The 121896-nt window shown below is 53.7% G+C and overlaps 1 protein-coding gene across 4 annotated transcripts; it reads right to left on the minus strand.

Annotated features, from left to right (window-relative positions):
• Window positions 1-31006: 31006 nt before the first annotated feature.
• Window positions 31007-118811, minus strand: RGS3 (regulator of G protein signaling 3). 4 transcript variants are annotated; one of them, XM_086475849.1, is made up of 24 exons: window positions 118773-118811; window positions 113819-113972; window positions 103433-103483; window positions 101157-101215; window positions 100349-100443; window positions 99385-99453; window positions 98557-98617; window positions 96499-96589; window positions 95732-95799; window positions 91445-91526; window positions 90651-90756; window positions 90012-90351; window positions 89535-89574; window positions 85073-85263; window positions 83329-83412; window positions 75447-75558; window positions 69110-69150; window positions 55957-56079; window positions 40185-40838; window positions 36744-36817; window positions 32979-33080; window positions 32157-32218; window positions 31362-31528; window positions 31007-31271 (listed from the first exon to the last, which is right to left on the minus strand). In XM_086475849.1, the coding sequence occupies exons 1-24, from the start codon at window positions 118809-118811 to the stop codon at window positions 31086-31088; spliced, it is 3051 nt and encodes a 1016-aa protein (XP_086331975.1). In that variant the 3' UTR covers window positions 31007-31085. The 4 variants fall into 4 exon arrangements, with proteins under 4 accessions (XP_086331975.1, XP_086331976.1, XP_086331977.1 ...); XM_086475850.1 differs by lacking the exons at window positions 96499-96589; window positions 98557-98617; window positions 99385-99453; ... (3 more) ...; window positions 113819-113972; window positions 118773-118811 and having other exon boundaries at window positions 91445-91550; window positions 95732-95794; XM_086475851.1 differs by lacking the exons at window positions 95732-95799; window positions 96499-96589; window positions 98557-98617; ... (4 more) ...; window positions 113819-113972; window positions 118773-118811 and adding an exon at window positions 93942-93995.
• Between the last annotated feature and the right edge of the window lie 3085 nt (window positions 118812-121896).

A 121896-nucleotide genomic window follows, 5' to 3' on the forward strand; every position in this document is an offset into this window, starting at 1 on the left:
GATGAAAAACAGAGCAAGGAAGCTCACACTAATCCATGGGGAGAAGAGATGAGCATGATTCAGAAGAAAGGTCCTTCCTCTAGTCCATCTCATTCCTTTACTTAGGAAAAGGGCACACTGCAGATGGCCTTCCATTAAGCCCCTATGAAAAGAGCTGAATGTGGGTTTGGAAGAGTATTTTGATGTTTTTCTTCTACATGGAAGGAAGTTAGGAAAGAAGGTTGCCTGCCCAGCATGTCTTGGTAAGGGCAGTAACAGGCAAGCCTGTCCAGCAACTCATTTCCAGAGAGCAATCTGTGGGACAATGAAAAATGGAAATGATCAGAGCGGGCAGAAGCAGCACAAGCAGTGACCAGAGCAACCTTCCTTTGTCACCAGTCCTTGCACAGCAGAGTCAAGAGCGCTGCTGACAGCCACTGTGAGATCTAAGAGCACCATGGGAAGAGGTAAGGAATTAGGGTCCACCTAATTAGATAGAAATTAATTAGGTAGAAAAGATCTTGAGGCAGAGAGAGCAACAGAAGATGACCTTTGGTCAATGCTCGCTGCCTGGCATGAGTCTCTGAAAGTCATGTCTTTGGGATGCTTCTTGGGGCTGAAGCAGAAGCCAGGCTTCCAGCCTCAGTTCTCAGTTTCCCTGGTCATGTGGATTCTGATGGACTCCAAATATCCCTCAGCAGCAGTGTTTTGTGGCCAGATAACGTCTGGCTCCTCTCGTTTGTATGTTGTTAGAGATTATAAGTGACCTGACTATACAGAGCAGTTCTTGATCAATGGGTCCTTCATGAGGTATTTTTGCAATGGACAGGAGCCAGTGAGATCATGTGCTTGGAAGTCAATTACCATCTTTTGCCATCACAGGCTTGGACACGACACTCAGGCTCCAGAAGTTATTTACAGCAACCCAGCCAAGCCCTTTGGCAAAGCAGCTGGTGAACACCACCTCCAAAAGCAAGTGCTGAGTCCGGGATCTTTCTCCTCATGATCAGAACTGCTACAAAACCAGCTTGTTCAAGCCCTGTCTTGCCTGGGACTTCACCTTAATCTACCCTTGCAGAGCAGAGAAGAGGCAGGTCTGCAGTCTCCACACTTGCTTGGTCAGCTTCATGGTGAACATAGTAGGAATGGCTCCCGCTGCAAGCCCACACTGCTGAATTGCCACATCTTGGCCCCAAACTCGTGGGATGGATGGTGAAAGCACGGGGAGATAGTCCTGACCTCTGCAGCCAGAAGAAAAGGCTGCTCCTTACAATAAGAACAGAAATAAAACACTCCTCCAAGCTTGGTACCTGATGAACACGGCTGTCATCCAGGAGCAGCAGGCAACTGCTTTGTATCTTTACTGAAAAGATTGTTCCTCCACATGGAGGAACAAGTTCCTCCATCATGATCACATGGAAAAACTTAATTTTTCAGGTTGTGCCCTAGAAAAACAGTGGAGAGTAAAAGGTGACCACAATATTGATTAAACCCTGCCAAGCTCTGCAGGAGGTACGTGGTGTTTAGCCAAGTGGTAAGATGCACAAAATCTCTCAAGCGCAGCTAAGCCAATCTGGGTTGAGGAGTCTGACCACTAGCAGAAATAGCTGCAGGACTAGAGAGTGAACCAAGCCCCTCCTGAGACCCGCCCAGAGGTGTAGGTGGAGCCACAAAGTGAGAAAAAAAGAGCATGTGGGAAAATGGGTTTCAGGATAAAACCTCACCACAGAGCAATTAAGTCGTTTTGGGAGAAACTTTCCCACCTAAGAGTGTGGTCACATGGGTACTAAAACTTTTCTTAAGAGCAGGCCAAAATGAAATGACTGATTCCTAATTTCTCATTTGTGGCAGGGCAGTTTCATTTTGAGTTTATGGGCCATGCATTTCAGTGTTTTAAATTGAAGATTTAATAATAATGTCCTAATTCCACAGTAATACAGCAAATTAAATTTGATGATCCGGGTATCTGCTAAATAGACTTGTATAACAGTTACATTAATTGGTTATCTTTTGACATTAACAGAAAGAAACGACTCAGTGTTACTGAGTGGAAATCTGTTAACATATCTGTTCTGGGGTACATGTAACATTTTGGGGTTTCCTTCAGATTTAGAACTTCACTCAGCCATAGAACAGTCTAGCTGGAAATGACCTACAATACTCATCTAGTCCAACTGCCTGACCATCTCAGGGCTGACCAAAAGTTAAAGCATGCTATTAAGGGCACTGTCCAAATGCCTCTGAAACACTGATTCGCTTGGGGCATCGACCACCTCTCTGGGGAGCCTATTCCAGTGTTTGACCACCCTGTCAGCAAAGAAATGTTTCCTCATGTCAAGTCTGAACATCCTTTGATGCAGCTTTTCTGCAAACTAGACGAACTCAGTGTCCTCACCACTCCTCACAGGACGTGCCTTCTTGCCCTTTCACCGGGTTTGTCGCCCACCTCTGGATATGTTCAAGGACATCAACATCCTTTTTAAATGGTGGAGCCCAGCCCTGCACACAGTAGCCAAAGTGAGGCTGCACCAACACTAAATATAGACGGATAATCACCTCTTCCAAACTGAAATCATTATGGGTTAAAATCATATCTTGCCCTGAAAAACATGGAGACTGGGCACACGAGCATCTACTTCCCAGCTTGGAGCACAGCAGCTTTTCTGAACTGCATGACTTGTGCAAGGTACAGGAAACCAAACCATAAACCGGTCTCTGGAGAAAACTGCAAAAAGGCTGAAGAGTAAGAGTCATTTGGAGGAAGGGCAGAGATGGGCTGCCAATGCACAGAAGAGGAGGGAGTTACCACAAATGGACCCAGAAATGCCCGTGGGACCCCATGGCTCCCAGGCTTCCTACAGAGGATTACACACTTAGGTGGGAGATGACCTGTGGTGCTGAGACGCAGCCTCAGAGCTGAAGCTGCTGGGCAGAGCGGAGGGACCATCCCCACACTGGGAAGCCAGGACAAGGCTGATCTCAAAGGCCATTCAAGGGCATTGTGTAGAGATTTGGAGTGAACACTGGCACAGTCCACAATGGATGCAATCACAGCTGTGAGGCCAGAGCGCTTATAGCTAGGGTTGACAGGATTTGACTGAAATAATAATAATAATAACAATAATAATAACAACAACAATAATAATAATAACAACAACAACAACCATCACCTTTATTTTTGGCCCCTGTTGTTTATAAACAGTTATTATTTCTGGTCAGGTTCAGCTACTTCCTTCTTCTCCCAACTCCCAGACCTCAGAGCTACCCTTGTGCCTCTGCTCTAGAGACATAAGTTATAATTTCACCCATTTGCCATCTTTTTTCCCTCCCCAACTCCCCCTTTCTCCTTCATCTCAGCCTCCAGCTGATCTCAGCAGAGGAAAGAAGCTGAAACTAAAGCTGTGGAAAAAAGACAGAAATTAAACTCAGGAAGTCCAAGATAAGAGACGTGCCGGGGAGCAAAGCAGCATAAAAATCTGTATTTATTGATTGGAAGTAAATGCTACCAGCAGCCTGGGACATCCTCTTTCTAAACACTGTACAGAGTACTGACTAAATTCCCATGCAGTGCCCTACCTAAGCTCTTGAATCGAGCTGTGAGCATAGAGAGCACTAAGCAGAAAGCATCCAGCTCCCACCCTGCATTTTCAGTGCATTAACAGGAACACCCCTGCCAGCCCAGCATCCTGCACTCCAGCATGGGCGATGCTCATCTCTGAGACACTTGTCTTTTCTTCTACAACTTGCTGCCCACTATTTTTGAGCAAATCACACCCCCAGAAGCCAGGGATTGAATTCAGAGTCCTGGTGTGTTACTACTGCTCTTATGTAACGTTCCTTGGCACTATAATGTAATAACTAGTTTAGGTGTTTGTTAGTTCAGCTTTATCTGTAGCTGCTAGACATGTTCTGGACCAAGGAAGAAAGAAAACAGAAGTGTCCATCTCTGTGTAGAGTCAGGGGCTGCATGTGAGGGGAATCATGATTTGCAATGATGTAATGTTTAGGAAAAAAAAAAAGTGCTGCTGTTGAAATACATAAACATTTAGAATCTGTGTATAAAACCAACCATAGAATTATACTTATTCATTTTCAAAAGAAATAGAAAAGATTCCCACATCAAAAGCAATAATAAGTCAGAGTCACGGTAGGAAATACGCTGTGGATCATTAGTTAGCATCATGAAAAGCAGTGTAATTATACAAAAATTACAAGTACTTTCACTGAGAGAGATTGATTACTTACTTACATCAAGAGGAAATGATTTCATAATTCCTCTTCTGGATGTTTCCCAGATTTTATGGCATTATGGTTTTAATTTAGTTTTAATTGGCGGAGCAGCAGTAAGCAAAGGGGGACATACGAAAGGGGCTTTCTCCACACATTACAAGTTATATGCTTGGAAACTCAGCTCTGAGCATGGTCAAGAGAGCTACATGCTCAGGGCTGACCCAACCTGGATCCAAAACACCCTGACAAGGCAGGCAGGTTTATATGACAGCCTTCAAGCCTGGGACTGCCGTACAAGCTAACAAACTACCTGACAAATGGATGAGAAGAAGCATCCCTGAGTGTACCCGTTGCTGTATGGTAAGCGATACCCAGCTTTTAACTGCAAACCCTTTACTAAACCTCTAGCCCAGCACAGGGACTCAGTGAAATCCCTTCCTTCGGACTCAGCTCTTGCAGTAGCTGGGTCTGTAACCGTGCTGCTGGGGTGTTTTTATCTGCCATAATGCATCCAGAAAGCCAAAGGAAAAAGCACTGGCTGTCATTTTGATGCTCACAGTTGGTATCTTATGATATACAGCATTCATGCTCTTTTCTGGGGATAATAGTGTTAATGTTTTATAGATATTAAATAATCTGGGGGAATACTTGGCATTCGTGCCTTTACTTGCATTATATCTCCTTTTTCAAGTGGAGATGGCAGCACCAGTGTGAGGACAAGTTGTTGCATGGCAGCCTCAGCTTGATCTCTCATCAGAGGGGCTGTTTTTTGGTTTGTGACGCAGAGAAAGGCTTGCCACATGGGATCCACAAAGAAAACATGAATGGGCAGAAGCGTACCACTGCTAAAATTGTCTCCTTGCTCACAGAAGAAAGGTGGTGGATTGGTGCAAAGTATTGGGAAGTCTGCAGTTTATCTCCTTCCCTATGTCAGTGCTGGAGTGGCACAAAAATCTTAAAACCAGGATCCTGCCAAGGCCTGACTTCCTTTGCATTACGTGTATCCCATCCTCTTGGGACTCCTCTCCAGGCTCACTGCTTCCAGTCCCACTGGGACAACATTTTAGGGCTGTGGGAATCTGGCTGGATGTTTGCCCCATCCTCCTCTCTGATGCTATTCCCACCCAGCCCTGTGGCCGTGGTGCTGAGACATCCCCAGGCTATCCAGAGCTGAGAAGGCCATCCAGCACCACATGCCTCTGCATCGCATAAATGCTCAGCTGGCACCAGCAACAGGGGAGCAAGAGGCCCAGACTGTGCCACAGACGCTGCCCCTCTCCATCCGCACCCCCCTTTGCACATCCAGCCCCACAGCGCTGCACCCCAGCAGCCATTCATGGCTCAGCGCTGGTGTGACCACCTTCCCCACAGCTGCCAAGACCCCCGTCTCCTCTGGAAAGTGCTGGGCTTTACCTCTTCTCATCTCTCCACCTCTGGGCAGCCCCTGGAACCGTTCTGGGTGCCAGCAGGGTGGGCAGAGGCAGCAATGTGCCCTGTGCACGGCAGCGATGACTCACGGGGACAGCCGTGGCAGTCTCAGCCCAGCTTGCCTTGTCCCCGCACCCACCGGCTCACACCTCAGCCAAAATGCTTCCAAAAGGCTTTCACAGAGCAAATCCCAGTTCCTGAGCAAGACTGAAACACGCTGCTACCCTGCCCCTGCACGGCGGCTCAGCTGCTGCACGTCGAGGAGCTCTCTCATCCCAGCACCCTTTCTGCACAGCACCGGCGTTTGGGCTCCCAAAGCAGAGGACGGGCACAGTTTGTGCCTCTCCACAATAGACAGTGTTGGTCTGCTGGGGCTGCAGGAGAGGCCCAGTCCCTGGTTTTAGGGATTGCTGTGCCCGGAGGGATGGAATGACTCACAGTCTGGCAGCCAGCTGGGAAGTAACCATTAAATCCAGTTTATGGTGCAAGCAAATATCTATTCTCAAGAGTCAAACAGAAGCAACACATTCACAAATGGTATAAAGAGAGATAGCAATGAACGGAACCCAGGCTTGGCTCTACGAAGGTGAGCCAAAGGCTTCTCTCGTTCTCTGCTATCCGCTGGCCACGCAGTGCCTAAGCACGTGGCCAAGGCTTTCTGCTCTCAAGCTCAGAGTCAGAGCAGGACCCAGGATTAAGATTGCTCCCTTGCCTTTATATAAATTCCCTTCTCTGAGATGAGTCTGAATGAAAACCCAGGAACCACCTACCCACTTCCCCAAGGGACACCTTGTTTCCTCGATTAATTAGGAGATGTTTCTACCACTGCTCCCTACATCCACACATCTGGCTATTGACTGCCCTCACGCTTCACTAGACATACCAACAAGCCAATTGGAAATGTCCCTCTCCACCTAAGTGACCACGTTCATGCTCCACTTCAGACCCTTCCCCACTTTGCCCCCTCACCTTTCATAAAAAAACCACAACTCAGCAACCGCGGTGTGTGCCTTCTTGCAAATGGGTCTAATCCAGATGGCTCCTACGATGCTGTCCTGAGACCAGCCGTGACAGTGATCACCCACTCTCTGGAGACACTGGGCTGAGAGCCGGTTAACCCGACGTTGGAGGGATGCTGTGACACCAGCTGACGCATCGCTCTGCAGAGAAATGTTGCTTCGCTCCCTATGAGGTCACTGCGTGCCGTGGGGCTCCCAGAGACACCTTCTTCCCCAGCCATGGCCAGGAGATGAATTGGTGCTCTGGGAGTCCATGGGATCAGAAATACAGTGTTAAAGGCTCCGAACTCCTTTCCAACCCAAAGACAGCATCCATCACTGGACCACCGCTCTGCAATAAATTCTGCAGGCTGTGCTCACGCTGAGTGAAGAAGTATTTCCCCTCCTTTAAGTTTATCACCCATTCATTTCGGGAGAGCCCTTCTTCTCCTCTCCGGGGCAGGATGAACTGAAGGGACCAAGCAACCTCAGACTCTGACCTACTTTGATTACAATCTCTACAGCTTTCCCTGTTGTCAAACCATGGACTCTCTACATGGAGAGCATCCAGTCCAGCAACCTGGGGTGGGAGTCAGGTGCTTGAACATGGGCACCGAGTGCTGTTTCAGACACATTAGGGTAGCTAAAGCAACCATGACCCAGCCCAGGGCTCCTGCAGATCTGATCTGAAGAGGGAAGTCAGGTAGGATAACCCAGGTTGTCTCTGAAGGCACTAGATGCCAACGTTTATGTGCACAAAGCCTGTGCTAATCCCCAGCATCAGGGCCACGAGCTAACGTACCCAAGGACAGTACCTAAAGTGACCATACCAGATGTAGGTGGCCATCTGGAGCTGTAGCACCGAGGTCTTTGTAACAGGCATGCCCTAGCTGCTGCAAGGGAGAAGTTACTGGAGCCTCACTATGCAAGAGCCCAGCCTGTGCAACCACTGGTCCCTCCTGGCCTACAAATCCTCAAGCCTGGGAGCAGCAGGAGGAGCAGATGCTGGGTCATTTGGATCCCAGGCAAGACCCTTACAGGGTGTTTACCTCACACTCGGGGAGCAATGCCCAAGATATTAGCCCCAACTGTAAGATGTTTGATCTCCAGTAACTGTATCATCATCCCAGGTCTCACCCTGGACATGGGTGTACAGTACATTTTCCTTTCTGCAAAGGTGGTCTCTTGCAGGGTCATAGAGGAAGGAGTGTGTTACTCTGCTCCCCCAAGGACAGAGCAGTGGTATTTGTCCTATCCTGGTCTTATTTCCCACCTGGTATTTTGCATTACACTGCACTGCTTCCTCCTCAGCCAGGGGTGAAGGTCAGCCAGCATGATGGGAGCTGAGAGAAGGAGCAGAAACATCCACAGGGTGAAACAGTCTCGTACAAGGGCATGTTCAAATACAAATATCCCCATTCAAAGGCAAAACACAGGAAATATTGGTTGTCCTTATCCTCGTGGCCATGGGTCACCTTACAAAAGCCAGGACAGCCTGGCCATCAGGACTGGCCCAGGAACTGTTAGGCAGGGGCTCAGCCAGTCAAAATCAGAGCCCCAGAGTGGGGGACAAGTCAGGCTTCCCCCAGCTCCCACCCAGGATCCTGAAAGGCTTCAAACAGGGGACACCAGAGCCAGGACCAGGAGAAAAGACTATCCTGGAGAAGCACAGGAGCACCCAAGCCACCATCCCAATTCTCTGATGGAAAACATCTGCTTTTCCAGGGATGAGTGGCCATGAGACTTGTGCCATGGGGCTGTGGTCTCACAGCCCCTTGGGCTCAGCCACCTCAAATGACCAGCCACATTTCTGAAAGCCATTGCCCCATTCATTACCCTTTTGAGAGAAAAACCAAGAAAAACCTCCCTTCTCTCTGGAGCTAACCTAGCAGCTTCAAGTCTGACCAGGTTATTTTTGTGGATTGTACTGGGAAGGTCAGATTTGGGTTGAGCTGGAACTTGAACAACCATGCGATGGTGCTGGGACTGGCTGAGCCGGTACAGCACAATGACAGGATCTCTTTGTCTGATGGAGCATTGCTTGAATCAAAGGATGTTTACCCAGCTTGTGGGGGATCACTTGATTGCAAATTGCATCCCCAGAGCTCCAGTCATGGTTGTCTGCCTGCCAGCTCTCCCCACCTCCTCCAGAGCCCTAACCACATCTAAGAGTCCCAGAATAGCGCAGGACTAAGCAGATGCAAACAGATAACAATTCGGGCTCTACTTGAATTTTCTGTTGCTCTTCCTCCAGCCACTGTGGCAGACCCCAGCTTTCACTGGAGATGTCACACAGACGTCACGTGGAAGGAGGTCACCACTGGAAGAGCTGTCACTCACCCAAACAGCTTATGGCAGGAGCAGCTCTACCAGCTCATGGAAAATGCCTGGAGAATTTGGATGACACAGCTGGGGACTCTCCTGAGAGGTGGTCCTGCACTGCCATGGGTCCTGTCTGTGAGTCCGGGGTCTCCGTGTTCCTCCAGAAAAAACGCCAAGCTTGTGTCAAGTCAGACAACTTGACCATAAACCCCTGCAGCCCAAAAACCCTAGAGTCCCAGTTTTGACGTGTAAATACAAGTAGAACCTGGTTTTATCATCCTGTCTGGCTGCCTTTCTTATTCTAAAGTGCACCCTTTCCCAGGAAACGCAGCCATCTCTGGACACCACCACTGAACTGAGATCGCAAGAAAGCAGCTGGTTGCTGCAGTGTATCTTTGCTGCTGCAGAAGATCATGCGTCCTTCTAACTGCAATGATCACCTGTCAGAGCAATAAAAATGACTTTGAAAGCTCCATGAGCAGGGTAAATTGAGCTGTATATCAGAAAAACAGTTAATGCATCTACAGGAAGACTGTGCTTTGCACTCTAACAGCCCATTTCATCTGCAGAGCTTAGAGCACTTGAGAGTGTTTATAAATAAGCCTGCCACATCTCTCCAGAGGAGACTTTATTCCTCTTTTAACACTGGCCAACTGCACAGGAAAGAGTCGAGCAACTCAGCAGAGATCTGAGGTTGATGCTGGGAGCAGAGACCCCATCTCCTGCTGTTCTGGCTCCTGGGGCAAAGAAACAATGCCCCGTGACATCTTGATGCCAGACTCAGGACTGACAAAAAGGGCATCTCCTGAGGACTTTAACAAGCACCACGCAGCCTGGTCCCAGAACTGGTGTTCATCACCATTAAACACATTCATCACATCTCCTCATCTTGTGTTTCCTTTGTAAGCCATTCCCAGTGAGCCAACTTTCCTTGTGGAGCAAGAAAAGAAAACCACAGGGTATCCTAAAATCTCCAGATAACCAAGGCAAGCAAGTGCAGCGATACAGTGATTTTGCCTGCCCTGAGAATGGCTGCACTCTTGCTTTCCAGAATCCAGTCTGCTTTGACAGGTGACCCAGTGTTTAAGGGCATGAAAACCGTGGGAGCTGAACATCCCCCATGGGAGGCAGTGGCATAGGAAGTCCTGTCCTCAGCCAACCCTTTCCTGGCCAATGTCCCTGTGCCACCCACAGCAGCCACCCAGCCTCCTTTGGCTCCTCTTACTGCAGAGCCTAAATCTCCCCAGATCACATCCCTGGGGCACTTCTGCAATGCTGAAGAAGAGGCAGGTTTGTGCTGTCCCATGGGAAGTCTACAGCAGCCAGCATGAGCCAGTGCAGTCCCGCCTGGCAGAAGGGCTCAGGGAAGCAATGGGTCTGTCCTCTAAGCCCTTTGGGAGACATAGGAACTGCTTCTTTCCCCTCTGTGCCAGCCTACAGGGTTCAAACCAGTGCGTGCATATTGGTCTGAAACCACAGATCAAGTCCCAGGCAGCAGCAAGCTGCAGAAACACAACCTGCCACTCCTCCAGTCGCATTGTCACCGCTGGCGGGCTTTGCAGCCACAGCTCCCACGCCTCACTCCAGATGAAGGTCCCCGACATGGTGTGTTGTCACCAGAGGGCACCCCCAGCTCTCTGTGCCAGCGCCAGTGCCACCATGCCCTGTGCACCGCGCTGCAGAGCTCTGCTCAGGCAATCATGGGCAAGAAAGAGCTGCAAATTCCAGCCCTCCAGCACAGATACAGTGGGACTTTTGTTTTGGAGGGACCAAGAAAGCCCTTGGCAATCAGGTCCAGGGTGCCTGCACCTCCTGCAGCACTTGTGGGGCAGCAGAGGGGCTGTTTGTGCTCAGCAGTCTCCAAAAAAGCACAGTCCCTTCACTTCTGGCTCAGCATCAGGCTTGGGAGTTGGGCCCTTCCTGCATTTTTGGGTCCTTTTGCCTCTCACCACAGGTTGCTCCCAGATATCCCAAGGGGCAAGTGTCTAGAGACGAGGGAAGGGAGCAAGGTCTGGCCAAGTCAGGGCAGAGCTGCAGAGGTCAGAGGCAAGCTCTGGTTGACCCCATGGGCAGGTCAGTCATTCCCAGTCTGTGGGGTGTACCCCCACCCCCCGTCCCAGTACTGGGGGAACTGGGTCTGTAAGCACATGCAGGAGGCTCCAAAGGGCTCTCCATGGCAACAGCCAGACCTGAATGAAGCATGGGATGGCTGAGACCCTCCAGGGCAAGGAGATCTCTGCAGAGCAGCATGGCCAGCAGCAGCAGTGCTGGTGGCCCCAGCCTCCAGCCCACACTGCACCAGGGTAAGGAAGAGACCCAGAGGGGCTGTACATCCCCCAAACCGCTTAAAGCAACAAATCAGGTCGTGTAGGGTAGGTGGGCTCCAACCCACAGGCATCCATGGCTCAGCCCTCTCCCAGCTGGCCAGGGAGGCAGCACCAGTGGAGAGGAATGGACCCTGGGACAGAGAGGAAACTCAGCCTCCCATCCCGGCAGCCTTTCCTGCCATTCCCAGAATAGCTTTGTTGTTCTGCAGCCCCTTGTCTGCTTCATCAGCTGAGCTCCCATTAGCTCCTTTTCTGCAGCCTCGTTAGTGCAAGGGGTAAATGGACCAATTGTTTCCCCTTTGCCTTGAATGAAGGGGTATTTTGTTTATTAAAAAGTCATGCTGTTAATAAGGATCTTCTCATAGCCAAAAATAACTAAGGCCACAATTGTTTCCTCCCTGCTTCCTTATCTGGGCTGGAGGACTCACAAGGAGAGCCGCAGCCGGACCAGATGCAGCTCCATGCTAAAAATATGCCTTGGAGCAAGAAGCAACGAGACAAGAGCAGCAAAGGGCATTAGCAAAGCACTCAGACACGCAGAAGCAATGGACCACACTTCAAGAGCATCTCCAGATGTTTGCTAAAGATATCAGGCCTGGGGTGGTGTGTCTATGGAGAAAAGACCCCTTTGCTTGGGGGGGACAGACACCCCCACTCAGCAGCACATTTCAGCTCCCCCGAGGGCAGTCACCAAACGTTTCCCTTGCGAACGCTGCAGATGGCACGGAGCAGAGGGCAGGCATGGACAGGCACTGCAGGGCTCTCTACCAGCGAGGGTCCAAAAGGGGCCGGGGTCAGCACAGGCTCTCCTCGGAGCCCTGTGTTTAGCAGCCTCTGGGGCAGGGTCTCAAGTTTTGGGGGTTGTTCAGAGCTCCCTGCAGATGGCGAGGACAGCCCAAGAAACAAAGCCACATGGTAGGAACAGCCTCCAGCCCTGCAGGCTGCATCAGACGCTCTGGTTTGGTTGGCTGCCCCAGAGCACTCAGACAAAATGTTTATGCCTTCCAAATAACCCAGATGCTTTTTCTGTTGCTCAGATGCAGGATGGGCCCTTGGAGGACACACACAGCCACCCTCCTTGTAACCACCTCCTCCATCCATTGTAGCACCCCAAACTTGAGGACCTCTCCGTCCCCCAGAGAGCCTCCCAGCATGAGGTCCAGCATGTCCTCACCACCAGTCCAACCTCACCACCAGCCCTCAGCCCTCCCAGCACCAAGGTAGGGGTGGGGGATGGGGGGTTGTGCCAATCCCTGCTCCACAGCTATCCTCCATAACAGCAAGAGGGAGAGCAAGGAACCAGGTCAGCATCAGCCGTGCCCAGGCAGGTCCCAGACGTGCCCTTCAACCCTTCTCCAAGTCCAGGGAGCATGCTGCAAATAATACCTATGACAATTGTGGCCTCCCATCAGCTAAAGCCCTGTGAACCACTCCCTGGCCCCCTGCTTTTCCCAGCTGTTCCTTTACACTATCTAGGTGTCTGTAATTTAAGGCCATCACTTCACCTGGCCAAAAGCCTCTGAGCTGCTCTGGACCCCGGCATTGGAGGGCAGAGATCGCCCAGAACATGGTGCTGGTGGTGCTCTGCCTGGGTCCATCCCCCAGAAGGGCAAGACACGAAGTCTTCTTAGCAATCTGGGAAGCCAAGTGTGACTCTCCTTCCAAGGACAGCCTCCAGTGAGGTCTCCTGACCCCTCCTCTGCAGGGCAAGGTTGTCCCCAGGAAAGCGGCACATCAGAGCCAGCCTCGGCCCCTCCAGACTCCAGACCTGCAGGTCCTGCCCACCCTTTCCCCAGCTGTGCAGCTGGGACTTTGCAGGAGCATTCATGGGTCGGGGTGGGGGAAACTCTTTGTTAAAGTACACAGCAGCTTTGGAAACACTTCATGTTGCTATTCCAAGAGCCTGATTTTTGCTTTCTGGCCCAAACACACCACTAATTTTTCTGCAGCAGTGAAGATAAACTCCAATAAATCTTCCACAGTCATTTCATGGGGCCAAGAGTGATCTCAACCCTGAAGCATTTCAGTATCCCGCAGTCTATGTTACACCCTAAGCCCCCAATCCAGCAAACCTACATGGGTCCGTAGCCTCAAACACACAAGTACCTCCTTTAAGGAGGTGCACAGTCCCTCTAAACTCAATGATACCTCTGTGCTCAAGTGTTTTACTGGATCAGCTCCTAAATAAGCAGCCTGTGTGCAGCAGAAAGTACTGCCAGTGCCAAAGCCCCTTTTGCAACCCTCACAGGACCACTCCTGGGGACCCAGGTGTTCTGCTGCATTTTGCTCCTTGCAGCTGTCATCAGCCAGCACACACAGGATGGGACTCAGTCTCTGTATCCTCTCATGTGAGTGCCTGTTTGTTTAGCAGGTCAAGGCACATACGTTCTCCTCTTGCCCCTTTAAGAAACACACCGTGGTCTCTGGAAGGGGGGCGGGGGGGGGGACACACACTCCCCTTCCTCTTCTGCACAAGTTCCCACCAAATGGCCAGTCCTCTGGAGGTACAAAGACCTTTTTCAGCTCGATGGGCAGGTACAAATGGGTGGTAAACACACTTTTCAGGATGCAACAGGCCTGGCTGCTGGATGTTTATCAGCCAGTGGCATTTTTCCAACAGCACAGGGGGCAATGTATGACCCTGACGTGCTCTGCTGTTCCTGCCTGCTCTGGCTTCTCCCTTCTGCATCTTGCAGCAGGAAGGATTTCTTCCCCTTACATCCAGCCCAGGCACCTCTTGCCACTCAGCACACGCCTGGAGCACACGACTTGTCCCAACATCGGGGTCATTGCACCGCTCTACATGAGCCGCCTGCCCCAAGAAACACAACGGAGAGAGCACAGCGCGGCCAGCTCGGCTCTGCAACAGAGCTGTGTGCAGAAAGGGCATCTTTGAAGATGCTGTTTTAAGAAATAAGTAGTTGAGTCAGTTTGCTGGTCTGAGCTGGATCACACTATCACTGATGCAGCACGCATGGGAGGCTGGAGCTGGAAATTGGGTTATCGATCTGCAGCAGATGGCACGCAGTCAGTTCCGCTTGGCCAGATAACTCCCCGTTCCTCACCCTGCTCGGGGGAGCAGACTCGTTCCCCTTGTGAAGATGCAAATGTTGGATTTGCTCACAAAATTTCAGCAGAAGGGACTTACTCTGCAGTTTGCAGGTTGTAATCAAGCCTAAAACCAGCAAATAGTGCTCTCTGCTCCAGACACATGGGAGCCGATGTCTGCTGGCCAGGATGGGTGACACCAACCCACAGGGTAGCAGTTGCTTCTCCTTGCAGAAGGACAATGTACATGTTTCATCCAACAGTTCCACATCTCCAAAGGCCCTTCCTTCCCTCTGCTTCTCCTGGGTGAGCAGGACATGCCTATTGCTTAAACTGCAAGGAGGGAACAGGGTCCCTCATCCTGCCGTGAGCTGCAGGGTCTGCAATGCCACAGTCTTGTTTCCCATCGTTATTTCAGGCTGTTCAGCATAAATGTGGGGTGATCCTTGCTAAACAACTGGACATTGCATAGTACCCATGAAAACACTGTTTCAAACCATCCTGGGGAAGGCTTTGTCAGAGCTCTTATCAGAAAATGAGGTTAGAAATTCCTCGGCTCCCAGAGCTGGTGCCAGGTCATGGCTCTTATCTTCTGCAGTCTCTGCGGAAGAAGGGAACATCCAGTGTGTTCAGGAGAAATGCAGAATTAATTGTTCTGGCTGGTTCCAGTGAATCCTCATGAGCTGGGATGGAGCCCAAAGAAATTGAGGTACTTTTTTTTTCCATCCCCTGAGTTTCTAGTGTTATAAATTTATAATTTTTCTTTTGCAACAGTTCTCCAGCTCCAGTTCAAACACAGGCTAACATCATATATAAGCATCTCTTTGAATGCAGCGATTAGAAAATTTCCACCTTTGTGAAGTATCAGAGGAATCCTCCTCTGAAAGCGACTGTGAATAACATGTTCATTCCTCCCCAGGAGCCATCATTAGAAGTCCTTTCTTCTGCACCCCTCACAGTAAATCCGATTTGCAGTCCAGGGCTTGTTGACATAGCTGAAGCCCTGTTTGCCACCAGAAACGTTGCTTTTGCAAAGCCAGCATGAAATGTGACCAACTCCCAGGGAACCAACCTGACCAAGCAGTACATTTCTCTGGAGCAGCCCCATCAAGGTGGGATAGGGCAGGACAGGCAGCTCAGCCCTCCTCCTCCTGCCTGCAGCCCTGCTGGGTTATGAAGCACAGAGAGATCCAGCCCAGAGCGATTTTCTCACCTGCCCAACAGGGATTACACATCCCTATTCGCTCTGGCAAGCCAGAGCCAGCTCCATCTCCCAGGGCAGATGTGTATCTCACTGTACAACCAGCCTGGCCACTGCAGTCCTGAGAAGACAGCCCAGAGGGCAAAGAGGGTCACCTTGCCCCACACGCTGAGACTCTGCCTGCCAGCTTGCACAGGCGCCCATCAAGAGACAGGCAGGAGCCTGGATGCAGGAGCAAAGCAAGCCCCAGCTCCCACAGCAGTCAGCCTCGGCAGCTGGTGGCATGTGCTTTAAATCACTTCCATACTGTTGGGAGCTGAAACAGCGAGAGGAATGGGGCTGTTTCCTCCCCTGCAGACACAGGACCAGGCTTTATTTGGTCCCGGCATGTGCACAATGGCATATGCTGCTTGCAAGCTCTTTTGGAAAACTGCTTTGAGTCAAGCAACTACAGGAAACTTTCCCACAAGGTCCCAGCCACAAACAGACCCAAACTCCCAGGGCTATTTCCCAGTCATCTCCTCTGCATGCTCTGGGTTAGCATCAGAGGATGCTCTGGTGCCTTGTGCTGGCCTCTTGCCCAAGCGTGACTTTCATTTTGTGCCTAGCTGGATCTCGGCTGGAAAACTCAAGGTTATTTCTTTTGGGAAGTGCTGCAAAGGGAGCTTCAAGTTCCCAAGAAAGGCCTGACAAAGAAACGCAGCAGCCTGGTAAAAGTCACCGAGCTGGCTGCATGCGGTTTCTGGGCAACAGCAGCTCTGCTGTGGGCAGTGTTTCAACCTGGCCATGCGAGGCCAGCATGGTCCCACTCCCTTTGCCTGTACCTGTTAGGTGGAGTTTAGCCTTTTTCTGCAAATTCACTTTCCAAAGCCTGGTCCGATCCTTGGGCCAGATGGGAAATCAAATTCAAGGGCCATTTGTTGGATTCCCACCCAGGCACCACCCCTCTGAAGGAGATCCTGCAGAGCAGAGCCCCGCGCTTGGGCAGACACCCAGCCCGCAGGTACAGACCGCCTGGAAACAGTTGTCAGACAGACATGGCTGCAGACGGGCAAGGCTCCTCAGCCCACCAGGGGTTGCCTTGGTGACATTCAAACACAAACCTCACCTCCAAAGGCTTTGAGACTTGCCCTCAGCAGAATATGAGAAAATGGTGTCATGAAGGCTCCACCCCACAGAAACCCCCTGGAAGCCACCAACCTGGCTCCCATTTCCAGAAAAAGCCAAGAAACTGAGCAGGTTAGGGGCAGGCTGCAGGAACAGCCCCGGGACAAGAAGTCCATGGACTGCAGTAGAGTTATTGGAGAGGACAGAGGCAGCAGCACCCCCAGCAGCAAGTGGAAAGCGGAAGAGGGAGCAGATGGAGGGATGGTGGTCGCCACCAGAGATGGGCTCACGTCTCATTTGGGCTAACAGGTCTAATTGCTCTGGAGCCATGTCCGCACCACGGCCCAGCTTACAGCATTGCCCTGTCCTGCTGCTTCAGTGGTGTTTGGAAAGGGACTTCTGGGATCACACCCCATGCGGGTCTCAGCGCAGCTGCAATTCTCAGCAGACTTAACAGATCCATCCAGCGCATGTCCAGCATGAGGGGGCATCACTCAAGACCACCGACCTTGGCCTCAGCCCCTGCACTACCTTGCTGCCAGGCATCACCTCAATTTATATCCTGTCATTTTAAGGAGAAACAGTGTTTTCCATTGAAAGGTGGTTAGGAGATGACCTCCAGCAGGATTCACTTGGGAGTTAGCAGCATCCTCACTGGGACCCTGGTGCAAGTCCTTGCCCTCATCCCTGGCTGGTGCCCATCCTGCAGGTGTCACCATGTTCGTGGTGTCACTGAAGGTCTTCTGCAGGTCAAGGGACACTTCCGTGTCCTGTCCCAGCACCTGGCCACGTGGCAGAAGGCAGTGCAATAGGGGCTCCTGGAGCTGAATCACCAAATCTGTGTGAACCTGGGCATGCCATGCTGCTTGTGACTCATCCCACAGTGTCACCACATAGAACCTGATAGGACTGCCGCTCCCTTCCTTGCCTAGCCCTGGATGATAGCAGCTACACCTCACGTCAATATGACTGTGCTTTTTTCCACTCTTGGAGGAATCCTGCTGCAGGCCAGCCACCCCAAGGGCACGATCAGAGGATGGGAAGGGTTCGGGCATTTAGAGTGGCGTCACCCTCAATCGTGTCCAGGAGGAGCCTCATCACCTGGGCACAGGAGCACGGGAGGTGACCCGGTGGGTTCAGCTCTTTACCCTCACACATTCCCCATCGCTGCTGTTCTCCCGCACCCACACACCAGCCCATGGCTGTTGCAGGATCAGAAGCGATCGCGGACCACAGAAAGGAGAGTGTGCGAAATGAACGCAGCCCCGGCGGCAGGAGACGAGCTGGAAGGCAGGAGCGACGAGCTGGAAGGCAGGAGCTGGGGAAATGACTAAAACAGAAGCTAAGGCAATTTCTAAGAAACTTGCTGCAACAGACTGGATCCAGTCCTAAACTAGAAACTGCTCCCAGGAGGACCATGACTGTTTCAGAACGGTCAGGCTATGAATGGAGGAGTAGGGGAGCCACGTCCTCGCACCAGTTGCATTTGCGTGGGCAACAGAGCCACCCAGGACTCCTCCTCCCTGCAGCCACCCTCAAAAGGGGACAGCTGTGCTTAAAACAGCCACATCTGCTTTCTCCACAGCTGGTTTTTCTACCTCTTATATTGAAAATACAACTGTCAGGGACGTGAAATCACCAGAAGCTGCTCCTACAGGTCTGCAGCGAGCCCTCCAGCCCTTGGCCCTGCGCCTTGTTCTCCCAAAGACCTTGGCTGGAGGGCAAGAAAAGACATGTGTGGCCTGCGCAAAACCTGCTCATGGAGGATGTGTGTGCAGGGCCTCGGTGCTGACCATGACAAGACCTCTGGGTTTGAGTGACACGGGCTATGGAACTTCCAAACTCATCACACCGGCCCACCAGGAAAGGGCCAGCCCCACAGACCCAGGGCAAGGTGTGAAGACCCTGCTGGTGCTCATGGAGCAGGACGGTGGCACCTGCCACAACACAGCCCATGGGCAGGTCTGTCCTCGGCTTTTGCCTCACTTGGGAGTCAAAATCCACCATCACAACACATCACATCCATGCATACCTTGGTCAGCCCGGCACAAAGCCACATCTGTCCATGCCAGCTCCCTGCACTTCTGTGAATTCCCCCAGCATTTGGAGCAGGTATGTCCATTCCTGACTATGTGATGGCTCCTCAGTCACCTGGGTTAGCAGAAAGTGGTGGAAAAAGTGACCCATAAACCCTCAAAACAAAACAAAACCAGCCCCTGCATAAAACTCCCAGAGATGTGATGCTCTGGGGAGCTGTACCCTGACTTTCAAAGGCCTGGGCGGGGACGATGCTTGTCCCCAACCCTTCCTACCCATGGACCATGCTTCTCCCAAAGCTTGCACCATGATGACCTTCCCTCCAGTCCTGCGGGGAAGGGAGGCTGTGGGACAGAGGACAGGACGAGCTGAGACAGAACAAAGAGCAAGCACTGGTAAGGCTGCAGGGCAGCAACGCATCAAAACACACCAGCACACTGTGATCGATGTCAGCCTGGGCCGGCCTCAGCTCCCAGCTGGTTGCAAAAGCCCTGGCAGAGCCCACTCCTTTCATGGGAAATCAGAGCCATGACCTGGAGCCACAGCAGCCCCAAACCAGGGCATCCTCCCCAGGGACTTCAGCAGAGGCTGGTCTTGACTCTGCATGTTTGGAGGATTTCTGTAGCTTGTCGAAAAAGGAGTCTAAAGTAGCGCCCTGTAAACATCCCTGCGCCTGTGCAAGAGCAGGCAACAAGGCCACCCCCAGAGGAGAGGGTCAGGGCTTAAGCCATCCCCTGCTCAGTGCTTGGGGGTCCCACAGAGACAGGTCAGGAGCTGGGTTGAGAGCAGAGCCCACACACGCTGACTGCCACTGTGGGACAAGGCCACTGCTCCATAGGAAAGACCCTGAAATGCCACAGGCAGCTGCAGGCAGAGCTCTCCCAGCCCTTCGTGGTGAGCCCATGCACTGAGTCGTGCTCGGAGCAGTGCTCGGATGGAGCAGCAAAGCAGAAAGAAGCTCTGCTCACCAGGCCCATCTCCAGAAAACAGGCTGCAGACCTGTGCACTGTGAAAACGGCATTTCCCAGGAGCGTCAGCGCAAGGCAGGAGGGCACTTTCATCGTCCATCAGTGTGACCACCCTCCCTTGCCTCTTCTTTTCTCTCTCGGGGAGGTATCTCGGCACAAATCCTGGTACCTTCACTGCAGAGTGGACCTCCGGAGCCACCGACTTTGCCCGCTGGAGCTGCCCCTGCTCCAACACCCGGGGGTGGGTGCATGCCCCCTTCCAGACCCCAAGCTTGCAGGTCACCTCTCTGGGAAGACAGCAGGAGGTTAGGAAAAGGTTTGTGAAAAGTGATTTTTAAAAATCAACAAAACAACTATTTGAAAGATTTCAAACAGATGAATGTGTGCTTTGACTGATTGTTTTCCTGACCTGGAACATGCAGATCTTCAGCACTCCCATGTCCAAACAAATCAGTCCGGCCATCACTGGCTTAACCAAGGGCTGTATTTCCCTGTGCTGCACGTGGCAGGATGGGTTGGAGACCAGCAAATACCCCACGTCTGAGTGCAGCCCCGGGGACGTGTAATGCCCCAGCCGAGGCTCAGGCACTGTCATGCCCTGCTGCCCACCCTGCAGAAGAAGAGGTTAAACGCTGCTGGGATACGCCGACAAACCCAGCCAGCCAGCGTTTGCCCTCCTCGTGCTGCATTTGATCTGTGCCAGCTTTTGCAGACACGAGATGGCCCCTCACAAAGCCACACTGCCATTTGAAGCACAGAGGAGCTGCCACGGCAGAGATCTGTAACTCAGCTCAGGGGTCTGCAGCATGTCAGGCGGGCTGGATGGTGAGACAGGAACGAGTGATTCTCCCAGGGTTTTATTTCCATTAACAACTGAAGTTATTTTAGGAGCTCGGCACAATGGAGAGTGCATTTGCAGGGGCCAGTCTGATCCAGGAAAAAAGTAGATATGTTTTTCTTTAAAAAAATACAACAACGTTGTAGCTTGATTGGAAAAAGACTGGGGTGTGTTTTTCTGTTTTTTTGTTTTTCCTTAGCTGGCCGTTCTTGTGACACTTGGAGCATTTTAAAGTTTTTCCAGAAAATGAGGAGCAGCAGCCCTGCCAGGAGCGGTTACTGAGCCGCCAGAGCTAAAAGTGGCCAACGTGCCAAAGGTTTCCAAAAGCCGCAGCTGGAAATAACCGAGGGCAGCGCTGCAGGAGGGAGCGCAGGGAAGCCGAGTGGGCCTCTGCGCGGTGCCGTCTCCAGCCCGGGGTTTTCCATCGCTGTCTCCTCGTGGTGGAGGAGTCTGACATTTATTAATGACTGTGCAGCCATGGTAAGGTGGGGAACAGGAGTGGATTGTCTCGGAGCAGAGCAAATTGTGTGCCTGACAGCAGAGGGCTTTGAATTTGGGGTGCTTGGGGAAAGCGCTGGGGATGGAGATTGGCCTCAGACCAGGACCCAGGCACTTTTTCCTGAGCCCCACCTGAAATTTGGCCGTGATCCTCTGCAGGCGCAAAGTTTGTGGCACATGCCCAGCAGTGTCCTCGGCCACACCAGATGGTTCTGCCCAATGCAAAGCATTGCCAGCATGAGAAGTCCCCACATCTCACACGGCAAGACCTGGATTCAGCAGCTTTTACTTTTATCATGGGCAGCTTAGAGGCTCAGAGATGGAGGAGGAGGTAGGCAGGGGAATCAGGGTGTGCTGGGCAGGGTAAGGAGGACTGGGGAGGAGGAAGAGAAGGAGAAATGCCAGGGACCATATGGCAGCCAGACCCACTGTGCAGAGCAGAGACAGACAAGGACGAGGAGACAGCAGAGACGGGTGGTGGGGAGAAGCCACCAAGATGAGGGGTGGAGAGGAGGAACTGGGAACAAATCAAAGGCAGATGGAGAAAAGAGGGCAAGGAAAGGAGAACAAGAAGAGGAGCTGGGCAAGGAGACCAAGGCTGTCCGAGAACCTCCAGGCCAAGTCTGCCTCACTGCCGTGTGTTTTGGGCCCACCTCTACATACGGATAACCCACCAGCAGAGCATCTCTTCTGCACATGCCACTAACGCAGGGGGAACAGCCCCATTCTGCCTCCCAGTGTGGGCTGGGCACCAGCACAGGTCTGGCAGCCAGTCTGGAGGCTTTAACAGGGGGCCAGCGTGATGCCACATGGACAACTGCCCTCATGCCTTTGAAACCCAACAGCAAGGATATCAGGCAGGGAGCAACTACAAAGCCACAGAATGAAGATTGCCTGTCTGGCCCCAGCCCAGCTCTCAGGTCCCAGCTGGGTGCATGATGTGGGAAAGAGTTCTTTTTCAGAGGACCCCTTTAGTTCAGCTTCCTGAAGACCGTGTCGGTTGGTGGACTCAGGGTGATCAAGGCAACTCCTGACATGGAGCACCTGCCATAGGGGTGTAAACTGGGGGACCTCCTGCTTGGTGCAGGCACAGCCAAGCCCTGGACATTGAGCAGGAAAACTTTTGACTTTCAGCTCTCTGTATCTCAGCTCCCTGCCTCTAAACCCAGGGGAGCAGCTCCTTGGTGCTCAGCCCTCTGCCCAGGTCTGGTCACAGTCCAACACTCTGACCCACAGGCTCAGCACTCACCCACATATGGGCAATAGGTTTGGAGAAGGAGTTGTGCGGGTGGACTTTGCAGAACAGCATCAGGCAAAGAGAATTCACCTCACCTCACCCAGAAGGGACCCAGCGCTTCTCCATGCAGTGGATGCTGGAGAGCCCCCACATAGGATGAGTTTGACCGATCAGGTCGGGCAGGCTGAGCCAAATTTCAGCTGAGCACGGGTGTGAGGATGCCCATCCAGAGACCCTCAACCAGAGAAACACAGCACAGAGCAGAGAAGATTTCAAGACAAGCAGTAGGACCCATGTTCAACAAGTTCAAAAATCCCACCCAAGAAATGGGGAAGACAGGACCCTGAGGGTAAAACAAACCAGCTGAATTTCCCAAGCCTGTCTTCACCCAGCAAGTGGGAGCTTCAGCCATCCCCAGAAACAGAGGAGATGAACAGAGCAAGAGGACAGACCCAGAAGACAGACCAACCATGACTGGTCTTTAAAACTAGAGCCTGGAAAATACCTGCATTGTATGACCTGCTCTGCAGCGCTCAGGCTGGCTGACAGGGAACACGATCACCTCCACAAACCCGTGTGGCAGAAACACAGGCAGAAAAGGATCTTCCCACCTTCCACAGGAGGCTTTGCCTCTCCAGATCCAGGAGAACTCGAAGCTCTTGTCCTGGACTGTGGGGACTAAACCGCATGCCAAGACACTGCTCTCGTCTTCTTATGTTGGTGCCTGCAGAGAAGCGAGTAAATAGCTCTCTCTCTGCAGATTGCAGGGTTCTCTGGTCAGCCAGCTCAGATGGAGACCTGCGTGCTCTGGACAACAGGAGTGTGTCTGAATGAGAAGCCAGTAAGGGCTGCTACATTTCCCAGTGAACGTTCAGCCCTCTAAAATCCTCTGCAGGGGGGCCAGTGCCCTTGAAGCCTTTTTGGCTCCAGCAGTTGACCAGCAGGTCCAAGCTGAGACCCCTCTGGATCTTCAAGAGGTGAGCCTAAAGCTGCTCTTCAGGGTCTTCGCTGCACAGGAGAGAAAGAGGACAGAAAGAGGGATCGCCTCCTGTGAGATCAGTCTGCAACCCTGCTCAAAGCCCCCATGCTGCATCTGCAGGGCCGTGCATCCTGAAACCACCCACACGGACCCAGAACACTGTCCAGTCTGCCATGAACAGCCTGGCTGGACCCCCAGCTGGTGGGAAGTACATGTAGAGCGGCAGTGAGTGCTCCTGCGAAATAACCTCCCCAACACGTGGACACCTGGCAGCAAATGAATGCAGGCGCAGCAAAACCCACTATGCTCATTGCCAGTGTCAATTCCTGGGCTGTAATGAAGCTGCAGTAATGAGCATGTCCATAATTCTCATCTAATTAATCCTGTGACAGTGCTGCAGGAGCTACGTTCTATGGCTTAGCCATAAAAGTTGACACTATGTTAAAACGTGGTTTGCACGAACTCACATCCTGCTTCCTTCCTCCCTGTTTATTTTAGAAAAGGAAAGATTGTCTGTATTAACTTATCAGACTTCCTACCTATAACAGCCCTTTGGTTCCCTGAAAGATCATTTAGTTAATTTAGTCAACTGTTTGCATTCAAATGGCAAATTAAATGAAATATGTAGGGCAACAGCTGCCAGAGCCATCCAGTATCCCCGTCCCACATCTCATCCCTGCACAGTTATCAGGGTGCTGCTCAGGCGCTGGGTGGTTGGCATGTTTGTGGGGCCAAAAGGAAGATTTAAAAAATCAGTTCTGGGAAACACGGTAACCTGGAGATCAAAGCTACACAGTCATATCATTTATGGAGATGGAGCTTGCCTGATCAGGGGACAGGGCGGCTGGAGATAGCAGAGACGTCACCCTGAGCTCCACGTCACCATCCCACAGCCTGAACCAGACCAATTTTTGGCACTCAGCCCTCACCTTTTACCCAGAACCAAACAGCTCCAGAGCGAGTCAGAGGGCAAAAGGAAGGAGCTCTTCCCTCAGCTCAGACATTAACACGATGGGCCCATCCCCAAGCCACGTAAATTCATTTTTTGGTTGTAGAAAAACACAGGACTGATCTCCACTGCTCCCATGGGCTTTGGCCTGCTGCACCGCTGTCCCACTGCTCCCGTGGGCTCAGTGCCTGTGTCCTGGAAGACGTTGCCCATGTCCACCAGCAAAGTGAGGGGCAGACTCCTTGGTGTGCCAGGGGTGCATCCCTGGGGGTCTCCAGTCCAGCCCTCCCTCAGACCAGGAATGTCACCAGCACCCAGTCAGGTCAGCTGTGACTTTGCCTGGCCAAGTCTTGACCACTTCCAATGATGGAGACTCCCTACTTCTCTGGGGGGCCTGTTTTTCTACTGTATCAGCCTTACAATGAAAATATTTCTCTGTTGCCCAAGCTGAAGGTCTGAAAGTTGTCACACGTTGTGCCTGTTGCCCCTTATTTTGTCACCTGGTCCTACCAAGAAGAGTTTGGCTCCATCACCTTTGTAGCTGTCCTTCCCAAAGTTGTAGGGTGCTGTTAGAACCCATCCCTCCACACGAGTCCTGTGCTTGAGGTGCATGACCAGTAGCCTCTGGAGGACCCTGTCCGATTTCTCCACATCCCTCTTGAGGAGGAAACAGGGTACAGCATCAGATGTGCTTGTCCAAAGATCTACTGTCAAGCACAGGAGCTACAGCAAAGAGCTGAGCAGTGTTTGTTCTGCTTTGTGGATCAGCTTTCGACACGTGAGCCCATTTGCTGCTGAGCTGTTGATTTGCCCTGGACCAGGAGGTTTGTCTGGCACTTTGTGACCGGTCACTGTTGTCCCCAGTCCCAGGAGCAGGAGCTTTCACCCACTTGTCTTTGCTGAGAAATGCTGTGATTGCGTTAGGGAGAACAGGGCTGCGACACTGACGAACTGACGCACGGGCTGGGTGGAACTTTCCATGAGAAACATGTGTGTCCTTCTGAAATAATTGCCCTATTAGTTCAGGAAGGGACAAGAAATTACTTGCAAATGGCAACTATGCAAACACCCCATCCCCGGTCCCCACCTGCTCCTGCTTGGCTCTTCTCCCTCTTCCTCGCCCTCTGCCAAGGGATGGAGGCAGGGAAGAGGGGGTGCCCCGGGTATTTCCAGGGTGACAATCCAGTTCATCAATGTCGTCTCTGCCTGTGCCCCGTGCACAGCTCGGCAGTGCCCAGAGTGGGATGGGGGATGCTGGCAGTGGGTCACTGGGGGGAAGGTCTTCCTCATCCCCCCACTGTGTCACTGCCCTGCAGGTCTGTTCAGCAACAAAGGAAAGTATTTTTCACCATCCTTTTCTCCATCCTCCCCTCGTCCCTCAAGGCTGGACAAGAGTTAGCATTATTTGCCTTCCTTCCCCAGCACCAGGGAATGTGTGAGCTGGATGAGCTGAGTAAAAATGACCTAATGCAGAGAAGAATCAGAAAATGAGCAATGAGAGGGTCATAACAATGTTTCCCGAATGAGTTAGCAGCACCCAGGGGACTCTTACCACCGCTGGATTTCCTGTCCTGGCTGCAGCCCAGCGGAGCTTGTTGGATTTCCTTGACAGACAGCATGTGAGTCTGACTATTTTTATTTTTACTTCAGAAATGTTTTGTTTCCTCCTTCTTTGCTCCCTTGGATAGTTTAGGAGTGACATTGCTAACACCGGCCATAGAGGTTGGCGCTTGTCCTCACTGCCTCAATTCAAGAATGCATCTGAAGGGCATCACTGTTGGCAGCTCCCCTGGGCAGGATGACACCTGGCACAGGGCAGTGCTGAGTTGGGTACCCCCCGTCATGCTGCAGAGACGCCCCTCAGCTGCCCCATACAGCCTTTCTGAGCCCAGCCCAGGGTCACCATCTGGAAGGACAAGAGCCCTCAAATACATCTCTGCCCCCACCGGCCCTTATCAAACCCGGTGGAAGCAAAAGTCCCCAAACAAACCCAGACCAACCCCGATTTCCATCCCCGCCGTGCAGACAGCCAAAGACTGGGAGTTCCTGCAGTGGGGCTCTAGCTGGCTTCTGGGCATCTCGGCTACCCAAGTAGGAGTTTGGTGTGCTCCTGATGAGCCTAAACAACTTTCTGAGTCGGGTTAAGTGACCTGTGCAGCAAGTCAGCTGTTTCACCAGGGCAGGGGAATTCTTGTGTCTGCAGTTTCGGTATCTAACTGTCGAGCTATGTTTAGTCTGTGTCTATAAAGTAGCCTCGTTTCTATTCTGAGAATATTTGTCTAATCAGGGGTCCAAGGAATTATTTTGCTCCATAGAAAGTTATGTTTACTTGGATAAGTTTATACCCCAGGATGGGCACCTTGGAAAAGCCCGATAAAGGCTGTGCACTGCTGGAGTGTCTCGGGGCACGGCGCACACCCGTATAAAGGCAAAACTTTTATTTTTGTAGAAATAAGAGAAAGGCTTTACACTCACGGCTTCTAGCCAGCTCTGAATTGAGGCCCTCTTGCAACCCAAGTGCCGCTTGCTGCGAAGAGTTACACTTCCCCGGACACTGCGGATGCTCACCTGCATGTGGGTGAGGACCGGTGCTGCCCACGGCCAGCCTCACGGGCACAGCCCCGTCGTGGGATGCCCATACTGCTCATTAGCTTGGCCCAGTAACCTTTCATCCAAAAGGTGCTCAGCAGCTCAGACTGTATTTTCATGTAGCTGCTACTTTCAGAACTTCATTTGCTTTTGTAAATGACAGATGACCCCAGAACCCATCCCTGGCTGCTGCATCAGGAAGCTGATGAAATTCTGAGCTGAGGGACACTTGAAGGGTCAAGGCCAGTCACCTGGGACAGGTAAGACTGATTTACCAGCCTCCCCAAGTCCTTTTGGTTCATCCCAACCTCCTCATCCCCTAGGCCGTGAGGAAACCGTGATGTTAAACCCAGGACCTTCGGATGTTTTTCCCAGCAGTCTTAACCTTTCTTACCTATGGGGTCACGGCATTTTTTGAACCTAACAGAGTATTGAGCACTTGCTGGTGGTTATTCCTGTTTCGCCATTTAAATCCTTTCCCTGGGGTGTTTTGCCTCACGGCTGTCTTCAGCCTGGCGAGCTTCATCCCGCAGATGAAGCGAGAACACCCGCACCTCGGCGGACTTTACCCTGTTTGCACATGACAAACACAGATGAGTTGTGACTACTTGCAACTGAGCAACCAGTAATTTTTAGCCCCGAGATAAATCCTTGTTATCTGCTGCGATAAGGTCCTCTACAGCATCCTCCCCGTTTTGGAAGGCACCGGTTTCCGCATGTGCGAAACAGCAGCAGCGCTGGCTGCCTGCACACACATCTGAGCTTCAGGGTGAGCCCGAGACCAGCAGCAACCCTTCTGTCACCACCCCGTGCCACCCACCCCCTTTGCAGCTCCGGCTGTGGTGGCTTGGGCGCAGGTAATGGCTTTTCCTCTGCCAAAGGCCACTTCTCCCTCCCCACAGCCATCCTCAATCAGGCGACCCCCCGCCATGATTTCAGCATTGCTGCTGTGGGAACATCCCTCCAGCTGTCAGCAATTCTGGTTGGTTTGAGGTTGTGCCTCAAATTTGAAATACCTAATTCCCATTTTCACTGCTCAGCCTCGTTGCATTGGCGTTGACAATGCAATAATTTCTTCTCTTGGTATCCCTTGCAGCCCGATTGAATTTTTGTCCTCGACATCTTATTTTGTGCTAAATATGGACATTTCTGGCCCCTTTCTGCTTATCTCGTAAGCTCAGTGCCCCCATAACAACCTCAGCAGCTCCCCATCCCCTATTCCCCCCTGCCAAAGGAGCTGCTCAGGGCAGTGGGGCTGTATCTCCATCCTGATCAATGTCTTCCCAGAACAAACCCCCTCCATGAGCTGATGTCCCCCCATCTAGTTCCTATGCAGATGCTCCAAGTTTCTCATACCCTTCACTCTGAGGCACAGTGTCTTGGAGAAGATGGCACAGCTCCTCTCCTGCAGCACGGAGGGGACAAAGCTATGGCTCCAGTGTCACCACAGGGTCCACGATGAGACCTGTCCGGCTGCAGAGGGCACTGGCCATCCCGGGAAAACATGGGACAAGCACTTGGCCTTTCCACCTCCCACCCCAGCCCTGCCTCTCCTAGAGATCAAGCGCCTCCCAAGCACGTGGGGATGGTGTTTGCAGAGTGACTCACGCTAACCTCTCGAGCTGGCAATAAATTCTGTTACAGCAATAACCAAATTTCTGTCGCTCACGCAGGGCTATTTCCATTTTCGCCGGGGAGGCACCCCAGGTCCCCATTCCTCCGCCTTTTGTACACATCAGTGCCTCTGTCCCCCGCAGGGACTGTCTGCAGGCAGGTCGGTGACATTTATTCAGAGTTGTGCACCAGATTCCCGCACCGCCATGTCCCACAGCAGCTCCAGCCCTTGCTGCCTGCCCGGCCCGATGGGCTCGGATAATTCACGTAAGCAAGGAGGGTTACAGGCTCGAAACCAGGCGTGGTGACGTGGCTTGGATGCTCCTGGGCATCACCAAGAGCCGCAGGGCTCGCTGGACCTGATGCTCAGGGCAGAGAGCAGGTAACGGCAGGGACCGAGCTGCCCGGTACCCAGAGAGCCCCCTGAGCCGAGTCCCCCCGCACGCTGCCCCTGGGAGCCCAGGGACGCGGGGAAGTGGGGCCCAACGACGTGACCCTGCAGTAACAGTTTCCGAACACTGATGGCCGGGGAATGAGCGAGGGGAGGTCAAGAGTATGTGGGTGATGGAGAGAGGGGGGAAAGGGCAAGAAAACCTGTGTCAAGGCCAGGTATGAAGGGAAGCCCTCCTGGCTGGGAAGGAGAGGAGATGAGGGCTCGCAGCAATGCCAGGAGAAAGAGGAGGGTCTGGCCTGGAGGAGCCAGCTGGGGTGACCGTGGCAGCGCTCACAGGGAGGCTGCACTGACCCGCCGGGTCCCAGCAGCTCCAGGGTCAGTGACTGGGTCACAGCTGGGACACCAGTCCATGGGTCTCGACCCTGGGGTGCCAAAGGCATCCCCAGGAGAGCCACACAGGCATCCCACCACAGCCAACCCCTGAGGGCTCCCCTCAGCTCTGCCTCAGTTTCCGCACCTGGCCATCACTTGCTGGTTGTTTAAAGAGGGAAAACACAGAGAGTTCCTCAAAACAGATCTGCTGGGGAGAGCTGCACCCGAGTGGGATGGCTGGAGCAGCCACCTCCACCGCTGGGCAGCAGCAGCAGCACCTCCACGCCCTGCCACCCCACGGCCCAGCATGGCCCCCAACATCGTAAGCACATCTCTGAGGCATCCAAGGCCGACCACAAGTGGGTGACAGGCCCAAGACATTTCAGCTACCGAACGTACCATGAGCAGCCTGTACAGAACGTTTTCATCACACACCAGAGCTGTGGAAGCGCTGCCTGTGCCGGGGCAGGCGCAGCCCTGCCAAGCCATCCAGCCGGGACCTGAAATAGCACCGTCGGGCTTTTTGCTGCTTCTTTTGGTGTGTCCCCAGAGGGACCCGGAGCTACACGAGGTCACTTACGTTTCTGGGTCCATCCAGAGGCTCTTGCCCTGCCGTGTTTAAACAGCGAACGCTATCCCTGGGAAACAGTCTCGTTTTGGGCAAAACTTACTGTGTTCCTGCAGGGCTACACGCAGGCCTGGCCTCAGGAGCAGCTGGCAGCTGCTCCATCATAAAAAACAGCTCAGAAATACACGGAACCAGATTTTCCAATCTTTAGCCATGCAGTAACAGGATTTTACGCTCAGTGAAGCTGGAGACGCCCGGCTCTGCCAGCACTGAGAAACATGCCTCGAAGAAAAAGCAGCTACAAGAAATTATATTCTCCTTTTATTTACCTATGACCATGACAATGTATTTTTGCTAGCTGCAGAGATGCTTCGCACTGTAAACTGGGCGCCTGGAGGCAGGCAGTCCATCCAGCTCTGCCAGGTTCAGCAACAACCCCCGCTTCTCAAAACACAATATTGTTATCCAGAGTAAGGAGAGCGTCTGATGCACAGAGCTGCTTTTCTCCATCACCAAACCCTCCGTCGTCAGGGCATGATATATACACCCAGGCTCCCCCAGCGGCCCGCTGCTAGGGAACGCGTTTTGTCAGATAAAACCTGCTAACTTAGAAAACGTTGTACGCACTCGGAAAAAAAAAAGGCATCCACTCCACCGGAGAACTCTGTCGCGACACACACAAATATTGCACTTGTAATTTCAGAACGGGAAAGGACACGAGGATTTCCTATTACACAGCAACGCGTCCAGCTATAGGTCAATAAATAAACCAGGGGTGGGAGCAGGAGGTGGTTGGCTTGCACACCTCCAGTGCAGGGGAAGGACCCGGCTTTCGCTGCTCCTGGGGGGACCTGCCACGAGCGAAGGAAGCGCCGGACTCCTGCAAGAGAGCTGCTTCGGGGAGCCGGGAGGCATCGCCGGCACAGGGAAGCACAGCAGCATCGTGGGGCTGGTCCAGTTCAGAAGTCTTTTATCCGGGGAAGACGTTCACGTTGGTGCCATTGTCCCCTTGCCAGAGCCCTGCACAAGTCCTCCTCCTCCTCCTCACCGAGTCGGGATCCCTCCTCGCCTTCCAGCAACGCTCGCAGCTCGGGCGCGTTTCACAGTAGTCTTGTGGGAGCTTCCCTCCTGGCTAAAATCCATGCCGGAGTCACCCCGAAGGCGTCGTACCAGCGATGGTGAGACGGGGCGATGGAGCAGTACCAGACTGCTTGGCTTGTTGGTCCCCTCGGCCTCATACTTGGTGCCTTCAGCTGCCCCACACCCATCCGCTGCAGGAGTATGGCTTGGGGGCACGTACGGCAGCAGGAAGGCGTGCTCCCGCCGGCCCCCAGGAAGGCCTCCGCCACCCAATTTCATGTAAACACACAGCTCCCAGCCTGCCCCGAGAGAGTCCTTGGGTCTACAGTGGGGAGCTGGCTTTCTTCTGGTTAATTATGTCTAAGTACAAGTCAGAGCGGAGGAAACGGGGGTACGAGTCCTTCTCCATGAGCCCATAAATCCTCTTCTGCGCGAGGTCGAAGCAGCTGCGGGTGATGTTCTGCAGATTCTCCTTGGTGTGCTCCCGCGTGTAGGAGTCCAGGTTGACCTGCAGGCAGAGAGACCAGCGCTGGTGAGCAGCTCCCCCGGCAGCTGCCGTGCCGTGGAGCCACGCGCCAGCGCAGGAGCCAGCCCTCACCTCCTTGCAGGACTGGATGGCGATGTACTCGGCAAAGATCTTCTTGGCCTTGGAGACCATCTTGGACTGGGATTTGATCTTCTTGAACTCCTCGCAGGCCAGCCAGAACTCCAGGTTCTCCTCGCTGAACTCAGTGCGTAGGAAGGCCCTGAAGGCAGCGAGCCCGTCTGCGGGGACAGAGACACGTCCCTACTCCCGGCTCACAGGCAGAGAATGACCCCACAAGACCCTCAGCCCAGCAACCTTGTCCCCTCAAATCCCCTCGTGAGCCCTCGTGCAAAGCAGGCAGCGATGGCGTTGCCAGGCCAAGCACGGCAACACAAGTCATCCATGTGCTGAATCTGCAGTGCTCAGCCCGGCTGCAGGCACAGAGAGCCCAGAGGGAGGCTGGGCTCGGAGCAGGGGTTGCTATGGGGGGCTGGGTGTAGGATATGACCACGATGTGGGGTGCCCCAGCTGGGAGAGGCGAGAAGGGGAACGGTCTAAAGCAGCTCCAGCTTCACAGACCCACTGCCCAGCTCCGAACGGGGCACAGACACTAATCGCTGCCTTTTCCTCCCCAAGCTGCAGGGGGGCTGCAGCCCCAAGCCACAGCACTCCCAGGGCCCTATCATAAAATCCCCCCCCGGGCCAGGCAGGAGCAGAAGGGGTGCAGGCAAGGGGCAGCCTCATTTCTCTTTGTCTACCCCCAAACGCTGGAAGGGATTAACAGAGGAAATCCCAGCTTTATCCATGCACGTGTCTGGATATTCCCCCAGCAGCAAACAGAGGCAGAAGAGCCAGGCAAACACTTACATTTGTGCAGCAGCAGCTTCTCCAGGGAGTCCCCCCACTTGAGAGCTTCCTCGGGAGTGGGCCTGAGGGAGAAGGACAGCGCGTTGGCAAAGAAGCTGCAAAAGCCGCGTTCGCCGCCTGCCGCGACACGGCACCAGCAAAACATTCCCAGCTGGTAAAGCAGCGCCGTGTGCCCCGGAGGGGCTGGCCCTGGCTCCCCCATCGGCACCAGCATTGCCGGAGCATCCGCAGGCAGAGCCAGGCTCTGCACCAGGCAACACCGCAGTGGCTCCGCTGGAAGGAAACCTCTGCCTTTAGACTGGCAGGAAGAAAACCCGACATAAGGGAGTCTGCGCGGGCAGCGGTGCCACTTGCGGCATCCGAGCTAGAATTGGAAAAGTTCTGGTAATGCCCGGGGGGCTGAGGGATGGCAGGGATTTCAGCCACCCCATTCAAGCAGCCAGAGAAACTGCAGGGTGCAAGAGCAGGGAGGGCTCGTCTCCAGCTGCTGGAGCATCTGTAGAGCAAAGTGGTTTTTTCAAACTGTCCTCTGGCCAGTTAAAGTTCCACGTACAGGCACTGGGAGAAAGCAGCCGTCAGGGAAATTTCCAGCCCAAGCTGCCACTGTTGTACCTCCCGGGCACGGACCTCCCACCAGCCTGGGGGGGAATTTTCAGCCAACACATGTTTTTAATGCTCCACCAGATACAAAAACTCTTTGTCCACAGCTTCCCCAAACAAGGTGACCCCAAGCCTCCCTGGAGGTGATTCTCAGCCCAACCACAGCTCATCCCCAAGCCCCCATGCCCCCAAGTCCCCACGCCACCAACTCGCGGCACCTACTTGAGCGATTTAAGCACTTTGTCCAGCTTGCCAGAGGGGTTGGCCCCCGGGGATTCGTTTCGCCGCCGAAAAATCCCCAGCCGGTTCTTCATGTCCTTGGCTCTAGAGGGAAGAGCAAGTTTTAGCAGGCGAGCGAGGGGTTGGGGGGACACCCAGCACCCAGGGGACCCGCCGGCAGCCTCATCCCATGCATCGCCTGCCGCCCCGCGCCCACCACCTACTCCTTCATGGTGTGCCGGCGCTGCAGGCTGCCGTTGTGTGGTCTCTGCAAGCCCAGCAGCATCTCCGCGTGAAACTCCAGGGGCTGGGGCTTGGAAAGGTCACGAAAAAAGGGCATGGCTGCTGGGAAGGCCCGTGCAGCAGCTCCCGGCGCGGGCAGACGCTCGGGCACTCTGACGCCAGCTCCGTGCCGCGCTCCCGCCTGGTGTGGCCAGCGCGGAAGTGGGAGGGCTCAGCCCGGAGAAGCTTTAAATGCGGCGTGGGGCGAACGAGGCGCATGTGAGTAAGGGCTGTGTCAGCCTTGGTGCTATTTCGGACGGCTCCGCCGTTGCTGGGGAAACTCGAGGAAAGGTGGAAAAATGAGCGCCGAGGGCGGATAGTGGGGCCTTTCAAGAGGCGGCAGGGAAAACAATCACGGCGGGGATTTACGAGGGCTATTTATAGAGCGCAGGCGCCCCGGGGAAGGCAGCGGGGCCAGCGGCGGGGCTGAGCGGGGTTAGGAGCAGAGTGGGGACAGCAGCGCTTCACCATGTCCCCCCTGCAGGGACAGCGCTGGGAGCCCACGCATGACCCGCTGGTGCTCACACTTCTCCGGTGCCAGCCTGGGGTGGGCATGGCCATGGGGACATCTCCTCAAGGGGGTGGCTGGGACTGGCAGAGCTGGGGGACAGACACCCCACGCTGCCACCCTGCACGAGTCCCCACTCTGCTGTCCCTGGACGGACAGACTGACATACACCCTGACACAGGGTTCCCGGTTCCCCCAGGAAACTGTCACCAGGACAAAGCGCGACAACGATTTTTGGCAAGTGCCATGGGAAAATGGGACCCCTAGCCCAGCCCTAGCCTGGCCCTACGAGGGCTTCCCAGGGGCCAAGGCAGGGGAGCAGGAGGTGGAAGAGGTGACGGGTGAGGACGGGCACGGACGATGCTGTCCCCTCGTGGCACAGCCCCTGCATGACACCACAGCATGAAGGGGAGCAGAGGACACGCAGGGTGGCATGAGACGCTCATCCTGCACCAGGTGCCACCAGGGTGGATGGGGCCCTCGGGTGGCATGGTCAGGCCACCCCCTGCTACCTCCCACAGGTGCCACACCAGCGGGTCCACGCCAGGATGCTCGGAGGAGCCACCTCTGCCTGGGCAAGCCATGCCTGGGGCTGGCTAGGGACACGAGGGGCACAGGAGGGATTCAAGGCAAGGGTGACACTATCTAGACCCACAGCTCTCTCCAGTCCCAAGAGAGTAAAATACAGCAACCCACTGGGAAAAAAAAAAATAGCTGCCATAACCCCAGGGCTCAGTCCTGCAAGGTGCTGAGCACCCTGAGCCATGGAAGGATTTTAGAAGGCAACCACCCCCTGTAGACCCCAGTGCTGCCCATGCCCTCGTGGGGGACACGGATGGTTTCGCTGCCTTCGCATCATCTGGGCTGTGGTCCCAGCAGGACACACGTCCTGCTGCTGCCAGCTGCCAGGCACTGGCTCAGCGCTAACGTGGGAAGAGCGGATCCAAACACGGAGCCTCACACTCCAAACACCATCTGCCTCCTGTTACCACACTGCCAGCGCTGCCGGCAGCCAAGGACCAGCCGCCACACGGGACGGGCCATCCCACACAGCCCCGAGCAACAATTTTAGCAGTGTTCCCAGTTTAGCAAGGCAGCCGCCAGAGCTCGGCGCCCGGCGGGGCTTTCAAAACACTGAAAAGCCCTTGTGTGTGTCTCCAGCACACGTGGGCTGCGTCCACCCGCCCAGCCCTCTGCAGAACGCCAGCCAGCTGCAGCGGGTAGCCCTGCTGCACACCAGGCTCTGGGGCTCGCAGGTGACCACGGCTTGTGGGCAGATTCGCCAGCTGTAATGCGCCAGCAAGCACCACCTAAGGAAGTTCCCCAGCTTAAAACCCGCTGCTCCTCTTGCACACCCTTGCAAATAAAAAGCTGTGGCAGCCACGGGCACACACAGCCCCCAGGTGTGCCCCATCTGCACTATAAAACGCCACAGCAAAAATAGTATTTCTTAAAAAATTGCTGGTTTCTCTCTGGAGTCACCCCTATCAAGTTATCTGCCCCCGGCGCCCCGGCACAGCCACGAGGCCACGTCCAACACCATCGCCTCATCCAAACCATCCCCTGCAAAGCGTGTCACCCTTCCTCGCAGGATGCTGGAGTCCTACCTTTCCAGGTATTTTTCGGAAAAGTCCACCATCGTGTGGTACATTGGGGAGTCCCAGCAGGCGAGCGGGGCCGGCAGAGTGTGCCGGTACCGGGAGGGGAGGCGAGTGCCAAACCCCAGCCACTTGCACCATAAATACTCCCTGCAGACGGCTGGCAACCAGGCTGCACAGCCAATAGCCGGCCAGTGTGATGTCAAGAGCCTCCCCAGCGCATCTGCTGCCGTCTCAAGGTGAGGAGAAAACCCTCTCTGCATCCGCCCCTGACCCTGCTAAGCTGGGGGTGGATGAGCCTCCCCCCCACCTCACCAGCCCAATTCCCCCGGCTCAGTGCCGCAGCAGGGACAGGAGGATGGGGGGATGTCCCTGCTGCAGGCTGCGAGGGATTCATTTTCATTTCAAGTGTTGGGGGGGGGTGTGTGGTAATAATAAAAAGAGCTAAAAATAGCCAGCTGCAGCTCGGAAGTGCGCGGAACAACAGTGCCGCTCGCTGGCAGGCAGCACGGCCGGCCAAGCCGTCGAGCCCACGTGCGCAGCCCCCTCGCACCCCCTGAGCCTCTCAAACCACGTGCGACTTCTCCACCTGCCCCCAGCCACGTGGAGCGGGGACAGACCCAGCCCCCGGCACCTCCACGGCCATGACACCCGGCCGGATCCTGCGTTGCAAAACCGGAGGCGGCTCATTCCAAAACATCCTCGCTCGTCCCTGCCAGTGTGCCTGCCCCCACCCAGCTGCAGCTGGGCTCGTGGGAAGCAAAGGCCATGGCTGCCTCGTCCTTGCCTGGACCCACTTTTTGGCACCCCAAAGCCTTACCGGGAGAGGTGGAGGGGCTGCGAGCGTCCCTCGGCAGCCCCCGCGCTCGGTGATCCCACCAGGCTGCCCGCGCGCTGCGTTGTGCTGCGAGGGCTGGAGCTCATGCCGCGGTGGGAAACCTCCCCATTCCTCCTCCCGGCATGGGGCCAGCGGGAAGGAGGCCCCCAGCTCATGTTTCACCACTTGCATGTCCTCTCCCTGAACCCGGCGCCACTGGAGCCGAGCTCTGCAGGCACCAGGGAAGCTGTTTTCCCAACGCCACTGGCAAGAGCAGGCTCCTTCGCCCCATCTGTCAAAGCCAGGCGAAGAGGAGGCTGCTCCCAGCTGGGCTCTGCAATGCCTCCAGTGCGCCTCCCACTCTCCTCCCTGAAAATCACAACTCCCTATCTGGAGTGAGACCTTAGTTCATGTGTATCTTTGCTGTCTTCTTCCCGGAAAAGCTTGGGACAACGAGACAAGGTGACCTTAGGGGCTGTCTGGACTAGCAGGGCTCAGCTGAGGTGTCTAACCACAGCAAGCAGCCCTGGTACACTCTGATGCCACCACGACGTGACACTTACAGGTTCCTGCTTTGTTTCTTGCGGGAGGTCTCGTCCCCTTCGTCGCAGCTGCATTCAGGGTCAGCTCCGCTCAGCTGTGGGGGGGAACAGAAAGACAGCATCTGCATCACCACGTCAGTGCACGCCCACAGCAGCACTCCAAGTGTCACCAAACAGCACTGCCAGCAACCCCTGTGGCCCCTGTGCCCACCCAGCCCAGAGCCATGGCATCCACAGGGCGCCTTGCCCACCACCACAGCTGGCTGCGGCAATGCACTGGGACAAGCTCCTCTCCGCTCTGGCACGGGAACCTGACTCCCCCCACCCATCCCATGCCACCTCCAGTTCACGGAGTTCCTGGAGCATCTAAGGAGAGACCAGGGCTGGTGGCCTAGGTACCCCTCCAGGTTCAAGACACTGACAGTGGTACCTCCTATGGGAGGTACCCACATCCCCTTTCCCGATGCTCTTATTCCTTCTGTCTTGAGTGGGCACAGGGGCCCCTCCCCAGCCCGCAGAGCACCTTGTCCCCTCAGAACCAGGCTGGGCACCCAAAATCAATCAGGGGGCCCCCAGCAGTCCCCAGGCAGGAAAAATCGGAGCAGTTCAGCCATAACTGAATCATCTCATGGCAGCTTTCAAGTCCAAGGAGCACCCAGAGGGCTCCACTCCCTGACCACTGCCCCGGGGGCTGCCTGGGCAAACCAAGGGGACCTCAGTTGCACCATGAGCTCGTGGCAGCACCAGCACAGCCCCCGAGCCACGAAGCCTGGGGCCAGGCGTGGAGACCCCTGGGACCCCCACAGCTCGGGGGCTTGAGCAATTCATCCGTTACTGAACGAGACTGGAAGATGCTCGCAGCCGGCCCAGCAGCCAGTTTGGCCCCGCACCCAGCTCAGCCCCGCACTGCCGGGGGGCTGCAGGGCGCTTTCCAGGATCGCCGCCCCGCGGCCGTGCCGTGGGAACCCGCTGCACAGCCCCGCAGCCCTGGGCTCGAGGCTTTTGACACTTCCTTCTATTCTGCACCCGGGTTTCCGGAGTTTATCAGCCCCGAACAATACAGCCCTTGCAAAGCACCTTCCCCAACCAGATAGGGCCCCGGCAGGCGGGCTGGCCAGGGCGACACACAGCCGGAGCATGTTTCCTGCCATTGTCCAGAGAGGCTCCACCGTGCTCGGGGACAAAAGGCAGCAGCAGAGCTCACCCCAGGAGTCCCAGCACTCCCGGCCACAATACGCTCTTAAAACAACCACCTCCCAGCCCCGACTGCGGGAAGGAGGGGAGCAGGGAGGCACACTGGGCATGACGGCGTTAAAACGGCCAACAAAATGAGCTCCTCTGAAATGTTCCCTGAGGGAAAAAAAAGAAAAAACACCACCTTGATGGACGCTGTGGACCTGCCGCTGAGGCCACGGGTGCAGGTATCGCCAGTGTTGGGCAGCTTGGTGCTGCTGCTGGAGGGGAATTGCACATCAGTGTCCTGCTCCAGAGGCCTCGGAGGGTTTCATCGAACTAGTTAAAAGGCACAGCACAACAAAAGTCCCTCCAAAGCACAGGCAGGGGGATGGCAGTAGCCCAAAACCCAGCACATGTGGGGACCCAGCACTGTGCCCGGCTCCCTGACCTGCTGCAGCCCCCAGGCAGCCTCGGTCCCTCTGCAGGCAGGGCAACGGGAACAGGCGGGGGGGCAGGAGGGCATATGGGCAGGGGGTTAAGGCACTGGCCATACAGAGCTACTGTAGGGCTGGAGGTGGGAGCACCAGGGGGTCCAACGGCCAAGCTGCCCTCACCGCTGGCACAGGATGCCCCAGTCCCTGCTCCAAAAACACCTGGTCTCATCTGCACCAGAGCAGCTTAGTCCAGGAGGAGCTCAGATTAACTCTGCTGAAAAACACCCACTCAGATCAGCCCAGAAAGTGCAGCTGGGGGTCTCCGGGGCGGGAGTGGGGTACGTTTTCCAGGTCTCCCCCAGCAGCAAGCACGCAGCCAGCCTGGTCTCAGCCAGCGCTGCAGAGCTGCGCACTCCCAGGCTGCACGCACAGCGGCACTGTGAAACCTCTTTCCAGGAGGCTCATCGCTGGCAGCCCTAATGGGACTCTCTCACCAGGCACTGACACTGCCACCACCTCCCTTGCGTCTGAACGGGTGTCCCTGCCACAAACGTGTCCTTTCTTGACAGGATCTGGGAGGGGGTCTGAGCCCCCCAGCCCACCTTTGCTGGCATCAGCCTCTAAGAGAGTTTGGGCGATGCTTTTGCACAGCAGCCCCATCTGACCAGTCTGTCAGACTTGTAAGGGCTCTCACCAGCTTGCCGGGGACTCTGAGCCCAAAAAAGTGCTCCAGGAAACAGCACCAGAGGTGGCTTTTCAAGCAGCATGAGCCTGGCAGGAAGAAGGTTAACGCCATCATGGGTTTAACCCCATCATGCTGCCATGTTTGGTGACATGCAGGGCTCCCTACGAGCCTCTCCTGCCAAGAAGCCAGCCACCATGGAGCATCACGCAATGTGGCCCTGCAGTCTGCAAGGTGGTCCCCAGCAGCACGACATGGTCCTGAGCCATGCAACAAGGTCCTGAGCTGTGCAACATGACCCTGAGCAACGCAATGTGGTCCTGAGCCAAGCAATACAGCCCCGAGTAGAGCAGTACCCACAGCCACTGGCAGAGACTAAGCTGGCGTGAGCTTGGTCTGGCAGAGCAGGGTGCTGGGCCAGCGCTGCAGGAAGGCAGAAGGGTGCTCTCAGCACCCAGACAGGCTTCACCCTGGGAGAACGGGGCAAGCAGCACTTCTCATGCACAGTCTTTGCCACGGCACATTGTTTCCTGCAAAAGTAGAGCCAAGGCAAGCTCTGCTCCAGGGGGCATGGGGAGCACTGCAGACCACCGGGCTTGTGAGCTGCTGCATAGCCCACGGCTGCTCCTCCTTTCTGCATGTCAGGGTCAGAAATCACTGCTGACCTCAACCTTCTTCTGAGATGGGCCCTCCACAACAGTGAAAGCCCTGCAAGAGGCTGGCTGGGGCAGAAAGTCACCCTGCTCCTGGCATCTAAGAGCACACCAGGGATCCTGTGTCACCAGAGGCTCTCTGCAGCCTGGCTTTTTCTGTCCCCACTGCTTCCAGCAGCTCTTTGCAAGTGCAGGCACCCAGATGCACGTCTCCCTCCACCGGTCTCAGCAGACAGTGGCTCCCCACGACACGGAACCCTGCAGGATCTGGATGCACTGGTGGGAGTTGCCCACGCACAGCACCAGCACACCGGCTCTGTGTGACATCTCCCAGGTGCTAAGCATCTCCCAGAGTTGACTGCCAGTAGCAGGGACCTTCCTGGCCCCTCAGATGCCAGCTTTGCCATGGCCATGGAGAGAGGGGCCACATGACAGGACACCTCTAGCCCAGGAGCTCCCCATCACCACAGCCAAGCAGGAGCCGGCTGCTCTGTGGGGCCAGCACCAGCTCACGTACCTTCCTGTGGCCCGAAAACAGCAGGGTGAGCTGGTGGATGGAGCCGCCGTTTTTGGTGAGCTCTTTCTTGATGGTCCTGGGGGAGGGCAGGGCCCAGTGGCCCTTGGTGCCCTGGCTGTCCGAGCAGTTGAGGGTGGTGTCAGAGGTGAAGCAGTGGCTTTTGGCCTCCTGCAGCAGGCTGCCCTCGCTGTGGGTCCGGCGCCGCAGGGAGCTCTGCACGCTGAGCGTGTAGACGGGCTGACAGCCCGACGTCTCGATCATGCTGCTGCGCTTCACCTCGTTCCTCTCCAAGTACTGCTCGTCACTGTCCTCTTCCTCCTCCTCCTCATCTTCCTCCTCCTCGTCCTCCTCCTCATCCTCCTCCTCATCCTCACCCTCCGTGGTGCTGCCCACCATGCCTGCCGCACTCTGGCTGAAGGTGCTGTCAAGCCGCAGCTCGGGGATGACAAAGGCTGGCAGGGAGCTGGGCTGCTCCTCTCCCTTCTCGGTGGCCCCCGGCTGCTTTTCTGCCAGGAGAGGACCCTGGGTGGCTCCCAGAGCCACCCAGGGCTCGGCCGGAGCTGATGCCTCTGCAGCTGGAGGAGCATCACCTGCCGCCGCTTTCCTGTCCTCCGAGTGCATCTGCCCTGGCTTCTCAGCGTCCGTCTCCAGCATCTGCCCAAAAGAGAAGATAAATAAGGATGAAGGTAGAACCACTCCAAATCTCTTGCTGGCCACCTTCCTGGGGAGCCTTTTCACACCTAACACCCCAACCACAAGGCTGGCACCAATTTATGTAGCCCTAATGGTGCTCTGGTGGGGTGGGACAACATTGTCCCCATGTCCCCATGTGGTGGCAGGTCACCCATCACTCCCACAGCACAAAGCACTGGTCCTGGTCCCTGGAGCACAGGGTTCCCCCACCAGCAGCAAGCTGGTTGCTACAGAGCAAGAGTGGGATGAGGCTACCCAGCTCCCACCTCCAGCGCCCAGCAGCACCAGTGGGTTTCGAGGAAACCAGCGAGGGACAGTGGCAGGTGGCTCAGCCCGACAGCACAGCCAGGCTTGACGCCAGCCGCAGAGGCAGAGCTGGTAACATCATCCTTGCCCTGATGGCTCCACCGTCCCCCTGAGAGCTGCTGAGGGGGCTCAGCCCTGCAGAGATCTTCCCGGAGGTCGGCAGGGTGGCAGAGAAAACCAGCAGCTCTTGTCCGGCAGCTCCAGCCCCTCCTGCATCGTATTATTAAATTCAGAAGGGAAGCACGGAGCTCTCCTCATCTGTGGATTGCCCAAGCTCAGCCGAGCTGCAGCCACGAGCGGCTCGACCTCCCTGACCGGGTGACCTGGCTCTGGGGCTCCCCACGCTGTGGTCTCTGCAGACATGGCCCCGCAAAACCACAACTGCTCCTACCAGCCCCTCTCAGTTTTTTAAGCCTTCTGGGCTGTTTTTCACCAGCTACCCTTTGCAGCTGGGAAAGACCTGAGCAAGCTCTGTCCTTTCAAAGGGAAAAGTCAAGAGTATTCCAAGGGAAAAAGCTTCCGAGGATTATTTGTAAGCAGGGGGAGCCTGTGATGAGCCTCCCCTGTCAGAGCTGGGTCCTCTCTTCTGTGTGATTTTTCCCTTTGCACAGAGCCCATCCAAGCCAAAGGGGCAAAACCAGCTCAGCAGGGGAGAAAGACCAAAGCAGAGAAAAAGCCTCCCTCTGGGAAGCAATCCCCGCCTACGCAGACCCTGTAGGGCTGGGGCAGGGGTTATCATACAGGACCAGCTCCAGGTAACAAGTGACCCAGAGAAAATGTCACTGTATCCCCAGTTAAGATCCAAGCATTTTCATGAGCCTGATGGCAACCAGAAAGCTCTTAAGCTAACAAAGCCACCACCCCTGTATAAATTAGGTTGGCTTCAGCTTCAAAAGCAGCAGCGGCTGATCCAGCTTTATGTCCCATTGGGAAGAGGCACCCATGGAGCCGACAGGGGCTGTACCCCCGCGGTGGTTCTGGCTCACGACAGCAGCCCCCTGCAAGCCATCCCCTGGGTTAGCCAACCTGCTGCTAAACACCTCCTAGCCCTGCAGAGCCAGCACATGTGTGTATATATGTAGATATATATATATATATAAAAATATATATATACAGCCACTGGATATCACCAGGGAGCTGTATGCAGATGTTGGGCTGCCAAAGCTTTGGTCATCCCCAGGAAATACCCTGGAGGTGATTAAGCCCCAGATTTGGCACCATCCACTCTGTACAGAGGGGACCGTGCAGAGACCACATGGCAGCATCCGTAGGCATCTGTCTGAGCTACCGGCTCCAAAAAGTGGGCTAGATTTCCAAAAAGATGCTTGAGTTCAGCGCCGCAGCCAGCTGCCTCCTGGGCAGCGCGCCGAGGAGCTCAACCACGTCCGCATGTGCCTTGTCCTTTTTTTGTCATGCCAAAAGGGCGCCCTTTACACCTGTGAGCGTGGAGAGGACCCGCTCTGTCCCCTTCCAGCCTGGCTTGCCACAGGCAGTGATTCAGCATCACCTGAACTGCCACAGTGAGTCTGAAGACTAAAATTCAGAGGCCATCATGTCCTCAGCCCCATCTGTGACATCTGCCCCATCCCCAAAACAGCTGGATTGGGTGGGAGGCACAAAACGAATGCTCAGTTTACCTTGTCCTTGGGGCTGTTTCGCTCCCCCCACAGCAATTTGTGGTTAAAAGGGAATGTTTCCAGACTTGTCGTGCAAGGATGCTATTTGCACCAGCGTGTGTTTCAATGATGCTGTTTATGCCTTATTTGTACTGCAATCACTGTCATCGTTATTTCATGAAATAATTAGAGAAAAAACCCACACAGACCTCAGTTCACTCCCTGCAAAGCCCTCCCCAACAGCTCCCTATCTGGCCAGTCCTTCTGCTTAATATTGCTGGCTGCCTGCATCAGATAAGGCCCTAGAAGGAAATGAACAGGCTCCTTTAAAATGAGAGACATTTGGAGATTAAATTAAATCCCTGCACTAATTCAATCAGAGACTCTGCTGCTCTTCAGTGGCATGGAGGTTATGAGCAGGAGCCTCACCACCGAGCGAGGTTTCCATCTCAGGTTGGAAGCATCACCGGGGCTGTGAAATCCTGTCCTTGGAGAAAGGGCCGTGGCTGAGCTCTGCTAAACATCACCTGGTGGTGGGGGAAAGGCAGGGAAGGAAAGTGGCATCACGGCAGGGAAGGAAAGTGGCATCACGGCCAGCCAACAACGCTGGTCAGGGCTGGAGGCACCAGGGACTTCATCAGCACGAAGCCGAGGGCCACCTTGCTGTGCAAGCTGATTTGGGCCAGTGAAGACAGGGATGTGACCAGGTTTCCTTCTCACCATAATCACGGCCAAGGGGCTGCTGGAGGAGGCAGCAGATGAAGGCAGCACTGATGCTGTCTGAGCAGGGAGGTTCTCAAGGACCCATCCAAAACATCCCTTGGTCTCGCTGCAGCAGGGTCCCCCTCCCTTGGCCAGCAGAAGTAACTCAGGAGCCAGCGGCCAACATCTGGATCTCTCCATCCTCAACATCTTGGTCACTGCTCTCAACATCTGCATCTCCTTGTCCACAACATTGGGGTGTCCCTATCCTCAATATGTGGGTTTCCCTGTTCTCAGCATCTGCATCTTCCCATCCTCAACATCTGGGTCTCCCTGTCCCGAGCTGGGAAGACCATGGGGCTTTACTACACCCCCCCTGGAGGACCTCACACTTCACTGTTCCAGTTTCTGTCTCAGACTAAGTGGCCAAGGCAGCATGTCCCAAGAAGGGGAACAGAAAGTAGACAAAAAAGCCACCTCCAAGCCTCAGGATGGCTAGCAGGGTAATTTTAGGGAAGGAGGATGATGGGTCTCAGATCAGAGCAACAGCAGTAGAGTCTGTAATATTGATTTCCCCATTGAACAAGCCTCACCACACCCCAAAAAAGCCAAACGTTGCCCTTCCTGCTCCAGCATCCTCCACCTCTGCAACTGTAACCCACTGCCTGGACTCCCTCTGCCTTTGGCCACCACTCACTGGCTCAAAAGTGTTCTCGAAACCAAGGCAGGGGACTGCAAACCCTCTGCTCTTCAGTCTGTAATTTGGTCAGTTTTTTTCTAGTCGCTGCTAGTGACTAGAATTGTTCCAGCTTGCCAGCAGAGCAAATTTCAATGAATAGATGTGGGTTTGTCAGTGCAGCTTCAACTTCTTCAGCATTTCTTTAAATAACATGCCCTTTCTGGTGGCCCACAGCCGGGACTTCCAGCTGGGAAATCACCAGCCACAGAGACAGCACAGCTGTGAGCTGAAGCTGCACTGGCCTTCCCCTGGCGCTGCCAGCTCTTACACTGCCAGAACTGCTGTGATATGTGGCTTTCCCTTAAATCCCCAGCGCTGGGAGGTCAGGGACTTTTTTGAGGCTCTCAGCTTCTTATTTCAAAACGTCTGCTTCTCGCAGTCACGGAGCCACTGTGGCTCAAGTAACGCCTGGATGCAAGAAAATTGAATTCAGCCTTTCCTGGCTCCTGATGTGGATGCTCAGGTTCTGCAACACACATCTTTCTCTTGCAGTAATACCGGGGAAGAGGAGGCTAAACACACCTAGAACTGCCCTGAACCCAGGCAGCTGCTCAGCCAAAAATCAGGGATTGGGAAAAGCAGGAAAGTCCCTGCAGGTAACAGACTGTCGGACATGGAGATGAGTGGGAGAGCAAAGGATGCACTGGTCTGACTGCGCTCTCACTCCAGGAAGGTTAATGGACCTACCGAGACACTGCTGGAAGAGCTGCTCTCACGGGCAGCCCCATCCTCCATGCATCCCATGGAGGAACCTCTCTAGCTCCTGCTGTCCTTAAATCCACTTTTGCTCAAAGGCACCTCACCTTTCCCCAAAAGCATTTGACTCCATGGGAATTAGACCAAGTCCCTCTCCAGTGGGATTTTAGGGAGGATGCTACTGGCAGTGCGTTCCCTGTGCGAACGTAACATCCCTCCCCAGGGCAGATGGGATGCAGGGAAACAGCACCTACATCACCCAGGGAAACATCAACATTTCCAAAGTAGGTTTTTCCTAAAGTGGAAAAAAACCCTACAATTTCAGTCCTTAGCATGGGACAAACTGTGCCCAGATCCATCAGATCAGAAACTTCTAACTGGCCCTGTGAAATGCTACCAAGACCCTTGATGACGAGCACCTTGAGACTTAAAAAGTGACCCTAAGAACCAAGTAAGCACATGGCTACAGGAAGCAGCACCTAATACGCAGCAGAGGGCTGAGAGGAAGAAAACAAAGCCAGAAACACAAAGCAGAACTACAGAAACTTGAGAAAATTTTCATGGAAGTCATTTTGAAAGTGCTCATGAGGAGCATCCCCTAAGTGGCTCCGCTCCTTGCTCTCCTTGAGCCATGGTGGCTCTGTGGGGCCAGCCGGAGCCCAGGGCTCATTGCACAGCAGGGTTTTCTACCCATTCCCTGCTTGATTACTGAATTGATGAATAATTGATACAGAGCAATTAGTGTAACAGCAAAAGCAAGCACGGGTGTATAAACCCAAACAGCAGGATCCAACAGTGCGCTGGGGCAGGGCATTGAGGGGGACGTACGCCTCTGACGAGATATCTGGAGTGGTGTGAATGGTCCTACCACCCAAAAAACCTTGAAACGTCTCAGGGCCCTGGAAGGAGAAGTCCTCCTCAGTGGGAGGAGATGATGCCCTGTCAGCAGCCTGTGCTAATCCCGTTACCCCAGTACTGTCATCCCCAATTGATTGCTCCGCAAACGGGGCCTGACCAGGGTATCGCCCAGCCCTGACACCGTGGTGGCCACACTCTGCGCCTCTCCCCAGAGACGCTCTGCTCCCTCAAACACAGCAGTAAACAGGAGCCAGCGCTCCACCGAGGGCCACGGCCTTGCCCGTGGCACAGGGCATGCAGGAGGGAGCCCGGTCTGCAGGCATAGCGTGCACCCCGTGTGTTGGTGCAACCACCTGCTGAAGGTGTCAGCACACAACTTGGGACAAAACCTCCCCACGCCGTGTCCTTCAGCTGAGCAGCTGGAGTTAACGTAGACTTGCTACCGCTGCAGCACCGAGCTGCCAGCCCTGAACCGCAGCTGCCCCGGCAGTCCCAGCTCCAGACCTCAACCTGTCCCCTGCCCGGTACCCTCCATCCCCGCCAAGGCTACAAGCATGCACACAGCTCTGATTTCAGTGGTAAAAGGGCTGAATTTGCTGGTCGGTCCCCAGTACCAGTAAATGGGGGGTATCCAAAAGGCTGTAAAAGTCCTGGAACAGAAAGCCCATGTTGTCAGCATGCTGCAACACCACTCCCGCAACGAGAGCTGGCCGATGCAGACAGCATAGCTGTATACAGTCCAAATTTGCAAGGGAATCTCAAGAAGTCCCCATCACTACAAACACCCCTTTGCTCTCCCTGGATGCTGCTCATTACCAACCCTTCAAGCCCATCCTGGCAGCAAACGAAGCCGAGCAGGAGCCACAGGTTCCCCAGGAGACAGCAGGGACCAGCCCAGCGCAGGGGCGCAGGAGAACCAGCGCAGGGCGCAGAGCAGATGCCTTTGATCTACCAGGGCATCAGCGCTCCCCACAGCGCTGTGCTGCTTCCTCCACCTGTGACCGGATCCTGCCCAGGTTGCAACCTTTGAAAGCAAAACCTACCAAATCGGGGCTCTCAGTTGCATCCCAGCTGCACGGGCCGAGCGAGCAGCATCTCTCTCCGGCGGCCCCGGCCCCGACATGTGCCCGCAGCCGCGGCTCAGCAGATGCAGCGCTTGGCTCTGCCTCTGCGGTTATTAATGTTCATGTCAAGCGGCAGCTGAAGCCGCCCCAGCCTCTCCCAGACACCGCTCCCTCGTGCCCCTTGCGCTATTTACATTTGCTTTTGCAGCTCCCCTTCTCCTGCCCTGTCCCGTCCCTGAGCGACACCAAGCCACAGACTGATTCCAGTGCTTCCTGCTAAATGAAACTCTGCTGCAGGTTTGCAGTTGGGTTTTTTCCCAAACTATTTTCTGTGGAAAAGCTCTGAAGTGGGAGATGCTCTGGAGTGGGGCACTTTGCCCTCTGCACTGCAATCCCCTACGAGCAGCTCTACCCAAACGGGCAGGGACAGGGAGAAAAAATACACGGGAGGGTGTACAGTGTCCCTCCAGGGACAGCCCACGCCTGACCATCTGCCCCTTCTCTTCTCTTGCAAGGGTCAGTGCCCTCTCGTGCCACCCCCATACACACCAGGCGGGGACCTTGCCGCCTTGGATGGACATTTCTCCTCCTGGTATTACTCTTTATTGACCGAGACAGGCAAGTTGCCCTGATAGCTACGGAGAGAGAGCACAGTGGTGCGTGTGTGCACAGCCACTGCCACAGCCATTTGCCAGCGGTTATCTGCCCCATGGCCACCACTCACTGATGGGTCCTCACTGTCACGGTGACGAGCTGTGCTCGGCTCTCCTCCAGCACAGACTTCAGGCACACACCCGTCTCCCTGCTCCCAGCCAGCTGCAGCCTTGTGGATGCTCCTGGGATGGAGCAGGGGAAATGTGCTGCCTCCTCTTCCTTGCAGGTAGCCACAGCTTTGCAGTGGTACAGGAAATGTAAAAGCCGCCTCACCCAGTGTCACTGGACACGGAGCTGAGCTCGGCTACCTGATGCTGTCACCGGCAGCAGCAACATGGCACTGCCATCCTGGCAGCGGTGGTCAGCACCTATCCTGCCTGTACTGGCGAAGGGAGCTGGGCCCAGTGGGGTTTGTGCCTGGCCCCTCCAAGAGGCCACATGGTTGGCTGCAGGTCTGTGGGACCTGGGCACACAGCCCAGGGATGTCACCACACCGGGGGTGCCCAGCTGCTCCTGAGACTGGAAGCACCCACAGCCCAGGGTCCCTGGCCCCTCTCGTTCCCCAGGAACGAACCCAGCCACCATCCAGACCTGCACACCCCCACCGCACTGTGTCCATCATTCTGGCGATACAGCTCCAGTTTGCCCAAGTTGGCCACCAGTTACTGCCTGCAGCCTCATTGACCCAGGTAACCTGTGTCCGCAGCGTAAGGACAGTGGGACCCAGTACTGGAGGCCAGCGAGATGACTTGGTGAAACACTGGCGCGCGCTGTCCAGAGAGGTGGCAGAAGCCCCATCCCTGGAAACATTCCAGGTCAGGTTGGACGGGGCTCTGAGCAACCTGATCCAGCTAAAGATGTTCCTGCTCACTGCAGGGGGTTGGACTAGATGGCCTTTAAAGTTCCCTTCCAACCCAAACTATTCTTTGATTCTGTGACTTCTGGGTCATAAATATCCCTGGCAGTAAAAAAGCAGAGGGATGGGAAAGAGGGAGGAAGGAGCAGATTCTGTCATTAGCATTCAGCCCACAACCCTCAGCATCCTTTTTCTGTCAGGGGTGACATGGTGCTGATCAGCAGAGGAATCTCTTTGCAGTGTCATTTGCAGGAGCAGAGCATTGTAACCTGTGCAGGATGAGGGAGGTGATGGCAGGAGCCTGAATTGATGCATTCAGCCACTGCAGAGCCATTGTGAAGGACTCATCCCAACAGCACTCATGACAGGACCATGAGCTTGGCACTGGGCGCTGTTGCTGCTGCTGCCGGCATAGATCACGGTAAGGAAACAACCACCGAGAGAAGAGGACCTGGCAGAGCAGCTCTGCCTGTGACTGACACCGACAGGGCTGTGGCCAGAGCCACATGCAGAATGGAGGAATCCCAAATGGTACCAAAACCAACACTGGTTGCTCCAAAAACAAGCGCAACCCCCCCTGCAATTGTGCTGTCAAGCCTCGCCCTGCCACTCCATCAGGAAGGTGCTTGTTACAGGGCAGGATGACAAACCTCATGGAGGGCCAGGGGACCCCACAGGGGCAGGATGAAGCCATGCCTCCCAATCCCACACCGCTCTGGGCATCATCACCCAGAGCCCCCCTGGCATTTCGAACACATCCTTTGGCTTTGCAAAGATAGCGAGTAACTTTTGCAAGGAGTTGGCTTGAACTTGGCTTCGGAGTCTGCCCAAGCACACACTTGCAGCCGCCCACCATGCTAGAAGGGAAGAGAATGGGCAGCTACCCAAAGCAGGTGTCATTTGGGCACAGGAGAGGAGCACTCCAGCTGAGTACACAGTGCCAGCCCTGCCTGGCACAGGCGGTGTCCCCCCTTCGCAAGCAGCACTGCACCAAAGCACTCCCAGCACAGTAGCGCTGGCTTAAACCACTTAGTCTGTGCCTTTGACCACCCTCTGCAAATGATCTCAACACCAATCACCCCCCGGAGCTGCCAGTGCAGCTCCTGCCAGCACACTTGCTCTTACCAGCCCTTCTGGGGATTCACAAGAAACAGACCTTCAAGGGTTTAAAAATGCCTCTGGATGTGATGAAAGGGTTGGCGGCTGCTCACACCCCCACTACACCACCATGCTCGGAGCGGGGGATGCAGGAAGGATCATTGGTGCTGCTGGACGTGGCCCAGAGAACATCACATGGTGCCACAGAAACAGGAGCCGGTGTTTGCCGGAGGGGAGTGGTCTGCTTTCCCAACGGCTTTGGAGTCCAGCTAAGCAAACGAACAAATAAAGCTGGAGCTGTGGCTCTCAGCTGACCCACCTGCTCCATCGTCCCTCCCCGCTCACTCCCAGCACACACGTGCCTTGGGAACCTGTGAGCCAGTGGCACTGGTGCTGAGCAAGCAGCTGTCCTGGGCTGGCAGCCCCCTGCACCTCCATGCCACCTGGACCAGCACCAAGACCCAGCAGGGCTGGAAACTGAACTTGGTGGAGCCAGGGCTCACTGCTAGGGGAGATGCTAAAAAGCCCAGTACCCCCATCCAGCCCCATATGAACATCCAGGCAAATCCGAGTCTCTCCAGGCTTTGTGCTGTGTCCCTGCACATAGGACTGGAAGCCAACTGATGTGCAAGAAGGGAATGGTGAGGTAAAAGACCAGACCCAGGACCCCTCAGCACTCATCTAGGCTCACCTGCACTGCAGGGAATTAACAGTCAGGCTACTGCATAAAGAAAGTCCTTAAATTCATAAAGGGACATTGGAGACATGCTTTGAAGCCTCACAGGGAGCTGTAAATCCCCCCACATAGCCTTTGTTGTCCTGGTTGTATCTGGGGCTCGTTCACATGAAAGAACAGGAAAACCAGCAAGAAAAAAAACAGCAAGAATATGGCTCAGGATGAATCGATCCAGGGTAGCTCAAGCTGCATCTACTTCTTTTATGTTTGCAGCCTGCTTCACACCTACTGCTATCTCTTCAACTCCTGTCCTGGCTGAACTAAAGTCAATATGTTCTCCTCCTCTTGGCCCGTTGGGTGCTGAAGGTGAGATCCAAGTGCCACCACGCATCGAGGTCACCAACGTGGATTCAACGGTCCCATTCATTCTAATGGCATAGAGACCTCTGGCAGGGACAGTTTCCTCCAGGTAATTAAGTGGATGGAGCTGCTCTGGAGCCTGACTCACAGGAGGACAGTGTCTCTGGCCCCGCAGTCTCACAATCTCACGGCGTTACTGAAGCAGCCTTTGGCTGTCCTCAGTAACGAGTTTTTCCAGCCCAGGGTGAGAGCCGAGCTGTGCTCACTTGCATGGAACAAAACACTTATTTGCTTTACCTTCGTAACCTGGCTCATAAGTCCTGCCAGCTGATGCTTTAACCCGTCAATAAGGCAGAATAAACCTCAAGGTTTTCTCCTCTGTTTGAGCACCCTGGTGGCAGGAGCGAGGTGCTGGGAGAGGGCATGGCTGGGGTCAGTCTGGCCCTCCGGGTGCTCTTGTGATGTGCTTAGCCCTGCCCAGCCTCTCACGTTGGCATCATGGAAGAAAAGCAGGCTCTGATGAAGCTCCACGTTTCCTGCACCCTTGGCCATGCCCTGCCCCATCTGCAGGTGAGCAGGACCCTCTAGAGCAGAGCTGGCATGGACAGGGCAGCAAGTACCCAGCCCAAAAGGGAAGAACTTTGGGCCAGAAACAAAGCAAGAAGGTGCAAATTCCTCTCCTCCTCCTTCATCAAACAGCCAAACACACTCTGACTAGTCTCGCTGAGCGAAGCACCCTGTGAATGCTGGATCAGAGAGACAGGGGTTCACCCCACTCATCCCCAACCCAAGTGCTTGTCGTTGTCACCCCAATGCCAGTGGCCCCTTGGCTGTGCCAGCTCAAGGGTGTACATGGTCACCATCCAAACGGGAGATGACCCAGTGTAAAGAGAGAGGGTGGCGCTGAAGGCAGCAAGGTGTTGGGGAGCAGGGACTGCAGAGGGACAGGGCTGCACAGCAGGGTGGGTGCCTGGGGCACACCAGGGTGCTCGGGGCGAGGAAGAGGAGGCAGCGCAAAGGACGGGAGAGGGGTCACCCACACTCAGCCCTCCCCATGCTGCCTGCAGCTCTGCCGTGGCAGCCCTCCGCAGAGCCCTCCCCGCACCACCGCTCCGGCCCTGGTTTCAATCATCCCTCGATTACACGCTGTTTGCTCTTGTTGACAGCATATTTACTTGCACTTGTCAAGCACGCTGTAAATAGTGAGAGAAACGGCCCTGCCCTTCCTGACCAGAGGAACGGCCAGGAAGGGGCCGGCCGGTCCCTGCCGGCCACGCAGCCACCGTCGGCTCATTCCCAGCACCGGAGCCAGCACTGCCAGGAAGGGCCAGGGAGCAGGATTGGTCCATGCCTGCTCACACCGTCTGCAGCCACGGGCGAGAGACTGGCAGCCGAGCTTTGAAAAGTGCTGAGGCTCCACCACCTCCCACGGGAAACAAGGGCAGCGCCCGTCCTGGGCTCCCACGGCCCAAAGTCCACACCACCAAGTGTCCATAATTATTTAGCTTAAGGATAATCTACATCTTTCAGATACAGCCAGCCATCATCTCCGAGGTAATCTCAGGTCACGGAGTCAGAAGGAAGAGTAATCAGCCGTTCTGAGTGTGGAAGACACAAAGAAACAAGCAGTGAGAATCAGATGGTTGTAGCAGGTTTGTTACAAGCAGGGTGCTGTGCCGCTAATCTTTTCCCTGGCAGCCAAACCAGCTGGAGCAGCTCCAGCCCCTGGCGCCTTGTCCTTGCCCCTGCTCTGCAGTTTGCCATCTCTTCAATTGTGCTAATGCAATTCGTCGCGGGGCCAGGCTGGAAACAGGTCCAGTGCAGCGATGCAATGTTAAACAAAAGCACCGTGCTCTGTGCAGATGGTCGTTATTCGGCCCAAGGAGGCAGCCTCACTAACTCGATTAATTCATAAAGCTGCTCTCGCTATAATCACATTGCCGCCGCTGTGGTTCCTCACCAACCCCATCCCACCTCCAGGCTCCACGCCTCCCCGTTTGGGAACATTTGTCACCAAGCTGGGTCACCCTGGTGATGTGTTTTACAGATCCTTGCTCAGCACAGTCAAGGGGCAGGGAGCAGCCTTCCAGGGCAGACCCAGACCCAGACCGGAAGACGAGAGTGAGAGGCAGGATCTGCAGATGGAGAAAACATCCACAGAACAACTCCTGTGACCTGCTGCAGCCAACGAGATGGGTTCATCACTCAGTGAAGTTCAGCCTAGTCTTATAGTAGCAGCAGAGAAGCCACTGGAGCCCCACTTCCACCATTCTCCTGGACACCAGGGCTAGAAAGCTGGACCACACGTGTCAACAGCCACAGTTATCCCCAGAGCTCCTCCTGCACTGACTCTGTCTCACTGGCACCATAGCTGGACCATTACAGCTGTATCCCTCATGGGGACACATCTGCAGAAGTGGATGCTACATGCACCATATGCTTGTGTCTCCCAGAAACCAGCAGCTTTGCTCTAAAAACAGCTGCTCTGAAGGTAGCAGTCATGCCAACACGGGCCCCATACAGGGTGCATCCTCCAGGCTTGACACCATCCTCCTGGAAGAAGTTGCCAGAGGCAACGACAGCTCTGCAGAGCCATGTCTCCGAGCCAGAAGGACCTTCCTGCCCTTAGTGCTGCCCTGCCCAGGGCACAGCTCAGCAGGCCTTGAAAAACAAGAGGTGCCATCCCAAAGCCCATGATTTGCCTGATTCCCCCCAGCTCTAAGAAGCTGGCACCATGCAACTGTCCTCCATCAGTACGGCCAGTCCAGCCCCTCCTCTCCAGATGTGCCCGTCCTGCTGGGGACCCTCTGCCCCAGTGCAACTCTGTTCTGGGAAGAACTGAGCGACAGCATTAACAGCAGCGTTAAGGGGCAGCCGTTCCCAGCTCGCACACTGGTGCAGCAGCCGCAGAGGCTGCTGAGGAGCTGCTCTCTGCTCAGACAGTGCCCTTTTCTCTGGCTCCAGCACACAGCTGGCACATGGCACATCTCTGCCTGGCACCGAGGCTGTGCCGGCCCTTCGCTCCCGTCGCACAGCAAAGCCCACGTACCCTTGGCCGGGCTCTGGCCACAGCGAGATGAGCTGCCTCTTGCCAACTTTTGCAAACCAGATTCCTGTTTGGAGCAGAAATCAGCCATGCCAGGGCTGATAGTTCCAGCTTAATCGGTCTGTTCGCAGAGCGCAGACACTGTTCTGTTTCCTTAAATAGCCCTAGTATCAAATGACTTGTGAGCAACAAGCAAAGCTAACGGATCGCTTCTCCCCTGCAAAAAGCGACTGATTTTCCCAGCTCCTGCCTCCCGCTGCACCAGCATCCCAGGAAACATCTGACCCAACAAACCAGCTGCGGTGTAGACTGGTCACAGCAGCCCCAACTGCAGGTCACCCACGTCGGGCTTCTGTCCACAGCCTGGCCCCGTGTGCAGCCACCCACCCTGCTCTGAGCTTGCACACCAGCATCCTTGTCTGCCCACTTGGGAGCTGCAGCCTCACACAGGGCTGCTCTTCCTTCCCCATGCTGTTCTTTCTTGCATTTCAGGATCAGGTCTGCTTTAAAATTGCATCCTAGGCAGTTTATGTCTTGCTGGGATGGAAAATGGTGCTATGAACTCAATAAAGTGCCTGGTGGTTGCTCTCATGCTCCTTTTCTCCCTCCTGGCCCCGTATCCCACCAGCTGGATTTCCACCAGCTTTGGCAAGCAGAGACAAACCCCCTTGTCACAACCTTGGAGGTCCCACCTGGCTCTCCATTGCACTCAAGGAGCACCCTTTTGGCTACTGAGGCACAGAAAAGCCTTAGAAAGGTTTGTGTTCTCTTCTATTTTTCACCTATTCAGTAGCCAGGCTCCTTCCATAACATGGGGAGCAGACACTCTCCAGGGCTTTGCTCTGAGCCAGTCTAGCAGAGGGCCAAAATCCCACAGTCTGCCAAGAAGAGAGCGTGGGGTGGGGAGGGCAAACAGCAACATCACCCCAAAACCCAAATGGTCCCAGAGCACACGTGATGGAAAGCCGCCAACATCCCCCCGCCTGGGATCTATTTGAGACGCGCAGATTTGAACATGTCCCTGCACAGCTTCGCCCTGGAGGATCCCCCAACCTGTGGCTGGATTGCATCCAGTGGAGAGCAAAGCCATGCCAAGCCCCCCACAGCTGCCCCATCACACGCATCCCCCCATGCTGAGACACCCGGGACCCTCTGCCCAGGCGCTGGGTCACATCACAGGAAAACGAGAGACGTGGCAGAGTCTCGTCACCCTATTGAATCAGCTGCCCTGGGCTATTTGCACTTCTGGAGGCTTGGTTGGTAGCTAGGTTCTCAGGCTTTGTATGTTGTTGCTATTTTAGTACGTCTGAAACGTGCAGGAGAAGGAATCCGGAGGCTCTGTCTCCTGCGGAGATGTTTGCGCTGACCCAGTTTGGGATGCTGCAGAGCAAAAGCCACGTCGTTCTGCCTCTGGATCCAGGCGGCAGCACAGCCGCCTGCTCCTGCTTTTGCCCACGGATACGGTGAGAGCGAGTCACCTGCCTTTGAGCCAGACCGGGCCACGCACCCACAAGTCGATTGTGGGGCGGGAGCTGCTCCACCACCGCACACCAGCCAAGGTGGTTTTACCCCCATGATCCCCACCTGCCTCACTTAAAGCACTCTAAACACTCAGCACAGTGTGTTTCTCTTCTCCCAGAGCAGTGGGTCACCCACCAACAGTCCAACCCAATCCCCAGGGTATGAGATGACCCCAGCAGAGATTACCACTATCCCAGACGACATGGTGGCAGCCCCAGCCCCAAAGCCAGGCAGACAGGAGGTGTTAACTACAGTGCCCAACAGTGCTTCAAACCCGCTCCACACACGCATTTCTCTTGCCAGCACTGCTGAGGCAATGCTCTCAGGCCAGGCTGAAGCTCTCTTCAGCGTGGTAAAAGTGCTGGTGCTGCCTTGCTAGGTACGAAAAACAGCACTCCTCAAACGACCTTTCTGTGCCTTGAGGCCATCTGCGGGGTCCAGATCAAACGCCCGAGCCCGTCTGAGTGTACAGAAGGGGTAAACCTCTGCACCACTACTCCCATGACCTCCGCCTTTAATCGGGACCCAGAGATCACGGCCCAAACCTCCCCCTCTGCATTCAGTCCTGCCCTAGAGCCGAGCTCTCGGGGAAGGCCATACACCAGGTTGCCCGGCCTCAGCTGTCCAAATACAGATGCTGGGAGGCGTCAGCAGCAGCAGCCTCGGCTCGGGTCAGCAGATGCAAATCCAATATCTGCTTCCCCGAGCAGGGCAGAAAGCTGCAGACGCAGCAGTGCCTGAATACAAACTCGCTCCTCACCTGGCAAAAAAAACCAGCCTCCAGAGCAGCTCGCTGGGCAGGAGCGTCACTGGAGCAAACCTCCCAGCACAGGCAGAGCCCCGCGATGCTCCCAGCAGGGTGCTCAGCTCCCGCCTGGGTCTCTTACCTTGTTCTCCGTAGGAGCTGATGCCGGATGTTGCTGCTTGGTGATGTTCTCAGCCAGACACCAGCAGATCCTCTTCTTCTGCTCCTGGGAGTAAGCCTCCAAACTTAATAAGCACTCCGACTTCTGACGTAAAGGAAACACAGGCAGAGAGAAGGTCATTAGCTGTGTGTCGCAGGCCCCGGCTTTGTTTGCAAACTACTTGCTTCCAACACACTGTACCAGATGAATGTACGTATAACAGGAGAGCTCGCACCAGCGTCCTGTGCTCGGGGCATGAGGAAGCAAAATAGATGGGAAATCAGCTTCACAGTGGCATCTCCTCCAGAGAGAGGGTGAAAGGCTGGTGTGGTGCAGAGCAGCAGACTTTTGCTTTAATAAGCGGGAGCAGAGCGGTAAGGCACGGGCAGAGCACCAGCAATTGTGCACGCTGTGCCACCACAGTGAAACGTGTCTATTAAACTAATTCAGAGGGTGGAAATTGCTCTTTGCTGTACGCAAACATTAATGAGGCGCCATAGTATGAACTGATGAAAACAAGCGCCTCGGGCTGAGTGGGGCTGGGAGGAAGGCAGACCTCAGGAGAAGCTCCAGACCAGCCTCGCCTGTTCTGCTCCTTACTTAGAGCAGGCATCAGGGGCTGTTTCAAGGACGATGCTCCAGTTCTGGTCACACACTGTCTGTGAGCAAAGTGCAGCGAGGAAGGAATTAAGAGAAATGATGGGAATTCACCCCAGCTGAACCCACCTCCCCTCGTGCCCTAGCCCCTTCCCTGCACACACCCTTTTTGCTATGGACCTGTTCCTCTTGGACAGGTTTTCTTTGGGCCAAATCCCACTCATTTAAGAAACGTTCTGACCAAGTTCTCTTGGCAAGTTTCTCCCAGCCCTTAAACTGCTCATCTTTTGTGCTAAAAATTAAGCATTAGTAACATTTGCTGCCCACTGGGATTTTGCAGGTTTCACTTTAAAAAGGGTCCAGAAATGCCCATGGCTGGATCACCTCCTTCTGTGGCCAGATATGATGAGAGGAGGGAAAAAAAAAAAAGAAAGGAAAAAAAAAAAAAGGCAGAACTTCAGGACAGAACTGCAAAGAAAGAAAAAAAAGAGTCTTCCACTTAAGGGCATGAAAAAGGCCTTTCATTTCCCCCTAGGATTTCCTTCCAGAAGGGCAGGTCTCTGACAACCTGTTTTTCCCAGAAAGGTCAGAGAGAACTAAGGAACTTGCAGCTTTGTGACTCCAGAGACACAACACAGTCAAAAGGGGAAATGCTTTTTAGTCACACCATTTAAAACACTGTTTTCATTGGATGCTAATTCATTCATGTTTAATCCAAAAATCCCTGCTAAAGTGGTAAATAAATCAACCTCCCACGTCACCTCTAGAAGAAAAGGCATCTAGTTCAGTCCTTTGCCCCTCCAAGGAGACTTCCAGGAAGGAGATTTGATCTTTCTCATGTCTGGATATCACCACATCTATTTCTACAGCAGAAACAGGCTTAAACATTGAAGGTGCTCAGGCTTACTGAGCACTATCAAAATGGAATAGAGGTTTGTGATTCAGGGGCACAAGGTGGTGGGGCTCCCTCTTGCCTCCCAGAGCCTGGATGCATCCCCTGGAGCATCACAGTGCTCTTTCCCATCCCAGATGTCTCAGTCTCTCCCAGTCCCATGCCAGCAGATCACCAGGCTGTACTACTGTGATATCCACTCATCCCTAGGAAGGCACATAATTGTTCCTGTTTTCAGAGAAAAGGATGGGTGCCAATCTGCCAGGCTGGAAATCCAGGCTGGAATTTCCACACCCTGCACTTGGGGCCAGAAGTGAATGACAGAAAGGACTTGGCAGAGCCTAAAAGACACCAGCGCAGCTCCGAGGAGCCCAGTGCCCACCCTGATGCTGTAACTACTGCACACTCCTGTCCCTACCGAGCTTCTGCAATTCCCCTGGCTTGAGGCTTAAAGCAATTCCAAGGACGTCTCGTATCCCCTTGCTCGTGACAGATGCACCGCTCACTTACCCCTGCTCTGCAGCCCCTTGCTGATTCAATTACAGTCCCCATCTCTTTGATTGAATTTAGCATAAAGTGATGCTCAGCCCACACTGGCTGTTGAGAGCAAAGCGCCCCTCTCCCTCCTGCTCAGCCTCAGTGAACCAGAGAGACGGCCCAGTCCCAGCCACCTGGGAATATTAAAGCCAGGAGAGGAGACTGCCTTCTGGTCCAAAAGTTGGAGGAGAAAGTACACTGCCCCAACGTGTGTTGTGGGCAAGGCTGAGGGAGGACATGAACAGCCAAAATTGCTTTTATCCAATCTGTACGTATTTTACTACCATTTCTGTGCTAGAGCAGTCACATCTCAGCACTTTACTCCTTCACAGTGATATTTAACCTCTCCAATGCACACTTCCCAAGGGAAGAGTTCTGTTTCTCCCTCTTCCATCAACCTGCTCCCTCCCAATAACGTTTAACTGTGTCGGGGAAAGAGACAGCCCAACCCGCAGGTGCTGAGCACTCCCCACTGCCTCTAAAGCCCAGACTCCCGCTTGCAAAGCCCCTTGGGATCCAGCCAGGTGGAAGGCAGACATGTGAAGGGCTGGTGGGTCAATGGGATGAAGCTCTACTGGTGGGACGTGTCCTGGAGCCCAGCCCCTGCTAGAGGACTGAGCTGCGCAGCTCAGCCCTCCCGCACACCGGGGAGGCTGGAGCAGGGGGATCGGCTAACACCGGGACGCTGCCTCGCTCAGGGCTCGCTCTGGGAACCGGCCTCCCCACTATTGTTTTCATTCAGGGAGGCTGCTGCTTTGCCTGCCAATATTTACAAAGAGAAAACAGGGTTTAATCTCACAGTGCTGGGAAAGGAGGATGCAGATGGCGTGAAGGGGGCGTCTGCGACCAGATAAAGCGAGCGACTGAAGTGGCTGCCAGTCGCTTTCCGACTGCCTTCAGCCCGGCGTTTTGAAAAACATGTTATTGCAGGTGTTGCGTGCCGACGGGCATGGGAGCCTCCGGTGAGCCCAGGGCTCCAGGGCAGTGCCAGACCCTGCGCCAGCACAAGACCCCGTGCCAGAGCTGCCTGTGGGAGAGCAGGAGGAAAACACGGGGCATGCATCCCAGAGGAGGACCCAGCCTAGCCAACACAAGCCCCAAACAGGCCCTGTTAGAGCTAGAGATTATCTACAGGAAAAGGTTCCTTTTGCTCCAAGCACAAAGCTAACCCCTGTGGATGCTCCCCCAGGCTGAGACCCAGCCCCACTGCATCCAGGAGCATGGGGAGGTGACAGGCAAGGAGTCTGGCCAAGCAGAGCTCCTGGTTACCCCAGCAGACACCAACCAAAAAGGGACTGTTGGCTCTGTAGCACACAGATCAGCCGAAGAGCTCCCAGAGAACAGCACCACATCGCACAAGGGGCTCCCAGACTCTACACACCAAGACCCCACGCTGCAGACGTGCCCCTCTGTGCAGGACCCCCCACAAGAGCATCTGGTACACAAGTGTGGCTCTACACAACACTGCAAAGCTAAGATATTATAATAACAATGAGCCAGACTCAGCCTGACACCTCCAACCCCTTGAACTCAGGGACCAGGCTAGCCCGGGGGCTGTTGTCATCTCACCACTGCCACCCCTGACCGTGCCAGCAGACATGCTTCCAGGGGGCGGTCAGGTCCTCAGGTGGATGTTCCCCAAACAGACCAGGGGGATGCACTTCCACTCCTTTCCCTGGGCTCCTCTCCTCTGCAGGATTTATGGTAAAGTGGTTCAGGGACAGGGCTCGCAGCCCAGCTCAGCTCTGCCCAGGCCCTGGCCCCGAACGTTCAGAGCATTGGTCAGTAGCCAAACCCAGCAGAGATCCCAGAGGGGAAGTACCTCGGAAACGGGCTCCAGACTACAATAGCTTTTAAATTGCAGAGCAAACCTTCCACCGGCGAAACAGCAAGCCCTGGGAATATCCTGTGCACAAAACATGGGCAACTGCTGGCTGGTCATTTCATGACCCATAGAGCTAGATCTGATGAGAAAGTTCAGTTTGCTCCCATGGTAAGCTATGCTGGGGGGGGATTGAGGTACTAAATCTCTTCCTGTGGTTTTTGGACTGCTGGGCACACTGGTGGCACCCAAAAAACAAACACTGGCAGTAACAGCAGGGGCCCTGTTGAAAGCTGGGATGACCAAAAGGTGATAGGATCTCATGGGTGCTTGAGCAGACGTTTTGTACGGAGCTGCCATTTGCAAGGCACAGCAATCTCCGCAGAGAAGCGTGGCTGGTTGCTGTGTGGCTTGTTTTCAGGCCAGGGAGGCTCTGTAGATGAAGTTGAAGGATAGATGTGCCCATCCTTCCTTGTGGCACCAAGGGCTGGCTCTTAGGAAATGAGTTTTCATTGTCCTACAGACACCCATGGATCAGGAGAGGCACCAAGACAGCAAAGTGGACCTGCTCCTTCATGATGCAGAGCCACCAGTGTCTCCAGATCACCCCAGGCTGGCTGGACTCTGTTGCACTTAGATGCTGCTGCTAAGGAGGGAGAAGATGGAGGAGAAACGCCAGGGGAGCACTGCATCGTGGCACAGCCTGGAGGATGCTAAGCCTCCAGGAGGAAAAGCCATCCCAAAGAAAATTTTCCACCCACTTTGGAGCAGCCAATGAGGACATAGGGCTCAGTCTGTTTTCGTAGGCCAGCAGGTTGTCCTGAAGCACCTCATCAGATAAAAGCCTTCACAGGAATCCCCAGCCCCGAGACCAGCCAGGCATGGAGCTCCTGGTGCAAACACCAGCCTGGCAAACAGGAGCGGGTCCACCACCTTCCCATTCTGCAAATACCCTTTCCTCTCAGGCCAAAGAGCTCACAGCTGAGCAGCCCCAGCAACAGTAACACCAAGCTTACCCACCTGCTGCAAACACAGCCCCACAGCCCCGTACCTCCTTCCCCTAGCACAGCCCCAAAGAGAGCAAGCTCCAGCCCCAGGGAACAGCGCTCCCCCTCCAAAATCACTCACTGGTGCCTGGGCCTTTTTAAAATCTCTCCAGTACTTTAACCACATCCTATCAGCTCTTCTTTTTGCCCAAATCTGGGAAATGTGACCACAGAACTAAAGCTGGGGAAAAAAATTAAGAACTTGTGCTCCAAAAAGCACATTGTGTGATCGCCTCAAAACTGAGATTCAGGTTGAACTGGGTAAAGACTCACAAAACCAGGGAAGCAGAGTGCCCCTGTTTATCTGTTTTTCCAACTGGGACACAAGCACTCCCTGCCCCGCCTGAAGAGACCTGAACTGGGAGCTGTCACTGCCCAGGAGCTTCCCTGTCCCCAGGCTATGGGTTATGCCAACCCGGGGCTTCTGCTACTGGTGTCATTCCACATCATCTAACCTGGGTAAATGCATGCTGGCAGAGGAGAGAGAGCCCAAGGGTCTGTCTGCACAGAGGAGCAGCCTGGACAGCAGCTTCAGAGCCATCGCTTTGCGGGCTCTGGCTCCAGCTACACACCAGGAGAGCGCTGGTTTGAACCAGATGAACGCTTCAGTTGCAGCTGAAATTTGGGGCATGTCATGGGGATGCTGGGTAAGGCTGCATTTCAGGAATGCCTCGGCATTTGGGGTAGTCTGCCCATGGGTTCATGCCACAACCCCCTTCAGAAGCACGTGTCAAAATGTTGGCAGTCTTGGTCTAACGTTATCTCACTGCACCTGCAGTTCAGGCTGCACCTTGGACTTCTCGGCGCCACACAGAAATTCAGGGGCTGGGACCTGCCATCCTTTGTGTGGAGGAAAATGGAAACCTCTATTCAGGAAAGGGTTAAGCTGTTGCTGTAGGCGTGACAGGGCAGAGGGATTCGGCATGTGCAGATTGAGTGTGACTCCAGGAGATGCAGGCTGGCGTGGTGCAGCGCAGGACACAGCCCTGCTTGGTGAACCTCAGCATCCCAGAAATGAGCCGCAGCTTGCGAGACACAGAGGAGATGTCAGAGAGCAGGAAAGGGTTCTTTGTCTGGTAACAACTCCTGACCACCACCAGCAGAACGGCTGGAGGAGAGGGAGTCCCCCCTTACGCTGAATAGGACTGGGAACAGGAAGGCAACGGAATACACTTCATGTTCTCTCGGTGTGCTTCAAATTCATGGGACAAAACTGGCAACAGCAGGCAGCAAGGAGTGCATCTAGATTTGCTCTGCTTGAAGTCTTCAGGTATGACTGATGCCAACATTTCTAGCCTTGCCTGCAGTGCCCACTCCACCACAGCCCAGAGGCCCTTCCACTTTACCACAGCACGAGCAGCCCATCTGACAAATAACAGCCCATAAATCTGACAAACATCATCTCTCTTCCTATTATGAATTAGAGGAAACTGAGACACAATTTCAACAGAGCAATAGTCCACTTCACAGACAAATGCTTGTCTCTTCTACCTCCTCCCATCCTGCACACAGCACCCAATGCCAGCTGACACCCGATTTTCTCTTACCAGGAATTTAAACCCCAACTATATTTCCACCCTGCAGAGCTCTGGCACCCGTGGGGTGACCGTCACAGCAGAAGATTCAGGATTTTGTGTTCCAGCAAGGTGAGGGACTCCCAAATCACTGCTCTTTTTCGTACAGTGGCTGCGGTTAAAACCCTCCTGCACGAGTTGTGTTGGGGGCTTGCAGACCGTGCCCTTTGTCCAGTGCTGCTTTGGGGTCAGAGCCGGGGACAGGTCTTGGCTCCATGTCTCATTCACAGCCTTGAGGTTTTCTGAGCTCATGTCTCTAAACCAGCCTTGTTGTCATTGCATTTTGTGGGTATTTTCTTGTCTTGAAGCACCAAAAGTATAGATGGAGCATTTGAAAAGGAGGGATCGAGACATTTTGCAGGCTGCTCAAGCCCCACCAAGGAGCAGAGTAACCAGGATGGTGGGAAACCACAACAACAGAGCCCAACCCAGAGCACCAGATCCTTCTTCATACTGGGAAAAAGGAAAAGTGGAACAACTTCCTTTGCTCTGGCCCCCTGCCAAAACCATCCCGTTTCAGCTGGAAACAAATTCAACCCAAAAATGCAAGTCTTCTGGCTATCACTTTGGGGTCAGAGAACAGAGGAATGGAATAGATGACTGAATCCCAAACTTTCATCATTACTGATGCTGTCTTTCTGCTGCAGGAGCTCATGGCTACTTATTATCCTTCCCCCAACAAGCCTTTCTCAGCCACTTCCAACCCTCACAGACCTGTGTGTACAGTTCTCTCTTCCCCACAATCACATGAAAACACATTGTCAGCTTTCACTCACCTTAAAAACTAACCCCCACTGCCCTATCACTAAACTATCCTCCTTATCATCTCCCACTCGCCCAAATTTCAAGTCACATGCATGCTTTATCAGGCATGATTTGCTGTTTTCTACCATGTCAGTGATGACTGTCTGCAATTAAGCAAGAGCCAGGCTTCCCAAGGCCTCCCTGGCAGAGCAATGCTCACAGAAGCTCATGCTGAGGTTTCAGACCAGAATTTTTAACTGTTTATTAAGCACCACAGCAATCTCCTGTCTTTCCAGGTTTTCAGGCCAGGTGTGGCGTCATATCAAGCCATGTGTCTGTGAGGACGTCTGCTCTAGTCGTGCTCCATCTGTACTCTTTTTCTCTCTTTCATTAATAATTACTTTTTCAGTTCTTTACTAAACAAATTCACCTTAGTTGTTCACTTGGTTGCATAGGTTTGATGTCACCCCCTGGCCAGCCCTTTTCCCTATCACCAAACGTAAGCACCCTCTACATCTGCCAGGACAGTGCCCAAAAAAGCTCCTTGCGAACACTTCTGATGACATGTCCACAAGAGCTGACTTCAAAATTCCCCAAGTGTATAATATCTGCCATGTCACAGTGCGTCCCTGAGCTTTAAAATCCCCTGTATCACCAGTAAATTGCTTTTCCAGCATTCAGATTCGCTGTATGGAGACAGGAACCTCAGTTCTCCCTGCTCTTTCCCTTCAGGACAGAAACAGAAAACGCTACGTCCCTAAGGGCATTAAATTAGCAATGCTCACTCCTGGCAGGAACAGAGAACACTTTGGAGAATTAACTCTCCTACGGAGCGAGCTGAGACATCTCCAGTGAAGACTCTGGAGTGAAGCACACTGACACACCCTACAATATCGTCCCTCACTAGAGCTGTGTTTAAAGAGCACTGTTCAAAGTGAGCCCTCGCCAGCAGCTGGGACACAGCTCAAGGATGCCAACAGGAACGGTGGCCCCAGGGGACCCGATGGGTGCAGGAATGTGTCCGCATAGTGCCAGGGCACAGGGTGCAGGGGTAAGGGGGGTGACGAACAGTGTCATTTCTTTAACGCTTGTCCAGAGGATCTTCTGTGCAGAGTTAGGATTCGCACCTCCAAGGCAAAACAAGGTCAAGCACAGATTTGCAGCACTAATTTGCTCGGGTCTGTAAACACGCTCATCGCAGCTGGCCAAGAAGTTGCTACTGAAAAGATTTTCTGCTGGAGCAGTTTCCCGAGAGAAACTCCGGTGTCTGCAGATGAAAACTTCCAGAGAAAAAGATCTTTTTTTCCCCAGTGTTTTTCAAATGAAAAACTTACTGAGCCATTTGATTTTAAGTCAATTTGGTCTGAATATGTTGGGCTCGAATCAAAAACTTCTAACAACGCAATAAAACACTGATCTGCAGTTTTCCATCAGTAGCATGTTTCCAGAGCAGGGAAGGGTGTGAATACAGCCCTTGACCACATCCACATCTCTGGACGGGCTCCCTATGAGGCTACTGATTCCCACCATGCAGTAAATGTTTTCTTCTGACAGGTTTTACATGTCGTTACAGGAGGTGTATGTCCCCTGCAGGGAATGGCACGTGGGCAGGGGGGAAATGGGGCCGAACTCCCACACTCCAAATTCTCTAGGGTGCAGAAACGTGGGTCCACACTGAATCAGCCCAAATCTTTTGCAGGTGGAGTCTGTTCAACTGACTTTAAACTGTTTCATTTGGATTTAAAATACTGAAATGAAACATATCCTAGATCAGGTTTGCACGCATTGGTAGTACTTTTTCACATACCAGTTGGCAAACAGAAAAATTACACAAGCTTCCAGGTATACACAGTGTTCCTCAGATTAAAAGGTACCACCTTCACTTCCAAAGTCCTGGTTTCCTTATGTGCTGGGACAATCACAGCTACCCCATAACACCACGAGGAACAAAACCACGAAGAACAGACAGCTCACTGGAGAACATTCCTCTATCTCTGCATTCTTTCCAACACCAACCTATATTTAGCCCTTCCCTTCCAGAAGGCCTCACCAGGATGAAAGCCACTTGCACTTGGACCTCCAAGCCTTGCAATTCACACACGGAAGAGCCTGTGAAATAAACACCCCTCCTGCTGTAACCTACACCAGGCTATAAAGATTACCATTTACTACCTGACTGTAAATAACCAGAATGCAGAGGACTTCAGCTCTGTGGAGTGATTTATTTACACGTGATTAGACAGGATGACTAGCAGAAGCTTTTTTATGACACTTTGGTTTCCCTGAAGTTCGCATTTTCTGTCTTGTTTAAAATAAATTAAGCACCTTACAGACATTGAAACATACTTTTATTTTGGATCACGTCAGATCCGAATGCAAAAACGCAACCTTCTGGGTCAGAACATTACTCACAGACCTTATGGGTCAGAACATTACTCACAGACCTTTCGGGTGAGAAGGAGCAGCAACGGCAGCTCAATAGCAAAGAGCTGTTCCTACAGCAAACACAGAGTCAGGCCAGCCCCACGGGCTCCCTTTCAGCTCACAGCAGCACTAAATACATTACTGCTCATTGCAGATGGTTTGTGGGTAAGAAATAGCAGTACGAGAGCTTCCATCCACCTCCCCAGCTCCATCACGGCAGCACAACAGACGTGTTTGCCAGATTACGGCGACAGAAGAGCTCAGATAACGACGACCACCAAACCCCCCTGCCCCATCGCCTCCACCCCGGAGAGGACCAGTCGGCAGAGCTGAGACAGCAAAAGGCTCCCAGCAGGGCAAAGCGCTGCAGGCAAGCCCAGGGATGGAGCACTTGCTGCAAAGAGCGGGACAGGAGATCAGGAGGGGGAGAGACCCCTCAGGGTGACATGGGACAAAAAGCCATGTCTACACAAGCATCCTTCCCCTACACATCCTTACACAAAGCCTTCTAGCTGCCACCAGCAGGTGCAGGTGTGGGCAGCAGGACAGACGCGTCTGCCAGCAGGACCCAGCCACAGGGCACTGCTGCGCCACATCGCTGGGACCCCGAGGGTGCCAGGGGTGGGCCAGCACCAGCACCCTGCCAGGGGTGCCCTCCCAAGCCTCCCATCACCCCAACTCCCAACAGCCTGAGCACGGCCCCGAAGCAGAGCCAGCCCCTCTCCGCAGGAAGCCATCCTTGCAGAAGGAAACCATGTCATTCCCACAGCTGGGAAGGAGGCTGAGCCTTGCACCGGGGGGAAAGGAGGTCACACAGCCAGGAGCATGGCACCCAGTGGACACCACGTCCATCAGGCAATGGGGAGAGCCATGCTGGGCTGGCCTGGAGACCCTTCCCACAGCCACATGCGCCGCTTCAACATGAGAGTGTCACTCCACTGCAACTGAATCCCAGATTTCATTTGACAGCAGGCCATGCCTTGAATCCACCCCACTGCAAAAATAACCTTAACACCACAGACATGCTCCCACCAGCCCAGCGAGGCATCCAAGCCCCCCACAATGCTTCTGTGTGCAGCCAGCCTGCAGGAACGCCTTTGAAGGGGACCATCCCTTCCCTCCCACGGGCTGCCAAGACTTAAAACCTCGTGGTGGCACCCTCACAACCCTGTAACTAAAGCTTTGTTCCTGAAAAGTGGATGCAAAGAAGAAAAGACAGATGACCTGAAGGTGACTCTCTTCCTCACTTCCCTGCAGGAAGAAGATGCTTGAATACTCCCAGGCTGGCTCCCATGACAGCATCCCATCATTTAAGAGCCCATCTCTGCTCGCCTGAGGTCTGCCTCCACTGAGGACAGTTCATTGAGCCACACACCCCCCGCACTGCAAAAGGGGGAGGTTTCTGTTCTCGTGCTTTAACCACCAGCCCATGTCCTTGCAGCCTGGTCACCCATTCCATGTGGCTCTCGGGGTTGTGACTTGCAAGTCACCGTTTCCCAGAAGAGCAGTCACAGGGAAGTCGGGAGGGCACCGTCCTGCCCTGGCTCGCTGCTGACTCACAGGCACATCCCCCTCTCTGCGCCTCAGCTTCCCCTTTTGAACCGAAATTGCCCATTGCTGGAGAGTCTGATGAGACTTCTGGCTGGAAGGGCACTGTCCCCTTAGCCTCGAAGCCGGCAGTTTCTGTCTGCGCTATGAACTCACAGCGCCCACAAAAAAGCCACCTTCTCCCTTCCCTGCAGCAAAGACCCAGCCAAACCACACAGCTGGAGAATCACCTCCCCACCTCCCCACAGGCAGGATCTCACATCAGGCTGAACTCCCCAGCTCAGGGCAGACCACCAGCCTCAAAGCGACCCCATGGGGTCCAGCAGGGATGAGGTGGGCTGGGGAATGTCCCCATCAGCACGGTGCTGCCTCTGAGCCACAGGCTGTGCCAAAGTCACCTAAAAGCCGTGCGCTGCCACAGTGCAGGGTGTGAGCAGCCACTCCTGGGTACGCGCGTGTGGCGGACCTGCCGGTCACCACGGGTCAGGAAGCTCCCACTCCACTTGCAACTTGCTCCAAAATACCCCGGGTGGACAGGAGGAACAAGAAGGGGGTTGCAGAATCCCCTAAGCGTGGCCAGTCCAGACCTACTGTCCTCTGTCAGGGCGCATGCATGTCGGAAAGCAAATGTTTCACGCTTTCTATACAACTACCACACTCCAACTGCAATGGATGTCACAGATCTCAATCACCAGAGCTGTTAGAGCCACTTAAGCCCCTCAGAAGAAAGCCAAGCACTTCATTACCGCTTGACAAAGATGAGTCTTCATATCTCAAGATCTCAGGAAACACACCCAGGTCTCTCAGTCACTTCTACTTAGGGGCCCAAAGCTTCTAAATTAAATGTCAGGCTCCAAATGCATTTTTCCAAGTGAATGAGAAAATGCCAGAGTGCCTCATCCCGCTGTCGGGATGTCACTGACAAACACCCATTGCAGCCTTTCTGAGCCACAGCACAGGATCAGCTGGGTAGGGAGGCTTCACCAAGCCTGACGTTACACTGGGACACGCAGTGAGCAAACCCCCAAGGAGGCAGTTCCTGCCTGACCACCCCAGGAAGAAATAGAGGAGACAAGGAAGGAACAAAAGGGAAAAGTGAGAGAACTCGTCGGCCGATGGTTACGCAGCAAGTCGTGCTTTGGCCCAATTCCCAGCCACTCAAGGTGAACAACTTTCATTCTGAACATTTTCATCCCACTTTCACAATAGCTTATTATTTCGCGGTGCTGCTGAGCAATGTTTGCCTTTCTCCTCTGTGCCCTGGGGATCTTTCCCAGATCCAGATTTCCACCCCTGCAAATACAAGGCCTTGAAACCAGGAAGACAGCAAAGTCACTTGAAAAGGGAAAAAAAAACCCACTGCATTCAATGACTAGGTAGGTCCAGTCACTGTGAACCAATTTTGCAGTCTCCTTGGCTGCTTCATGACACAAAGGTAACTGTGCCAATGTCTGAGTGACTGCAAATCTGTTTAAAGCATTCAGCCATGTACCAGCCACACGTGTTTTTAGAGCTATGATTATGTGCCTTTTAGATTGAGCTTCCTTATTTTATTTGAGGGCTTCTAACGGGTGCTTGAAGACAAGAAAAGCAAGATGCCTAAAAAATAAAGACACAACAGTTGGCAAGGAAATCTGCCCTCGGGCGGAAGACTCCCAAGATAAAATGAAAGTGAGATGCCGCCAGAAAGATCCGTCTTTCTCCGGGGGAAGAGGAAAAGCAAACCTGTCTCAGTGCTGCCCAGCCTCCCTGTTCACAGATTCCTTCTAGCAACTCCTTACTAACATGTTCTGGCTACAGCCGTTACGTTTCCTTTCCAGACCTCTGGCAAATTAATTAAAAAGGAAGTTAAAACCAGCCCGTTCAGTGCTGCCTGCCAGCAGAAAGGATCAGTTGTTAGTATGTATTCAGCTCCCACTAGAAAGTTAATTTGGAAAACAGCAACACTCACCTCTGCAAGGTAAAGGATGCAGAATTTCCGATCTTCTGAACCTATAAAGAAGAAAAAACAGGATCAAAATTAAACTACAACTGCATTTCTGCAAGTGGAGTCACTGGCAGAGGAATTGGCTAAGAGACAGCACTTCTTTATTGTTGTCACCCTACAGTACCAGGCTGTGATCTGGGAGTGATGTATGCTGCATCTGCAGGGGCCATGCGCTGGGCAGGCTGCATTGCACGGTACCTTGCATGGACTCGGCGCTATCATGGATTCTCCTTTGGGTTGGTCCTTTTGCAAAAAGGTTTGTTTCATTCAGAGGCCACGTGCAGGCTCTTCTGCCCAACCTGCCACGGCACGTGCAGCCCGATTCCTTCCCAGGGGCTGCGGAGGCCCCGCAGTGCCTACACAGCCATCCCGGGCACGAGGGTCCGGTCTCTCCCATCTTACCTCTGTGGATGCTTTGCTCCCAGGAGGACTAACCAGAGCAGCTCTTGTTCCTAAGTCCTTGCTCACTCCCAGCTTCTTGCCCCAAGCCCTTGGTAAGGCTGGTGGTAGCTCTGTCCCAGCTTCCATCAGTGCCAGTGGTTGGGGTCAAGGCCTCTCCAAGGAGATGGAGCTAAATCCCAGGACAATGGGAAGCAGCTGACATGGGGCAGGGGGGAGAGCTCATCCTGCTCCAGCGGGCTGAGGGCAAAGTCCCCAAGCTCCCACCACCGTGACGCCACTCAGAAGACCTGGCCAAGGGACTTGTACTTCCACAGCTTCAGGGAAGGAATTGGTGTTGGAGGCAATGCAATGACCAACGTTGTGATTCACATCTTGCTAAATCATGGAGCAGCCCAGGACAGCTCCTCATCTTGCTGCCACCTGTCCCAGGGGATGTGTTACACTGCAGCTGCTCCACCAGGCTGGTTCCTGCAGGCCTAGCCTTCCCTGTACCCAACAAAAAGGCATTTCTGAAGATTTGCCCTGCTGGTGAGATCTGAGTGTCCCCAGCCCCAAAGGACGCCAGCTCCTGGCATACATCAGCCACAGAGGAGGACATGAAGCTGCCACAGGACAGGGCCTCCTCAACTCTGAAGCAGGACATCCCACCTCCTGGAGCTGCTCACTCCTTCACACCAGCATACCCTGCACCAGCTCTGCCCTTGGTAGCATGCAGCACCGCTGGGCTGCAGCTTTCAAAACCCTTTTAATGACATTATCTCTGCCATGAGATCAGATCCACAGTCTGGGCACGGCTGCAGATCCTTCTCAAAGCAGTGTCAGCACAAGCTCTGCTTCATTTCAACAGCCTGAGCTGCGCTGATGATGGGAACAGGCTCTGTACAGTGGTGGAAACACCCTGTTCCCCAGAGGAAAGCAATTCTTCCGCGGCAGAAATGTCAAGATAAGAGCTGTGACCCATTGAGGGACTCAGATGCCTCTTAAGTCATTCCATGGGCAACGTGAAACCCATGAAGAAGTGCAATGGCCTGGAGCCATTTGCTGGATGTCTCTTCCAGCTGCCCTTGGGGGGATTGAAGGCCTCCCTCTGCTGCCAGCTTCACTGTTAATGCATGTTGCAGGTTATGGGCTGGAACATCACTACAGGGACACCAGGACACTGTGTCACAGCGGCTGCTGGAGCCCAACACCACCAGGAGGGCTGCTGCAGACCTCTCAGATGAGGAGCCCTTGTGTTTTCTTAAGCTTCACTCTGCTCCACCTAGGTGATGCGAGGGTCAGGGAAGCAGCCAGGCCCCAGGGCTGCCAGCCAAAAGGCTCCAGCACTGACCCTCCAAATCTTCTCTTCCAGAAGGGAAGCAATGCTGGAGCCTGAAAGCACATGTTGAATGGGCCTCGCTGGGAGTCTGTGTCTCATCTCTGCACCACAGAAAAACCATTCACCATTCTCCACGTCAATGCCCAAGCTCTCCCAGCACCCTCTTCCGTAAATCCCAGCAGGACCATCAGGGCGCATTTTCCTTGTGAAGCCAAAGCCTCTGATGGGAGCCCCTCAGCCAGTGCTTTTCCCCTTGAGGTAGGGTTTGTAGGCAGGATCCAAGCCTGCTACCATCACACCACAAGTCCACCATGCCCTTCTGCTGCTTCTGCTTTCCAAGTGGTCAGTAGTATGAAAAAACACCCCATCTTTTCAACCAGCCTCTCTGCTCCTCCCTGCACCATGACCAAAGCTCTCCAGGCTGCCTTGCAAAGCAGATTGCAGAAGACCAACATGTCCCAGTCACTCTCCCTCAGCAGCTTTAACTTTCCTGCCCGATGTGAGGAACAAGTCACCCTCTAGAGACATGCACCCTCAGCAAAGAAAGGTGACATCGGAGCGTGACAGCCCTGGGAATGACCCCACTTCTCTTGGGCTTCTGTTTATTATTTCTGCAATAACAAGAGATCCTGACAAAGCCCCAAACCACAAAGTTCCCTTCCACATTCCTCTCCATTGACCTATGAATCTTGGCATTAGCAACCTCCACTACCAGCAGCTCCTCTCTCCTGTCCCTCCGAGGCTCACTGCTACACGTGGCCAAGCAGCCCAGTGCCTACAGGACACACAAAGCAGGGAGCCAGCCCAGGCTAAGGAACTGCTTAAATCTCAAATTTTACCAGTAATTGCCTTTAGACAGAAAACAAATGGGAAGCAAGAGACTGGCTGCCCAGCCCAGCAGCCGGGCTTGAGCCAGTGCCAGTCCCTGGCAAGGCGCAAGGGGAGGCAGGAGAGTGATGGCAGAGCCAGGAAGGGCAGACCCGAGCGCGGATTTTGGCACAAACCAGGTTTGCCAGGATTTCTTCCACTTCTCCAGTCTACAGAGGGTCAGGCTGAAGCGCCGGAGTCTGCTGTGCCCTGGAGCCGTGCTATGTGCTCTGCTCATCTCCTGCACTGCAGATCACAGAGGCCACAGAGACCAGGGGAGAGGCACAGCCTCGCACCAGGGAGGAAGCAGCCAGCACCCGGGCTAGTCTGGGGCTCCATTCCCCACGCAGCACTACATCCACACCTTCTGTGACAGCTGAACAGGGCATGCTCTCAGCCAAATTCAGTGAAACGCTAAAAGAAAATAAGTAGGAGGAAAAAAGCTCCCTCGAAGATCTTTCAGTTTCTTCCTGATGTGTTGTGACGGGGACTGGCTTGTCTTGCAGAGTAACGTGAACCATCCCTGCCCCAGGCCTGGGCTGCTGCATGTGCTCAGCACAGACAAGAGGAGGGTGTGAGTTTTGTGGGGACACGTCCCCCGCTCCGGCTAAGCCTTGTCCCGCGTACCCATGCTGACGCACTTACACAGCTCCCGGCACAGCAGCAGCTTTCACCGCTGCCCTGACTCTACCCACCTCCCTGCGCAACCCAAGGAAAACATCCACTGCTTGCAGTATTTGGGTGGTGCATGCTAGGCGTTGGGTCTAAAAGATGGGGAAAGAGGGAAGGTGGACCTGCTCTTTTCCACAGCCTCTTTGCGTGGCCAAGGGGACAGTGACAATGCCCATGGCGAGGGCGAGTAGCATCATCCCAGCCCTTTGCATCTGCTCAGAGAGGACGGGACTGCATCTGGCACCCAGAGAGAGGCTCACAGGACAGGGTGCTGGGAGCCCTGGGTGCCCAGGGAGAGAGGAATGCTGTTGTACACATCCAAACCTGGCTGCCAAGAAGAGATAAGCTTGTCACCTTCTGTGGCACAAGTCCCTGGGGAGGTGTGGCCGGGTGCAAGCCCTGGGTGCTTACCAGCACCCTTGGCACAGCAGCGAGAAGCCATGGCAGGGCAGCAGCTCCATAAATCACGCTCTCGGCCTCTGACTATCTTGGATCTGTGTGCTGTAAGACATGGCGGGTTGGGATGTCAGGGACAGCAAAGCAGCACACGAAAAGTCCTCATTTGCAGGATCCCAGCTGGGGATGGGGCTCACAGCCTGGGGGTCGTCATTCCAGCTGCAGAACAGGAGCGCTCTTCTCTGTCCCAAAGCCAAGCACACCCACCCAGGAGGGGCCAGGATCCCAGCAAGGCGGTGACCTTAGCATGGAAATTCCCACAGTATCTAGTGAGGAAGCCAGCCCTGTCGCACTGGAAACATTTGTCGGTGCGGTGCTCATCAGCCATGTTCGGCTTCTAAAGCAGGAAGACAGAGCATTGTAAAGCAGATCATACTGATTTGCTTTCGCACAGTGCAGCGAGCGGCAGAAACAGGAAACATCACAATGGTCTTCAGCGTACCGGAGATGTCTCAATTGTTATACTCAGCAATACGCCTGTTCCTATTAATGTGCCATTCAGTTATTCAGGAGACCAACAGAAAATCCCTGCCAAAAGGGACAGACATCTTTTTGCTCGTTGCACCCGCCTTTGAAGCAGCCCTGCCCAAGTCAGGAGGGTGAGCTGCCTGAAAACCAACTGCGCTGGATTCCCGGCGTACGAGGGGCGGTTCGGCGCTGCAGAGACAACCATCCCCTTCGGAGAGGCTCTTTAAGCTATTCCAGATGTGATCCAGCCAAGTTATTACAGCAACAAGGAAATAAGTGGCAGAAAACTGCTCACAAAATCCAACCGCTTTGCCTGAGGTTAGGAGGTACATTCCTGTGCTGGGCTGCAAACAGACCTTTGTGCGTGGAGCTGGGACCAGCACCAAAGAAGCTGATTTCTTCAAGGAGGCGAACAAGAGCAGGGTTATTCAACAGCCTCTGAGAGCAGCCAGGGGTGGCACACGCATGTGCTCCAGGAGCAGACGCTGACCAACAAGCACTTCAATGAGGAACAATTTCTTTTGTCCGTTCCTTAGAAATAAGCAGCACCAAGAACAAACTCAACAAACCCCAGGGAAGCTTCAATGACTTTTTTAAATGGCTCACGCCGTGATGCCCTGTCTCCCTCACTGTGTTTCTGCCCCCACCAAACAGGCCAGTGAATTAATCTGGGAGCAGAAACGTTGTTGGAAATCGGAAATAACAACTGACAGGCAGCCTGTGGTGTCCAGCACAGCACTGCAGATCCCCGGCACGGAGGCTCACAACAACATGGGGCACATGGAGGGACGCAGCTCACCCACAGAGCTCACAGCTCAGCTGGGGAAAGTCATGGGAAGCGGCAAAATCCACCCAGAAAATGATCCCTTTGGAGAAGCAGCCCAGATCTGGATTAATCTCTTTTGGTCAGGGCCACAGAACTGCATAAAGACACCAGCTCACGCAGTTACAGAGTAATTTGGGTTGGAAGGGGCCCCTCTGGTGGTATCTAGTCCAAGCCCCTGGCCAAAGCACCCAGATCAGGGCGCTCAGGACCATGCCAAGCTGAGTCCTGAACAACTCTAGGGATGGAGATCCCACAGCCTCTCTGGGCAACTTCGTATTTGACCAACCTCACCACAGAAAAGTGTTTCCTTATATCTGATCGCAATTTCCTGTGTGGGGTCTCAGTCCAGTGACACCCAGTGCCTGGACTTGAGGAGGAGGCAGGGCACCAGCCCCACGCTGACGCAGTCCAGCGACTGTACACAAAACAAGCCCATACCCAAAAAGTGACAGCACCAAAGAAGGAACAAGGTGGGACTGGGCCTGGGGCCAAGAAGTAGCTCCACCATAGCAAATAGGATGTGGTAGAGCAATTTGTTTGTTCCTCTTTTGACCCTGAGTAGCTAAAGGCCGTCTTTTATACTGCCTCATCATTTCAACTTGAAATAACTGATGTCAAGTCATCCCTCTGCCCTAGAAGCCCTCCCTGAGCCCTCAGCTGGTCATGAAAGCCCAGTCAAGGTGAAGAGAGTAAGGGCATGGTCCAAAGCCTCCCAGCAAGGCTGCAGTTTGCTCATTCCTCGCCAATGGGGTGTGCGTGGGGGAGGGATGCTAGTGTGGGCGAAAACCATGGGCAGCTGAAGGGAGAAGTAGCAAAGTAAAGGTCAGTAGGGCTCAGCCAGACTCCCTTGGAGACAACCTCTGAATTCTCTTGAGGTACCATGGGGGAAACCTCAAGCCTTCACTTCCCTTTCTCAGCCTCAGCAAGCCCCCGCTGTAGGCAGTGTAACACCAGCAAGGGGAACAGCACAGCACAGCAAGACCCTGGGGAATGCCAGCTCCAAATCCCTGAGAAACGCACCCAAAAAGCCCCAGAAAGTGGTGCTTCCTGAGTGCCCTCGAGGTGTCCCAGGAGATGGAGCTCCCAGGGACTGGGTTAACATAGAGATGAGAAGGGTGATGCTGGCCCTGCACCCCAAGGAAGGATGATCTGGCAGCACCAGCTGGATGGCAAAGTTACATGTTGGAAGCAATGGGATAGTGGGGTGCTGTCCTGCTGCTGGACAGAAACGTTTATAGCTAGTAGCCTAGAAAATGCCCCAAATGTCTCCAGCTGCTGCTGCAGACACTCACCCTCCTGGAGCTTGACACTCTGCAGGTAGAGAGGGTTCCTCAGCACGTTGCAGCGCCCAGGCTCGTCCTCCTTGGTGAAGAGCAGCAGGTCAGAGTAGACAAAGAGGGTCACCTGGAAAGACAAAAGCAGCAAAGAAGAAGCTATAAGGAATTAATCCCATGGCACTGAGATAGTGTCCTGGAAAGGTCCTCTGCTCTGGGGAGATACACCAGCCATGACAGGCAGCCCAGGCACCCTTTCCCTAAGGGGCTGATGGCTGCTACACCCCCCCAGATGCTCCCAGCAAGCTTCAGACAAGGCTCCCCCCGCTTGGCAGCCACGTACCAAGGCTTGAGGAGTCCCGTGACAACAGGGATAAACCTGCCCGACAGTTCAACGCCACGCAAACACACCCTCTCTGCTCTCTCATGTCACTTCCCATTTACATAAGTTATAAATCAGAGGGGCAGGAGGAGGGAATAAGTCGCCGACTAATCGCAGCACGCTGTAGGAGTTGCAACCTAAAAGCAAACGTGATCTCCCTGAACGTGCTCACAAAGAAGCTTCTGACTGTTCTCAGTCTTTGCATGCCCCATTTTGCTCCCTCTGAGAAAACAACAGTTTGGCTTTTACAACAGCAGAACCCACAACAGCAGCTGCAGGAACAAACTCGACACCTTCTAACCACGCTGACAGGTACACAGCAAACACTGAACCGAGTGTCTGCCCAGCTCTGTGCTTGAGCAGTGACTCAAGTGTCCTAGAAGCTGGGAGCTGCTCCTGAGCAGTGGTAAGTGCTCACAACTCCAGAGGTTGATTTTGTTCTGTTTCTGGCTCCTGCCTGAGGTCCCTAGCTCAATCGGTGCAGACTAGTGTGATCTCTAAAATAAGAAGAATAAGCTTCTCCACTGCACTCGAGATTCTTGACCCAGCAGCCTACTGGGGGTGTGTGGCTTGGTGCAATCACTATGCCAGTAGCCAGAGTTTGAGCCTGTCCTGCTCTCCAGCAGCAGTCAGGGGCATGCTGCAAAACTTAGAAGACGCCAGGAAGCAGATGCAATATGCCAGTGGGCATACTGGATGCTGGACCTTCTGCATACTGCCAAACTACACGCTGCTCTCAGCACAGGGCACAGCATGGGAGCACGTGGCTGCTTTTAACCGCACCTTGGGATGCTCCCAAAAACCTCCCCCAGCGAAGGGAAAGCTGCTTCGCAACACTGAGCAACAGCAATGAAGGTTTTGTGGCCTTTAGTAACCCTTTCGCAAAAGCAGCAAACAACCCAGCACCCCAGGGGCTTGCTGGGAGCTGGCACCACTGCCACCACCAAGCCACCCTTTGAAAGGTGACTTTGCTCTGGACAGGGTCTGAGTCACTGTTTACGGGGACGCACTGCCGGTACAGTTTGTCTCCATGCCCAGTGGCTGACGGACACACATCAGGAGGACAAGCTGGGTAACAGTTGATCACGATCACATGGTGGCCAGTCTCATGTCAGGGCAGCAGCATCTGGCTTTGAAACCAAAATCAAGCCCTTGCCACAAGATTTCTCCTTGCTGTGCAAATTCATTTTTGCGGGATTCTTAATAAGCACAAAGCTACTGGTGTAGCTTTAATTGACAATGAAACCAGGGAGTGTCTGTTTTTCTCTGTATTATTTGGAAAATCCCTTCCTCTGCTCTCAACACATTGTTGGCCTAGTGCCCACATTCACCCTCTTCATTACTTCTGACCTTGTTATTAATGCAAGGGACAACAAAGTACAAACTACACAATAAACTTTCTCCCGTGCCCATCTTGTTCCAAAAGGTAACTTTTGGAGGAAATCTCTGGTGCCATCCCAGGTCCCTCAGCCTCAAAGAAGAGATGTTCAGGGATTTTGAGAACAGCAACTCAGCAAAGTGAAGCAGATTAAAGCATGATCAGCAAGTGGTCATGCTGGAAATGGAGGAAAGAAAATTAAGACCTAACACACACAGAAGTTAAAAGGGCAGAAAAAAGATTAGAAGGATCAGCAGGGAAAAAAAAATTACTTCAAAACCAAGCAGATTTAAACAGGGAATCATGGAAACAGAAATACACGAGAAGTATTTACAGGTAACATTGTGCTTTTATGGGAAGATAGGACTGATCGAATTCAGGATGCAGAGAAGACAAAAGCACAGCCAGTGTGGGTTATGTAAAAGCATCTCTATTAGATGCTGCTTCCCTGAAGACACTTGATTTTAGAGCAGCTCCACTCAAAACAGCTTACAGAGCTCCCTCTGCTCCTCCAAGCTGAAAGAAATGACAATGTCCCTTCCACCTGCACAGCCAGAGCCTGCCAAGAGCACCCCAGTGCCGCGATGCCCAGCGCTCCAGCAGACCCTGCTCCCAGCAGGACCGGCTCTGCGGAGCTGGGCACTTACCTCAGCTGCAGAGCTGAGCACGGGAAACTCACACCACGGACGACCCTAAGGCAGCAGCCAGCAGGTATAAGAGGGGAGGGCTGGAGTGAGTAACCTGGGGCTCTGCTTAGGGTTGCCACCACACGCTGACAGGCTGTAACATGTCTCTAACAGCCCTTTGCAAACAGATCTGGTATCTACCATGAAAAAATCACAGGGCTCATAAAACCAAAAGAGCAAACAAAAAAGAAACACAGTGCCTGAGTTCATCCAGGCAAGATACCGAATCCACCAGAGTTGTGCCTTGGAGAGTCAGACTACCGTTGTGTATTTCCCAGAACTAATTTCCTACCCCAAAATCAGAAATAAAACAACTGACATGATGAAAGGACTCCTCTGAAGACAGAGCTACCTGTGTTTTTACTAGAGTGACCAAGGCCATGTGGCAGTTGTCACACAGACCTTTCAGGGGGATGTCAATAGATTTTACAGGGGGGGGAAAGTGTTCATAGAGGCTGACACTGATGTCTCAGGCACTGCTCAACTGGGTGTGCTCTGCACCACAACGAACACCAAAGCCTCTTCTGCTGACAGCTCTGGCTAACTACAGAATATAACTGGCAAAGCATTGTTACAGAAGGAAGGGGCACATTTAAAGTGTTTCCTAAAAATACACAGGAGAAAATGAAAGCCAGGAGGGAAGGTGAAAAGCAGTGGGTTAGTGAGCTTCCCCAGGATGAGAACAGGAGATCAACGCTGGGACTGCTACAGAGCCCCACCGCAGGAAGGAGGAAGCGATAACCACGCCTTGTAAAGCAAAATAGCGTAACAAAAGCATTGTGAAAAGGTGCCCAGAAATTAAGCCTTGCAGCCAAAGCACCTTCACAGTCAAGCTTAAGAACAGTTAACTCTCTTCCTAACCCCCTCCTCTTCTGCTCATCTATGCACAGAGAGCTGCCACCGCCTGGGTTACGGCAGGGAGGAGTCTGCCCATCGGAAGGGCAGCAGCCCATCAGCAGAGACACTGGCAAAATGGACCAGTGCAAACCCTGCCTGCTTGTCCCAGTGCTCAGCAGGAAAAGCCTGAGCCAGTGGGTGCTTTCTGAGACATCACCCTCTCTCTCTCCAGCAACAGACCCATAGCCGTGCCCAGCAAAACAGGGAGCTGAGGGAGCAGTGAAGCGGAGGCAAGTCTTTTATGATAGAGCTTTCAGATGCCAAAGGAGAACACGGTGACGATTCCCTGCATCACTGGCCAGGGAATGCTGCCTGCAGCCAGCTAGAGAAATCCTATAATCCTTGGTGGGGAGCTCTTAAGCCAGGTATCCACCCCTAGGACTGAGCCACACACATTTTCTGTTTACCAGTACTGGATTCTTCCCCAGAAGAATTGGGTGCAACCCCAAAGAGAATCTCCAGCGATACCAGTATGAGGCTTGTATCTGTAGAGCTCACGTGTCCCCATTCAGTTGAGTTAAATGGATGAAGCTGTCTCAATCTTGCTCAGTTTTTTCAGATCTTGATTTATCCTTGTAGCCCTCTTGTGAGACCATCCAAATTCTCAGCATCCTCCGAGAAGCAGACATCACGGTTGGACTCGGAACAAGAATGATGCGACTTCCCACATCCAGGGTGATATCACCCAGTCCCTTCTCTTCAGTGCTCCCCTGATGATATGCTTCAAAGTCATAGCGTTCTTGGCCACAGCTTTGCACTGGCAGTTACTCAGTTTTCACAGAGCAATAGGAGAACAGGATTAAAAGTAATCCAGTTACCACAGCTTCATACACTAGCACCGCAGTCAGCTGAGCCCTGGTCTAAGAGAAGCGGTCCAGGATTCGCAGGTGGGGTAAGTGCACATACACAGGCATGGCACTTCAGAGACGGGCATGAACTTCACAGGTCAGGAAAACTTGACCACCCTTCAGCGATACACTGAAGTCTTTGAGTCACTGCTTTCCATGCTACAGCCCTAACTCTCTAAGCATGACCTGCTCCTTTGCTCCTGGATTTTCACTTCTGCATGTGTCCGTATTAAATGCATGTTCTCCGAGACGTCTCAGCAGTCTTTTAGCCCACAATGCAGTCACCCTCTTTTATCGCCTCACACACTTTTCTCTGCCAAGATTATTGGCAAGGAATTTATACACCCAGGAAGGGGTTTATGCGCTCAGCTAGACTTTGATGAAGATACGCCAACACACATGCCAAAAAGGAGTCCATGGTGAAGGCTTTAGCTCACCTTGGCTTACCTGAACCAAGTATTCTTCTACCATGAACATCAGAGGCAGGCACTGAAGACCTCAAGAGGTCACACACCTACCCTCAAACATGAGCATAAGCAGTGGCTGTGCAGATGGGGCAACAGTGTAAAAAATGAGGAAGAGAAGGACATTAAGAAGCAGCAAGGAAGGGACAGAGTAAGTGGGACTAGTGTGGTGGAGGGAGGAGGTAAGTGCAGGTTTCTGGTATTCTCACCCAAATGAAAGTGTCTAAAAAAGGCTGAAATCAAGATCTTGAAACATCTGTGCCAGAAAGCAGGGTTTTGGCCAACCCACTATGTTGGCCAAACTCAGCCACTCACTGAAACAGGGAGCTGGCAACCCCATCCCAGGCCAGGAGTGCCAGGAACTCACAATGCAACACTTGGGATGAGGGAGAAAAGCCTCTTGCTCTGTAGAGAAGGGCATAAAAACTTGGCATGCCAGTCCACGTCCGCCAGACTCCTGGCAGAGCTGGGGACTTTCAGAGTTCAAGGGAGGACCATCCTGATCTGCAGACCCTGCCGAGATGGCAGAAAAGACAGCTGAGAAGGGGGTGAGCATGGCCTACGCTGTGAAGGTACCTCAGGGTTTCGGAAAGTTGCCTCCAGGTACCTTAGAGACAGACCAACAAGGACAAAGCCCATGTTCGACACCTTGTGCACAATTGCCTGTATCACCCTGGTTCCTCTGGCACTCCAGAAGCTGGAGGGATTTCAGAAGACCATAAGAGCGGGACTTGCAACAAAGTCTAGACAGGATGTGATTAAGGCCTGAATAAGGATTGCCCCAGAGGTAAGGTCAGGGAAAGGACAGATCCTGGCAAGACTCCAGAGAGATAGGTTGACTCCTTCAGGAGATGGGAGAGAGCTTGCTCATCAGTGACGAGGAGGCAGTGTCTGATGTGGAAACCACCAAGGGGAAAAATGCTGGTTTTTTGGTAAAAAAAAATAAAAAAGAAGAAAAAAAAAAAGAAACAGGACCTCCATCTCCAGCCCTTGCACCTGGACCCTCCTCTCTTGAGCCACTCAAAGCAGAATAACACACAGAAACCATCCTGCAAACCACAGGAGCAGAGGTTCAGTTTGAGAGAGGCTGGGTGGGAAGAGCAGTGGGAAAATGCAAAACAACATGGAGCAAGAGAAGGACCGATGGGAAACAAGACAGCCTCTGTTTGGGCAGCAGAGAAGGCTGGAGAGGGAGTGGGTTCAAGTCCAGCAAAAAGAGAAGTCAGGGCCCTTCTGCATCAGGGGAAGCTCCATGGTGTCCAGGCCATTTTCAGCCTTGCTGGCTTCAGAAGTTTAGGTTCTATTATCCCGCAGCCCATCAGGACCAAAGCAGACACCCTTGCTCCGCTGGAGAAGGGGAGTCTCTGGCTTTCCAGCATGACCTGCGCTGATTTCCTGAAGCTCTGCAAAAGCCTGCAATGACCCCGTGACACACTGCAAACATAAGAAAGCCCTTCCCAGGGACATGGCTGATGTCCCGGTGTTGCTACCCACAACTGTCAGCTCCCGGCAATATAGGGCTCAGCACCACACCTGGGTTCACACGGAGGGAAAGGCTCCTGCCACATGCTTGTTCCCATTCACTGTTTCTATATTTTCACTACACTTAGTCCCAACCTCTTGCCTTGCCCCTCAGCCAAGCTTACACAGACATCACGGCCTCGAGGCACCATCATTCTCAAACGCTGTCTCAGGTTCCTGGCCAGCGTACAGCATCCTGCCCTTTCCTGGCAGCAGCTCCAACTGGGAAATCCTCTTCCAGCCTCACGCTCATCCTTAGGGCACCGTAAGCAAACAGAGTCCTTTCCCTGAGATATTCTCCTTCTGATCCTGCCCACAGCTGGGTCTCTCAAACTGCTAACGTGGCCATTTGGAGACAGAGCAGCACACCTCTTCCAAACATGCTTGTCCTGAGGCTTTCCACCATCTGAATATGAACACCCCCATACACACACATGCTCCACCCAGGCTGCAAACAGCATTAGTTACTCATAATTATTCCACGCTCGGCTGCTAGCACAGACCTCTGAGCCTGACCTGAGAGCAAGCAACTCCAAATCACCCCGGAGAAGAATCCTGACTTCAGGCTGGCCACCATATTTCCAAGCCATCGCAGCACAGCTGTGCTGCACAGCCATGTGTTTACCTGATCTTCATTCATGCAGGTGTCCACAAGACCCTGAGCAGCAAAGAACAGCAGGACAGAAAGGGGAAGGGGTTTACTTAGAAATCAGTGACAAGATTCCTACTTGATCGTGCAATTTTTCACGTACTTTGGCAAGGAAAAAAAAAAAAAAGGCGATTCAAGTCAAAGCAAGGGATGAATTACATGTTGAAAACCAGAAAGAGAGAGGAGTCACTTAACCTAACACAATTTGTACAGTTTTGTACAGGCCAGCGACACGACATGTCTCTGGGATTCTACTGTCAGCCACCCAAAAGGCGTTGCCCAGAAACTAAGATTAGTCAAGTAAAAATTCCTTTACGGCTCTGTGAAGATGACACACTGTTCATTCCAACTAAATTCAAAACAAAATTATTCTGTACAGTGGTGAGATTCTCAGAAAATGCCCCAAAAGAAATGGCAGTTTCCTCCAGCACTAGTGACAATGCATCATGAGTGTGCTCTCCCAGCTGCTGCTTCCTCTGTCCTAAATCCCAGGGCTTTGCAGACTTTACAGTTGGATGCAAGTGAAGCCAGCAGCAAATGTAATCAACGTGTCCAAACTCTGACAGTTTGGGTGTTGAAAGTTGTCACATACACAAGTTCAGCATGCAGCCAAAGCTTAGTTGTTTCCCCAGATTTTTAACAACCCTTGGATAACAAAAGAAGCTGAAGTAAGAAAAGAGAGGAATTTGGACAAGACATGTGACCTGTTTCAGGAACTAAATTTCTGAAAACCCCTGTAATGAGTCCTCTGTCTAGTTCTCTAACCTGGCACAAAATATTCTTAAATTCCCTCTCTCTTGAGTCTGCTGGTGGCCTGAACTGCCAGGCTGACTGGCACGCATTTGCCATGTGCAGGTTCTTCTTTGTAAGCATGAAGGAAGACAAGAAAAAAAGTTGATTTCTAGCAAGAAGAGTTTTGATATTTAGTTCATCCTATGATAAACTGAATACAAGTTTTTCCAAATATTGTATTAATGTATGTACTGCACAATAGAACATTTCCCTTCTCAATCTACTATATAAGACTGCAGAAGAGCATGTTTAGAAAGCTCAGACAGCACGGAAAGAGTCTTACCTGTATAGTCCTGCTTCTGCTCTCGTGAAGAAGCAGCTCCTCTGACAGAAGCAGAGTCCGAGCTGGGTTGCAAAGATCTAGGGGCTACATTTGAAAGGAAAAAAAAAAAAAAAAAGGCAAAAGGAAGAAACAGTCAAACCTTCCACTGGAAGTGTGGTTTGCCAGAAAAACTTTCCGCCCACCAAACCCACTTTGTCTTCACTTTAAGCTGTAACTCACGCAGGGAGAAGCCACCCCACACCGCACTCAACAGGACAGAAAGTCTGCAGTCCAGCTACACGATAAAAAGAAAGCCTTATACCTAACACCTACGTCAGACCCATCTATAAAAAGACAATCAGCCGCCTGCCTCTTTGTACGGTAACTGTTCTGCACAGCGTGGGCTTGGTTATGGGCGCTTTTCAGCAGGAAACACAACCACAACAGTGGCACGTTAGGTTCTCACGTCCCCCAGACAAGAATATTTGCTACATGACCTTATGGAGTACTCTTGCAGTAAGTTAAAGCGACTTTAAGAAGGCTGCCCTTTCTCGTGCCACGCTCAGCTCCCCAGTCAGCCCCTTCTCTGTTTAACACTGGTGAAGAACAGGACAGGTTCAGTTGCCCTGAGTGCAGAACAAACCCTGCAAAACCAGCCCAGGACCGTCCTCCTGAGCAGCACGGCCAGCAGGCCCCTGAGGACACCTGCACAGGGGCCTTGCAGAGGGAGACAGCGCGAAGCGTAAAAACCATTCCTGAAGTGGCCGAAACAGCCCAGACTCCATCCAAGACACGAGTTTTGGGAACAAAGAGGCAGAATGCCAGTTGTGTTCCCACCAAAAGGCAAACTGTGCACACAGTCAGGGCTGATGAATGCGCCGGTGCTAATGTGAACGGCCACCCAGGAGCCATCAGGGAGGACGGAGGTGAGCATTAGCCTGCCCCCCAGCACCAGCCCAGCCCCACATTTGCCACCAAGCAGTCTGCTAGCTCAGGTCGGAGTGACAGACCACAGAGATCGTTGGTTTGGGCCCAAAGGAAATCACCAGTCTGAGCTGACAGTGTCATTGCTGGCAGCAGGGGAGGATGGATGGTTCCCTGCAGCCTGAGATGAAGGTATTCATCAGTAATAAATTTAAATATACAGGATCAGACAAGGTTTTCTGGGGTTCTGGCCATAAAAAGGACAAAATGGAAGACACAGAGGTAATTACTACTGCCGTATTCAAAGCTAAGTTTTAAGAAAATCATTTGTAGAACTGGGGACTGAGAATGTCCTCTGACAAGCCATTACTGCTCTGGATGGTTGTCCACGACTTTAGTGCTGGCCACCAGCTAAAAATGCCTTTGTTTCCACACTATAATTAACAGCACAAAAAATTCACGGGAAGAAACCCTATTGATCTTCAACTACACTAAGTTGGTTGCTGAAGCCCAAAGGCTGGGATAACTTCTGACTCAAGCAAGCACACAAGGACCAGATTTGAAAGCCGAAAAAGGGAAAAAACTCCAACAGAGAATCGCTTGGGCAGGACACAATTCCCTTTGAGAAAGTACCCAGCACTGTGCTGAGCACAGCCAGCTCCAGAGGAGAGAGCTGAGGATGACAGGGGATCCATGCATCCATGGTATATACTGCTCGGAAATATATCCACCTCACCTGACAGCCTGGAGCCAACCTACAGCAGCAAGCTCTGATACATGCTCTGCTGTGCTGGGCACTGATCGCCTTAATCCACACCACCTTGCTTCCAGCTGCGCTTACCTGCACAAACACGGGGAACACCAGCACTTTGGGAGCCAGCGTCACATACGTGCCGTAGCTGGAGTGCGGGATGTGTGGCCTCACTATAGTACAGTTCTGGTAGTTCCCGTAGTTCTTCATCGTCTGCACAGTCTTCATCAGCCTGGATTTTCTCCCAGACCCCACGTGCGATTTCCCTTTACATGCATTTCCTGGACCAACGGAGGAAGCAGAAGGAAACACAGAATCAGAAGAGAGCTCCCGCAGAGCTGCTGCACGCTGCCAGCTCGGTTCCTGCTCTCGCAGGAGAAAAGCACGTAAAGCCTGAGGGGAATAGCTGGAGCCAAGAGCTGCCGGGACATTCGTCACTCTGCTATCAAAGTTTCCCAGGGATTCATGAAATAACAGCACTGACTTCATTTTTCCTAATGCAAAATGAGATGTCCCTTGACATTTCTGCCCAATCAAGAGCTACTCACTTGCTGGACCGAAGACTTAACAGGATCACAGCAGCAGCACAAACACATCTATGTACGTACAAATGAAAACCCAAGGAAGTCACAGCAAGCTCAGCTGCAGGCCAGCACATCTGCCTCTAGGTGTATGCTGCCTTCTGCACCATTTATGAACACGGTACTTTGGAGGAAGAGATGTGGTAACATGACACACACCACCCTATGCAGTATTGAAAGAACAAAGTAAGAAATATAGAACAACCCCAAACATGACTTTAAATGGTCATTCTTGAACCACGGGAGCACCAAGGGGGTTCCCACCATCGAGGAATACCTGCCTGTGCCACCGAACTACAACCCTTCCCTTTCCAAGGAGGAGAAAACCATCTGTGACTAACTCAGGGAGAGGAAAAAAAACAACACTGGAAATATAAACCTTGGGACATTTTTATCCACACAAGTCCTGCCTGCTCTGGATTCTGGGCAGGAGAGCTAGCAAAGTGCAGAAATTTCATACCATGGGGTGCTGGGTGGTGAGTTAATCACAGTGTTCAGAAGATACTAAAATTGGAGGTGTCAGAGAAAGGGACAGAAGTGACAAACCCATTCATGCACATGGGATCAAAACATGCCTTTCCAAATCACTCCCAGTGATGTGATGGTTACTCAGACATTGGGGTGTATTTATAAAGGATGACTTCATTTTGCATCAGGCTGACACAACATCATCCACTGTTTTGCAGCATTTCATTTCGGTGCTGGAAAAAGTCCGAGCAGCCTGACTGGTTTTTGACTCTGTCCCTCTTCATCGCAGAAAGCTGTTATCCTCATTCAAAGGAGGGATTACACAGAAGCTTTCCTTTGCAGCCTGCCACCTCAGTTGGTCGAGCAGAGCTGTGACTTTTCCCAACAAGCCAACAGCAGCTACTGCAGCCGCTCCACACCCGCCAGTCTGCATCGCTGGAGGCCAGGAGACATTAGGTGGTATGTCAAACCAGCCCCAGAATCTCTAATGTAATTGATAACCCTGTGATTAAGAGCAGTATTGATAATTATCAATAATTATCTTTGTTCCCTGCATGGGTGAGTTGTTCCTTCCCCTATTGCCAGGCAATTGCTGCTATGTAGGATTTATAAAGCCCTTTCCTCCCAGCCCAGAGGAACGCCTTTGTATCCATCCAGCAAGCTCCCACCAGCGTTTTGTCTCACGGGACATGGGGTGCTCTGAGGATGCTTTGCCTGGATAGAAACTACGATTTTCTCAGCACCAGCGCAATGAGGTGAGAGCATCACAGGGTGCTGGGAGCCGGTGCCTGTACGCACAACTGGCTGCGAGAAACTAGATGGTCTGGGGGGTGATCTGCTGGAGGCAGCAGTGCCAAGGACGGCTCTAGGCGTCCTCCTCCCCAGATCCACCACATGGAGCCAAGATGAGACCAACACACAGGACCAGAACCAGAAAGGAGCCGCCAAGGTGCTGCCCTCTGGGCTGCTCTGCTCTCAGGTGGGCTCGGAGAGCACGGCTGCTGAGCAGGGAGCAGCTGTGAAATGTTTGCCATTAATGACATTAATCCATTAGGCCCAAGGGCCTCAGCATTCTCTGGTGACCCCAGCACACGGTTTTGGCCATCCCTGATGTCCTCAGGCCCACAGTGCACATACACAACTCCACTCACAGGAGCAGCAGGACCTATCACGGCGGGGAGAGAAGGCAGGATAGGTCAGAGTTCTCCAAGAGCCCTTAACCCCAGACCATGTCCTGCTGGGCACCAGCAACCTGCGCTCTGACCTAAAACTCGCAGGCCACAACTCCAACAGGAGCTGAATGTCTCTCTAACCGAAAATTCATGCCTTCTTCAAAAAAAGGAAAAAAATCAAAGTATCTCCTTCCTCCCTCCCTCCTGAAGCTGATGAACCAAGCCAGCTTGGATTGTAACACATCCAGGTGAGAAGCTGGAGCATTACCCCGTTCTCCCCCACAGCAATGTCTCAGGAACATGTATGAGCGAACCCTCCTGCAGCTCCCTGCTAGAGGGGTGTCCCAGCAGAGACCTCGCAGCATCCCTCCCTCCAGCCTCCCAGCCCCAGGAGTTTCTGCTCCCACCGCAGCAGCTTTCTGCACAGTGGCTTCTGCCTTTGCACTGGAACGGATACCCACAACCTTCCCAAGCAGAAATGAGCCAAAACACTTCTGAACATGGCTCAGAGCAGATAAGGCCTCGTCCAAAGCAAACAGACGTACCTACCCAACATTACATATTCCATTAAGCATTAGGAAATAGCGCATTTACTTTCAGATAAACGCCAGCAGAGCCAGACCATGCTCTGTTGGCAATCCAGACCTGCTGTTTACTGCTTGCTTTAACAGCCTGCCTCTGCAGGGGGGTGGCCCTCATGACCTAAAAGGTTGTTTCCATCTCTAAGTGCAATAATCCTGACATTTTCTCTTTTCCCTTTTTCATGGTTGCACTGCCAGATAAAAATCAAAGCACAAGACACAGGACAGATACAACCTGTCTGGGCTGTTCAGGATCTGCTTTTCCTCTTATCCTTAAATCACCTCATTTTATCAGAGGAACTTATCACCTGCACAAGTCCTGTTTTCTGCACGCTGGCACAGAAATGCATCCAGCTTGCCTGAAGCAGCAGCTCCTGTCCCTGTGTGACTGCTGGCCAGCTCCGCGCCACCACGCTTAATCACTGTGCAGCTTAACTAATGCATTCTTCCCTCTGAAGACTTAACATTAAATAACTGAGACTGAAAAGAACCACTAAAATTTGCTACAGGAAGAAGCCCGAGTCTTTCAAATTTCACCCTGCTGTGAAGCTAGACCACAAGTCCCCATGGTCTGGCTCATCCTTTCACAGGATCTGCAAACAGCAGGAAAGAGTTGCAATTATCCACGGTACAAAACATCCCCTGCAGTTGAGCTGCAGAAAATTCTTCTGGCTGCAGAGCTCCAGGGCTGGGAGCATCCAAGACACAGGGACCTCAGACTCACGCTGCTCCCTCCTGCTCCCAGCATCCCCACCATGGCTTTGCCAGCCCCACACTTTGCCTCCTATGGACGCTGCCCCACCTTTACCGGCAGAACAGAACTCCCTAGCTGCGCCCGCACCAGGGAGGGACTGCGGAGTTAAAGACACTCCTGCAAGATCATGCCTAAGGAGGTCAGTTCTGTTATGGACATGCAGCTCCTCCTAAGAGCATCCTAACAGACCAGGGTGCAAGCGTGACCACCCAAAGCTCCCAAATCAATGAGCGGGCAATGGGTGGCTCTGCAGGGACCTGCAGCTGTGCAGTCCCCAGCCCTGCCACACACCTCATTCCACTCTTCCTGCAAACCCAGCCACAGCTGGTCCTCCAGGCAGACCCCAGCATACCTGTTGCAGAAAATGAGTTTATGCTTCAAAGGGGTTTTGAGGAGAGCTGGTCCAGAGACTGCCAGAGACCTTGTAGCAGCCCTGGAAATAAGTATCGCCCAAATCTGGCACATCGATCTGCACTACGCTATGTACAAACTCAAGTCACGGCCATCCTCGCTTCCTTAGTACAAAAATTAACCTCAAAGCAGGGGCCATAGCATTAGCACTCCCCTAGCATGCCATCATGTGTGACAAGGGACACGTGTCACCGTCAGGTCCACGGACACATCTGGGGAACTGCCACAACACCACTTAGCACTTCCACACTTCACGCTTTCATCGTGCCCCTGATGGAAAGTCCCTGTCACCAGGCTCCCTTCAGCCGCTTCCGAGCTCCCGCAGAGACCTTCTCACCACGAGGCTCGCCCAGTGATACTAGGAGCTGTGTTCTCCTCTGGGCTTGGGGGTAGCGTCTGGCTTTTATGTTTGACGCAGAGAGTAGGAAGATTATACTGCCCAAAAGCCCCAGGCTTCTGCCACTGTCCTCAAAACTGCGAGGGACTCCATCGCAGCATTGCAGGGCTACAGGCAAGGATTCGATAGTGCTGACAGGGCCATGCCTAGCTCTGCTAGGTGCTCTGAGCAGCACATCAGCAACTTACCCACAGTAGTGTTGTTCTCTTGATACACAGGCCTCAGCAGCTGTAAGACATAACCCAAAGGACACAGTCACCTTAAGTAGGTTTGAGGTAAACTTTACAACAACCGACCACAAATTTTAGCACGCCAAACCCAGCAAAGCCAAAGCAGAGAGGTGAAAATCATTTTGGCCCTACTGCCACAGAAGATGAGAGCAATGACTTGCAAACACTTCCCATATCCTTACCCCTTGAATGAGCCCTGAGAGGAGGCAGCAGGGCATTCACCCCAGCCCTACAGTCCTAGTGGTAAACGTTTTGCGAAATTAGTGAGAGCTCCAGCAAGGGACACAAGTCTGACTTGTAAAAATGGCAGGTGCTCTAGCAAAGATTTAGAGATGGTGCTCAGTGAGGCTGAACCACAGGCCAAGAGAGGATCCAGCCAGCACAGCCAACAGCCACATGCAGTACCTTGAGCATGGGGCTGGGAAGCAGCCCTACCTGGCTCCCCGGGTTCAAAGGCGCTAAGATGATGTAGTTCTGGTCTGCAGCGGAGGGGACCCGGGACAGGGGTGGCATGGTGTTCTGGCTCCGCTTGCCAATCTCCGTGTACCTCTCCCAGCCGTTCAGCACCAGCCCATCGCTCCCATCATACAGTATGTGGCAGCTCCGGCGCTGCTCAGGCCGTGGAGGCATGGTGCTGTTCTTTTCCCGCTTGTTGGGTGGCGACTGGAGGTCGTAGGCAGACTTGCAGGATGATCTGCGGATCATGCCTTCGTGTCCGGACTTGACCTGTGGAACGAGCCTCCAGACCAGTAGTATGATCTCAGTGGGACAGTTCCTGAAAGAGATGGCATGGGGCAAGTCAGAGCTGGAGCAGGAGGGAGTCAGGCACCCCATATCATTCGGACAGCCATGAGCCCTGCAGTCCTTCCTCCCTCTAATGCCTCCACCCCTGCCCTGCCCTCCCCAGCCCCTGCATCCTTTCTCCTTCCACCCTAGAGAGTCCTTTCCCAGTCTCCTGCATCCCTCAAAGCCTTCCCCTTCCTGTAGCCACTCAAAGCTCCTGCTCCCCTGCCCTGGGCTCCCTCAAACTGTCGCTCCCAGAGCCCTGCACTGATGTTTTGGGTGGACACTCACCGGATTTCATGTGCCAGCTCCACACACTTCCAGTGCTCCACAGGCTGCTCGTTCAGCTGCAGCACCGTGTCCAGCTGCTGCAGACCAGCCTTTTCTGCTGGGCCACCTATGGGGAGAAGGGACAAATGCCAGTCACCTGCTGGACAGAGAGCTGAGAGTATGAGGGGGAGGAGAAGCCCTGGGGCTAGTGGACACGCAAACAGCACAGCTTCACAGCTTGCACCACTCACTCCTCCAAACCCAATCTGTTTCCCCTAACATCCACACCCGAAAATGAAGCGGGGCTAGCTGAGCCCGGCGCTTCACCTTCCAACATGCACACACAAAGTCAGCAATGCTCTCTCAGAGCTATTGCACGAACTTCTCCTGCTTCCTGGTTTGCAGTGGGGTGCACCAGGGTACAACAGAGACACCAAATCCACCCCGCAGGTCCACACCAAGACGATCCTGGCAACCGAGGGCTCCCGTGATCCTCCTCCCCTCTGTGCCTGACACCCACTCCATATGCCTTCCATAGGTCTCCCAACCAGCTGGACAGCTCTCAGGCTGGAGAGGGAAGAGAACAAAATCTCTGCAATTTACTGCTCACACTGCCAAAACAGGGACACAGCACTAACTCAGTGGCCTCTGACCTCATCAGAGGCAACACAGAATTCCTTAAGTGAAGTTTCTTGGATGTAGCCAGAGCCCTGCAAGGCATGGGAGCTTCTGAATCACAACATGCTCTGGGAAGCAAAAAAGAGGCAGAGTCATTCGTTCAAATCAAGAGAGATAAAAATGATCCAATCTCTTACCTGAGTCCACTGCCTGCACACGGACTGGGGAGTCGCAGCAGATCGTGAAGCCAAATCCATCACTTCCTCGAGGGATCGTAATCTGAAGAGACACACCGGAGTCACCCTGTTAAGTGGGAAAGCAGCCACTGCTTGTGATCAGCAAGCATCCCCCCGTTCACCCACACAGTGCCCCACAGCCTTCAGAAATGCACACACAGCATTTCTAGAAGTGGTTGCAGGGCCCAAAGGAACCGTCACGGTGAACACTGTCACCCTGTGAAGACCAGGGACAATGGGTCTCTCCCCTGCTGCAGCCAAAGCGGGGGTGGAAAGGGTGCTAAAAAGCAATGCAAAATCGAGCTGAGAATCAACAGAGAGGAATGCCACAAAACGAGTGTTAATTGAGCATACACAAGCCTCCACTCACAACTCTTCAAGCATACGGAAAGGTCTGATAAGTCATTAGAAAGGAAAACCCGGCAGTCTGGCTCTGACGCTGATTTCTGACATGGCTCCTCTAAGCAAGTTACTGGAACATTTCGTTTCCAGTTGGGTAATACAGGAATAGCAGCACTTCTCTGCTCCAGAGGAAGCTGCGAGGATCAGCACGCTCCTGTCTGCAAGGCATCTGTGCTGGAGCGGGCTCTGTGTGCATCACCCCATTAGCCAGGGTGAGTATGTTTTCTCTCACTGAGTTTGGAGAGGATGGATGCTGTGTTGATTTAGGCTCATTTCTCCTCCTAATTCAAGAAGCATTGAGCTTATTAATAAAAGTATATTTATTTTTCTGATGTTGGCTTCCAGCTGCAGCTCAGCATGACAATTCCTGTAAATACCTGATTATCCCCCAAGATATTTGTCAAGATCTTTGTTTTACTGACAGAGAAAAGAAAAGAAAAAATCCAACATCTGACCTGTATTATTTTGAGAACAAACAGTCAGAGAGAAGACAAGAAAGTCGGCAGAAGCTGCCAAAGATGTGAACTCATTCCTCGCTCCTTTACCACGGGAGGGCAAACACAGTGAGCTTTCATTTCTCTGCACCTCGTCCCTGCTTGATTGCTCAGCATAAACTCAGGCTTCAAAAGAGAAACTGTCTTTCCCTGGCAGGATCAAAAAGTAGGTCTAGTCCCACCACGCTAAGTATTTTTCTCTCTAGAGTTTGTTGGATCCTCAAACAGGGAGGAGGCTGCTTGTGGCTCTGCACCTTCAGACCAACCTCACATTTCAAATACAAAGCACAGGGGATCCAAGTCCTGCAGAAGTCCACCGCCAGCGCTTCAGGAGCCAGCCCAGCACCTCTCCCACCACGGAGATTCCACAGCCGCTTCCCAGCGCAAAGCTTCCCCTGCACCGAGAGGCCTCTGAGTGCTTCTCCCTGAGCTGGCTGGCTCTCGTCCATCCCCAATGGCGACACCTTCCCTGTGCCACCAAACAGCAGCTTCTCACCGCTGGTTGTTCACTTTCCTCAGCTCCCACCACTATGGCCATTACAGGGAGTTGAACGTCCGTTCTTGCCGCTGTGCACAGAACTAAGAAATATGAGCACCTCACATAGGCTGGAAGGTGGGTGGCAAGACAGTGAGAGACCCCAGCACCGTTGAGGCTCACTGTACCCATAACTTTGTCAAAAAGTGTAGAAGAATCGTCAAATAGAGAACTGAGGAAGTCTAGGACACAAATCACAGTCACTTGTCATTAATACAAAGCAGAGCAGCATTCCTGCATGAGACAGTCACTATAGCCCTGACAAGAAGTGGGCATTTTTAGTTAAGCTGGTTCTTTGTGCAATTCCCAATATACACTGTCCTCACCACAGCTTTAGCATGATGTGAAAGATAAGCACAGGAGTGCCGAGAAAAGCTGACCATAAACTGGGAGTCCCAATCCAGACCATGTGGGGAAAACTACATTCAAAGGCACAGGAGACCGGGACCTGCACAAGCAAAACCAGCACCCGGCAATCACACACCAAGCGGGTCCAGGAGAACTTGCACCAGTTTTTACAGAGCACAGCAATCTGCTTCTCATAAAGCAAGTCATCGTTGCCTGTAACCAGCTTCAAGCAACACTCGATTCCCAAATACATTTAAAACAATTTTGAAAAGAGATAGCAGCAGCCTGGCACAGGCTTAGCTGCCTGCTGTGCCTGCCTCTCCTCTGGTGAGTGGGAAATTGAGACAACACCTCGCAGCTTAGTGCTTTCATCGTCAGCACGCTACCCTCAAGTTACACAGTGAATGCTCCCCCTCCACCCCCGTTTCCACACTGCAGCAACAGGCAGAGATCAGCTAGAGACACCTCTCTGAAGATGCTTTCCTTATATTCCCAATATTATCATTTAACAATGACAGCAAATCAACAGCCTAGAAACAGCACACCCAGAGCCCAGGAACGATAAGAAAGCCCAGGAATGGTAAGAAAGCCCACAAACACTCGTAAACTCAGCCAAGACTTGCAGCAATGTGCACACACATGCTGGCACACGGATTTTTTTTCCACAGGAGATACAGACCTGTCTGTATCTCCTCTCCGAGCACACCTTGCAGAGTCCATTGAAGCGGTTCATGGCTGGAAGAACCTAAACTCGCCGTTAGCCCATGAAAATCCAGTCTCCTGAAGCAGCCGTAATCCCGATCTCCTTGTATCACATGAGTGTGGAACAAACCACAGTCAAACTGGCATGACCGCCCATGGGAACCCAGCTCCAGAGAAGAATGGCAGGAAGCCACCTTTCACCTCCCCAGCCCCTGTCTGTGCTGTATGCCGCTTTACGATAAGCCAGAGGGCTTCCTGAAATCCCTAACTGACAAGGAAGAGAGAGAGTTTTATATTAAAATTCCTGTCAACTATTTAGTATTCCCTAGTCCCTGCTCTGTTGATGTGGCTTTTGTTCCTGCGGCATTCTTCAGCCGCACGGAGCACTTTGTTATTGCAATGTTCTCACAAACACTTTGAGGATGTTTAAGCAGCGTTTCACAGGCACCGGCTGTGCGAGCTTCACTTCATTAAAAAGACAGCTTGCACTCGTTACACTCATGAAGTATAAGAGAGATCTTTTTGGGTTAAAAAAAAAAAAAGAAAAAAAGAAAAAGTGGAGTTTGTTTTTGAAAGCACAGACCCAGAGGATACGCACGTCCCGATGCTCTGCACTCACAGAGGGGGAAGCAGAGAGGTCAATTGAATTGCACCCATGGTGTAATTTTGGAATTAAAGACAAAGGGAAACTCTTAACCCAGCCAGCAGCAGGGTACAAAGCAGGACTCAGCGAGTCTGCACCGTGCAGCCCCGACAGTCAGCGCTGCGGCACAACCCCTTGGAGGAGGGGTCGCAACGGAGAAGAAAGCACCTTCCACGCTCCTACATGGGGATGGAAAAGTGAGAAAAGGCTCAAGGGAACCCAAATCCTAGGCTGCCTTGTGTGGCAGCCGGGGTGGCAGGGCCAGGGGAGGCTGGGGAGGGAGCACGGGGAGCCCCAGCGCCCCAGCGGACCCGGAAGCGTGGCGGGGCCGTCCAAGGTGCTGCCCAGGGCTGCTCCCGGTGCATTGTCCCAGCCCGCTGCACCGCCAGGCTGGAGCTGGAAGGAGGATCGGTCTTCCTTCCCAGCCACCATCTTTCAAGTCAGTGGCGACTGCTGGAGAGGAAGGGAGGAGAGAGGCGCTGGCTTTGTTTGTCTTGCTCAGTCCTACGCTTTAAAACAAATAACTGAAAATGCAGCTGAGGGAAGCAGCAAAGCGGAATTCGGCATAGATAAATCACAGGGCCGGCTGAGCCCCATTTCCGATGCAAACCATGTGTTTGTTTTCCCATTTCCCATCCTTGCCTTTCCTATAAATCATGGAGGCTCCACCATGGGCCTTTCCCTTCCCAGAGCAAATGGCCCTGAAAGGAGGCGGGGAGCAGACACACCCATCCACGGAGACACGGAGCCCGCCACGGACTGATGCTGTGCAGCAGGCAGCCGGCCAGCCCTGGCCCCTTCGCTCCCAGTCGATGGCCGGTGCTTTGTCTCTGTGGCAACATACTCGAGAAACAGGAGGTTCCTGTATGGCAATGGGGAGCGAGTGTGAGGTTACTACCCACACCGCTCACCTCCACCAACTGGTGCTCGATCAGGATAACTCATTGCCTATAAAAGCCGAGTGTCGATGGGCAGATTGACACAGCTTCCACTTCAGCATCACCCTCACTGATACTCTGTCCCTCGGCTCGTTTGAAACCCCCTCCATGCAAGTTCTCCTGCCAGCCAGCTCTCGACCCCCACATCTTCAGACCCCTGGTGTGTCATAGCTCTGTCATACCAACCTTCAGCTGCTTCATGGCCGCAGCATCCTGGCTTTCCTGTGCTGCACTCTGACTTCCCAGCATTGGCTCTACACAGAAAAAAAAAAAAAAGAAAAAAAAAGGAAAGGTCACATCAGCCCAACAGCACACATCTCCTGACAATCCCTTTCCTTCCACACTGCATCTACACACTACATATAAGATCTCTACATGTCATGGGCACATCTCCTCCAGGCTGGAGCAGACCTGAATGGCAGCAGCTGTGGGGTGGTTGCACATCTGGGACATGCACCACTGTCCCACCCTGCTTTGTGCCAGCCTGCCCCCCTCCACACACCCTGGGAGCACAGCCAGACCAAGGCAGGAGAAAAAGCTCCCCACCATCCTGCACAGGCCCCAGGAGCCAAACAGAATCCAACCACGGGATTCAGCCCTAAGTCTGAGGGGCAAGAATCATCACGATGAAAGGCCAAGCAAGAGGCAGAGACGTGGCTGCAATGTCGGGGTCCTCACAGAGCCCCAGACAGCCTCAGACAAGCAGCAGCAAGGGTTGAAGGGGAGAGCTCGGTGCCTGCACAGAGCCTGCTGAACCGGCCAGGATCCCCCTCACACCGGTCTTCTGGCATCCCGGCGCCCACTGGGCATCACAGGGCTGAGAAGTGCTCATGGGGGCACAGGGTGCCATGGGGCTGGGGGCTGCTCCATGCCAGCACAGGGACAGACCCAAGGCTGACTCCTCTTCCACACCTTGCCAACACTCCCGGGGACACCCCAGTGGGGAGACGCACCTCTGCTCTGCTTCAGCCGCCGCGTGGCCACCTTCAAGTGCTTGGTCCTGCCCAGGTCCTCCCCAAGGAGGTAGTACCAGCCACTGATCTCCTGGGTGGGAGGAAAGAAGCTGTCGATGCAGGGGCAGGTAGGCACCCCCATTGAACTCAGCCTGGTTGTCCAGAGCCCCAGAAGGGTCCCATTGCAGGACCTGCCCCAGGCCAGCACACAGAGGCTGCCCAGATTTGTTCACACACAGAGGCACAACCCAGAGTCCTTCTCTTAAGATATAGCAACAGCTAAAATTCCATCCCCCTTGCAAGGAGGGGCCAAGCATCACTCAAGTACCAAGCTCCTAGGTTTTTAGAGGGAGAGGAGGTGCAGGAGAACAGTCACCAGTAAAACTGCCCATATTGTGTTTGCAGCAGCCAGCAGCCTTGCGGGGAGCACATGGCTCCAGCCTTATCGCTAGAGGAGGATGCTCAAACCAGCCTTCAGCAGTGCTGGAGCTCCTTGGTGAGGCTCCCTTTGCCCCTGTCCCATGCCCATGTGGCCAGGGCAGCCAAGAGGACAGAGCTGACCTTGGCAAGCCCTCATTTCCAGTGCACTGCTGCTGTCTCCCATTGCTCCCTGGGCAGCCAGCAGAAGCTGGGGGGATCAGCCATCCTGGACCAAGTCCAGGAGTCATACAGGGTTACAGGAACCAGGCTCCCACAGGCCAGAGGAAGGAGCCCCTTTTAAAATGAGTGTTTTAAATCCACAATGAGGAAACGGAGGGAAGGGCGGGACATCCAGCAGCATCATGCAGCACCCAGAAGACAGGGCCAGCTCATCTTAACCCCCACTGAGGTCCCAGGAGGATCACATGCCCCCAGCATCCTCCTCCCATCCCTGTGAGAGTAGGGTGCTGTGCGTGGGTGCTATACACACGAACACTCCAGCCTCTCTGTACACATGACACTGTGAAACTCACTGCCCAAATCCAAGAAGGAAGGGAGATCTCTGGGGAGGCCACCTATGACCAGAGCAGAGACTCCTCCTGGGGAGGGCTGCAGTTTAGGGCTGCATCTTCACTGTTATCAAAAAGCCGCATTTCACTTGTCCAAATTTCAGAGGCAGCCATGCTCAAGCTACCTCTTGCCCTTTTCTCAGGTCACTGCCATAAATAGCTCCTTTTTAACCTCTTGCTAGGGAGTAAATTTCCACATCTCAGGCAATGTATTAACACTTTCACAAAAGCCTTCCAGCTTGCTGAGATATTCTGATGTACAGAAGAGATGACCAGGGTTGTCCAGGGATGAAATCCGTAACCACTGCCAGCTAGGACGAAACATTTCCATGTTTCAGTGGGTCGGCGGGAGTCATTTGCAGCAGTAGCCTTGCAGGCTTCTTTAGGAAGGCAGACCCAGCTGGTGTGAAAGCTGTATTACCAAGCAGCAGCCAGGCTGGGGCAGCAGTACTGTGACCAAATCCACAGCAGTGGGGACGTGGATTCTGGCGCAGAGACAGCCCGGCAGCACCGCTGCCTCCAGGAACAGCCCAAGACCCCTGCATTTGCCCTCTGCCCCCCACCACCTTGGCTGGTGGCGCCCTGGCTGCTGAGCGCAGGGAATCCGGCAGGTTCCTCGGAGGAGCAGCGTGTCCCCACCGTCGCACCCACTCGGCCACCGCCCGGTGTCAGATGTGACACATGCCAGGCTGAGCAAGGCTGGCCCCATCTCCTGTCCCCACGCAGTCCTGCTGCGAGCAGGGCAGGCAGCACGCACTGGGGCCACCTCTCTGCATCCCCAATTGCTGCTACTCTCTGTGTCCTTGAAGAAGGGAGTGACAGTCCCCTGTCCTAGGATCCCTCCTCTTAACAGCTTCCCCGACCCTGCCGCCAGCAATCACACCGACATCAGTCTCACAGTGGCGATCCGTACTGGGAACAGGACCAGGGAACTCCTCAGGCACCTTCAAAGCATCTTTGTCCCACGGTGGGAGAAGCCTGCTCCTGCCCCAAGGGAGCACTACATCCACCCACCGACCTCAGAGAGTCAGGCCCCAGTCCCATGATCTGTGCTCCGGCACGGAGGTACCTTGTCCAGGGTTAGGAGGGACTTCACACCAAAGCTCATGCAGCCGATCAGTTCACTCTGTCTGCAGGAGAGCAGGAAACCATCAGTACACCCTTGTTGAAAACTCCCTGAGCGCCAGCTCCCCACACACACCCCTTTGCAGGGACCCCGCAAACATCCCTGCCCATGTCGGGAGGCAGGCGGTGCCCAGGCTGTGCCTCCCTCTCCACGCTTTGAGCAAACACGGTGTAACCACACGGCTCAGCTGCAGCAGAGGCAAGGAGGAGCTGGGCTGAAGCATCCTCGTCACCTCCAACCTACCTGATGCTGGTAGGAGCTTGGCCGAGGAGGCAGATGCAACTTGCCTGAGCAGGCAGCGCAGCCTGCGAGGTGCCAGACCCCTTGTTGCTGGGCTTTCCTCCTCGCTGCATTGCCCCCAGAGGTAGGGAAGGTCCCCAGCCCAGAGCCACTTTAACCAGCAGTGCAGACGTTGAGTGGCTGCAGGAGCTTTAAATGCTGGTGTGGCTGATGTCTACCAAGCAGCAGTAGCAATGGCGAGAAGAGAGCGGCAAGGGCAGGATTTCCTCTCCACCAGCCTGCACACGGCGTGGTGCTCACCAGCACCGGCTGCCCACGAGAACGACCCTGGGCAGGATGCCCCACCAGCAGGTCCCAGCCCCCCTGCTCAGGTCCCCCCACTTCACTAACCCGCAGCCCTGACGTCAGGGCCAGCCCTCGAGGCCTGGGGCGCTGGAGGAGCTCGCGTGGGGTGGCCAGAGCAGATGGCAGACTCATCGCCACTCCAGCCCTGTTTGAAAGAGATCGTGTGGCAGGCTGGCAGCCCTTTACCTGGAATTTCTCTCTCGGTTCCAGACTGTGACCAGGAGACGTTTCTGCTCATGCTCCTCTTGCACTAGGCTGTAACAAGAAGAGGGGACAGCCTGTGAGCACTGACCTTCCCCAGGAGCACTCAGCAAGAGCTGCCCTCGCAGCCAGAGAACCTTCGCCCTCCTCAGAGCCTGGTCTTCTCCTCCTTTCTCTGCACAGAGCACTGCAGCATCAGCCCAAATGGCAACCTCCTCCAGCAAGCCACTGTTGCACTAATTCACTTGTTCCTAACAGAGAACTGCAAAGGGATGTGACCTCTCCTGGGCAGGCACTGGGGACACCACTCCGGTGGTTTAAGGGGAAAAATAATCTTTCAGAAAGACACACATCCAACAACAAAGGGTAAATGCAAGGAACAAGCACACTTCATGCTCTGAAATAACCACCCTATGCCAAATTAAATGCTGCATGGGGACAAAGGTCTGACACAGACTGGTTAGCAGGCAATGACAAGCTCTACTGAAACACCGAGCCATACAGCTCCTTTGCCATGCAGAGACATGCTGTAGCTATAGGAAATCCTTTTACCTTCCTCATTCATACCGATGCCCATACTATCGCAGGCGTAAGGTCTAGGAAATGGAGTATGTTTGTCCAACTCCTGCCCAGCAAGAAAGTCCAACCGTGCGGGAGCACCGCTGCCATGCTGTGCGCTGACAGCTTGGTGAGCCTCCGCAGAGCTCTGCCCAACAGTTCAAGCATTTCAGCTATAAAAAACAGCAGAATAATGTCTGTCACTCCTCATCACAGCAGCCGACCTGCTCATGCGTGATGCGTGTTTATTATAGATCATAACGCAAAAGCAAACACGGGCTCTTGGCTTTGAGGGTACCCCAGGACAGCAGCCACGTGGGTCCCCCACTGCTCAGTGCGAACACGGTGCTGACAGATGGGTCAGAGCTACCCTCTGCCCTGTCATACTCACAAAAGAAAGTGCTCGTGGAAGACGGGATTTTTGCTGTCAGGCACAGTCTTCGTCTTTTGCCTGCACTTCCAGTCAGCATCCGGCACAATCGACATCTTTACAGAGGAAAACAAGCAGCGTGTTAGCACTCTCAAAGCAAGCACTGGCACACAGCTGCCAGCTCTGCCGCTGCAGTGGCAGGGGACTGGCACGGCCACTTTTATGGATGGCTAAGCCTCAAAGACCTAGCCAAGCCTGTGCTAACGGGTGGTTTAGCTCACTTTACTCTATGCATGTCAAGTAATTGCATTACAAAACTCCTCGGGGCAGGGCTGGGGGGGGGGGAGGGGGAAGGAAAAGAGCAGGAAAAATCACAGACTGATGTACACAAATGTTGCTGGCTGGTTTCTGACTTGCAGCCCCCTTGCAGGGGAGATGCTTCCTGTACTGTGCAACACCGTGGTGGGAGCAGCCTGCCAAGGCGACCTCCAGGAGAGCCCGGAGCCACAGTGTGCTGGCAAAACACTTATCCCCACCAGTCCTTGGGCACCCAGTGGGATGCTCTTGCAATGAATGGTTGACACAGCCCTTAGCAGGGTCCTGGCCTCCACTTTTCTGGCTCCATGCACGCCCCATGCCCACAGAACCCATGAGCCCTCCAGTGCTGGGCAAGACACGAGCCACCTCCTTGCACGCTGTGGACGCTCAGCCAGCACAGGACGGAGGAGGAAAAGGAAGGGACAGGCAGCCCAGAGCACACTTGGAGAAGACAATCACAAAATCCCAAGAAAACACAAAGCTCCCCAAACAAAGCCCCAGGAAAACCCACCTTCACGTAGGAGTCGCATGTCCGGTACTCCTTTCCCATCAGACCTTTTGCTTCCATGACTGGAAAGGAAATGAAACAGTCATGTCCCAGAGCAGTGGGGGGAGCTGCAGCCCTCTGCTCCATGGGGTGCTCCCTCCTCGTGGGGCCAAACCCACCTCCTATCCCTACAGTACCCTGCGCACATCCCCCCAGCAGCCTGGTCTCACTGGGCACCCACAAACAGGTGAAGGGTTTTATTGTATTTTTTTCTTTAATATACCCACACTACAAATACAAACGTCTGTGGGTGAGGGCGGCAGCAGATGCAGTTGAGCCTCTGGATGGCAAATTGCATTTAATCTGCCTGACTTCACACAGCTCTGGGCTCCCTGCCCCGGAGCCAAATGTATCATCAAGTTAAATATCAACGGCCGCATCCTGATGGCAGCCCCGGCAGCAGGGACTCAGCATTGCACTGCTGCCAACAGCCGGGAACCCTGCACTTCCCGTCCATGTGGCTGGAGGCAATAGATGTGGAGCAGAGTCTGGATAGCCCAGGACTGGCTAAGCTCCCTCCTAACAAGCCCGGCATGGCAGCAGTGACTTTGCTTTTGTCAGAGATAGATATATGCTCCTAACGAACATGGTCAGCCCGACAGACACCCCAGTGCACAAGGGGAAAGGGGTTCTGCAAGACCCTCTTGCAAGGTTCATCCAGGACAGGCTGCACCGAGAGCTTCCCCCTCCAGCCAGACCTGCTTTGGGTTTAAAGATGTTGGGATGGAGAATGAAAAAGTAAGATGGATGCCCCCACATCATCCAGCCTCCTCCTGCCCACACCAAGTACCCTGAGCATCCATCATGTGCAGTGGACTCTCGGGTTCCAGACCTTGAGCCTCCTTTGACTCTTTGCTGGACCATTTCCCTCTTCCCAGACCCCCTCCTGGAGACGCCATTGGAATGAGACAGTGACTCACAGCCAGCTCACACTGGGGCTGCTCCAGATGGAGAGATTGGGGTAAAGCCTGTGCCAGACCCTCAGAACCACACACAGCTTGGAGGGAAGGAAAAAAGCAACTACCCAACACATTTTCCTACTGTTGTTTCTTTACAAAGCTTTCCTATACAGCCAGAAAAGGGCAGCAAGAGCTCGTGGCTGCCAAGTGGAGGAGAACAGGGGCCGCGTGTGGCCCTGCTGGTCCCCACAGCCCCACCAGGCTCAGGCCATCCTCCGCCCCCATTTCATTACAGCCAGGCAGGGGTGAGGCTGGGCTGTAAGGTGGGATGTTGCTCAAGAGAAACTCTTTTCTATCCCTCCTGCCCTTCCCCACAGGTCTCTGGGATGGGGGTGCTTTCCCCACCGAAGGACAGCCAACCCCAAGAGCACTGGGAGTCCCAGGGCCCTGTTTTCCTTTCACCCTGCAAAGTCCAAATCCAGGGCAGCAAGGAGCCTGTTCACAGGGAGGGAATTTTTACTGTGACAATTTCAAACTTTTGACTCTTTCCTTGATTCTTTAACCACTTACCATGAAGCCCTGACAAGCAGCCGGTAGAAAGACCTCTGTGACAGGAGACCAGACCATCCTTCACTGCAGGAGCCACCCTATGGGGCCCCCCAAGTGTCTCCAGATAGGTTTTTCCTAAAGAAAAGAGCTAGCTCTGACACTCTCATTGGCCTTTCTAATGAATACCATTAAAGCTGCAAGGCCACAGTTCCCTAGGACCTGCCCTATGGCTGTGACGGACACAGTTTCCCAGATGATGCATCGCTCTCCTGCGCTGGTACACAGCAGTGGTGGCCAAGTCTGAGTCCACAAAGAAAGCAAAGCATCTCTTGTGCCCAGTGGGACATGCCATGCCTTGAGGGACAGCAACCCCAGCCTGGACCAGGTGAAATATTTTTGCTGAAGGAATATTGCTGGTGTTAAAAAAATACAGCATTTGGAGGTAACTGAACCAATCCTGGCAAACCTGGCAAACAGTTTTGGCCAACGTAAAAGACATTTCAGAAGAGACAAAGCACTTCAGATTTTCTTTTCCAAATTACATCTGCCTTTTTTGTCTTCACATGGAGTTAAAATACCAAGTGGAGGCAAAACACACCATGGTCCCACGGAAATTTCGGTTTGGCCTCTAAATCAAAGAGCCCCCAGTCATATTGCTCTGCCACAGAGCTGATCTTGACAGCTTCCACGAAGCTCCGAAGAGCTTGAAGAAAGGGCATAGAAGTGCTGTCTCCATCACTAGCCCACCATGGCTCTGGGGCCACCTTGCATACGCTCCAGGGAGATACTCACTGTGCAGCACCAGGATCCGGCCCTGCACCTCGATGGACAGCTTCAGCTGGCCTAGAGGGAAGGAGAGGAGAGACGGTGAAGGGGGCAGGGCTCACCCACTGCCCCTGGCACTCAGCAGCACAGGGACCCCACAGCCCTTGCATGGGGCCTAATCCATCCTGCTTCCCCACCCCTGGGCACGGGGGTATCACTCAGGGGGTCAAGGGGAAAGAGGTGGGAGGAAACATCTTCTGTTACCAAGAAAGTCACAGAATTATAGAATCGTGTAGACTGGAAAAGACCTTTAAGATCATGGAGTCCAACCATTAACCCAGAATTGCCAAGCCCACCACTAAACCCTGTCCCTAAGCACCACACCTACACGTCTTCTAAATACCTCCAGGGATGGTGACTCCACCACTCCCCTGGGCAGCCTGTTCCAATGCTTGACGACCCTTTCAGTGAAGAAATTTTTCCTCATGTCCAGTCTAAACCTCCCCTGGTGCAACTTGAGGCCATTTCCTCTTGTCCTATCACTTGTTACTTGGGAGAAGAGACTGACCCCCACCTCACTACACCCTCCTTTCAGTTGTAGAGAATGGTAAGGTCTCCCCTCAGCCTCCTCTTCTCCAGGCTAAACAACCCCAGTTCCCTCAGCTGCTCCTCACAGACCTGTTCTCCAGACCCTTCACCAGCTTCGCTGCCCTTCTCTGGACACGCTCCAGCACCTCAGTGTCTGTCTCACAGTGAGGGACCCAAAACTGCACCCAGCATTCGAGGGGCGGCCTCACCAGTGCCGAGTACAGGGGCACGATCACCTCCCTGCTCCTGCTGGCCACACCATGGCTGATACAGGCCAGGATGCTGTTGGCCGCCTTGCCCACCTGGGCACACTGCCGGCTCATGTTCAGTCAGCTGTTGACCAACACCCCCAGGTCCTTTCCCACCAGGCAGCTTCCCAGCCACTCCTCCCCAAGCCTGTAGCGCTGTATGGGGTTGATGTGACCCAAGTGCCCTGTTGAACCTCATGGCATTTGCCTCAGCCCATGGATCCAGCCTGTCCAGACCCCTCTGCAGAGCCTTCCTACCCTCGAGCAGATCAACACTTCCACCCAGCTTGGTGTCATCTGAGAGAGCACTTGATTCCTTCATCCAGATCATCAATAAAGATGTTAAACAGGACTGGCCCAATACTGAGCCCTGAGGAACACCACTGGTGACTGGTCACCAATGGGATTGAACTCCATTCACCACCACTCTTGGAGCCCGGCCATCCAGCCAGTTTTTTTACCCAACAAAGAGACATCTGTCCACGCCACAAGCAGCCAGTTTCTCTGGGAGAATGCTGTGGGAAACGGTGTCAAAGGCTTTACCTTTGTCCAAGTAGACAACATCCACGGCCTTTCCTTCACCCACTAAGTGGGTCACCTTGTTATAGAAGGACATCAGGTTACTCAAGCAGGACCTGCCTTTCATAAGCCCATGCTGAGTGGGCCTGATCATCTAGTTGTCCTGTATGTGCCACATGATGGCACTCAAGATGATCTGCTCCATAACCTGGCCTGGCAACAAGGTCAGGCTGACAGGCCTGTAGTTCCCTGGATCACCCCTCTGACTCTTCTTGTAGATGGGTGTCACATTTGCTAACCTCCAGACAACTGGGATCTCCTTGGTTAGCCAGAACTGCTGGTAAATGATGGAAGGTGGCTTGGTGAGCACCTCCACCAGGTCCCTCAGTCCCCTTGGGTGGATCCCATCCAGCCCCATAGACTTGCACGTGTTCAAGTGGTGCAACAGATCACTAACCATTTCCCCTTGGATTATGGTGGCTTCTTTCTTCTCCCTGTCCCTGTCTTCCAGCTCAGAGGGCTGGGTACCCAGAGGACAACTGGTGTTACTATTAAAGACTGAGGCAAAGAAGGCATTAAGTATCTCGACCTTTTTCTCATAATTTGTCACTATGCTTCCCCCCGCATCCAAAAAAGGATGGAGATTCTCCTTAGCCGTCATTGGTTGCAAACGTATTTATAGAAACATTTTTAATTGTCTTTTACAGCAGTAGGCAGATTAAGTTCTAGTTGGGCTTTGGCCCTTCTCATTCTCTCCCTGCATAACCTCATGACATCCTTGTAGTCCTCCTGAGTGGCCTGCCGCTTCTTCCAAAGGTCATAGACTCTCCTGTTTTTCCCAAGTTCCAGCCAAAGCTCTCTGTTCAGCCAAGCCCATTGTCTCCCAGCACATGGGGACAGCCTGCTCCTGTGCCTTGAAGAATTCTTTCTTGAAGCAGGTCCAGCCTTCCTGGGCCCCTTTGCCCCTCAGGACTGCTCCCAGGCCCCTCAACATGCCAAAGTCTACCCTCAGGAAGCCCAAGGCAGCAGTTTTGCTGAGCCCCCTCCTTACTTCTCTGAGAACCAAAAACTCTATCATCTTGTGATCACTGTGCCCAAGAGGGCCTCCAACCATCACATCAGCCACAAGTCCTTCTCCATTCACCAACAGCAAGGCCAGCAGGGCACCTTCCCCAGGTGGTCCCTCACCCACTGTGTCAAGAAGGTCTCTTCCACACACTCCAGGAACCTCCTGGACTGTTTCCTCTCTGCTTTTTTGTATTTCTCATAGACATCTGGTAAGTTGAAGTCCCCCACGAGAACAAGGGCCAGCGATTGTGAGATTTCTCCCAGCTGCTTATAGAATATTTCATCTGCCTCTTCATCCTGCTTGGGTGGTCTATAACAGACTCCCACCATGATATCTGTCTTGTTGGCCTTCCCCCTGATTCTTACCCATAAACACTCAATCCTGTTGTCACCAAGATTAAGTTCTAAACAACTAAAACACTCCCTAACACACAGGGCTACTGCACCGCCTCTCCGTCCTTGCCTATCCCTTCTGAAGAGTTTACACCCATCCATTGCAGCACTGCAGTTCTGTGAGTCATCCTACTATGCCTCCATGATGGCAACTATGTCATAGTTTTCCTGATGCACAACGGCTTCCAGCTCCTCCTGTTTGTTGCCCCCACAGGCGTGCCCCATGTCTTACAGCTCCAGATGCAAAAACATGACAGGAAAACCTGAATACTGTTTTCTCAGCACACAGTACACTCTGATCGCAGCAGGCACAAGCCCATGGCAGAAAGCGCCGAGATGAAACAGTCACTGTGGGATGAATTAGCCTTGTTTGACAGAGGGACGCAGCGTGCTCAAATCCTCCCCCCAGCCCAGATTCAACTTCCCCTTTGCCTCTCCCCTGAGCTTCTGTGGGGGCAAGGGGCTGTCACCCCTGCAGAAGGTGACAGTGGGCCAAGCTGCAGATGGCCTGGACAAACACCAAGGACAACCGGTGCAGGGTCAGCCAAGGCTGGCCCCACTAGGGGAGCCTGGGCCATGGCCCTAATCTGCTTTCATCCATCTGTGGCTGCAGGACCTTGCTCCATGCACTCCTCCTCCCTGCTTGCCCTACTGCACGCCTCATCTCTCCAGGGAGGGTTTGGGGGACACAATGCCTCAAAAACCCCTTCGCTGACTGTCACATCCAGCAACTGTTACCATGGGCACTATCAAGCAGAGAAGACACAGCCACAGGGACTAATGCAGCACTGCTTGCAGCACAAACCCAGCCCCCAGAAATGGAAGCATGGCAAGAGCACCCACATTGCAGCCTCCGGCATTTCCTGGGGATCCCAGACATTATGGGCTGGTGAGCAGACAGGTAATCTCCTAAAACCAGGAGTCAACACTTGCTTTAATCTAGGATTAGACAAGAATGGTTTCAGTCATGTGTTTTGACACTGAATTGTCAGGTGGCCAACGAGGCCAGGAGCAGCCAACTCCCATGGAAGAGCAACGCCCCACCATCCTGCGACCCCTCTGCTGCAGAGCCCAGGACAGGGCTCAGACCAAGTGACAGGCTGGCAGTGATGCAGGACCTCCAGGGAAGAGCCTGGCTCCCTGCATAACGGCACCGATAGCTTCTGACTGGGGAGGTGATGGTAGGGGAGAGTCTGGAGCAGCTACATGAAAGAAACGTGACTTTGGAGCAGGTCTGGATGGAGACCCCCTTTGCTCCCAGTGCTCTCCTTACCCACAGCCATCCACCGAGCCGTGAAGCAGGGCCTGCCTGCCTGGGGGGCCTGTCTCCCAGGCCTGACAGGCCTTGCAGGGGACCTGCTGCCCGTCATCATGGTGAGCAGAGCAAGGAGCACGGTCAAGAGATCAAAGGCAGGATGGTTCCAAGAGTCATTAACAGGCCGAAAGAGCAGATCTTCATAAGAGCACAGGCGCATCCACTTCTGCCCCTCAACAGGGCAGAGAATAACATAGAAGAGAAAGAGAGCTCAAAGTGCCAAGATCTAGTGCCTGGAGCAAACGACAGGATCTTTCTTGGAGCAGGAGATTGATCTGACTTGTTAAAGGAGGACCCAGGACCTAACCCGCTCCACAGGCAGCCCTTAAAGAGGAGACTTCTCCCCACGTGGACTGGCACAGCACATCAGCCAGAGCTCACCATGGGACTCAGGAGTCCCCCATGGGTGCTGCAGAGCCCGCCTGCACAAGACAGCAGCCCAGTAGGCAACATTTCTATCCATCACTGCCTTTTAAGCTGCTGAAGGTGTGAGAGGAAGGGAGGACTTGGAGCAGAGAAGAGGAGGCAGGAGGGATGGAGCCAGGGAAGCGTCAGACCAAGGTTCCACAGGGTAACTTAGCTCAGGCTGAGCATCGTGCCAGGGAATTGCTCTCAGCGTGGACTACCCGGGCAGATACAACCTGTGTGCTCATGCGCTTGTCTACTGGGGACAGGGTCAGCTGAAACCCAAGTACAAAGGCCAGGGGTGCTCAGGAAGGCCTTTGAATCCAGAAACCCCTCTGCAGAGGCACAACAACAAAATGGGAGGATTATTTCTATAGAAAGAAAAAAGGAGGGAAGGAGCATACCAAACATGCCTTTGGCTGGCAACAGGCAAAGTCACCACCTATGAACACCGTGTCCACAACTGCAGAGGAATGCACTGCTCACAGCAGCCACGGCACCTTTCACAAGAGCCCAGGCAGCATCCGCAACTGCAGCAGGATACAGCGCTCACCACCCGCTCTGAAGCGGAGCTAAGAATAAAATCCAGCTCTTACACAGCTCCAAATCCAACCTGCAGTTCCCACTGCCTTTCAAAATGCCTGTGCCAGATTCCTGAGCTCCCACCCCTTATCTGGGGCTGAAATTTGTGACTTTCAGCACTGCCTGGACCTGTCTGCCAGCGCCTGATTCCCAGCATTGAAAACGCCAGCGGTCATAGACCCTGCACAGGAGGCCAGCGCCTGGGAGAGCAACACACGTAAACCCCTGCTGAGCGAGGGCATGGGTCCCAGGGCGGCAGCTCTGCTCTGCCAGCTTACTTACAGCTATGCACTGGCTTTCCCATGCGCTAGCGACTCTGCATCAGCCCTCACATCCATCCACAATACCCCAACTGGCACAAAAACTCAGCCAACGGCATTTGTCAGGGTCTGGGTAAAACGCTGCTGGGGTGCAGAGCTGGCTGCCAGCCCCCGGCTCGCTGGATTCGCTCAAGCACACAGGACTCTGCTCCTCTGAACGCCTTTCCAAGGTTCCCTGGGAGCTGTGCCTGCCAGCCTGGGTAGGATGTGCAGATTTTAAGGGTGATACAAGGTCTGAAATCTGTGTAATTGCTCTGGACCAACCCAAAACTAAACATTTCCCAATGCTCCTGGAGAATCAAAAGATTGAAAGCATCATTAGCACAACACTTCATTTAGTCCAAAGCAAAATACCAATTTTCACTTGTTTTCCAGCTTACAAAACACAACAAACAAAATCAACTCGTAAACAACATTTACAGACATCTAAACATCTTTCAAATTAAAAACCAACATCTCATTTTGCAAAAGACACACTCAAGGGCTTAGGCTTGCTGGGGTGGGAATATCTTACAGGATTGTTTAACCTGAAACAATTCGGAGAACTCATTTTTCACTCAAAAAAAACAGAACATTTTCAAATTTCTCTTCAGCCCATGCCTGTGTCCATGTGCGCATCTACATGTTTGAGGCCACACGTGTGTGCACGAGTGGAAATGTGTGTGTCTTTATGTGCATTTAAACATGTGCAAGTGGGCGCAAGGTGAGAAAGTAAAAACGAGATCCAGGTGGGGTAAGTCAGGACAGCTCTGTTGAAGCAAATACTGATTTAGAACAGCAACAATATCGTCCCCCAGGTTCATCACGCCACCCCAGCCTTTCAGACCAAGACTTTAACCCTTCTGCTGTCTCCTGATCTCAGACGCTGTGGGAACCCTCTCACTGTTCCACTATTAGCATGTAACAGCCGTTACAAGATGAAAGTAAAATGCCCCCGTCTAACCAAGCATGACGAGGAGTCAGCCCAGTAATGAATGGGCCCTGGGGAGGAGAAAGGAAGCTTTTGTGCTGGGTGATACAGGGCGGGGGGGGAAGGTCTACACCCAGCCCTGGCCGAGGCACGGCTGGGGCTGCTCAGCTCCTGGGGTAGCACATGGGGACAAGGCTTCTGCACAAAGAGGGATCGGGTCGCGTGGAACCATGATCTTGTGCTGCTTCTGGTACAGGGACAGTGCCCCTGTGTCACAGGCTACAACAGCACCAAAATGAGATCAGGGAGAAAATGGGCAGTTTTGCCTTTTTCAGAAGTACCACAAATCAGCCCCCAGTAGAAAGGGTTTGGGAGTATCAGTGGGAAAGGTCCTCTCCTTCCCGTTGACATTTCTCTCTTATGCATCTACTGCCAAGCACCTCCAAAGCCCACAAAGGGACAAATCGCACACCCCAGCCAGCCTGTCTGACCCCAGAGGGGTCCCAGCCTGCTCATGCCGGGGAAGCACCCATTGGCTTTGTGGCAATTCCAGTGCTTGTATGGGGCTGGGATCGGAGAGGGAACCTGCTGCCAGAAAGAGCCGATCCAGCCCAAGCTGGTGGAAGGGCTTTGCTGTGCCAACATCTGCACTTGGACAGACCAGCTCAGCGGCAGCACCTGCATTTTCTCAGATGCACGGAGCAGTAACCTTCCTCCAGACCTGGGTGGGCAGAAACACAACAAACACAACCCCTACCAAAGCAAGTTCCTGGGCTGTATTTCCATCTCACTCCAAGAGCAGCGGGTCAGAGAAACATTATCATCCCCTGGGTTTATCTCTTTTGATACAGCCCTAACATGAACTAAGGGAAACAGCTTCAGCAGAGAGGCCCTGACACAGCTTGCCCAGGTCACCTGTGTTCAATAAAGGTTTATACAAATGGTGTTTGAAGAGAAAGGCCAGAGGCCAAAGACAAAAGAGACAGCTCGTCTCCCACCAAGACCCACACGCAGCTCAGATCATCACAGAGAGCAGGGCTCAGCCGGGCTCGGTGGGCTGCAGCAGAGAGGGCACCCAGGCCCCGTCCATCTGGACCCCACAGGGCCTGGAGAGGCAATTCAAGCTGGTGAACAAAGCTGGCACAAGGAGAACAGGGGAAAACCAACTATGAACAAGAACAAGATGGTAATCAAACAGGTTCCCACCCACGAGAGAAGTTTGCCAGGCTAAGGGAGGGGACACGTGAATGTTGTCCTTTGGGAGCAGACCAGGAAAAGCTGTTCCTTACTGATGATCTCTGACAAATAGAAAATTGGAGGTTCTGCTCCTTCAGAACTTTTTTGGTTTATTGTAGGAAAAATGCAGGCTTTGCACTGGCTGGGACAGCCAAGAACCATCTATTCACACACCAGGGTGGATCCTTACCAGAGGAAAGCTGTGTCAGATAAGTGCCTGGGCAGGAGGTCCCCATGGGCACCAGGCAGAGCACCCTGAGAGCACCATCTACAGCCTCGGGCCCTGGCACCAGCCCTTTTGAAGACCCTCTCCTTGGTCACTAACATGGAGAGGGTAGTGCTGGCCCTGTCCTGCCGCTGCTGTCTTGCTCAGAGAACACAACACCATGTCTCACCAGCGATGGTCAGCCCCTGAAGGGAACTGCGGTTGCAGAGATGATGTTTGGCCCAGGCTTGGTTACAGAGCCAGCAGACACCACAAAACCCTCATTATTTGGCATACATACGTCCTACCGACAAAGACAGCAGGATTTCAGCTTCCAGGCTGTCCTCAGCAGTTTGGCGCTTACAAGCCAAAAGGGGGAAGGAGCAGCATCCCTGGCGGCCCAGGGAAGGGACACCCTGCGGCACTCACGTAACCCCCTCTGCTCCCCTGCAGCCTCTTTGACAGCACATTGCACAACTGCCTGCCCTGCTCGCTAAAACAAGCAGCAGCTTTGAGAGGAAATTGGTGCTTAAAAAGCGGCACCCTGGAAGGGTGCTCAGCTTCCCTCCACATCAGACAGCTGCTGACAAGCCCTCACACACCACAAGCAACAGCCATGACATTTGCTACCAAATTGACCTGCTCGCAGGGTGGGTATACAGGGCTCGTAGCCCAGCCACCGCTGGGCCGGCTCCAGCGCACAGAGCCACTAGTGCCCTTGGGCTTCTTCAAGCCCATGCAGCAAAACCAAGGCAGCTCCACAGGGAGCAGAGGAGGAAACTGTGGCTCTGCCCTAAGAGGAGCCACAGCTTCAGCCAGCCCTACCCAGCAATCCCAGCTCGTGCCCACCCAGGAGGCAAAACGACTGGTGTATTCGCATCTGACTGACTGCTCCAGCACGCCTCAGTGCCTGCAGCTTGGTTTCAGGGCGCTCCCCCGCTCAATGGAGCCTCGTATTACCCCAGCTCAGAGGCAGAAGCAAGCAGGGGGCCGCTTAGTGTTAATGCCTTTGGGCAGCAGCTCTCCAGCCCGTTCCTACCCCACCAGGCTTTGGCCATGAACTGCTGTGCTTCTCCATACTGCACCAGCCAGGGCCATGGCCACATCCCCTGGGCACCCCATGTACCCCCTGCTCCCTGGAGCTGCAGGCTCAACGCTTACCGAAGGTGGTGAGGTAGAAAGAAGCTCCCAGGGGGTCAGCCTGGCGGGTGCAGAGTGAGACTCTGTGGACATTGCTGGGCTCCATGGCAGGACACTTCTAATTAGCCAGTAATTGGAGCCTTCTCTGCCGAGCCCGGGGAAGCTAAGCAGCCGTTTAAGCCGGGAGTGACAGGCAGCCGTGCAGCGGGTTTCCATGGGACACGAGTCCAACCGCTGCACGTTTGAACAGCGCGACTCCCATTGGCTCCGCGGATTTGAACGGGAACCACACCTGCCTGAGCAAACAGGCCCGAGCCCTGCGCTGCAGCCACGTGCAAGGATGCCGGCAGCACTCTGCCCTCCCCTGCAGACCCCAGACCCACGCCAGCACCGTCCCACAGCCACCCTGCTGATGCACTGGGAATGAGCTCCGGGGAAAAGGGGAAAACCTTGCAACGTTTCCTCTCCTCTGCAGTGTGCCAGGCTGTAAGTAATCCCCATGACTGTCAGTGCTATCGAGTTTGCTAGCACGTGCTCAGCTGTTTGGGAAACTGTCCCACCAGAGCAACACCAGACAGCAGCATTCACAGCACTTTGGGGAAATTACTGCAGGCAAGGAAAGGATGTAGGAGAATTGGTCTGTGGGGGTGAGCCAAGAAAGGAAGGGATGGCAGGGCACGGGTCTCACAGGATAAGGAAAGAGGCACCCAGCCCCCCATGCTCATGAAGTCACTCTGCAAGACCCCAAAGCAGCCCTTTCCATCACCCGGGAGCTGGCGAGGCACCCATCAGCTCCAGATGCTGCGCCACAGCTTACCAGGAGGCACTCAGAGCTAAGCGCAAGCTCCCGAGAGCGTGGAGAAATGATGTTTTGTTTCTCTGAAAAAAAACCCCACACCTCCCAAAAGGCTGGGCTGTCCCAGAACTCTCTGCTTCCCACCCACAGATCCATGCAGCCCTGCTTCCCACAGTGCAGGACCCCATGCAGGACTGATTTCCAGCAGAGCGGACCTGCTCCCACACCACCCCATGGTTCCTGGTGGCACTGCTGGGGGCGGGGGGCAGGCTGCGGTGAGCCCGGATCAGCCCTGTAGGGGCTTCCTGGGTGAGAGCAGCCGATTCACAGGTCCTGCTGCCCTGGGCCCAGGCAGAGGTGGGCAACAGGAGAGCTCAGCCCTGACAAGTGAAGGTCGGGAGAGACAAGGGTGCAGCCCAGCACAGGCTCTGAGCAGACATGCCGCCAGCGTGGACGGCTGCTGTCAGCGCTGTGCTGTGCTGTGCTGGCACCTCCACTTCCCAGCCTCCGTCCAGCTGAAGTCACACTGAATACATTGACCTCTCTGGGACAGGAAAAGACAAGATCTCCTGGAGAGAGCAGGGTACAGGACCACACCCCTGCCACTCCTCCCCACGGTCACCCCTCCACCCACTCCTGGCCAGGGCTGAGCCCACAACCCCTCTCCCCCCGCCCCCGCATCGCTTACCTTTCCCCTTCACTTGTGCATGGCTGATCTTCCTCCTGCTCCCCGATGGTCCCCTCTGCTTCTGCAGGGAGGATCCTACAGCCTCACATTGCCCCTTCATCGGGGCTGGCAGATGCTCCAACTCCAGCAACGGGGGACTCTGCCCTGTCCCTGACAGAGAAAAAGAGGAGAAGAGAACAGGGCATGGCAGGACAGGGAGCTGGGACACAGGGGACATCACAGGCTCTGCAGTACCCTTGGTTTTATCTGCCACAAGCGCATGTCTCCACCTTGCCCCAGCTTTGCCCAGCATACCACACTGCCAGGTCCCCTGCATTGAGTTTCCCCTGGCCAGCTCTGCCCACAAGTGGCACATGCTGGCAGCGTGGCACATCTGTCCCACACCATCACCCCACTGCCCAGCCCTGCCTGTGTGCAGAAAGGGAAGGAGCGATGGCGAGTCACTAGATCCAGCGTCACAGCAGAACACGGACCCATGTTCTCTGGGAGTCACCCCTGGAACCACATCTCAGCTGCAGCCTTGGCCATGGCCCTTTACAGGCCACGTGCATCCCAGGGGCTCTGTTATGTTTTATTGTGTTTAAAACAGACAACCAGTCCCGTCAGGGCTTCGTTAGTCCATAAGCAGATCTCCAGGACACTAGAGATGCTGCCCTGCCACTGCTGGGTGTTCAGGACAGGCTTGCAAGGCTCCGGCTCAGATTCAGCTCCCAGCCCACAACCTGCTGATGCGCTCAAGCTCAGACCACCAGGGAGGCTCCACACAAGGAGGAATTGCTGGTTTCCTTGTAGCCAGCACCCTCCAGATGGCACACCAGCCCGAGTCTGCCCCTCCTCGCTCACAGCCACCAAGCCACTACCCGGGAACCTGCCACGGGATGCCACGATGATAGAGACAAAAGTGCACTGGCCCAGAAATGGGAGCCCTGATGGAGAGATCTCCCAGCCACAGCACAGAGCAGAGGCACCAGCATGGCCCAGTAGCTCTTTTTAGGATCAGAATCTGTCCAGGCCTCTTGCACAGAGATGAGCAGTGCAGGATTAGTGCAGCACAAGCGTCTTCTGTGGCCCTTATGCAGACCCAATGCAAACACAGCCCGAGGTGCGGAGTCACAGATTAATTCCCCCACGAGGGGCAGCGGGACAGAGCTGCGTCCCTCGTCCCACGATGGAGCCATGCCACACACACACCCCATCCATAAAAGCAAAAGAGCCTGACCTGTGATTTTGATGCAAAATTGAGCCCTCCAGAGCCAGGATATGCCACTCGGCCCCACGACATGGCAGTGTGTACCAGGACGTACAGCACGTAGCACGCACTGCCCAATGCCTTCAGGTACCCCAAAACATTCCCTCCAGCTCCAACTCCACAGCCCCTAGCCAAAGGGTCCTGCTGCAGAGAGGCAGGCAGCTTGGAAAGGCTGTTTGCTCACTAGAAAAGCTGCCTTTTCCCCCAAAGTCTGGTTTATTCTCTAGCAGGGGCACTGGCTTGGTTCAGCTGAATTTACACTGGCAAAACTGCCTGAAACTGCAAGAAAAGCAACAGAAGGGACACAGAGTGAGCAAGGGAGGGAAGGAAGGAGGGATGCTCTCCAGACAGCTCAATCCATCACTGCCAACAGACACCTATTGTACCGCCGCCATAAATCACAGCCTATTTGGGCACCAGGGGAGAGACAAATAATGGCCCGGCAGCCTCCCGAGGCCTCCAGACAAAGAGCGCAGATCTGTTTGGGCTGCCTGCCCCCCGCAGTGCTCAGCCCTGGCCCTGGCAACCCGCAGGGGCCTTGAGAAGGCGCCCAGCCAAGCAGCCAGCTAATGCCACTCGCTGTTTTACTTGCCTCCTAAGATACTTAGAGCCTGTGAAGGCCTAACAAGACTTTCTGCTGGCAGCTCCTACGCAAAGCTCCTGCTCCGTGGTGAAATGTTGCCAAGTGCCTCCTCATCCCTTCTCCATACAGCACGGCAGCAAGGCACGAGCTGGAACGTGAGCTGGATGATATGCAGCTCAGTGATCACTGGAGCAAAAAAAGGCCCAGAGCTGAGTCCACTCGGGCTGCAAGAGTTGCCTTCGAGCTCAGCAAAGGACCCAGATCCATCACCCATGGACACTGTGTTGCTGGAGCCTCCTGCACCCAGGGAACAGCACAGGCCAGGGAAGAGGCACCAGGACAACCGTGGGTGAGAGCTGTTGGCACAGCCCTTCTGCTGCTCAGCCTTTTGGCAGCGATGCCTGGGAGCTCAGCGGGCTCCAGCTCTTCCCCCCATCACCTCCTGCCGTCTCCAGCCACAGGGATACAGAGTTCAGGGAAGGGTAAAGAGGGGGCCCTTAACAAAGACGTGATTTATTCTTTGATTGCTGCTCGGCAACCGTAGCGGCATCATTGCCCTAATCAAAATGCAGAGGATGCACAAGCAGTGCAGGACAGTTTGACAAGTAGAAACACCCTGTGGGACAGGCAGAGCCAGAGCACCAGGAGCTCCCACCATCTCTCGTTTCTCAGCAGCTCCACCACTTCTGTCTTTTCTCACAATACTGCTGGATTTGAGTACAGGGGAAAGATGGATCCCTGTCTCCCAGCACGGCTGACAATGTCAGAGGCGTGGGAGGCGAGCAGAAGATGCAGCCTGGTGACACTGGTCAAGACCCTGCAAGCCTGGGCCTCTTTTGGCTGCCCAGTGGTCCCATAGCTCCCAGTGCTACCCTAGCAGCCTCCAGAGCTCCTGAATCCTTCAGGACCCAGTAACCCACGGGCAGCTGGAGAAACCAGTGCTGTTGGCTCCTGCCTCTCCAACAGACACTGGATGCAGCAAGCTCAGGGTGAGGTCTGGTGGAGCATGGTGGACACAGGAGGGAAAAAGGCTGCTCCAGCTCTTGGGGCTCTGTGAGAAAAGCATCTCTGCCCATAACAAGTACCTGGCTTCCCACATACAGATGGCACAGCTGCTTTGTGTGAAGTAGGGATTAACATAGTCAACCCAGAAACACAAGGAGGGGAACACAGAGCCCCAGAGGGAAAATGGGTCCTTTGCCAGCAGCCAGGAGTACCTCCCTGCACCACCACCAGGCTCTCCAGCAAAGACACAACCTAGCCAAGCACACAGCCCGTGCCACAACACCCTGCAGTTCCCTGTCCCAGTTGCCCAAGGAGGTTTTTGCACCGCAGCATTTAGGAACACGTCCCCCTGGGCTGCTCTGTGCCCTCCTTGTAGACATGGGTACAGCCAGCAGAGCAGGTCTGGCTTTCCCCAGCAGTGAAGCCTTCAGCTCCAGCAGAGCTCACCAACATCAGAGCTCATCCAAATCGTAAGGAGCTGAAACTGGAGGTGTCACATCCTCTACCACATCCCAGCCACATCTGCTGACATGGAAGGAAGCCCTGGACACAGAGCTGGGGAGGGGATGGACTCCTTCATCCCATCCTCACCTTCATCCCCTGTCCTCACAGGCAACACTGGCAACGAACCTGGGAGAGGAACTGAGTCACATGTATTTATATTACAGAGTATTACAAGAGCTCACCCTTCCTCCCCACAGGGAGTGTCATCATCCCAGCCCTGGGGTCTGCAGAGAAACCACACAGTGGCTCAAACCCCCTCTCTTATGGCTGCCTCTAACAGCAAGATCGCAGATGGAGGTCCCCAGAAGAGAGGCCCTGGACTGCATGGGGTCACAGCCAGCACTGCTGTCACCTCCTGGACAGGAGGGCTGAAGAAGGACCCTGCCACTGTCCTCAACATCTGTCTGTCCCTCACCACATCCCCCAGAAGCCCTGGTGATGGCTGAGCACCACAGACACAGGTAAATGGTGTCAAAGCACTGTCCTGGACAATCAGGAACCAGCACACAGGCGGGATGAGCACCGCTCAGCAATACAGGGTAATTTCTAAGGCACTTCAAGATGCTCCTCCCTTCAGGCTTACCAAAAACTTTTCCCCTCATTTGTTCAGCTGAATCCATTTGCTGACATTCCCAGTAGCCTCCATCTGCCACCCATCAAAATTAAAGCTTTATCCCAGCAAATTTACTTGCCCCTGAAAAAAAAAACCCACAAAACAGTCTGGGACTGCCTGTTTCACTGCACAGCATCCCCAGCTATCAACGACCAGCACAGCACATCTCAACCCACAGGACTCGCCACACCAAGCAGCTCTACTGAGGGAACAAGCAGACAATCCACTCTGCAGTCCCAGGTATCCCGAACCTCTGTTAATGCAGCAGAGCGTGTACCAGCCCAGCCTTGCCACGTCCTTGTCTCCTTCACCACACATCCCCACAACAGCATCGAGACTACGGCTTGTGTTGTTCCTCTCCAGCACTGCCGAGTCTGCAGCTCCCCGGCACATGCAGCAGGTGGTGAGAGGTGTTTTACACACCACCCTGTCTCCTAGCAGCTCCCCAGGCTCACACAAAGCCTCCCCGCTCCATGTCTTTATTGCAAAATGCTTTTGAGAGGCAAATAGAAAGACAAACAGGACAGCAACAAAATGCACTGCCTCGCTAGCTAAAGCAGGCAGACTCACAGGTTTAGGTGAAAGAATCCCATGAGACAGAGTTTTTCAAAATAAAAAAAAAAATAATAGCAAAGGTAAAGAAGATTCTCTGTGGGACTCTGGAACTCCAAGGCCATGGGGGTCCCCCACACCCTCCTCCCAGAGGGCCTGGAGCTTACCATCTGCAAAATTCACTCCTAACTCTCAAACCCAGCAGATTCCAGTCTGCTCCATCCTGCAGCACAAGGTGCTAGCAGAGAGCCCTGAGATCAAACTCGATCCCACGAGGAGCTGGGCATCTCCAACACCCCACAAAGGGCACGTGGGAGATACAGTCCCTCATCTCCTCCAAGTGCCAGGATGTAGTCAAGTGGTGACAACCAGGCACCTGCACAGCCATAATCCATCCTTCACGCAGGAGGCAAAGCAGCACTGCAAACCAAGCGGAGAAATCATCCGAGCACTCACGTGTGAGCCCTGGCTCTCCCAGCTGCTCCATGGCTCCCGCGCGGGACGGTCCCTGTCTCCAGCAGTGTTCAAGCACCAGCGTCCCGCGCTCCAGCTGCAATTCAGCAGCCACGAGCCTTTGACCTTGGCGTCACTGTAAAGGACGGGGGGGGGAACAGTATATAAACATCCCCAGAGAGCAGAGCTCCAGTACTAAGAAGTTACAAATTAAATTGCATGCTGGGAAGAGATGGTGGTGGTGGCACATGCAACGGTCCCTTTACTGGTTCCCAACAGCAATGTACCAACTCTTTCTAACTTCCCTCTTAACATTCAAACCCCTGGGGGCTGACCTTAACCTGTGTTTCTATTAGAGTCTCCAGCAAACTGCACATTCAGCTGGTTGGCTTGGGAATTAATGACTTTCTTTTAAAATTTAACACAGTTCTCCATTGCAAATTTCAGTTTGCCAGCACTAGGATCTGCCTTTGGCTGGATATTCAAATCCAAACACATGCTCAGACAGTTATTCCAGGCAAAAGGGTAACATACGCACACAGAAAACCCACAAGGTTGAGGCTGGCTTTGAAACTAAAGAAACCAAATCAGACTGGAAAAAATTACCTGGCTTCCCAGATGGTAAGAGGATTGGAACAGAAAGGGTTTGGGCTATTTCTAGGCAATCCTGAGGGCAGATTTCTGGGATTAGCAAAGTCTACCGTACAGGGCAGACACACAAACCTCAGCACTTTCCCAGTGCTGGGACTGCTGCAGCCCCCTCTCCCCCAGGGCCTACAGCAAGGGTCGAGCACAGGGCACAGCTGGGCTGCTCCGGTCCCCAGCACCACCTCTGCAGCAAGCACCTGACAAACGCCAGAGGAACCCAACAGCGATGCAGCCTGGCTGATTACTAAATCCTTTCCAATCCGGGACCCAAGAAAGGTTTCCCCTGCTGCAAGGGTATCTTTAGAAACACCGCACCCTCTCTGCTCACATCCCAGGGTCTGCACGTGCTGTGGGAGCCCCAATCTGTGAGCCGGCTGCAGCACCCGCAGCAACACCCACACCACGCCGCAGCACGGTCTTTGCTGCTGCCTTTGCCAAGCTGCAGCTCCATCTGCTCACGCCACAGGCAGCCTTTCAAGGCACTTGGGACTCCACACTCCTGCAAAATTGCACCTCCCAGCAGGGAGTGAACGCCACGCTCGGGGTTAAGCTGGCATTGACCCAACGTTAGCAAACGCCTCGTGAGCTGCTTCTGCACAAAGCCATCCATCCCCTTCTGCGGCGTCACCCACAGCCAGGACAGGGTCCCAACACAGCACTCAGTTCAGTGCTGCTGCTTGCTGAGGTACAAGAGCCTGTGATGTTCAGAGTTTGACAAGAACCTTGTCTTTGCCTCTTTGCAGGACTTGACATGTTTGGCATTTTTCACCCATAGCTTTGGGTAACAAACTTCTTTGGCTAATCCCTTTTCTAAATCTCTCTCTCTGCCCCTTCCTCAAAAAATGAACAGTCTGAACACGCAAAGGGATTAACCCACAGCAATTTGCAGCCTCTGCACTGGTGAGGCATTGCCGTGAGAACTCAGGATGCCTGTGGCTTGAAGCACAGCAAGTACTTCTAGGGCAGGCAAAGGATCTGTAACAAATTCCACGAGCAGGAGCTGTTACAAACCTCCCCGGCTACTCACAAGGAATGCAGAGCACAGAACAGCCTGTGTGCACAACTGCTTATTCCTGTGCCTGTCTTTGGGCAGGGCCAAGCTTGCTGAACTCTGAAAAAGCTTCATCTTGCCCCTCACCCCTTTCTATTGCTAAGGCTATACTGTGGATGAAACTGTTCAGATTAAGGCAGCTATAACCAGGCTGTGGTTTGTATTAGAGCTACTCCATAAATCAGCTCCTCTCCATGAGACAGTACACGGCAGAGAAACAGGTGGGAGAGGCTCTGGGGTTTTCCAGTTCTCAAACGTTTTCACCTGTCCTGGAGACTCTCAGACTGCAGAAACTGCCTGGCTGCTTCCCTCGCCTGCCCTGTGGCCAGGAAGGGAGACATCCTAGGTTAATGGGAAGGGATCCCTTCGAAGCACAGCCATGCTCCCTCATCACTCCAGAAACCTCCTGTACAAAATATCTCCTCCAGGGGCTGGCAGAGCCTCCCACCGCCACCCTTTATAGCGAGGAAACAGCAGCTCCAGAGGGGACTGGCGCTCAGAGCAGCCCGTGGGTGACCCTCAGGGACATGGCACAGGCTCACTCACGCTCAAGGCTGAGAGGAGACACTGACCCCACAGCACCGATGGGTCACAATAAACTATTTTTTTTCTTCTTTTTTTTCCTTTTTTCCTGTTGCCATTTCTAGCCTGTCGAGTAACAGCAGGCTGGGCACACACCTAATGCGGGAACACTACACAAACGCCTCACAACCTTACCACACCAAGGCTTTGTCCACAGCTTTGCATTTCTTTAAGGCAGTGGGGCTTTCACAGCTGGGGGTTTAACACCTCCTGAGCTTACAGGCTTTAACCTGAATAAAAGCACAGCTAATGACAGCACCACATGTACTCACAGCACCATTCTTCCCCTTGCATTCCGAACCCCCGATCACACTAGCCAAGAGGAGCACCGTGAGACATTCCAGGTCTCTTAGAGGACATGGAATCTCAGCATCCAGTTCTCCTTCTGCAGCAACCCATTACATCTGATCAAGAAGACCACCTAGATTGACCACAAACACACGCAAAAAAATAAACACAGTGGAAGTACTGCAACGCTTCAACAGCAAGTGGTGAGGTACAGCAACCCTGGACAAGGATGACTGAGTCCCACGGGTCGCTGGGGCAGCTGCTGCCAGTCAGAAACCCTTGTGCAGACGTTGGGGCTACCTGGCCTCTGGGTTGGCGATGCTGAGTCTCCACTCTCAGACGCTGCTGCCTTGTGCACAGAGCTGGGAACCAGCACTCTGGAGCAGCTGTTAACCTCTGCATGTGCTACTCGCTCTGACACGGCTTCAGTTCAGGCTTTCGATACTTTTAATGTTTATTTGGGACCAACTTACAACCAGCTTTCCACTGTCTGAACAGTGACCCTGCTTAGAAGCAGCGATCTCAGGAAAATGAACCACTTGAAGCTAGC

This window comes from Leptosomus discolor, chromosome 19 (genome assembly GCF_034619465.1).
Source record: "Leptosomus discolor isolate bLepDis1 chromosome 19, bLepDis1.hap2, whole genome shotgun sequence".
Taxonomy (NCBI): Eukaryota; Metazoa; Chordata; class Aves; order Leptosomiformes; family Leptosomidae; genus Leptosomus; species Leptosomus discolor.

Coding starts and splice junctions, on each gene's coding strand:
- RGS3 (XM_086475849.1), bottom strand. CDS start 118,811: ATGGAGCAGCTGGGAGAGCCAGGGCTCACACGTGAGTGC. Junction 83,413..85,072: donor TGTTCCCCGTGTTTGTGCAG/GTAAGCGCAGCT, acceptor TTTCAAATGTAG/CCCCTAGATCTTTGCAACCC. Junction 69,151..75,446: donor GAGTGTCAAGCTCCAGGAGG/GTGAGTGTCTGC, acceptor TCTTCTTTATAG/GTTCAGAAGATCGGAAATTC.